This window comes from Heterodontus francisci, chromosome 11, assembly GCF_036365525.1.
Source record: "Heterodontus francisci isolate sHetFra1 chromosome 11, sHetFra1.hap1, whole genome shotgun sequence".
NCBI lineage: Eukaryota > Metazoa > Chordata > Chondrichthyes > Heterodontiformes > Heterodontidae > Heterodontus > Heterodontus francisci.
The window spans coordinates 59,624,085-59,768,263 of NC_090381.1; the positions used below are offsets into that span (position 1 = coordinate 59,624,085).

Below are 144,179 nucleotides of genomic sequence, written 5' to 3' on the forward strand. Positions count from 1 at the left end.
TGGGCTTTCTTGGCTCCACAATGTTGGCAAGGGTTTCCTATATCCTACGCCTTCTCACCTGCATGATTTTTCGGTTCCTCAAAGTGTTTCCCTGGCTTTGACTTAACCAGTTGGATGGGCATTGGACTCCTTCTCGTCCACAGCTTATCTTCAGCTCATAGGATGTCCCTATTCTGTTTGCGAACTTCAGTCTGTCTTACAATTTGAATGGCCTTTTCCTGTGTAAGGTCTTCCTTGGATTGCAACAGGTCTGACAAGGATTCATCTGCTCTGCCGATGACTATCCTATCTTTGATTAGTTCTGCCTTTAATTTGCCGTATTTGCAATCTTCTGCCAATCTATAAAGGTCATTAATATAACAGTCCGCAGAATCACCAGTCATCTGTGCCCGCTTATTAAATTTGGCTCTTTTCATGATTTTATTGGTACAGAGATTAAAATATTTATCAAAACCTTGGAGTACCTCCTTGAATTTATTGGTAGCCTCATTGATCCCTTGTCAGGCAATTACGTTGTCTGCTATCGCTCTTATTGAATGTAGGAGGGTGTTCACTTGCTCCACTTCAGATTTGGTATGGAGTTGAGAAGCAACTCTGAACCTTAAGAACCTTTTTCTCCATACTAGCCAATTTTGAACCTGATTGGGACTTTCTTGATACTGGAAATGCTCAGACATTCCCAATTTTGGCTCCATATTACTTCCTTTTGTTTGCTAGGCTTTGCTAGGGTGTTCCCCTTTAATTTTAACTTTGTCAGGTTTGGCTTGAGATGTTCACATTCTGTTCAGGGCTTTCCCGCATTCCCCGACCTTTCCAGCGCTATCCAACAATTACCACACTTTTTCTCCTCGGCGAGGCTGAGCAATGGCTGCCGACTGTACTCGCCTCTCTAGTTGTCTATTTGACCGAGATCACGCTCTGCACCTGATTTTATTTTCCCAATGCTCCATTTAAATAAATGACCAGTTTCACTGTCTCATTGATCCTGGATCATCGCCTGGCATGCAGACTCTGACCTGACTGCTGGATGGGCTGGAAGTACCGACCCAGGCCCTATGCTGCTGTGGTGTGGTCTGAGAGGCTGCAGAGCTCTTCACCACCTCTTCTGCCGGTAAGCAGGTTTCTTACTGTACTGGACCAGTACTTATCTTTAAATTTCTCTCTTGTTCCCCTGGTGTTTCTTCCAAAGGTAAGGAGATCTTCAAAGTCTCCTGGTTGCTTTCGCCATTGCCACATTGCATTGTTGGGTTTGTGCGAGTAGCATTGTAAGGTGTTCTAGAGAAAGTCTTAGACTCCAGTAAATGTTAACTAATAAATCTTTATTGTTTACAGTTACTATAGACACTCTCAGCAAGCCACCTAAGCTAGCATCCTTTGTGCTGCTATACTTTCTTCTTTTCAAGCCTATCTCATGTGACTGTAACATCATTGCTCATACAGTGGGAGCGGTCTCTCACTGTCTTCAGTAATAACCCTTTACATCCTGATACTACATGAATTTTTTTTTAGAATTAGAACATTACAGCGCAGTACAGGCCCTTCGGCCCTCGATGTTGCGCCGACCTGTGAAACCATCTGACCTACATTATTCCATTTTCATCCATATGTCTATCCAATGACCACTTAAATGCCCTTAAAGTTGGCGAGTCTACTACTGTTGCAGGCAGGGCGTTCCACGCCCCTACTACTCTCTGAGTAAAGAAACTACCTCTGACATCTGTCCTATAACTATCACCCCTCAACTTAAAGCTATGTCCCCTCGTGTTTGCCATCACCATCCGAGGAAAAAGACTCTCACTATCCACCCTATCCAACCCTCTGATTATCTTATATGTCTCTATTAATTCACCTCTCCTCCTCCTTCTCTCCAACGAAAACAATCTCAAGTCCCTCAGCCTTTCCTCGTAAGACCTTCCCTCCATACCAGGCAACATCCTAGTAAATCTCCTCTGCACCCTTTCCATAGCTTCCACATCCTTCCTATAATGCGGTGACCAGAACTGCACGCAATACTCCAGGTGCGGTCTCACCAGAGTTTTGTACAGCTGCAGCATGACCTCGTGGCTCCGAAACTCGATCCCCCTACTAATAAAAGCTAACACACCATATGCCTTCTTAACAGCCCTATTAACCTGGGTAGCAACCTTCAGGGATTTATGCACCTGGACACCAAGATCTCTCTGTTCATCTACACTACCAAGAATCTTCCCATTAGCCCAGTACTCTGCATTCCTGTTACTCCTTCAAAAGTGAATCACCTCGCACTTTTCCGCATTAAACTCCATTTGCCATCTCTCAGCCCAGCTCTGCAGCCTATCTATGTCCCTCTGTACCCTACAACATCCTTCGGCACTATCCACAACTCCACCTACCTTAGTGTCATCCGCAAATTTACTAACCCACCCTTCTACACCCTCTTCCAGGTCATTTATAAAAATGACAAACAGCAGTGGCCCCAAATCAGATCCTTGCGGTACACCACTAGTAACTAAACTCCAGGATGAACATTTGCCATCAACCACTACTCTCTGTCTTCTTTCAGCTAGCCAATTTCTGTTCCAAAGCTCTAAATCACCTTCAACCCCATACTTCCGTATTTTCTGCAATAGCCTACCATGGGGAACCTTATCAAACGCCTTACTGAAATCCATATACACCACATCCACTGCTTTACCCTCATCCACCTGTTTGGTCACCTTCTCGAAAAACTCAATAAGGTTTGTGAGGCACGACCTACCCGTCACAAAACCGTGCTGACTATCGCTAATGAACTTATTCTTTTCAAGATGATTATAAATCCTGTCTCTTATAACCTTTTCCAACATTTTACCCACAACCGAAGTAAGGCTCACAGGTCTATAATTACCAGGGCTGTCTCTACTCCCTTTCTTGAACAAGGGGACAACATTTGCTATCCTCCAGTCTTCTGGCACTATTCCTGTCGACAATGACGACATAAAGATCAAGGACAAAGACTCTGCAATCTCCTCCCTAGCTTCCCAGAGAATCCTAGGATAAATCCCATCTGGCCCAGGGGACTTATCTATTTTCACACTTTCCAAAATTGATAACACCTCCTCCTTGTGAACCTCAATCCCATCTAGCCTAGTAGCCTGAATCTCAGTATTCTCCTCGAAAACATTTTCTTTCTCTACTGTAAATACTGACGCAAAATATTCATTTAACACTTCCCCTACCTCCTCTGATTCCACACACAACTTCCCACTACTATCCTTGATTGGTCCTAATCGAACTCTAGTCATTCTTTTATTCCTGATATACCTATAGAAAGCCTTAGGGTTTTCCCTGATCCTATCCGCCAATGACTTCTCGTGTCCTCTCCTTGCTCTTCTTAGCTCTCCCTTTAGATCCTTCCTGGCTAGCTTGTAACTCTCAAGCGCCCTAACTGAGCCTTCACGTCTCATCCTAACATAAGCCTTCTTCTTCCTCTTGACAAGCGCTTCAACTTCTTTAGTAAACCACGGCTCCCTCGCTCGACAACTTCCTCCCTGCCTCACAGGTACGTACTTATCAAGGACACGCAGTAGCTGCTCCTTGAATAAGCTCCACATTTCGATTGTTCCCATCCCCTGCAGTTTCCTTCCCCATCCTACGCATCCTAAATCTTGCCTAATCGCATCATAATTTCCTTTCCCCCAGCTATAATTTTTGCCCTGCGGTATATTCCTGTCCCTGCCCATCGCTAAGGTAAACCTAACCGAATTGTGATCACTATCACCAAAGTGCTCACCTACATCTAAATCTAACACCTGGCCGGGTTCATTACCCAGTACCAAATCCAATGTGGCATCGCCCCTGGTTGGCCTGTCTACATACTGTGTCAGAAAACCCTCCTGCACACACTGGACAAAAACTGACCCATCTAAAGTACTCGAACTATAGTATTTCCAGTCGATATTTGGAAAGTTAAAGTCCCCCATAACAACTACCCTGTTACTCTCGCCCCTGTCGAGAATCATCTTTGCTATCCTTTCCTCTACATCTCTGGAACTATTTGCAGGTCTATAAAAGACTCCCAACAGGGTGACCTCACCTCTCCTGTTTCTAACCTCTGCCCATACTACCTCAGTAGACGAGTCCTCAAATGTCCTTTCTGTCGCTGTAATACTCTCCTTGATTAACAATGCCACACCCCCCCCTCTTTTACCATCTTCTCTGTTCTTACTGAAACATCTAAATCCCGGAACCTGCAACATCCATTCCTGCCCCTGCTCTACCCATGTCTCCGAAATGGCCACTACATCGAGATCCCAGGTACCAACCCATGCTGCAAGCTCACCCACCTTATTCCGGATGCTCCTGGCGTTGAAGTAGACACACTTTAAACCAGGTTCTTATTTCTATGAAGTATAATGCAATAGGTTTACTTGAGATAAATCCAGAAGTCTAACCTTTTTACAGTCTTTCCTGATAATTGTCAGTAAAATGTTAAAACAGAGACGGAGAAAACCTGGGATTTACAGGTGAGTAGAACAGCATTGTGATGGCTCCACTGATTATGTGAAGTACATGTTTTTAAACCTTCGGATAGTTTTCTCCTCAGTGAAAGTAGATTACATACAATCTTAAATTAAGTCCAAAAACTGAATTATTGCAAAGCAGTACTTTGCTAGTGCATAATCATAGAATGATGCAGCACATAAGGAGGCCCATTATGCCAGTACTGGCTTTTTGGTACAGCAATCCAACTAGTCCCACTATCCCTTGGCCATTTGCTTGTACTCCTTTCTGAGGGGGACCTGGCCCCCCACAGGTCCACAGCACTTCTCCTCCTGCCCACCTGAACCACTACAGCCTCCAGCACTGTAGACTGTAAACCTTAACAAATTATTGGTCTCTTTTGAACTCAGAATTGGACCACAGCTGTAGCTTCTTATGCTGACATCAAGAAATCTAGAAAGCATTACTGATATCTGTGTGTTTATGCTAGCAACAGTTCACATTAGCACTGTATAATGTTAACCTGATTTGCCATGTTTTATTTCTCCATATGAATTTATAAGAATTTTGGTGAACTAGTCCAAAACAAAATCAGAAACATGAACTAATAGCACTGGAGAATTTGACCTTGATGAATACTCAACTGTTGAAGTTCACTTTTATTATGACAGATTCCACTACAACTGTGAGTGCTGTCAAATTAAGTACTGCACTAGGTTGCTGACTTTTGAAAACATAAATTGTATGGATTATTCTGAGCTGACTGTCATTGGATATCAAAATAAATAATAGGTGTGAAATATTTTTAAAGATGAATTTTGTCAATTGTTATTCTGAAGTGTGACATAATAGTATTAACACTTTGTGATCCTTCTAAACTTCTGGTTAATAATAGCATGTAGTGGACCAGTTCACATCACAGAAAGTGAGCAACTTTAACCTTGTATGTAAACCTCACTCACCAACCAACCACATGACATTTTCCCAAGATCTAATTCAAGAAGAAAGTACGCCATATCCCTAAGTATTGGCCCTTTGTACAACACACTCTCCTACTTTTGATGCTTTTGCTTGGTTCTCAAACGAGTATGTTTTATGGTTTATCAGCTTTGAACTGCTGGAAAATACTACACAGAACATTTTACGCCTCATTACATGTAGGGGGTTTAGCTACTTATTGTAATTGCAATTTGCTTGGACAGATCTGGCGCCTTCTGCAATGCAGCCTGTAAAGAGGCCACCATACGTTAGTGGTTTGCTGTACGCTACATATCTTTGGTCTGCAATGGGGACAGTACATCAGGCTAAAAGTTGGGTTGCTCTGGATTTTGCGCACGGGGGTTGTATTTCACAGCCTGCTTGAGCCCATGCAGATCAAGATGGGCAACATACAATTTTCATGTACTCACCTCATCTGCATATTGGCCTGAGTGCTGTTGTTTGCTCCTTCAAGCTGCTTGCAGTTTTTGTGTACAGCAGTGGGTGGCCGGCAGCTGACCATGTGGTACAGTCAGCCTTCTCTTCTTAAAGGGAAACTACACAAAAATATTGCTGAAATGTAAATTATGGTGAAGTGAACACCAGAACACCAGGGCACACAGTGGGTTCCAGGGTGAAGGATACAGTGCTGGAGGCTGTAGTGGTTCAGGTGGGCAGGAGGAGAAGTGCTGTGGACCTGGGGGGCAGGTCACTCTCAGAAAAGAGTAGAAGCAAATGGCCAGGGAGGTCAACACCCTGGGCTTGATTTTCAATTCGGAGTCAGAAACCCACTGGCTGAATAATTTCCGGGTCCTGACCCCCTGCCGCATCTGCGTCATTCACACAACACAATCGTCAAATGTAAATGTCCTAATTGGGTCAGAGGCAAGCTCAGCATCCAATTAGTAGCATCTAGTGTTACCAGGAGGCGGGAGCTGTCTGCAGAGCATGAGCAACAAAGGCAGACAGCAGCCATGATGGAACCTGCTGCTGGCTTGCAGACGAGAGGAGACTGGACAGCTGAGGGCCAGCATCTTCACCGCGCACAAAAGTGGGAAAACGGCCAACTGAAAGGAACTGGATCCAATCTGGAATAAGATCCCCCCTTTCTCAAAAGTTTTCAGTATTAAAAAATACCCTTCATTTCTGCCCACACTGAACCTGACAGCTGTGCACTAATGTGCACCAGACCGGTCAGTTCAACAATTTACAAATTGAAATTGCCTTCTCGCCCTCCCTGGCTCTTTAACAAGCTCCTCAAGGAGCTTAACAGGTCGTTAATTGAAGGCAAACAAGTTTTCTAATTACTCCCTGGCGCACTCACTTTGAAAATTCGAGTGTGTCCCGGAGGCAGCGGAACACCGACACTACAACCAAGATCTCTATTTTCAAAGCCCACGAGCAATTGAAAATCTTGCCCCCGGAGTCTAGACCCAACAACCTGGCAGCCGTGCCACAGGAAGTCTAATAACCTCATATGGGTTGTCAAGGTCAGTGAATACATCTTCACATGATGTTTCCTACCCACCACAACACCAGCCTATCATGCTGCTCAATGCACCACATCTCCATCACCCAGCAGCAAACCTTGACACTCAAACTCAGGCCTAACATCCAGGTACTCCTCCACCTCACCCTCACCCACCGACTGTTGGATCCCATCAGTTACAAAGAGAGACGAAATCCGACCGTAACTTTTAGAAACTTTATTCCAGTATATGGTTGTTACATTGCAAGGATACAAAAGGAACAAAAAGCAAAACAAAAGAACATAACAAAATAACATGTGATCACTCCAGCAAACCTTTCTTATAGATATTCAAACAAAACTAGTAACGCCCCCCCTCCCCCTTGTTTCTGAGTGGTTTGCAGACTTCTATTATCAGTGCATGATTGGTTCATTCGTCCCAGCATTTTATTCTTGCATTTTATTTCAGTAGTTTCACATCCCGCCTCCTGAACTGTTAGGCTGATTATTAAACAATTGGCTACTATTAAGCTATCTGCAGCTGTCCTGTTAGCTTCTGCTTGTTATTTTTTATAAATTGGCTCCACAACTGCACAGTTTGTTAGCTGATTAGCTTACTTTTGATCTGTCCCCACAGTTCCCCCTTTGATTCTTCAAACTTCTTTAAGAATCATTCCATCAATCCCACCGAGGTGCCTTTAATGGTCTCTACTTGTCCAGAAACAGCCTTCAACACCCGCAGGGGTTGTGCTTAATACGTTGCCCACTTGTGCCACAAGAGGGGACGGAGGGAGCTCTGTAAGGGCATAGGCTTGACAGGGGCTTCAGTTACTTGTTTACAACAGCACTTAACAAGCAAAAACGTGAAATACAAAATTATGATTATAACAAAAAAGATCAAACCCTGTACCATTGAGGTCCCTATTGAGCCCAACCACCCAGTCGCCCAACTCCATAAGGTGGGAGTTGGGGGTTGTTTGAGTTTTTCTATCAACGGGCATTTCCCTGGACACTCGATTAGCTCCCCAAAGTGGAAAGGTTTGGCTAGCCAAAAGTAAGCAGATACTTAAAATGCATGCAAAGAGGATAATAAAAATTCTTAACATATTGGCAAATGGTAATTGTCCTGATAGCAGGTCGGTGTTCAGTCACGTGTCGCTCGCTTGACGTGAGAGGCGTGTATCCAGGCTTTCTTCGCTTCCACCTTAACTGCTGCCTGGGTGGTCAGTAGCACCTGGAAAGGTCCCTCCCACTTGGCGCCCAATGGTTCTTTATGTATTTGCTTCACGTAGACCCAGACGCCCGGGACAATGTCATGCCCTCCTTCTGGTGGGTCACCCCCAGCTGCCGATACATGTGAGGAAGCAGAACTGATAGCATTTGTTAGGTTCTGACAATATTCTAGTAGAGCGTCACTCATCAGGTGACAATCAGCTTTTCGCAAATCAATTGTTCCCAGCAGAGACATGGGTCTCCCTGTTATTATTTCAAATGGACTCAGGCCCATAGTCCTGTTCGGAGTTACCCTAATACTGCATAGAACTATCGGCAGCGCATGGGGCCATGGTATTCCTTCCTGGTGATACTTAGATAGTCGTTTTAGGGTCTGGTTCATTCGCACCACTTGGCGCGAGGACTGTGGGTGGTGAGGACAGTGCAAATCCCACGTAATATTCAGTAGCCTACAGACTACCTGAAAGAGTGCACCTGTAAAATGAGTCCCTTGGTCAGAATCCATGCTGACCGGTGCTCCCCATCTGGGGATGTAGTCCTTACACAAGATCTTAGCGGTGTGATTGGCCGTGGCTCTTCTGGCTGGGACGGCCTCTACCCATCTGGAAAATCAGTTGACAATGACGATAATGCCAGTGTATCCCTGGCAAGGTGGGAGGGTGATATAGTCGACTTGCAAGCACTGGAATGGGCCGGCTGGAGCAGGAGCTCTTAACAAAGAACAAAGAACAGTACAGCACAGGAACAGGCCATTCGGCCCTCCAAGCCTGTGCCGATCTAGATGCCTGCCTAAACTAAAACCTTCTGCACTTCCGGGGACCGTTTCCCTCTATTCCCATCCTATTCATGTATTTGTCAAGATGCCTCTTAAACGTCGCTATCGTACCTGTTTCCATCACCTCCCCCAGCAGCAAGTTCCAGGCACTCACCATCCTCTGTGTAAAGGACTTGCCTCGCACATCCCCTCTAAACTTTGCCCCTCTCACGTTAAACCTATGTCTCCTAGTAACTGACTCTTCCACCCTGGGAAAAAGCTTCTGACTATCCACTCTGTCCATGCCGCTCATAACTTTGTAAACCTCTATCATGTCGCCCCTCCACCTCCGTCGCTCCAGTGAAAACAATCCGAGTTGATCCAACCTCTCCTCATAGCTAATGCCCTCCAGACCAGGCAACATCCTGGTAAACCTCTTCTGTACCCTCTCCAAAGCCTCCACGTCCTTCTGGTAATGTGGCGACCAGCATTGCATGCAATATTCTAAGTGTGGCCTAACTAAGGTTCTGTACAGCTGCAGCATGACTTGCCAATTTTTATACTCTATGCCCCGACCGATGAAGGTAAGCATGCCGTATGCCTTCTTGACGACCTTATCCACCTGCGTTGCCACTTTCAGTGACCTGTGGACATGTATGGCCAGATCTCTCTGCCTGTCAATACTCCTAAGGGTTCTGCAATTTACTGTATATCTCCCACCTGCATTAGACCTTCCAAAATGCATTACCTCACATTTGTCCGGATTAAACTCCATCTGCCATTTCTCCGCCCAAGTCTCCAACCGATCTATATCCTGCTGTATCCTCTGACAATCCTCATCACTATCCGCAACTCCACCAACCTTTGTGTCGTCCGCAAACTTACGAATCAGACCAGCTACATTTTCCTCCAAATCATTTATATATACTACAAAGAGCAAAGGTCCCAGCACTGATCCCTGCGGAACACCACTAGTCACATCCCTCCGTTCAGAAAAGCACCCTTCCACTGCTACCCTCTGTCTTCTATGACCGAGCCAGTTCTGTATCCATCTTGCCAGCTCACCTCTGATCCCGTGTGACTTCACCTTTTGTACCAGTCTGCCATGAGGGACCTTGTCAAAGACTTTACTGAAGTCCATATAGATCATATCCACTGCCCTTTCTTCATCAATCATCTTTGTCACTTCCTCAAAAAACTCAATCAAATTAGTGAGACAAGACCTCCCCTTCACAAAACCATGCTGCCTCTCACAAATAAGTTTGTTTGTTTCCAAATGGGAGTAAATCCTGTCCCGAAGAATTTTCTCGAATAATTCCCTACCACTGACGTAAGGGTCACCGGCCTATAATTTCCTGGATTATCCTTGCTACCCTTCTTAAACAAAGGAACAACATTGGCTATTCTCCAGTCCTCTGGGACCTCACCTGTAGCCAATGAGGATGCAAAGATTTCTGTCAAGGCACCAGCAATTTCTTCCCTTGCCTCCCTCAGTATAAGAGGGTAGATCCCATCAGACCCTTGGGACTTATCTACCTTAATGCTTTGCAAGACACCCAACACCTCCTCCTTTTTGATAATGAGATGACTGAGACTATCTACACTCCCTTCCCTAGGCTCATCATCTGCCAAGTCCTTCTCCTTGGTGAATACTGATGCAAAGTAATCATTTAGTACCTCACCCATTTCCTCTGGCTTCACACATAGATTCCCTTCTCTGTCCTTGAGTGGGCCAACCCTTCCCCTAGTTACCCTCTTGCTCTTCATATACGTATAAAAAGCCTTGGGATTTTCCTTAATCCTGTTTGCCAATGACTTTTCATGACACCTTTTAGCCCTCCTGACTCCTTGCTTAAGTTCCTTCCTACTGTCTTTATATTCCTCAAGGGATTTGTCTGTTCCTAGCCTTCCAGCCCTTACGAATGCTTCCTTTTTCTTTTTGACGAGGCTCACAATATCCCGCGTTGTCCAAGGATCCCGAAACTTGCCAAACTTATCCTTCTTCCTCACAGGAACGTGCTGGTCCGGGATTCTAATCAACTGACATTTGAAAGACTCCCACATGTCAGATGTTGATTTACCCTCAAACAGCCGCCCCCAATCTAAATTCTTCAGTTCCTGCCTAATATTGTTATAATTACCCTTCCCCCAATTTAGCACCTTCACCCGAGGACTACTCTTATCCTTATCCACAAGTACCTTAAAACTTATGGAATTATGGTCACTGTTCCCAAAATGCTCCGCTACTGAAACTTCAACCACCTGGCTGGGCTCATTCCCCAATACCAGGTCCAGTATGGCCCCATCCCGAGTTGGACTATCTACATATTGTTTCAAGAAGCCCTCCTGGATGCTCCTTACAAATTCTGCCCCATCCAAGCCCCTCGCACTAAGTGAGCCCCAGTCAATATTGGGGAAGTTAAAATCACCCACCACTACAACCATGTTACCTTTCCATCTTTCCAAAATCTGTCTACATATCTGCTCCTCTAACTCCCACTGGCTGTTGGGAAGCCTGTAGTAAACCCCCAACATTGTGACTGCACCCTTCTTATTCCTGAGCTCCATCCATATTGCCTCGCTGCACGACCCCTCCGAGGTGTCCTCTTGCAGTACAGCTGTGATATTCTCCTTAACAAGTAATGCAACTCCCCCACCCCTTTTACATCCCCCTCTATCCCGCCTGAAGCTTCTAAATCCTGGAACATTTAGCTGCCAATCCTGTCCTTCCCTCAACTTAGTCTCTGTAATAGCAACAACATCATAGTTCCAAGTACTAATCCAAGCTGTAAGTTCATCTGCCTTACCTGTTATACTTCTCGCATTGAAACAAATGCACTTCAGACCACCAGTCCCGCTGTGCTCCGCAACATCTCCCTGCCTGCTCTTCCTCTTAGTCTTACTGGCCTTATTTACTAGTTCCCCCTCATTTATTTCACTTGCTGTCCTACTGCTCTGGTTCCCACCCCCCTGCTGCACTAGTTTAAACCCTCCCGAGTGACGCTAGCAAACCTTGCAGCCAGGATATTTGTGCCCCTCCAGTTTAGATGCAACCCATCCTTCTTGTACAGGTCCCATCTGTCCCTGAAGAGATCCCAATGGTCCAGATATCTGAAACCCTCCCTTCTGCACCAGCTGTTCAGCCACGTGTTTAGCTGCACTATCTTCGTATTTCTAGCCTCACTGGCACGTGGCACAGGGAGTAATCCCGAGATTACAACCCTAGAGGTCCTGTCTTTTAACTTTAACCTAACTCCCTAAACGCCCTCTGCAACACCTCGTCACTCTTCCTGCCTATGTCATTGGTACCAATATATACCACAACCTCTGGCTGTTCACCCTCCCCCTTCAGAATGCCCCCTGTCCGTTCAGAGACATCCTTGACCCTGGCACCGGGGAGGCAACATACCATCCTGAAGTTTCTTTCACATCCACAGAAGCACCTATCTGTGCCCCTGGCTATAGAGTCCCCTATAACTATTGCTCTTCTGCGCTTTGTCCCTCCCTGCTGAACAACAGTGCCAGCCGTGGTGCCACTGCTCTGGCTGCTGCTGTTTTCCCCTGATTGGCCATCCCCCCCAACAGTATCCAAAACGGTATACTTGTTAGAGAGGGGGATAGCCACAGGGGATTCCTGCACTGACTGCCTGCCCCTTCTAGCGGCCACCCATCTATCTGCCTGCACCTCGGGCGTAACCACTTCTCTAAAACTCCTGTCTATGATGCTTTCTGCCACCTGCATGCTCCTAAGTGCATCCAGTTGCCACTCCAACTGATCCATGCGGTCTGTGAGGAGCTGCAACTGGGTACACCTCCTGCAGATGTAGTCGTCCGGAATGCTGGAAGCGTCACGGACCTCCCACATCTCACAGGTGAAGCACTTCACCCCTCTACCTGACATTTCTAGCACTAATTAATAAATTAATTTAAAATAAATAAATACTTATTAAATCCTTACTAAATTGTTATAATTAACTATATGGTCCCTAGTGCTAGATTCTGACTATAAATATTAATTGCTAACTAAATACAGTAATCTCCTCCCTCTGGTTTAGTTACTCTGCTTATTAATTAGTTAATTAGGGTTTTAATCAATTTTTATCAATGTTTTATTTTCAAATTCAGTAAAAAAAATTCAATACCAGCCAATCAGGTCACAGCTTTCCTGTGACGTCACTTTCAGCTTTTTTTACCAGAGGTAAGTTTTTTTATACTTACCAGTCCAGAACTCCGTCCTCCGAGTCTTCTCCCAGTCAGCTGTGCTCTTTGGAAGCTCTTGGTTCCCCTCACTCTGAGGACAGGTAGGAAATGAAAGGAGCTCCTCGCTCCCTCCTTACCGAACTTCCACTGTCGCACTCTAATGCAACCCAAGTCAGCACTCAAATCCAGTTGAGGCATTATCGTGGTGGGTCCTGGATTGTTTTTCTGACAGATCACACAGCAGTCAGCCACCAGCTGGGCGTGTTTTTTGAACCCCCGACTCCACCAGCTTTTCTGGAACCGAGCCGTCATCCATTGTGGGGCCAGGTGCCCCCAGGAGTGAATCTGTTGGGCCAAAAAGGGCATCAGTGCTTGTGGCGCGACTGGTCTCTCGGTGTCCCTTTGCCTCCAGATGCCGTCTTCACATAGCTTGATCCCTGCTTCTATTCAGGTCCATTTTTCGCCTTTGGGGCACTCGCTCTGCATCACTTGTAGGTCTTGTGCCAAACTGGGTACATTCAGTTTACATATTTGCATCCGTGCGTCCAGGGAGTCACCCTCGGCTGCCTGGTCGGCTAGGGCGTTCCCCTGCACCTCTATGGTATTATCCTTCGTATGGGCTTTACATTTCAGAATGGACACCTCTTGTGGTAATTGCATGGCCTCTCGCAAGTCTCAGACCTCTTTTCCGTTTCGGATAGGTGTACTAGCGGCGGTGAGAAACCCTCTTTTGCGCCACCGCTGACCAAAGTCGTGAGCAACTCCAAAGGCGTATCGTGAATCCGTATAAATATTAGCCGTATTTCCCTCTGCTATCCGACATGCCTCCGACAGGGCCTGTAATTCGGCCTGTTGGGTTGACGTCCCCGAGGGCAGACATCCCGTCGCCACAACTTCGTGTAGGGTTGTCACTGCCCATCCTGCTTTCCGGGTACTGTTGTCAACAAAGGAGGAGCCGTCTGTAAAAAGGATTAAATCCGGATTGTGCAATGCCTCCTCCTCTGCTCAGATTACTTCCTCTGTCCCTCTCATAGCCTCCACGCAGTCATGCTCTTCCCCCTCTTGCTCCCCAGACAACGGGAGCACAGTTACTGGGTTTACCGGGCTGGCTTGGACTATATGGAGGTTGGGGGCCTCTAGGACCGTTGTCCATTGGGTCCATCTGGCTGCTGTCACTTGGGATACTCTATTCATGGACAGCAATGTGTGGACGGGTATGCGGACACTTGACTGTTAGCTTTTGATCCAATACCAGACATGCAGTCATCATCACAGCTTGGCATGTGGCTTCCATGGCCCTTAGGCAACTGCCCCATCCTAGGGCCACAGTGTCCAGTTTTCTCGAATAGTATCCAATAGGTCTCTGTTGGTCCCCATGCTCCTGTGTCAATATGGCGATCATGTGTCCCTCTTTTTCATGTACAAACAGGGTAAACGGTTTCCCGTTGTCGGAGATTCCCAGGGCCGGCGCCGAACACAAGGCCCTCTTTAAATTCTTGAAGGCCTCTTGTTGGTCTTTCGTAAGGGTGACCGCTTCCTTTGAGGCCCGCTTCCCTTTCAAGAGTTCATTTAATGGTTGAGCCAGCTGTGTGTAGGAGTCGATCAAATTTCTGTTGAAGTTACACAAACCCAAAAAGGACCTAAGCTCCTGGATAGTGGTGGGCTGTTTGGCAGCCCGATGGCTGTGGTCCTGTCCTGGATAAGTTCCTTCTTTCCTTTCGAAATCTTTTGTCCCAGGTACACGACCTCTTCTTGGGCTATTTGCGCTTTGTCGATACTGGCCTTGTGTCCTCTCCGATGAAGGTGGTCCAGTATAGTACGCAGATCTTGTTCATGTTGTTCTTCCGTTTCAGAGGCTAACAGGATATCGTCCACATACTGGATGACCATGGAATGCATGGAGGGCAACTCCCTCAAATGGTTTTTTAGGGCCATATAAAATATCATAGGGCTGTTGTGGAAACCCTGTGGCAGCCGGGTCCAGGTGTACTGCTGTTGTTGAACGGTAAAGGCGAACCACGGTTGGACCTCGGGTGCCAGTGGCACCGACCAAAATCCATTGGCCATGTCGATAACAGAGAACCATTCATGTTCCGGCCTCAGGGCATTGAATACCGTGGAGGGGTCAGCAACCAGAGGAGCCTTTTGATCAATACACTGGTTAGCCCTTCTGTAGTCAACAGTAAGCCGTCAGGTCACGTTTGGTTTCCGTACTGGCCACACAGGGTTGTTGGAGGAACTGTGTGTTTTAACCAGCGCACCTTGCTCCTCTAATTGTCTAATTACGGGTAAGATTCCTGCAATAGATGTTGGACTAATGGGGTATTGTTTAGTACATGGTGGAGCGGATCCTGTAAACGTTGCCGGTTCCATTTGAAGAAGCCCACAATCGTTCTTATCCTGAGCCCATATTGGGTGCTCCCTCAGCTCCTCCTTCTTCAGACATCTGATAGACCATGTTACCTGTCCGCCTTCGAAATGTATCGAGGAATTCAGCTGGGTAAGAACGTCCATACCAAGAAGGGCCTGGTCCACCGGACCTATCCAGACCGGTGTTATCAATTCGTGTGGACCAAGACCAATGCGTATGGGCTGAGTTTTCCTGATCACCACCCCATGGCCAGCAGCCCCGTGGGCAGTCTTAACTTTACTGTCCATCGGTATAGAGTTCCCGTATCATTGAGGTAGACACGTTAATTCGGTCCCGGTATCTAATAGGCAGTCTATGTCTTGATCGCCCACCCTCGCGGTTATATACAATCCATCTCTTCGTTGTTCTATTAGTGCCAGGAGGGGCACCGAAAGGGCGAGGGAGGGCTCCGCTAGTCTTTTGCTGCACCAAGTAACGCCAGTATCACCTTCCGTTGCTGGGGTGACAACTGTTTGAATTTTTCTTGGTCATTGTCCTCAAGGGAGGGACCTGGTCTTGGTGCCGGATTGTATCCTTGCCGTCCTCTTCCCCGACCCTTCGCTCTACACATCTTAGCCATTTGGCCTTCCTTCCCGCAGTAGTGGCATGCCCTGGGTCACCTAACTTGCGCCCTATCAGGGCCTTTGGGCGTCCAACCCGCCTGCAGAGCTTGGAGCTTTGCTCCCATGTCCCTGTCCAGCTGACTGCATTGATCAATCAACTGCGCGTAGGTTATTCCTGTGCCTTCCCACTCTGGTAAGGTTACCTTCAGCATCTTGGATAATTCTGGTTTCAGCCCTGCAATAAAGGCAGACTTCAAAGGCACAAAACGGGTATCGTCCAGATCCGCTGGGGCAATGTCCGTTATCCCCGAGTGTTCCAGCCAAGCAGATCTAAACCTCTCTTCATACTCCCGCACCTCTTCGTTACCTTTTAGCTGACGGGCTGTAATTTTATTCCAATCCGTTTTTGCGGGACAGAACGCTCGCAGCCACTGACTAATCGCAGCCCATCCGGCATCCAGTTGTTGCGCGTCCTCGCCAAAGCAGCTTGGACCTCTCTGTTCAGTCTTCGCCCCGCTCGCCCAGGCACCATCACAGTCAAGATCTGTACCCCGTCCCATGCGTGGAGGTGGTAAATTCCCTTCAGACATTCCAACTGTTCCCATGTCTTCTGACCCCCCTTTTTAGGGTCAGTCAATTCTTTGGACCATTTATCAATTTTCTCAGGATCCGCCGGGACATGCATCCAATAAGTGTTGTGCTCAGATGTGATCACCTCATTACCGTCTGTAGTCTTCTTTTCCTGTTTGACCCTAACGCGTTTCTGTTTAAAGGGGGCGAGCCGTGCAAAAGGAAACTCATCATCAGTATCACTTTCTTCGCTGGAGGACTCAGCTTCCTCTGTACCGGCTTCACGCCGTTGCGTTTTTCGTAGTTCTTTTAGTAACGACTCCAGATTCGGGTACAGGCGAGACGGTTCTGGTCGGCGGGGTGCGCAGGGCGGTCCCAGTCCCTTGGGTTGCATTGCCTGTTCTTCTCGTAATTGTTTTTTAAGTTCTTTATTTTCGGTTTCCAACCTTGCTTTTTCAGTTTCTAGTTTTTCTAATTTAAGCTTTTCCTTTCTCAGTTGTTCGCAGACCGCCTTCAGTTGGTCCTTCGCATTAGTCAGGTCGCGGTCACGTTGAGACAGTTGAGCTTGTTGGATAATTTCATTACGCTGTCGATCTGGCCCATTACGGCTAAAGACCATTGGGTCCGTTCTTTATCCTTTAAACGGGTCGTTTTTCCCCAAGCTCTCTTTATATCTTCCAGGGACCACTGTCCCTTGGAGGCACTGTATTTCTGTTCAATTTCATTACAGGTTTTAGCCAAATTAAACTGTTGCTCTATATATCCTTTTAACTGCCAAAGAATTTCATCTTCGGAAACGTCTGGCGGGGCCCGCCCGCCTTTTACGGTGGTTGGTAACTGTCGGTTGCTTTCGTCAGTCATTGTACCAATTTTGTGTGGGGGAGGGGGTCTCAAGCCGTGGGGCTTCTTATACAGGTGCCGTGGAGCTTTTCAGCTGGGCTGGTGTATTACCATCGAACACTGCCGATTTAGACATCTATAAAGGGGGTCCCGAGCCTCGGAAGAGTTCGGGATCGCGTGGTCGAGTACCAAAACTAGACAACGGCCAAGGACTTTTTAAAGTAAAGAGGAGTCCTTACCTCCGGGAGTCGATATAGGTCCGATGTCCAGGGCTTCGGTCTTTAATCCTCCAGCGATCCTGCCGACTACGCCAAGTTGATGGATCCCATCAGTTACAAAGAGAGACGAAGTCCGACCGTAACTTTTAGGAACTTTATTGCAGTATATGGTTGTTACATTGCAAGGACACAAAAGGAACAAAAAGCAAAACAAGAGAACATACAAAAGAACAAAGCTCACTACAGCAAGCCTTTCTTATAGATATTCAAACAAAACTAATAATGCCCTCCCCTTGTTTCTGAGTGGTTTGCAGACTTCTATTATCAGTGCATGATTGGTTCATTTGTCCCAGCATTTTATTCTGGCATCTTATTTCAGTAGTTTCACATCCCCCCTCCTTGAACTGTTAGGCTGATTATTAAACAATAGGCTACTATTAAGCTATCTGCAGCTGTCCTGTTAGCTTCTGCTTGTTATTTTTTATAAATTGGCTCCACAACTGCACAGTTAGTTTGTTAGCTGATTAGCTTACTTTTGATCTGTCCCCACACCTACCAATGCTGCCAGGCTGACAGCCACCTCTCACTGCTCCATCTATTCAGCTATGGCAGACATATCACCCAAAAACAACACAGGAACGTAGCAGCATAGGAGCAGGAGTAGTCCATTCAACCCATAGAGCTTGCTCCATAATTCAGTACGATCCTGGCTGATCATCCACTTCAATGCCTTTTTCCCACAATATCCCCATATCCCTTTATACCATTGGTATTTAGAAATCTGTCAATCTCTACTTTAAACATCCACAATGACTGAGATTCCACAGCCCTCTGGGTTGGAGAATTCCAAAGATTCACAACCCTCTGAGTAAGGAAATTTCTCCTCATCTTTGTCCTCAGTTCTGATGAAAGGTCATTGACCTGAAATGTTAACTTTTCTTTTCTCTCCACATATGCTGCCAGATCTGCTGAGTATTTCCAGCATTTCTTATTTTTATTTCTGTCCTAAGTGGCTTCCCACTTATTTTGAAATAGTATCCCCTGGTTCTAGACTCCCCAACCAGGAGAAACATCTTACCTGCATCTACCCTGTCTATCCCTTTAAGCATTTTGTAGGTTTCAATGAGATCATCTCTCATTCTTTGAAACTCTAGAGAATACAGGCTCAGTTTCCCCAATCTCTCTTCATAGGACAGTCCCGCCATCCTGGGAACAAGTCTAGTGAACCTTTGTTGCACTCCCTCTATGGCAATAATATCCTTCCTAAGATAAGGGGACCAAAACTGCATACAGTACTCTAGGTGCAGTCTAACCAAGGTTCTATACAATTGAAGCAAGACTTCACTACTGTTGTACTCAAATCCTCTTGTGATAAAGGCTAACATATCATTGGCTTTCTTAATTGTTTGCTGCACCTGCATGTTAGCTTTCAGTGACTCCTCAATCACTGACATTCATCTCCCTCTCTTGCAGGACAAGGTGGCACACAATAAAAGAAAGCAGAGCAAAACTGGCAGGGGATAAGGATGCCTGCATTCCCTGAGCCCTACGGAGGAGTTGTTGCTGTGAAGCATGGGTCCGGATGCATCCAGTATTGCTGGGAACATTGAGGATGACGATGTGTTCCTGCCTTATGCCCCTTCTCAACTCCTAGCTCACCCTCATCCTACTATCTGACATGATGAACAAGCTGCAGATGGTATGACCACAGATCTCTTGCTTCCCCCCGCCCCCAATCCCACTTCCCTGACCCCTTCTGAGTTCTTTCTTTCAGACACCTGAGAACCTCCGCCTGCCCAGCCACAGTAGCCCCAGGAGGAGGAGAGGGAGCAACAGCACAGCACTGATGACGCGGTCCCATCACTTGCTCTGACAATCACAGCCAATAGCTCAGATGCTGGCACTACATGTAACTTGGAGGCTAGTATAAAGTTGGGATCAGCATGTGATGAGTCATCTGGGCACAACCCACCTACAGCCAGGCAGGAATAAAGGATGGTCTGGTTTGCCTATCACCAGAGGGCGAGGTGGCAGTCAAGTACGATGCAGAGGACTGAGATGAGGACTTTGATGGAGTGGTATACAGGAAAGTGCTGATGGGCATGTCCACTAAGATTCTGGGAGAATTGGCTGGCCTGCCAGACATTCACCTGTCACTGTCAAGGAGCTGGAGGAGTTTGATTACAACTTGGCAGAGGGCATAGCACAGAGCTTGTCCTCTCTGCAGTCTCTGCTCCATCTCCCTGTCATGTTGCAGACCCAGAGGCACTGCCTCTGCTACCCCCTTACCTGTTGCAGCCTTAGTTTGGACAGGTAACCTACTCCTCTGGTGTCCCCCACACTCACCTGCACTCCCCTAAGCACCCCCCTCCCCTCGAGGATGTGGCAACACTCTTTGGCAAATCCAAGAACTCACCACAACATCTGCAACACTCCAGTGTACTTTCAGACACTTTGCAATAAAAAAAAATCCAAAATATCACCTTATTTGCAATTTGGGTGCCTGCCTCTTTAAATAATGCGAGTGCAGGGCCCAGCTTGCAGCTTCAAGCGCTTCTTATTTGCAGAGTGATGTTGGAATTCATTGCCTGCATATTTGTTCTTCAAATTAGGAATCCTGGCACCACATCAGCCAGTTAAACTGTGTGATGTCAAGATAGCGTCCATTCACAGACTTGCACCATACACAAGCGATGCCTCCACATGCACCTTTTTACTAACAGACCGCCGCTGTGCAGGAACCGGCGAGTGGTTCAGGCAACACACGGCGCCAGGCCTCATAGTACACTACGCAAGGTAATTCCTCGCACATGGAGTCTTCAGGTAGATGAAGTGTGACCAATGTTCCCTCTTTTTTTGTTGTTATGCACAGCCTGTTCATTTCAATGTGCGGAATCTTTAAATTTCTTTGCGGTACAACGGCTCTAGCACCTGCCTGCAGCCAGATCTCTTCAGCAGCAGATTATTGAAGAGGACCTCAGCTGAACAATCACTGATCCAATGCAAAAAGAGTTATATCCAGCATCTCTCCCAGTCCTTCTACCATTTAAAAAAACTACACCTGCCCAAAGACCAACATTGATATTCATGCCACCGAACAAAGCACCAGCTACTGCTGAAATATACACTGGAAGTTGGGAGGCTGCTATGGTTCTAATAAGGACCTTCATATATTTCTGGTCAGTGACCTTTAGGAGTTCAGAACTGCAGAATATTATAGTCCAGTTGGCTGTCTGGATCCAGGACAGGCAATGGTTGTGGGGGTGTCAAGGGTGTATTCATTCTGTCATCCTGAAAGAGGGCAGCATGTTTCACTTTCATCATACTACTGGCTGTTCCATCACGCTGTGGCTCAGTATTTAAAACAGACTGTAGGAAACCCCTGATCCAATTGAAATCCCTATTCAATTGGTCTCCCATTCTGTCCAAGTTGGAGGGGTTGGTGGAGCCCAAAGCTTGAATGTCAGTGATATGAACAGACCAGAGAGATGCTATTTCTGGTGCTACAAATTCTTGCAACTAGGGGCAGCTACAGGTCTATTGAGGTGATGGTGTTTTTTTGAGGAGGTACAGTTTTGAAAGGGATGAGACCACTGCCTGAGGAGAGGAAACCATTTACAATGTTAGTTAGCAGGTACCAGGAATGAATGTTTAATGATCAGAAATTTAATGGGACATAGCCTGATTTAGATTATCATTAAAGACACTGCACTGCAACAGTTCCATAGAGGTACAGATGAAACCTTGTCCTGAGCCATCGAAGATACTTTCAAGGGTGTGATTGTCCTAAGATCAGAGGACTTTTGGCTACACAAGTAAAGCAAGCATTCACACTCTTCACTGCCCTCCTGAGGAACTATATTGATAAAGGTAGACTTTTATCTGTTGGCAGATAGATACAACTTGTCTTCCTTAGAAAGTTGTAGTTTCAAACTCCAATGGTAAAAAGTAGCATGTAATAATGTATTTTTTAATCTTTCTATCATTTCAAAATATGAATTAAAATAAATTATATAATGACCCAAATTGAGACACTTTCAGAGCTGTGGTCAGGCACTTTGATTTCTTTAGGTAGCAATATTAATCTGACCATTTTGTGTATTCATATATTCATTATAGAACAGATAATTTTGTTGCAGGAAATCAAGAATACAACTCTTCACATCTAATAATTTGAATAAAATAGATTCAGAATACTCACTTCTCGATCTAGTGATTTTTGGTTTGAGTTCCAAGAATGACTGACCATTGAAGCTGCTCTCTGTTCTGACTGACAGGTTCATGCCAAAATGAATGCGATGCTCAATTGTTAATTTCTCAGTGTAAACTTTCTAAATTGTGCACTCGAATCTCATACCAGCATACGGCCTCCGGTAGTTGGTTGCATATTGCACTGGGCTGTGAATAGATTCAAAACATTCTGTAAGCCAGTATTCCAATCAATTATTTTTATTTTATTTAAATGGCAGTGTCATGAAGACCCCCGCCTGCCAGAATGAGGTATATTAATTTCATTACATGAACATTAATTTTAAACTGTTGCTGGAGTGGAGAGATGACTTGTTAAAGAGATCAGCAGTGACTGGAATGAAAATTGCATTCTAAGAGACAGTCACCTAGGTAATGACAATGGGAACTGCTCACTGATTCAATTAAAAGAGATTGGTCTGGGCAATGGTGATCCACATCTTGTCAGTGTAAGAGACAGTACTGCACCCAGTCACTGAGAGCTTTGGAATCCACAAACGCAGGAGTTTGTTAAAAAAAAAAGTGAGTCACATGACTAACCTGCTGGCCCAGGTCTGGTTTTGAATTGCTGACAGGACAGCTTGGGTCAGACTGCAGATTGCAACTGAACTTGCAACAAGAGCCTCTCTCCTGTCTGACTCTCTCTCTCTCTCACTAATCTCTGTATCCATTGAAGTCACTTAAACTCAAGAGAGAAAAGACTCCTACATCGAAACAGGTTTTAAAGCGTGCACTGGTCCCCAACAAAACAGCAAGACTTACCTGCAACCAAAGACTACATCGAATTCAAGGGACCGTAAATAGAAACCCAGCTATTGTCTCAAACTTTTACCCTTTATTCTTTCTAATACTTCTGTCTCTATCTGCGTGTGTGTTTATCGCGTATGCATGCTAGCGTGCTTGTGTCGCATATTCGTAGTCGTCAACCGAATTAGAGTTTAAGATTAATAAACTTCCACCTTTCTTGTTTAAATCTTAGAAAACCTATCTGATTGATTTCTTTGCCTTGTAATTGGAAAGCAGTGAACCAAGGATTCACTGAGGGGGAGCTACAAACATTGTTTTTAAAATTAAACCCTGTTACGGTTATACCAGGCAAAGGCTGAGAGGGAACCCTAGACCCCTATCTCACCCAGTCGTAACAGGCAGCTTTACTGTTTTACAATTCTAAAAGCTTAAAACTTTAAAACATATTTTATTCATTTCTGTTTTACTTAAACTTTAGTAACTCATTTCAAATTTTTAGAAATAACAAATTGATTTCTCAAGGTATGCACAGGACGAGTGGACCACATATAATAGTCAGGTCCAGCAGGATTAGAGAGCAAATGGATAATTAGACCATGATAGGTAGGATGAGATAAGAAAGGGGAAAGGAAGAAAAGAGGGTGAGCAAAAAATAGAATGAGAGGGGTGATGTGGAGAGAGGGAGATGGAAAAGATAGAAAACAGGGAACAGGAAGGTCTGGGGAAGAGGAGGGATGAAGGAAAGGTAAACAAAGGAAGAGGAGGAGAAGGAGAGAGGGGGGCAAATGTGGAGGACTTATGTTAATTGGGGAGGAAAGTTTTTAAACTGTGTTGATGGTGTGGGCACAGGTTATGGTACTCTTTCCTTCCATGAATTCTGATCACAGGAATGGCAAGGGTGGCAGTGGGAAGAGGATGGTGAGCTGACATATGCTCAATCAGGCTCTAATTCATCTCTCTCCATTGGGGAAGGTTATCTTTTTTTTTATTTCCAAAATATACTTTATTCATAAAAATCTGTAAAAAAATACATGACAAAACAGTTCTAAACAGCACCAAGTCAAAAATTGCAAAGTGTGCAAAGGAGGTCAGTTTCCTTCAATGCAGGAGTGAGTTGCCTCACAACCCTTCCATTTCATTTTTCATGCCATATACATTTTACAGCACACGAGAATTTTCCCGATACAGTTCGAGAGGTTTCCCATGGATCCAGCCCCTCAGTTCAGCTTGGTGGGGGGACCTTACACAGTGGTCTTTCCCCATTGAGCCTTTGCTGTGGCTGCCCCAAGCTTTAGGGCGTCCCTCAGCACGTAGTCCTGGACCTTGGAATGTGCCAGTCTGCAACATTCGGTCGTGGACAACTTTTTGCGCTGGAAGACCAGCAAGTTTCGGGCAGACCAAAGGGCGTCTTTCACCGAATTGATAGTCCTCCAGCAGCAGTTGATGTTTGTCTCGGTGTGCGTCCCTGGGAAAAGCCCGTAGAGCACAGACTCCTGTGTTACAGAGCTGCTTGGGATGAACCTCGACAAAAACCACTGCATCTCTTTCCACACCTGCTTTGCAAAGACACATTCCAGAAGGAGGTGGGCAACCGTCTCTTCCCCACCACAGCCACCGCAAGGGCATTGTGCGGAGGGGGTGAGACTTCGGGCGTGCAGGAAGGATCTGACGGGGAGGGCTCTTCTCACCACCAGCCAAGCTACATCTTGGTGCTTGTTTGAAAGTTCTGGTGATGAGGCATTCCGCCAAATGACTTTGGCAGCCTGCTCAGGGAACCATCCGACAGGATCCACCATCTCCTTTTCCCGTAGGGCCTTGAGGACATTCCGTGCAGACCACTGCCTGATGGATCGGTGGTCAAAGGTGTTTTTTCCGCCGAAACTGCTCCACAAAGGATAGGTGGTCACAGTCCAACTGGATGGAGCGTTCCGTGGCAATGTGATCAGGCCCATCCTTCGCAACACCGGGGACAGATAGAACCTCAACATGTAGTGACACTTGGAGTTTTCATACTGGAGGTCTACACACAGCTTGACGCAGCCGCACACGAAGGTAGTCATCAGGATGAGGGCCACGTTGGGTACATTTTTCCCGCCCTTATCCAGAGGTTTGACCATCGTGTCCCTCCGGACCCGGTCCATTTTGGATCCCCAGATGAAGCGGAAAATGGCTTGAGTGACTGCCACAGCACAGGAGTGGGGTATGGGCCAGACCTGCGCCACGTACAGCAACAACGTGAGCGCCTTGCACCTGATGACCAGGTTCTTACCCACAATGGAGAGAGATTGCTGCTCCCACATGCTCAGCTTGTGTTGTATCCTGGCTACTCGCTCCTCCCAGGTTTTGGTGCACGCCCCGGCCCTTCCGAACCATATCCCCAGCACCTTCAGGTAGTCTGACCTGACGGTGAAGGGGACAAAGGATCAGTCAACCCAGTTTTTTTTTATTCATTCATGGGATGTGGGCTTCACTGGCCAGGCCAGCATTTATTGCCCATCCCTAATTGCCCTTGAGAAGGTGTTGGTGAGCTGCCTTCTTGAAACCGCTGCAGTCCATGTGGGGTAGGTACACCCACAGTGCTAGCGGTTAGATACAACTGAGAGGCTTGCCAGGCCATTTCAGGGGGCACATAAGAGTCAACCACATTGCTGTGGGTCTGGAGTCACATGTAGGCCAGACCAGGTAAGGACAGCAGATTTCCTTCCCTAAAGGACATTAGTTAACCAGATGGGTTTTTACAACAATCGGCAATGGTTTTATGGCCATCATTAGACTAGCTTTTAATTCCAGATTTATTAATTGAATTCAAATTCCACCTTCTGCTGTTGTGGGATTTGAACCCATGTCCCCAGAGCAATACCCTGGGTCTCTGGGTTACTAGTCCAGTGGCAATACCTTTACACCACCGCCTCCCTGAGGAGTTCCCAAAGAACATGGCCTCGCTCTTGCCGTGGTTAACTTTGGCTCCCGAGGCCAGTTCGAACTGGTCGCAGATGCTCATCAGTCTGCGCACAGACAGCGGATCCGAGCAGAAGACGGCGACGTCATCCATGTACAGGGAGGTTTTGACCTGAGTGCCTCCACTGCCTGGGATTGTCACCACTCTTATGCTCGCATCCTTCCTGATAGACTCAGCAAAGGGTTCAATACAGCAAACAAACACGACAGGGGAGAGAGGACAGCCCTGTCTGACTCCAGATTGGATCCGGAAACTTTCTGATTCCCGCCCATTGATTGAGACTGCGTTACTGATGTTTGTGTAGCGCAGTTTGATCCAATTGCAGATTCCCTCCCCAAACCCCATTTTGGAAAGCATGTCCAGCATGTCGGTGTGCGATATCCTGCCAAAAGCCTTCTCCTGGTCCAGGCTGATGAGGCAGGTGTCCACCCTCCTGTCCCGTACATAGGCGATGGCATCCCTGAGAAGCGCGAGACTATTGGAGATCTTCCTGCCGGGTGCAGTACAGGTCTGATCAGGGTGGATCATCGACTCCAGAGCAGACTTGACTCGACTGGCTATGACTTTGGACAGAATCTTGTAGTCAACATTAAGCAGTGAGATGGGCTTCCAATTTCTGATTTCTGCCCTCTCCCCCTTCCGCTTGTAGATGAGGGTGATGATGCCTTTCCTCATGGATTCTGACATGCTGCCGGCCAGGAGCATACTCTCGTATACTTCCATCAGGTCCGGGTCGACCCAGTCCCACAGGGCCGAATACAACTCAACCGGTAAGCCATCGCTTCCAGGAGTTTTACTCGTCTCGAAGGACTTGACGGCCTTTGTCAGCTCGTCCAGAGTTAACGGCTTGTCCAGTCTCTCCCTCCTGCTGTCATCTAAGACCTCTGTGATAGATGACAGGAAGGACTGGGAGGCTCTGCTGTCTGTGGGCTTCACGTCATTCAGCCAATCATAAAAGGATTTGCTGATCCTTAGCATGTCGGTCTGCGAAGACGTTACCAAGCCATCCTCTTCCTTCAGGCTGCTGATAACAGAGCTCTCTCTCTGTACCTTTTGGAAGAAGTAACGCGAGCATGTCTCATCCTGCTCAATGGAGCGGACTCTGGACCGGAAGATGATCTTGGAGGCCTCTGTGGCAAAGAGCGAGGCCTGCTGGCTCTTCACCTCATGGAGCTCCTCCTTGACCTTGACCCCCGTCGACTGCAGCCGGAGCAAATTTTGCATACTTTTCTGGAGTCGGGACATTTCCCTCTGTCTCTCTCTCGCCGTCTGAACACCTTTGAGGATAAAGAAACCTCTTGATGTTCTCCTTGATCGCTTTCCACCAGTGAACTGGAGACTCAAAGAGGGGTTTCACAGTCCTCCAATCTTTGTAATCCCTTTTGAGTTCCTCAACGTTCTCTGGGGTTAGCAGTGTAACATTGAGCTTCCATATTCCCCTGCCAACCCGCTGGTCGTCCTGTAAGTGAAAGTCGGCCAGTAAGAGGCAATGGTCGGAGAAGAACACCGGCTTGACGTCGGTGGATCTGACCATGACAGCACGGGACACAAACAGGAAGTCAATCCTGGAACGGGCGGACCCATCCAATCTTGAGCAGGTGTATCTACGCTGCGCTCCGTCTGCAGGTTTGCTGAAGACGTCGTGCAATTTGGCATCTTTTACTGTTTCTATTAGGAATCTGGACGTAGCGTCCAGTTTGCTGTCGTCTCTGCTGGATCGTCCAGCTGCATCAATGATGCAATTGAAGTCACTGCCTAGGATGACCGGCCTGGATGTAGCCAGCAGCAGTGGGAGCTGCTGGAAGACGGTCAGCCGCTCGCTGCATTGAACCAGGGCGTACATGTTGATCAACCGGAGCGGAGCGTTGTTGTACATTACATCTGCTACGAGGAGGCGACCGCCCACCACCTCCTTAACTTCAGAGATGGTGAAGTTACCTCCCCGCAGCAGAATACCCAGGCCGGAGGAACGGCAATCATTACCCCCTGACCAGATCGATGGCCCGTGGGACCACCATCGCAACCACTGCCTATAGGTGCTGAGGTGTGGTATTCCACACTCCTGCAGAAACAGTCGGTCAGCTTTGACCTTGGTGAGGTAATCCAAGGTTGAAACACATCGTGTAGTGGATTTAATGCTACGCACATTAAATTTAAGCAATCCTTATACCCATTTTTTTAAAGTTAGTTGTTGCTTCCCATACCATTTGTCCTTACTAGTCACAGTCCTTCGGGATGTTCCTGCATACCCATAGTGTAGGCAAGCTGTTTCACGTTCATTGAGCTCAGAAACCCCTCCTGGTTTTTCATGCAGGGTTTGTTCCGCTGGGGTGACGTCGGGGGGGTGGTCTTGTAGGCAGCAAGGATTGGGCTGTCCTCTGCTACTGCCCTCTGTTCCTCCTCGAAAACATCACTGCTCCCGGCTTCCCGGAGCTGAGGTGCGCCAGACGTGTCTTTGCTCTTGGTGTCCCAGAGCTGGGATGCGCTGGCCATGTCGCTAGGTGTGGCGCTTTGGGGTTGGGACATGTCGGGCCCATCACAGCTTCCAGTGCCCGGGGGCTGGGGGGCTTTATCTTCCAGCTCCTTTGAGTTCTGCCACCTCTTTTGAAGGTGGCGTTGTTCCAGCACTTTCTCGTCCAGTGAAGAGGAGCTGCTGTAGTCTGTCTCAGACGTAGCCTCCTCTTGCCACTGGTTTGGGTGGTGGCCTGTTCTGCTTTGGAGGTCTTTTCTTTGTGGTTTTCCTTTGTACCACTTGCCACTGACCCGTTTGTCCATCTGCTCCTCATCCATTGATTCTGGCTGTGGAGGAGGGGTTTTCGGGTGCAGGGTAAGTGCTGGGTCGTTGGTTTCAGCTGCCTCCCCTTTCTTCTCCTTCTCAGGTAGACTTTCCTCGCTGCGGAGAGGGTTGCTTGTCTCCTTTCCAGTACCGGAGGCCTTCGTCGTACCTTCTCCCGACCTTTCCTTGGACCTTGCCTCCTGAGCATAACTGAGGCAACGTTTGGGGCAGGTTTTGTAGAGGTGGCCTGCCACACCGCACAAGTTGCAACACTTACTCTGCTTACAGTCCTTGGTCTGATGGCCTTCCTTCTTGCGGTTCTTGCAGGCAACCGTGCTGCAGTTAGCTGCCATGTGACCAGATTTACCACAGGTGCGACAAACTCTGGGCTGTCCAGCGTAGACCAAGAAGCCTCGACTTCCCCCGCTAGCGAAGCTGGAGGGAGGGTGGATGATGGCTCCATTAGCATCGACCTTCAAGGTCACCTTGACCTGCCGCTTGCTGGTCCAAATCCCAAATGGGTCCTTGACATCGGTGCTGCTGCCGGCCACCTTGACGTACCTGGCGAGAAAGGTGAGTACATCCACCACAGGAACATTGGGGTTGTAGAGGGGGATTGTCACCAACCGGTCAGGTTGTGACGGAAGCGTGAAGAGTGGCTCCACTGTGAGGAACGACAGTGGCGCCAGGTTCCCTTTCTTCTTGAACACCTTCAGGAACTTGATGCATCCTGCCACATTCTTGAACGTCACGTCGAAATATCCACTGCTGGGGAAGTCCTGCAGGCAGAAGATGTCCGTAGCTTGGAATCCACAGCAATCGATGAGAATTTTCTTGATGAAGAAGGTAAGATCAACTGGTGCATCTTCTTGCTTGTCCTTCACCACCACCCGAACAGTGTTACGTACTCCATGGCCTGAAGCTCGAAGATTGGTTCTCGCCATTTTACTCAAAGCCTACCCAGGATCAAAAGCCACTGATCATGGTTTCTCCTCTGCCAAGTAGGTACTGATAAGAACAGATATTACACTTGATCTTAGCCAAAAGGCTGAGAAGCGATAACCTGTAAACTGTGGTTCCTGCGTCTTAGCCAAAAGGGAAGGTTATCAGTGAGGTCACTGACCCTTCAAGCTTATTTCTCTCTCAGTAGGTAGAATGAATCATTAAGCTTGCTCAACCTCTACACAGCCCTTTAAGATGGCGGTGGGAAGAATTTTTTTTCTTTCAGAGGGTCATTAGTCTGTGGAATTCTCTTTCCCAGGAAACAGTGGAGGCTGGGTCATTGAATTTATTCAAAGTTGAGTTAGATAGATTTTTGATAGACAAGGGAATCAAGGGTTATGGGGAGTAGACAGGAAAGTTGAGTTGAGCCTAGAATCAAATCAGCCATGATCTTATCGAAGGATGGAGCAGGCTCGAAGTGCCAAATGGCCTATTCTTGTTCCTATGTTCCTAGCCCTAAATTCTTTCAGTGGGGCAATTGTTGAGTTCTTTTACCATTCAACCTGATTGGGTTGGGGGGAGGATATACTGTTGGCCCTGCAAAACTGAGAAGAACCCTCAGGGGTTTTTGTTGTAGGGTCTCATTGCCCGAGAGGTAACCTGGAACTCCATGAGTAGGAATTGCATGGCACAGCCTGCTCATAAAACCATCTCCTGGCTCAAGCATGGAATAGCAGTGTCAAAGGCTGTCACATTAATGTGAAGATTGTTTTCAAAATATGACAGGGTGGGGGCAGAATTAATGCTAAAAATCCTACTGGGGCTATTGACATAGAATCTATTAATTCAATAATATAGAAGTAGTACGATCATTTTTTTTATTCATTCATGGGAAGTGGGTATCACTGGTTATGCCAGCATTTATTGCCCATCCCTAATTGCCCTTGAGAAGGTGGTGATGAGCTGCCTTCTTGAACTGCTGCAGTCCATGTGAGGTAGGTACACCCACAGTGCTGTAAGGAAGGGAATTCCAGGATTTTGACCCAGCGACAGTGAAGGAACGGCGATATAGTTCCAAGTCAGGATGATGTAAGGCTTGGACGGGAACTTGCAGGTGGTGATGTTCCCATGAATTTGCTGCTCTTGTCATTCGAGGTGGTAGAGGTCACGGGTTTGGAAGGTGCTGTCTAAGGAGCCTTGGTGCATTGCTGCAGTGCATCTTGTAGATGGTACCCACTACTGCCACTGTGCGTCGGTGGTGGAGGGAGTGCCAAACGGGCTGCTTGAGTGTTGATGGAGCTGCACCCATCCAGCCAAGTGGAGAGTATTCCATCACATTCCTGACTTGTGCCTTGTAGATGGTGAACAGGCTTTGGGGAGTCAGGAGGTGAGATACTCGCCACAGGATTCCTAGCTTCTGATCTGCTCTTGTAGCCACAGTATTTATATGGCTACTGCCATTCAGCTTCTGGTCAATGGCAGCCCCTAGGATGTTGATAGTGGGGGATGCAGCGATGGTAATGCCTTTGAATGTCAAGGGGAGATGGGTAGATTCTCTCTTGTTGGAGATGGTCATTGCCTGGCACTTGTGTGACGCAGATGTTACTTGCCACTTATCAGCCCAAGCCTGGATATTCTCCAGGTCTAGCTGAATTTCCACATGGACTGCTTCAGTATTTGAGGAGTCGCGAATGGTGCTGAACATTGTGCAATCATCAGCGAACATCCCCACTTCTGACCTTATGATTGAAGGAAGGTCATTGATGAAGCATCTGAAGACAGTTGGGCATAGGACACTACCCTGAGGAACTCCTGCAGTGATGTCCTGGAGCTCAAATGATTGACCTCCAACAACAACAGCCATCTTCCTTTGCGCTAGGTATGACTCTAACCAGCAGAGAGATTTCCCCCTGATTCCCATTGACTCCAGTTTTGCTCGGGCTCCTTGATGCCATACTCGGTCAAATGCTGCCTTGATGTCACTCTCACCTCACCTCTTGAGTTCAGCTCTTTTGTCCATGTTTGAGCCAAGGCTGTAATGAGGTCAGTTGCTGAGTGGCCCTGTCGGAACCCAAACTGGGTATCACTGAGCAGGTTATTGCTAAGCAAGTGCTGTTTGATGGCATTGTTAATGACACTTTGCTGATGATTGAGAGTAGACTGATGGGGCGGTAATTGGCCAGGTTGGACTTGTCCTTTTTGTGTACAGGACATACCTGGGAAATTTTCCACATTGCCGGGTAGATGCCAGTGTTGTAGCTATACTGGAACAGCTTGGCTAGGGGTACAGCAAGTTCTGGAGCACAGGTCTTCAGTACTATTGCCGGAATATTGTCAGGACCCATAGCCTTTCCAGTATCCAGTGCCTTCAGTCGTTTCGTGATATCACACGGAGTGAATCGAATTGGCTGAAGTCTGGTATCTGTAATGCTGGGGACTTCAGGAGGGGGCCGGGATGGATCATCAACTTGGCACTTCTGGCTGAAGATTTTTGCAAATGCTTCAGCCTTATCTTTCGCACTGATGTGTTGGGCTCCCCCATCATTGAGGATGGGGATATTTGTGGAGCCACCTCCTCCAGTTAGTTGTTTAATTGTCCACCACCATTCACGGCTGGATGTGGCAGGACTGCAGAGCTTAGATCTGATCTGTTGGTTATGAGATCACTTAGCTCTGTCTATCGCATGTTGCTTATGCAGTTTGGCATGCAAGTAGTCCTGTATTGTAGCTTCACCAGGTTGACACCTCATTTTGAGGCATGCCTGGTGCTGCTCCTGGCATGCCCTCCTGCACTCTTCATTGAACCAAGGTTGGTTTCCTGGCTTGATGGTAATGGTAGAGTGGGGGATATGCCGGGCCATGAGGTTACAGATTGTGGTTGAGTACAATTCTGCTGCTGCTGATGGCCCACAGCGCCTCGTGGATGCCCAGTTTTGCATTGCTAGATCTGTTCGAAATCTATCCCATTTAGCACGGTGATAGTGCCACACAAAACGATAGACGGTATCCTCAATGTGAAGGCGGGACTTCGTCTCCACAAGGACTGTGCGGTGGTCACTCCTACCAATACAGTCATCGACAGAAGCATCTGCGGCAGGCAGATTGGTGGGAACAAGGTCAAGTACATTTTTCCCTCTTGTTAGTTCCCTCACCACCTGCCGCAGACCCAGTCTCGCACCTATGTCCTTTAGGACTCGGCCAGCTCGGTCAGTAGTGGTGCTACCAAGCCACTCTTGGTGATGGACATTGAAGCCCTCCACCCAAAGTACATTCTGTGCCCTTGCCACCCTCAGTGCTTCCTCCAACTGCTGTTCAACATGGAGGAGTACTGACTCATCAGCTGAGGGAGGGCGGTAGGTGGTAATCAGTAGGAGGTTACCTTGCCCATGTTTGACCTGATGCCATGAGACTTCATGGGGTCCAGAGTCGATGTTGAGGACTCCTAGGACAACTCCCTCCCTACTGTAGACCACTGTCCCGCCACCACTGCTGGGTCAGTCCTGCCGGTGGGACAGGAGATACCCAGGAATAGTGATTGCATTGTCTGGGACATTGTCTTTTCGGTTTGATTCTGTGAGTAAGAATGTGTCGGGCTGTTGCTTGACTAGTCTTTGGGACAGCTCTCCCAACTTTGGCACAAGCCCCCAGATGTTGGAAGGAGGACTTTGCAGGGTCGACAGGGCTGGGTTTGCCATTGTCGTTTCCGGTGCCTACATCGATGCCGGGTGGTCCATCTGGTTTCATTCCTTTTTATTGACTTTGTAGCGGTTACGTACAACTGAGTGGCTTGCTAGGCCATTTCAGAGGGCATGTAAGAGTTAACCACATTGCTGTGGGTCTGGAGTCACATGTAGGCCAGACCAGGTAAGGACAGCTGATTTCCTTCCCTAAAGGACATTGGTTAACCAGATGGGTTTTTACAACAATGAACATCATTAGACTAGTTTTTAATTCCAGATTTATTAATTAAATTCAAATTCCACCTTCTGCTGTGGTGGGATTCGAACCCATGTCTCCAGATCAATACCCTGGGTCTCTGGGTTACTAGTCCAGTGATAATACCACTACGCCACCGCCTCCCCACTATCATAATAGCATAAAGATGGCAAATGTCTCAAAAATGAGCACATTTCTGAAATTTAAAAATCTCCAGAAGCTGAAGAGGAAGAAGATTTATTTGGTTTATTTAGCATGTTATGAGATTTGTCCATCGGCTTTGTGTCTGCCTTGCTCGCTAAAGAATTTAGCACTGGTTGTGCTGGAGGCATGCTGTATGTGGCAGTCTAAATTAGACCACTTAAAATAAGATCTTATCAACAGGAATCTGATTCACATTGCTACATTTCAAGATTGTGCTGTAATGGATTGTAGTAAGTTAAAAAAAAAGTAACTTCAGTTTTACTCAGAGTCTGAAGAAAGCAGTAGTTTGGGATCTGATGTTCTCTCTGCTCTCCCTGCGCATTTTAGCTGTGGATAAAAAAAAATGTAAGAAGCCATAGACTAAGAATACAGATTTTATGGTTCAATTTATCTCTCAATTTATCTCCACTCTGCAGCAGTCCATTAAACATAATTATGTACAATAATTAAGCAAACAAAAAAACACAGGGTAATTTGAACCCCACCTACCCAGTGTAAACTGATGGAATTGGAGCAGCCACCTTATAACACTATGCCTGAACCTCACAGGAAAGTAAAATGGGAAGGATGTAAAATGGGTGGTTGACCAGATCCTGTCAGTTTCCTGCCAAGCCTAGTTTAGATTAAAATTAGAACTATAGTTTCCAATCCATGCCTCATCCTAATTCCATTTATATTTCTGTACTATTAGCAACAAGGAATCTAAAAGCAGCCCATTACATCCCTGCATTATTTGTTTATATTGACAGTGATGCATGTGTGACCATTAGGAGTTTGATGACAATTCAAATTACAGGAATGCCTTCATTCTTTTATACCAATTTGAGGGGTAGTTGGTCATTCAATGAGTATAGTATTGCTTGAAGTTAGAGTATGAGGAAAACCAGATTCACAAATGATGCAGTGAGATATGAGGATCATGACACTGGTTGGCATTCATATTTTAATACCTGGCAATTGTAAAGCCATTGACATGATCAATCAGATGCATCTAAATGGCATACTTGTGAGACTGAGCTTGCTGCAGCTGGTGAGATATAAACTTACTTGACCTGATTCTCACTAAAACTGGGCAACCATGAGGCACTGTGGTCCATCATCAGTGGCAGAATTGTATTCCCCCACAATATGTAACCTCAACCCCCAGCATATCCCTCAATTTACCGTTACCAACAAACCAAGTGAGCAACCCTGGTTCAATGAAGAGTGTAGAAGAGTATTCCAGGAGCAGCACCAGGTGTACCTAAAAATGAGGTGCCAACCTGGGGAAGATGCAACAAAGGACTACATGCATGCCAAACAGCGGAAGCAACATGTTATAGACAGAGCTAAGAGATCCCACAACCAACAGATCAGTACAAATCTCTGCAGTCCTGTCACATCCAGTCATGAATGGTGGTTGGCAATTAAATAACTAATGGGAGGAGGAGGCTACACGAACATTTCCATCCTCAATGATGGCAGATCCCAACACGTCAGTACAAAAGACAAGGTTGAAGCATTTGCAACTATCTTCAGCCAAAAGTGCCTCATAGATGATCCATCGTGGCCTCCTCCTGAGGTTCCCACGATCACAGATGCCAGTTTTCATTCAATTCAATTTACTTCACCTACTATCAAGAAACGGCAACGTTCACAGGTTGCAGCAAAGGCCATGGCCCCTGACACCATCCTAGCTGTAGTGCTGAAGACTTATACTCCAGAGCACAAGAACACAAGAAATAGGATCAGAAGTAGACCATATGGCCCATCGAGCCTGTTCCACCATTCAACACGATCATGGCTGATCTTGGGTTTCAGTTCCACTTTCCTGCTTGCTCCCCATATCCCATGATTCCCTGCGAGACCAAAAATCTATCTATCCCAGCCTTAAATGTATTCAGTGATGGAGCATCCACAACCCTCTGGGGTAGAGTATTCCAAAGATTCACAACCCTTTCAGTGAAGTAATTTCTCCTCATCCCAGTCCTGAATGAATGACTCCTTATCCTGAGACTGTGTCCCCATTTTCTAGATTCCCTGACCAGTGGGAACAATCTCTCAGCTTCTACCCTATCAAGCCCTTTCAGAATCTTGTATGTCTCAATTAGATCGCTTCTCGTTCTTCTAAACTCCACTTATCATAGGACAACCCCCTCATCCCAGGGACCAATTTAGTAAATCTTTGCTGCACTGCCTCCAGTGCAAGTATATCCTTTCTTAAATGCGGAGACCAAAACTGCACACAGTATTCCAGGTGCGGTCTCACCAAAGCCCTGTGCAATTTTAGTAAAACTTCTTTATTCCTGTACTCCAGTCCCCTTGAAATAAAGACCAAACTGCCATTTGCCTTCCTATTAGCCTGCTTCAGCTGCATGTTAACTTTGTGCGTTCCTTGTACGAGTACCCCAAGTCTCTCTGAACATTAAAATTTACCAGTTTCACACCTTTTAAAAAATATTCTGCTTTTCTATTTTTGTGACCAAAGTGAACAGCTTCACACTTCCCTACATTATACTCCATTTGTCATCTTGTTGCCCACTCAATTAATCTCTTTGCAGCTCTCTACATCCTCCCTGCAGCTTACCTTTCCACCGAGCTTTGTATCATCAGAAAACTTAGATACAAAACTCTCTATTTCTTCATTCAAGTCATTAATATAGAGTGTAAATAGCTGAGGTTCCAGCACTGATCTTTGCGGCACTCCAGTATTCACTTCCTGCCAACTTGAAAATGCCATGTCTCTAGCCAAATTGTTCCAGTACAGTTACAACACAGTGACCAACAAAGTGAAAAATTGCCCAGCTATGAACTGACTACAAAAAGCAGGACCAATTGTAACTTCCCAATTACTGCCCTATCAACCTACTGTCAATAATCAGTAAAGTGATGGAATGTATTTTTGATAGTGCTCTCAAGCAGCATTTACTCACCAATAACCTGCTACCTGATGCCCAGTTTGGGTTTTGCCAGGATCATTCAGCTCCAGACACCATAACAGCCTTAGTCCAATCTGATAAAAGGTCACAGACCTGAAGCATTGGCCGGAATTTTACATTGGGCGGGAGGTTCTGCCCATTGGTCAAAAAGTCAGGGGTGAGTGTCACTCCATCGGTTATGGGAAACACGCTATGATGTTATGTGGCCCAGGCCCTTAATTGGCCTCGGGCAGGACTTACGTCCCTCTGAGGTAGGAAGAGCTCCCTCCAAGAGCTGCCGGCCAATCAGCAGTTCTGTCCAGCAATGCCACTGGGAGTGGTGGCCACTGTTGGGACTGCATCCAACCAGAAGATAAAGAGGGACGCTGGTCCCGGAATGAAGGTAAATGTGTGGGGCCTCGCTGGGGACAATCGGCCAAGCCATGGCGAAGCAAGTGGGTCCGGTTGGGGGCGGTGGTTATAGTGCATTAGGCAGTTGGGCCATGGGGGTTGCCCTCTGTGGGGCTCAGGGTGCCCCCACAGCCCGCAAGGAGTTTGCCAGGTTTTACAGAGTGGCCTCCTGGGGATCCTGAGCCACCTGCGGCAGCGGCGGGAGGAGGTCCTTAAGTGGCAGTTAATTGGCTACTTAAAGGCCTTAATTGGCCTGGGGCAGGCAGGCTGTTTCTCGCCACAGCCGCCCCTTGTAAAATTGCAGCATGGCCGGGAAGGCGACAGGATTGGCACCCCCGCCTCCCAATCAATTTTATGAACCGGCCGCCTCCAGCCTGGTCCTGTGGGGTGGGGGTTGGGTGGGTAGGGTTGGTGGGGGCGTAAAATTTCGGCCTTTAATTCTGTTTCTCTCTCCACAGATGCTGCTGGACCTGCTGAGTATTTCCAGCATTTTCTGTTTTATTATCACAGTTTCAGTCAGTTTCTTTTTATAGGGGTACAAATGAATCCCCAGTTAATGCCCACCACCTGCACACAATTAAATACAAGTAATATACAATTAACACTAATTAATACAATTTTGTGGCCTTTGGGAGGTCTTGGGATTGTTTCTGCTCAACCATAGACATTGCTGCATTACCATATATGTGTTTCAAGGTCAAATGTTGGTTTGTGAGATGCTACGGCTTGTTTGCAGGAGTGGTCATTGAAGCTGAAGATGGAAGAAATATCAGAGTAAAACTCTCAAATGTCACTGCTGTCTGTAACTTGAAATCAAAATGCTTTACATTCAGTTATTGTGCAGTGTTTATATTTGTTTAAATTGACAAAGATAAGTAATTAGATTTTGTCACTGTCAAAATGATTTACGACCTGACTCAGAAGGCTGTGTGCTGCTGAGTTATAAGGCCCAATATTAACCCTGCCCAGCCAGCGGGATCTGGACAGGTTAGTGGCCAAAATGGCCGTCAGACACTTAACCGACTTGTTCGCTCCCGCCCCTATTTTAACTGCCACATTGCAGCACTGCATGTAGACGGGGACCACTTCAATATTTAAATGCAGGGGCGAATGCCATCATTCAAAAGCCAGTGTGATCTTCACAGCCAATCATGGCAACGATGCTCACTACTGGAGCTATTGAAACCTGGCAGCAAGCAGAATCATGGCTAGAACAGACCATGATATTGATGTTAATATTTTAAACTTTCCTTTTGAAGGTTTTCTTATGGGCTTGGAGAAGCAGGTGTGCTCTTCGAGGCCCTACTTAGAATATTTAGGCTCCCCCTGCTGTAGACTCACCCTCTTTTCCAATTGCAAGACCTTGTGGGACGGCCCGAGCAGCAATGTTCTCTTTAATTTCCCTTCCCTGTGCGCAGCCTGTTTGTTGCAATGCATGGTCCCTTTAAGATTGTTGTGTGGCCACACATGCGCACATCTTAAAGGGACCACTCCTTATGCATGGCCTGTTTGTTCCCTGCGATGTAAGTTCTGGACTGCTCTGTGGCTCCGCACCTGCACAGCTTAGAGAGAACGTTGCCTAGCAGCCGAAGCCACCACTCACCTGATGTTGGCAGGCAGCGTCCAGGCCTCTCAATTTTCTGATATCTCCCATCTGCTTTGATTGCGATGCCAACTGGTGGGAGTTAGTGAGGACAAGCAATTAAAATAGATAGATGTTCCATTTACTCCTCAAAAAAACATTCAGATCAGCATCCACAGTTTATAAAGCATACAGTACATGGAATAATATTTAACATACACTTCAACAGATAGCACAACCACAGCAGGGCATGGTTAGGTTGGGGACTGAAATGTTTTTACTTTAGTTAATAAACTAGTTTTCCTTTCTTAATGAGCTCTTTTTTCCTTTGGACTAACAAGATCTGTATAACAATAATATAAAAGCAAGATACTGCGGATGCTGGAAATCTGAAATAAAAACAAGAAACACTGCAAATACTCAGCAGGTCTGGCAACATCTATGGAGAGAGAAGCAGAGTTAACGTTTCAGGTCAGTGACCCTTCTTCAGAACTCTGTATAACCCTTGTTATTTTATCAATAATTTCTCTTGTGTTACATATAATTACTATCCTATCAAGTAAAACCTTGAATTCTAAGTTTGTCTTTGATTCTGAATCATTCAGTACCAGTCAATCTCCTGATTCTACAGAAAGCCCAATTTTATAAAAATTATATTCCTTTCTGAGGACTAACTGTTTCCCTGAAACTTAGGATCCAGTATGCAATGGTGCATCTTTAATGAAGTTATTCATGACACAGGTTCATACTTTATCCTGAAACTGACCATTGCTATAGGATCATGCTTGGTAAACAGTTTAGCATCGCTATCTTAAATTGACTTATATTTTTCCTGCTTAACAAGCAAAGGCTAAAGGTTAATATTACTGCAATATAAAGAAAAATCAATAGCAGTATACATAGTTAACAAAAGAAAAGTCTGACTAAAATTCTCCTTATTGTTACAATTTAGGAAAACATGCAGAGTACTCTCACATTCAAAGGGTTAAATAGTAAATAGACAAGGAAAAACAAGGAAAAAAACTTCAAGATAGTGTCATAAATATTCAGCATTGTTCTACAATATTTATTACAAAAGCAATGAATTCTTTGTCCAAGCTTATAGTGGTTGCAGCTGGAAGAAATAAAAAATGAATATTTTCAATGTCATCTGCAGTGTTATTTTTGATAAGTCTACTTCTGTAGTATTGACAGAGATCTTTTATGCCATCAGTCACCATACTTGTTGATAGCTTGTTTAAAAAAAATACATCCTTTGAATTCAAGCTGAATTAAGAAGATTGAAGTATGTCAAGTAATTAAACAGTTGATTTCACTCTTGAATGTTATTATTCTATAATAGTACTTTAGATAGAGCGTAATGATTTGATGACATGGTGTAGTAATATTTGTGAAACAAAACAAAATATTATTAATATGCTACTATAATGATACTTCAGCATTTCAAATGTTTCCTTTCAGAATTGCCAGTTTTAAAATGATTGATGATGATGTACTTTTTTGATGTGATTGTCTGAAATGATGTTCATCTGGAGTAGTTTAAGGTATTTTAAGGGCATTTATCTCAAGGAAAATGTTTTTGGCAAAGCTTTTGTGAAAAGGTTGTGGAACATCAGAAGACAGCTTTAAGAATATTTTTGGATTTTGGAACAAGGAGAGTAATAATCCTGGCAGCCAATCAGGAAAAGGAAAAAAGATGACTTAATGTAACCATAATTAAAGCTCACCTAATTATTAAACATTTCAATTGTTATGATCAGGCAGGAGCAAAAGAACAAAGAACAGTACAGCACAGGAACAGGCCACTCGGCCCTCCAAGCCTGCGCCGATCTTGATGCCTGCCTAAACTAAAACCTTCTGCACTTCCGGGGACCGTATCCCTCAATTCCCATCCTATTCATGTATTTGTCAAGATGCCTCTTAAACGTCGCTATCGTACCTGCTTCCACCACCTCCCCCGGCAGCAGGTTCCAGGCACTCACCACCCTCTGTGTAAAGAACTTGCCTCGCACATCCCCTCTAAACTTTGCCCCTCTCACCTTAAACCTATGTCCCCTGGTAACTGACTCTTCCACCCTGGGAAAAAGCTTCTGACTATCCACTCTGTCCATACCGCTCATAACTTTGTAAACCTCTATCATGTCGCCCCTCCACCTCCGTCGTTCCAGTGAAAACAATCCGAGTTTATCCAACCTCTCCTCATAGCGAATGCCCTCCTGACCAGGCACCATCCTAGTAAACCTCTTCTGTACCCTCTCCAAAGCCTCCACATCCTTCTGGTAGTGTGGCGACCAGAATTGCACGCAATATTCTAAGTGTGGCCTAACTAAAGTTCTGTATACAGCTGTAGCATGACTTGCCAATTTTTATACTCTATGCCCCGACCAATGAAGGCAAGCATGCCGTATGCCTTCTTGACTACCTTATCCACCTGCGTTGCCACTTTCAGTGACCTGTGGACCTGTACGCCCAGATCTTTCTGCCTGTCAATACTCCTAAGAGTTCTGCCATTTACTGTATACTTCCCATCTGCATTAGACCTTCCAAAATGCATTACCTCACATTTGTCCGGATTAAACTCCATTTGCCATTTCTCCACCCAAGTCTCCAACCAATCTATATCCTGCTGTATCCTCTGACAATCCTCATCACTATCCGCAACTCCACCAACCTTTGTGACGTCCGCAAATTTACTTATCAGAGCAAGGCACTGTTAATTCAGTCCCACTACTCCACAGATCACAGCATATTAGTAAAGTTTCCCCCCCTACTGGAAATTAGCCAAATTAAACACTCTATTTATCCCCCAGAATAAAGCACACCAAACCAGGTTTCTTTAAACAACAAAAAAACTATTTATTAATAAACCAAGTTTTAAACGATAATGAGATAAATCAACATGTATGAACAGATTTTATAACAGATATCCTTATTCTTCTTATCTCTCATGCACACACACATACATTTAAAAATTGGTTAACCAGGGAAAAAGGGTGACTTGAGTTGAACTGTTTCTTAGGAATAATAAAATAATTGTTTGTCAGATTCTGGTAGGGTATTTTTGGATTGGTGAGGTGTGCCAGAGTTGATTGGTTGGATGCCACTCGATGTCTCTCCAGCTGAGTTTGATAAACAGTCTGTGATGGGTCGGCATTCAAGACAATTCATCTGCAGTAGATGTCACACAGATCTTTCAGCTTGAAGGTGTAGCAACAACTCTACTTAAATTTTAAAGTAGCAGTCTAATGGTAGAAATTTTCTTGAGAGTTCAGAAACTTCCAAAAACAACACAAAAAGCTGCAGAACTCACCTTTGAGGCAGGGATTCTCGACTGGAGGCAACAGCAACCTGCCACAACCGAAACACAGGGCTTCCATTCTCCAAAGCAGTGTTTCCCCACAGTGTGTAGCAAATCTTCTTTCTCTGGGTCTTCTCCCTCTTCAGGCAGGTCAAAACCTCCCCTTAAATGTAACACTTTTTCGATGAAAAGCAAAGCTTATTTTTCGAGAGAATAGGGCTTTTTCTCTGGTCTACAAAACCCAGTTCTCCAACAGCAACTGTTTTTTTAGCTGCTTATAGCTCCCCCTGGTCTGTTTCACACTGCAGAACTGAAACTAAAAACTTTCAACAGAAGTCACAATACTGTCGTAAAATCTTCCTGTTGCTTGGATATGTGTTTACAGCCTACACTTCAAATATCAAGTCAACATTCAGTCACTGTTCACAGAAGGTCCTTTTTTCAATCTTAAAGGCACACCAACCTCTTTGTTTAAAGAAATCAAAACTCTCATGACACCCCTGCCCGTATTGAAATGAAATGCCATTCTTGAATGTGTTTCTTTACAATGTAAAACAGAAATTGAAAAAAAAAACATTTTAAACATATTTTCACATTCATGTCCTCATTCACTCTACTGGTAATTAACACAATTTTTCTTTGTACCATTGCTACTCATGTAACTCAACCAGATTAAACTCATGACAAAGCATTGGTGATAGAATTGTTTTTTCCTAAAATGTGTACAATCTTCAAATGGTAAGGCTGTAACAATAAACTCCATATGAACATTCTGGCATTTCAGTTTTAATTTTTTATAATCTTCATCCCATTCAGCCAATTAAAACCTTCCAAACATAGTCTCCCAGTTGTTTCATGTTTTCTTTCCAAGTATCCCTACTGACCATCACCTCAGCCTGGTGAACTGCACAGTTAGGAACACTGGGCACTGCTGGGTTCATTATTCTCTGAGATGTTTCTTGAGTACCTTTAACCTGTGTGGTATCACTTGATACTGAAAAACCCTGCCCACTGTAACAAAAGCTGATACTGCCTTATCTTGGGTGTCAAAGGAATTTGCCAGTATCCTTTTAACAAATCTATTTTGGTAAGAATCATGTACTGTCTACTCTGTCAATACAATCTTCTAAGCGAGGAATTGGGCAGGAGTCTGCCTTTGTTACTGCCTTGACTTTTCTGTAGTCTATGCAAAGTTGAGTTGACGCATCAGGTTTAGGCACTAAATTCCAACTGCTTTGACTTGGTTCAATTAAGTCATTTTCCAGCATGTATTGGATTTCTGCTTTTACTTGAGTCTGTTTGTTTGGACTTAAGTGGTAAGGATCCTGTTTTAAAGGAACTGATTCCTCTATCCCCACATCATGTGTGGCTAAAGTTGTACTGCTGGCCTATCCCTACAGACTCTTCTAAATGTCATGAGAAGCCTTGTTCGCTCTTCACGTTGTCCTGCATCTAAGTACAAAAGCCTGTTGTCCAATTTTCCTAGCCATTCTGTCTTCGCTAACTGGAGAGTAGGAGGTTCAATCTGAGAATTGTTTGGGCCTCCTTCTGTCTCCTCCTCACTATCCTTTTCCTTCTTAACTGTCCCCATTACCTGACATACCTGTACTGGCTTATCCTCACTGCGATAATATTGCTTTAACATAATGATATGACACAATCAATTCTTTTTCCAGCGATCAGGGGTGTCAATCAAGTAATCTACCGCACCCGCTCTTTTGTTTACTCCATATGGACCACTGAACCGTGCTTTTAATGGTTCACCCTGTAACAGTAATAATAATAATACTTTATCCCCTGGTTGAAAATTTTAGGTCTTTGCATTCTTGTCTGCCCATTTTTCATATTGGCCTGGAATGCTTTTAGGTGTTCCTGAGCCACTTTGCAAGCTTTCGTGAGCCTTTCACGGAATGCAGATACATAGTCCAGTATCGAAGATTCATTCCTTTGTTCTACAAACCTATCTTTGATGTGTTTTAGAGGAGCTCTTATTTCATACCCGTAAACCAATTTGAAAGGACTAAAACCTGTAGACTCATTTGGTGAATCTCTGGTGGCAAATAAAAGAAAGTCTAGTTAGCACCACAGCCTCACAGCTCCAGGGACCCGGGTTTGATTCTGGGTACTGCCTGTGCGGAGTTTGCAAGTTCTCCCTGTGTCTGCGTGGGTTTCGCCGGGTGCTCCGGTTTCCTCCCACATCCAAAGACTTGCAGGTGATAGGTAAATTGGCTGTTGTAAATTGCCCCTAGTGTAGGTAGGTGGTAGGGAATATAGAATTACTGTAGGGTTAGTATAAATGGGCGGTTGTTGGTCGGCACAGACTCGGTGGGCCGAAGGGCCTGTTTCAGTGCTGTATCTCTAAATAAAATAAATAAAAAAATAAATAAAATTTATCCCAATCATGCAGATATTCATGACAGTATGCTCTAATCATTGTTTTGACAGTTTGATGATACCTCTCTAAAGCTCCCTGTCTCTGTGGGTGATCCACTGAATATTTCAACTGTTTGATACCCAAATTGCCCATGACTTCTTGAAATATTTTAGGCATGAAATTAGAATCTTGATCCGATTGAACTTCGATTGGTAATCCACATTTCGTAAAGAATTGGGTTAACTTCTCTCCTACTACTTTAGCAGTAATTGTCCTCAAAGGAATGGCCTCTGTAGATCGAGTAGCCATATCCATGATAGTAAGTATATATTGATGTCCTGCTTCTGTTTATGGCAAGGGTCCTACTAAATGGTTCCTCAATAACTGGTTTGGGAATTATTGGTGCTGGTTTTATGGTAGGTTGCGAATTTCCCACCAGTTGGTATTAATGGCATGTCCTACAAAATTGCTTCACGTTCTTTGTAAGGCCTGGCCAGTAATAATGTTGACTTATATGTGATTTAGTCTTCCGAATCCCCCTATGTCCTGCAAAAGGAATACCATGTGCTAACCTTAATAATTCCTGGCGATATTTAGGTGGTACCACTATCTGTCGAACAACTGCCCAGTCTTCATCCACAGGTCTATGAAGCAGTCTCCATTTCCTCCTCAAAACCCCGTCTTCAATATAATAGCCTTCTGGAACTCCTTTTGCCTCAGCTTTTCAGAGCTGACTCTGCTATCTTACGTAACTCTGGATCAGCTTATTGTGCTGCAATTATAGAAGATTTGTTAAACATCTCATTTAGATGATCTAAATCCCGAAGGAAAGTTTCAGATATTCGGCTATCTATTTGTGGTGCCAATTTTACCTCTAACAATGGAACCTGTTTAGCCATTGCTCAGGTTACTACACATGCAGGAAATATTCCTGGAACTTGCTCCTGTAATTGTTCCATTTCCTTAACTTCACTTGATTTCTCTGTGACTACGGGAAAAACTGATAGTTTTGATCTAGCCAAATTATTCCCTAGGAGTAGGTCAATTCCCTTTTCTGCAAACTATGGACAACTCCTACAGTTACCATCCCAGAAATTAGGTCACACTCACGGTGCACTCTATATAAAGGTATGGGTATGTACTCCCCACCAATGCCATGAATTAAAACCTTAGCATTCAGCGTGCTCTCTGGTGGAAATGTTATACCTTTCCCCAGCAAGTTTGGGTTGCTCCTGTATTTCTAAATATAACTTTAGCTTTGCCTGCCTCACCTGAGGAATAAAGAGTTACTTTTCCTTTCGACAAGAATTTTCTATAACTTTCAGGTATTTTATTCTCAACCCCGACACTAACATTGTTTTTTGTATCTGGCTTTACAGCTGCCATCAAAGCTACAGCCTGATCTGCTGTATTCTCAGTCAGAGCCTCTTTCTCTGCATTAGCTTTGTTTATCCCAACATGTCCCATGGGTTTACCACGCAACTTCCAGCATTCTGAACGAAGATGTATTACCTTGTGGCAATGATAACACTTCGGCTTGTGGACCTCACTGCTACCCACAGCACCTTCCTTTCTCGCCTGAGGCGGGGATCCTGTGGCATTCCCAGCTGTTCCTTCTTGTCCCCGGCTACTTGCCTTCCTTTCACTCGCCCACTTTCTATACTTCTCGGATTTGTGGAGCGATGGACAAAAGGCTTTGGCTTATTCACAACCTTAAAATCATCAGCAATTTCCGCTGTTTGCCTGGCTTTTAAAACTTTCAGGTTTTCTACATTCGTTCTCACTACTGGAGGGACTGGATTTTTAAACTCTTCCAAGAGAATCAATTCTCAAAGGTTCTCATACGTGGCTTCCATCTTTAATGCCCATACCCAATGATCAAAATTGCTTTGCTTCACCCTCTCAAATTCGACATACGTCTGCCCAGCCAATCTCCATAAGTTCCAAAACGTTTGACAGTAAGCTTCAGGGACTAACTCACATGCAGTGAGAATAGTCTTTTCTGCCAGCTTATAATCTGCGGAAGCCTCTTCAGGAAACATGGCATAAACTTCATGGGCTTGGCCCATCAACCTGCTTTGCATAAGCAATGTCCCGTTTTCCTTCGGCCATTTCAATTCTTTGGCTATTTTTTCAAAATATTTGCCTTTCCTCAAACTTAGGGAGAGCTTGTAGAAATTTAAACAGCTTTTCGCTAGGTCCTGAGCTGGATTCAGATTCTTCCTGAGCAGTATTTTCCTTGGAGTCAAGACCACCCCTTAGTCTTAGTTCCATCTTTCTTAATTCGAAATCCCTTGCTTCTTTTTCACTGGCTGTCTGAAATTCAAGCTTAAGTCTTTCCAATGATATTGCTGTTTCTTTTCCTTATTCGAGTTTTCTTAATTCTATTTCTTTTTCCTGCTCAAGTTTTTTTTTGTTTCTGTCTGAATCTTAGCCAATTCAACGGCATCACTCACTGACTTACTAGGCTGGATTTTATTAATGCGCCGCACTTTGTGGCAGCGCACTTTGAAGCCAGAAGCATACCTGCACTGAGCAGCCACTGCCGAGCCCTAGCGAGATTACACCCAGGGGCTCATTAGCATCACTGCAATGAGTGCTCCCCCCCCCAACCCACATATTACGTGGGGAGAAATGGGACATCCAACACAGTGAGGGACCTTTTGACATCTGTGCAGCAGGTGTTGGGGCCCTATTTAAAGCACCCCAACACCTGCTCTCTGACAGCTGCCAAAGAAATGCTTACCTTACTGTTGAAGAGTGGGGCTGCTGCCACTCTGGCAGCAAAGCAGAAAGTGCTGGAGAAACTGAGCAGGTTTGGCAGCATCTGTGGACAGAGAAGCAGAGTTAACTTGACCAAGTTCACAGACCTGAAAGGTAACTCTGCTTCTCTCTCCACAGATGCTGCCTGACCTGCTGAGTTTCCCCAGCACCTTTTGCTTTGCTGCCACATACTTACCCTGTGGTGTCCCAGTGTCCTATGAAGTTGCAATCCTCTTCTTCCACTCAAGTGTAACATTCCTTCTTGTAGGTGCATGGATGAATAATCTTAATTTCACACATTCCGGGATGAGAGACTTAAATGCACCATAAAAGTCAAATACACAACAGAAATAAAACCATAATTGAAGAATATTTACATACTATGGGCATCCAATCACCTGACTGTTAAAAGCCATAGACTAATATGCATTTGGAATCTGTATTAATTTTGCTGCTAACTGTTATGTGAAAAGGTATGTAACTGCAATTAAACGATCATTGCATGAAAACAGGAAAATATGTTCATATTCTAGCTGCATTGTCAACTTGAAAATTACACCGATAATTATAATCATCTGCTGCAGAAGCAAACTGTTCGTGACCACGTGTCGATGTGTAATATTTGAAAAACTATGACAACAACACAGATTTCCTCACTAGTCCTGCATTGGTTTTCAAACATGTGCAAGTCAAATCTTGCAGCCAGAAGATAGAGCAGTGTCATGCTAGGCCCCAACCTGCCAAGAATGAGGCACATTAATGTTGTCATGAACATTGATTTCAAACTGTCACTGGAGTAAAGAAAGGACTTGTTAAACAGATCAGCCGTGGCTGGAAAAGATATTTGCATATTAACAGACCATGATTGGAAGGATAAAGGACCATTCCCTGACACAGTCAACCCATAATGGATCTTAATCATCAAGTATTGTGTGTAAGAGGAGCATTCTAGAGACTGCTGTAATCCAAGACATGGTCAGACTAGTTAGTCACATGACTAACCTGCTTGGCAACCTGGGTTTTTCTGAATTGTACGAACAGTTTGAACTCAGAGGAAAGTCCTTTTGCTCCTGGACTGAGAAGATCTCTCCTGTCTGCTCCCATCTCTTTCACACAAGCCTCTGAATGCACTGAAGACAAATGAACCCCAAGAGAGAAAAGTCTCCGACAGCGAACAAGGTTTAAGAAGAATACTGGACCCCAATAAAAAGCAAGATATATCTCGTATGAAGGAATCTACAGTGAGCTCAAAGAACCATAACAAAAATTCTTCAGATGTTACCTCAAACTTTTCCAATTTGTTTTCTATTTGCATGTGTGTATCGTGTATGCATGCTAGCGTGGGCATGTCATGTATCCATAGGCGTCAACCGAATTAGAGTTTAAGTTCAAGTTTAATAAATTTCAACTTTTCTTCTTTAAACCTAAGAAGGCCTGTTTGTGCTGGTTTCTTTGCCTTATAATTGGAAAGTGGTGAACAAGGATTCACCAAGGGGGAGCTAAAAACATGGTGTGTTTAAAATTAAACCTTGTTATGGTATGACCAGGTGAAGGTTGAAAGGGAACACTAGACCTCTTTCTTACCTGGTCGTAACAGGAGCTACACGGTGGAGTCACCTTTGCATTTAAAGGACCACACCAAAAGCCGAGGATGGCAGAGGGGTACTCTAGGGTGTTCAATGAAGCCTCCCTGGTCACTCTCCTCCAGGCTGTGCGGGCAAGCCGGGAGGTCCTTTTCCCCAGCGATGGTAAGAAGAGGCCTTCCCGCCTGAACAAGGCAGCTTGGCTGGAGATGGCAGAGGAGGTGAGTCGCTGTGGGGCTATCTGGCATCAAAGAGTCCAATGCCGGAAAAGGATGAACGATCACTCCCCCAGCCAATTGGGGCCCTCAAGGCCTCGTGCACACAGGGTACGACTGCCAAAGTTATCCTCAGCCAAAGGGCAATCATATCAGCAGCTTTCCTACAGTCAGGCTGCTAGTGTAGAAGTGGCACAGCATAGGAACATCCGCAAGCATTTCCAAAAGCCATCGTGACACAAATGGGTCTGCATGGGTGACACAACAAGGCAGAAAGACCGAAATCAAAATCGTCTTCACTAACACATGCATTGCTTTTACTGTGTGAATGAAGTGTGCCAGCATGTACCGATCATGGCTCCTCCCATTACATCATTGGCCTTTCAGAGCTGCCAATGTATGGAATAAAATCATTGCCATGCCAGTATCATTCATGTGCATCTCCACAGATGCAGTAATATGGACAGTGGCTCAGTATTCTGCTGACAGTAATGGTGGATGCAAAGATGTTGCAGATGCGGACTGCTGCACAACAGGTGAATGAGGGTGCCGTGTGGCTTGCAGAGCCCATTGTGGTTCCAATGGCATGGAGAACCTTCAATCAATGAGGTGCTGCCGTGCATCCTGAGCTCGCTGCTCACCCTGCATGCAGTGCCTGGATGCCCTCTGTCCTCCCATGTGCCTTTCCTGCTGTAAGTGCTCAGCATCCTCATCGTCCAAGGATGAGTCCTGCTCATTTCTCTCCTCATCCTGCAAGATCTCCCCCACTATTGACTGTGTAGTTGTACAGAGCACAGCAGACAGCAACAATACGAGCTACCCTTTCTGGCTTGTACTGCAGGGCACCAACTGGTCTATCCAGGCAGTGGAATCGTATTTTCTGCATGCCAATCGCCTGCTCAATGGTGGCTCTTGTAGCTCCATGGCTGGCATTGCATCTCTCCTCTGCAACAGTGATGGGGTGTCTCACTGGTGTCAGGAGCCATGTATGCAAGGGGTAGCCCTTGTCTCCAAGAAGCCACCCCTCCATCTGAACCATTTCAGTGAACAACAACGGCAGCTGGGACTGGCGCAGGATGAAGGCATCATGGCAGCTGCCTGGAAAGTGAGTATAGATTTGCATGAATCGTTTCTGGTGATCACATACGAACTGCACATTGATTGAGTGAAAGCTCTTACAGTTACATATTCAGCTGGTCGCCTGGCGGGAGCCTTGATGCCCACATGGGTGCAATCTATGACCCCTTGCACCTGTGGGAATCCCGTGATGGAGCCGAAACTGGTGGCCATCTGGGCTTGGCTTTCAGGGTATGCCCTGAAGCGGATATAGTCACCAGCTCTCTGCAGGGCATCGGTGATCTCCCTGATGCAGCAGTGCACTGCTGACTGTGTGACCCCACAAAGGTCTCTGGTGGACTCCTGAAATGATGCAGAGGCATAAAAATTGAGAGCCACTGTCACTTTGAGGGCCGCAGGCACAGAATGTCCCCCGAAGCCCCTGGGCTGCAGGTCATCATTGAGCAGGGCACAGAGACATGTCACTGCCTCTCTCCACATCTGCAGTTGCCTCTGACACTGGCGCTCTGACATCTGCAGGTATGTCATGCGGGACCTGTCGATGCACGGCGATCTGTAGTGGTGAGCTCTCCTTGGATGCTGCTGCTCATGACCAAGGGCCTTTATGTGGAAGAGGAAGAAAAAGAACAAGAAGAAAAAGGGCGGCACAGTGGCGCAGTGGTTAGCACCGCAGCCTCACAGCTCCAGCGACCCGGGTTCAATTCTGGGTACTGCCTGTGTGGAGTTTGCAAGTTCTCCCTGTGTGTGCGTGGGTTTTCTCCGGGTGCTCCGGTTTCCTCCCACAGCCAAAAGACTTGCAGGTTGATAGGTAAATTGGCCATTATAAATTGCCCCTAGTATAGGTAGGTGGTAGGGAAATATAGGGACAGGTGGGGATGTGGTAGGAATATGGGATTAGTGTAGGATTAGAATAAATGGGTGGTTGATGGTCGGCACAGACTCGGTGGGCCGAAGGGCCTGTTTCAGTGCTGTATCTCTAAACTAAACTAAACTAAACTAAAAAAGATAGAGGGCTGAATTTTACCAGCCTCTCAGCGCTATGGGTCATGGTGGGGGGTGCTGCAACTGTTTGTTGGTTTTGCCTGTGATGCATATGGACCCCTGAATATCGGGACTTACTTTTACTGATGAAAACTTCTGGTTCTGATGACCCGTCGGTTTTTCTGTTCGTGAACGGGATGGCACGCAACGATTGCCCGTTCAATGTAAAATGCAGAACTGTGCAACAAGAGGCGGCAGGCTGCATAATCAGGAGAGGTAAGTACCGTTCTGTACATGGTATTTGGGCTGCTGCTGCCGAGTGGCGGGGGGGGGGGGGGGGGTGCTGCACCAAGGCCCACCACGGGCCCTTGCGATGTTGGGGGTCGAGGCGGGCCTCTCCTTCTCTTCTAGTTTAATCTTGGTTTACATTTTCAAGTCACGGAGGGACACATTCTCCTTTCCCAGAAACTCTGCTGCAGCTGCTAATGCCATTCCCGTGATATAACCTTTACCCTTATTATACAAAAAACCTGGTTCTTTTTATTTTTTTCTCTTTAGAATTATTACTCTCCTTATAATTTACATAATTAGCATTGGATCTGAATCCTGACAAGAGCCCCCCAATTAATATGTTACAACCAAGGCAGGAGTAATGCACTGTTAATTCAGTCCCACAACTCCACAGGTCACATCGTATTAGTAAAGTTTCCCACCTACTGGAAATTAGCTAAATTATACATTCTATTTATCCCCCAGAAAAAAGCACACAAAACCAGGTTTCTTCAAACAACAACAAAAACCTATTTATTAATAAACCAAGTTTAAACGATAATGAAATAAATCTACATGTATGAACAGATCTTATAACTCCTTATTATTCCTAACCTTCATGCGCACACACATACATTCAAAAATGGGTTAACTAGGGGAAAGGGGTGATTTAAGATGTTGCTGTTGCTTAGGAACAGTAAAATAATTGTTTGTCAGAGTCTGGTAGGATATTTCCGGATTGGTGAGGTGTGCCACTCAATGTCTCTCCAGGTGAGTTTGATAAACGCTCTGTGATGGGTAGGCATTCAAGGCAATTTGTCTGCAGCAGGCACAGATCATTCAGCTTGAAGGTGTAGCAACTGGTCTACTTAAATTTTCAAGTAGCAGTCTAACAGTAGAAACTTTCTTGAGAGTTCAGAAACTTCCAAAAACAGAAAAAACAACAGAACTCACTTTTGAGGCAGGGATTCTTGACTGGAGGCAACAGCAACCTACCATGCCCGAAACACAGTGATTCGTTTCTCCAAAGCAGTGTTTCTCCACAGAGTGTAGCAACTCCTCCTTCTCTGGGTCTGCTCATCTCTCTTCAGGCAGGTCAAAACCTCCCCTTAAACGTAACACTTTTTCCATGAAATGCAAAGCTTATTTTTAGAGAGAATAGGTCTTTTTCTCTGGTCTACAAAACCCAGTTCTCCAACAGCAACCAGCTTTTTAGATGCTAGCAGCTCCCCCTGGTTTGTTTCACACTGCAGAACTGAAACTAAAAACTTTCAACAGAAGTCACAAGACTGTCGTAAAATCTTCCTGTTGCTTGGATACGAGTTTGCAGCCTGCACTTCAAATACCAAGTCAACATTCAGTCACTGTTCACAGAAAGTCCTTTTTTCAATCTTAAAGGCACAAGGACCTCTTGGTTTAAAAAATAAAAAACTCTCATGACACAATAAAAACAGAAAACACACAACTCATACAGCATCTCTAAAAAAGACAGCTTATGACATTTTGGTGTGTACCCATCATTGGAATTGATGACTGAAAGGTAACAAAATATTTAACTAGGTTGAGAAAAAGTGGGAGCAGATGTGAGGGAAGGGGAGGAAGACAGAATCAAGAGCTACACCAACCACAGATAGGGTAAATAACCTTCAAAATGCATAATAAGAGATTTGAATGATATAAAGGATCATCAGTGAGATGATGCAGATATTAAAAGGAAAAAAATGCAAATGGCAGCAGGTACAAAGACCAAAAGAGGTCCACACAAGCACAAACATAAAGAGGGAAGGGTAAATAGAGAAAGACTATTAACAGATGGTCAGCAGATTTGAAATTGAGAGAATATACAGGCAAACCATGCTGGATGGGCGAGTTGTGAGAAAAGGAAAAGCACAGCTCCACACCATGTGCTCTCACAAAATATAGCAGTAGGAGTTGGAGTTTGGGTCCCTAAAGAAGGTGGAAAGTGATGGTAACAATTATCGTATGGAGAAAGAGGACCCTTTAGCAGCCTGCTCTCACTCTGTTCAGTCACCCAGGCCATTACCTACAAGATGTCTCCAGATACCCCAATGTCATGATTATGACATAGACTAGAATTTTACCACCACCCCCTCCCCCCTGACATCCCGGGAGTAGGCTAGAGGTGGGGGGAGCATAAAATTGTGTGGGATGCGGGGTGTGCCATTCCCGTTGCCTTTCCACCCCTGTTGCAATTTTACCAGCAGAGAGGTGACACATGGCGCTTCCGCCCAAGGCCAATTCAGGCTCTTAAGTGGCCAACTAATTACCACTTAAGGGCCTTCTCTCATCGCTGCTGGTATATTGTCAGCTGTGGAGGCTGCCCAGCAATACCAGGTGGCATCCTTACGGGCCTGAGGAGGGGGGGCATTGCTGGGATAGTGGAGAGCTGGCCTCTTGGTTGGCTGGCAGCTCCTGGAGGCAGGATGTCCTGCCTCAGAAGGGTGGAAGTCCTGCCTGAGGCCAATTAAGGGTCTGGGCCGCATAAAATCTTTGCATGGCCACCAAGCCCAGTTGAAGTTGGCTCGCTCCCAACTTTTAAGCCAGTGGGCGGGGACTCCACCCCGACATAAAATTCCAGCCATAATTTGTGATCTTGGACCCCTTCTGCCTTAGCTACCTAACAAGTGTAACAAGCTCATAAATATTATCATCAAAATAATAGAAAATATCCATTCAGTTGCTTCTGCTACTTCCCCTCTCATTTCCATTGCCCACCAAGCCAAACTACTCCTCTCCCATTGCCTTAGCCTTGAAACCCATCTCTCTCCCTCTAATATTTTCTCCATTTAGCCTCATGCCCTCTCCAAGACCATCTTACCTTCCTATCCCAGTACCCCATTCTCACTAAACTTCTAACCACCCAACCTCTCTTCTTGAATCCCTTACTAGCTGACATTCTAAATGGTTTTTTCTCCTCGCACACCCTTGGCCTTTTTAAAATTATGTCATCAACCCTCCCCTCAAAAAAAAACTGATCATGCTGTCCTTTCAAAACTATTGCCTGACTTCCAAAACTCCCTTCATTCTCTGAACTCTTTGAATGTGTTATCATCTTACAGAATGGTGCCCATCTCTTTGACATTCACTGTTTGACTCCCTCTAATCAGGTTTCTACCCTCCCAGCACCAAGATGGCCCTACTAAATGTCACAAATGCCATTCTCTGCTTTGTGATGCTGGTGCATTATCCCTCCACCAACCTCCAACATTGTTAATCACATCCTTCTTTGACTACACTTGAGTCCATTGTCCAGCTTGGTGAGATTAGTTTCATTTGGTGCCACTCCTCCTTATCCAAATGTAACTTCGCTCTGCACATTTTCAAAGTTTCTGGTTAGATAATAAGTTTTGGTTTGAAAGATTTTTAATATTAAAAAAGATTTAACTTACTAAGAAATTGACTAGTGTACACCAATCAAACTAGTTAAGTATAGATTTTTTTTTAAACCATCAGTTATTTAAAATCAGGTTAATCACATGCGTTGGAGTGGTCACTCGTTAAAAATGCATTTTTTTGTGACAAACTTGCTTTCAGCTATATTAATAAAACTGTACTAGGTTACCACTTTCAAATACATCAAGGAATGTTTTAATGCAAGGGGAGAAAAATAAACTATAATGGTGTAAAATGCTGCTAGATTGCGCTGGTTCATGGAATATTTTATGTGTGATCACGCGAGTGAGTTTGAGCATAAATTTGAGCCTTGATTTAACTTCAGAAAAATAGTGCAATTTCGAGCACAGTATTGGAAATTGTAGAAACTCTACCCCGTTACTTGGAATGAGCCACAGTGACTGCTGGTGTGGAAAGTTTAAAATTTGCACCATTGTAATAGGTAGTAATTTTCACAGAATCACAGAGTCACAGAATTATTACAGAGGTTGATTGTTCAGACAAAATAGAATCAATGTTGCTTTATATCTGGGTCATGCTGTATTTTGGTATATTTATTGCTGATATTAGGTACATTAAGTAGAAAAATATTCCATTATGGAGAACTGACAGCTCTTACCTTTATAAGCTTTATACTTATTCAAAACAAAGTACTGAGGCATAGAGATGCATATTGTAGGTTTGACAATGAAATAAATATTGTTTGTTTATTATATGACTTCCAGGTGATATCATCCCAGTGGTTTCACAAGTTGCTCTGAGTTTATGGCCCAACAGTTGATATATGAATATTGAACGCAAAGTAAACTGTACTATTATTCACAGTTATGTACATGTAAAGTTATGGATGGCAGACAGTAAGTGTGTTATAAGCCAGTAATTCAGTTGAGTGGTTCTAGTTTCATTATGAATCTCAGGAGCAAAACTCAATTGGTTTTTAAAAATCAGCACAACTGCCATACTATATTAACTTATTAAGCTCATTATTGGACATTTGTTTATAATATCTGTAGTTTATTTTGAAATTGTACATTTGAATTACTTTTACTATTTTGTTGTGGCTATATTATGTGTTTTAGAGGTAGCATTAGCACAAATGAAAGGATAATGAAGATGACAGTAACTTTGGAATTAAAGTTTTGTGATATCACATGATCTTGTTTCACAATATATTGGCACCATGTTTTTGACACTTTATTATTGAGAAATACATGGAATAATCTAACCCAGAAATATGGGAATTGAACAGCAAATAGGGATAAATGAACCGGCTTTGGTTGTATGTCAAAAGGTAAATATACTAGAGATTGAACTGCAGTTTCTCAGATCAAGACATTTCATCATGTTGAGGCTTGATCTGAATCATTTGTTGCATTTGTATGGTTTTTATTTTTGGTGCCACAAAACAAAATAAAACAAGCTATTTATGGAAACTAAGGATCAGCATCAAGTTGGATATAACATTTTAAATGATTAATTTTGTGCAACATAATGGTAATTAAAATTAATTGATTTTTATTTCTGAAATAGAACATTATTCTGCGCTAAGTTGCATTGATTTAATTGCATAATGCAGGTAAAATATAGTCAAAGTATTATGGAGTCAATAAAGGCCTAAATATGAGTTAAGAATATAGATGTGCGTCTCCATAAAAGTGAAAATCTGACTATAAAATTCAATAAGAGCACAGAGATTTTTTTTAACACAACCCACCCAGCAGAAACCAGGCAGATGGGGGTTAAAATCACTCAGTTGATTTAGCTGCTCTGGAGCCACTGGAAGTCGACTGTTCCCATTGTTTTAACCTTTTCTACAGAGTAGTTGCAAGGACACCTGCCTAAAACTGGTGCCATCGTTTTTTACATATTCCATCTGGAATTTTAACTGGACACCCTTAGCTGAAACCACAACAGCATTCCTGCCAGGTGAAGACAACGGGGAAGAGAATTGGCACTTGAAGATGCATTAGATTGGAAAATAGTGAATGTTACTCCTTTATTAACAAAGGGAGGGAGACAGAGAGCAGGAAACTACAGGCCAGTTAGCTTAACATCTGTCTTAGGCAAAATGTTGGAAGCTATTATTAAAGATGTTATAGCAGGACACTTAGAAAAAGTCAAGGTAATCAGGCAGAGTCCCTTCTGAAAGGGAAATCATGTTTAACCAATTTATTGGAGTTCTTTGAAGAAGTAACATGTGCTGTGGATAAGGGGAACTGGTGGATGTACTGTACTTAAATTTCCAGAAGGCATTTGATAAGGTGCCGCATCAAAAGTTATTGCAAAAATAAAAGTTCATGGTGTAGGGGGTAACATATTGGCATGGATAAAAGATAGCTAACAGGAAACAGACAATAGACATAAATGGGTCATTTTCTGGTTGGCAAGATGTAACGAGTGATGTGCCACAGGAATCAGTGCTGGGTCTCAAATTTTTACAATTTATATAAATGACTTAGATGAAGGGACCAAAGGTATTGTTGCTAAATGTGCTGATGACACAAAGATAGGTAGGAAAGTAAGTTGTGAAGAGGACATAAGGGATATAGATAAGTTAAGTGAATGGACAAAGATCTGGCAAATGGAGTATAATGTGGGAAAATATGAATTCACCCATTTGGCAGGAAGAATAAAAAAGAAGCATATTATCCAAATGGTGAGGGATTGCAGAGCTCTGAGATGCCGAGGGATCTGGGTGTCCTAGTGCATGAGTGGCATAAGGTTAGTATGCAGGTACTGCAAGTAATTAAGAAAGCTAATAGAATTTTATCATTTATTGCGAGGGGAATTGAATACAAAAGCCAGGAGGCTATGCTTCAGTTATACAGGGCATTGGTGAGACCACATCTGGAGTATTGTGCACAGTATTGGTCTCCGTATTTAAGGAAGGATGTAAATGTATTAGAAGTAGTTCAAAGAAGGTTTACTAGACTAATACCTGGAATGGGTGAGTTGTCTTATGAGGAAAGATTGGACAGGCTAGGCTTGTATCTGCTGGAGTTTAGAAGAGTAAGAGGGGACTTGATTGAAACATATAAGAACCTGAGGGGCCTTGACAGGGTGGATGTGGCAAGGATGTTTCCTCTCGTGGGACAATCGAGAACTAGGGGTCACTATTTAAAAGTAAGGGGGTCACCCATTTAAGACAGAGATGAAGAGAAATCTTTTCTCTCAGAGGGTCAAGAGTTTTTGGAACTCTTCCTCAAAAGGCAGTAGAAGCAAAGTCTTTGAATATTTTTAAGGCAGGGGTAGATAGATTCTTGTTAAGCAAGGTGGTGAAAGGTTATTGTGGGTAGGGGGGAATGTGGAGTAATCAGTTCAGCCATGAGTTTATTGAATGGTGGAGCAGGCTCGAGGGGTCGAGTGGCTTACTTCTGCTCCTTATTCATATGTTCGTATGCCGAAACAGATAAGTTTTCTAAATTATTGTTGTGAGGCCAGCAGGAACAACACCTCCTCTCTGGGCCCCACAAGGAAAGTTTAGGTTGCCCCTGTCGTGAACTGAACCCTATTTTCCAAGACCCTGTAAGATGGCCCCAGCAGCTGCTCCCACCACCTACATGTTGTCATTGGGCGGCCATCTAGCCGCATGTTTTTATGCCATGTCCCACCAACTTCCCACCCAGAATGGCAGGTAATTAACTCTCCAGTGCAGTTTCTCACCGGCAGCTAAAATCGAGACCCAGAAGACAAAGATCATCAAGCTCAGAACATATGAGAAAGTCCATTCAGCCCATATAGCTCAATCCCCCATAGAAACCTATACTCCTGTCATCACAATATCCAACTGCCTCGTGAACAGCCAGGGCCTGTTTCCTCTAGAAGACCTTATGATGTGAATAACTCCTTGGAGCTAATTTTCACTCCTGGCACTAATTTGGGCATTCAATAAGCAGGGCGAGTGGCCATCTGCCTGATGGATTCAATCATTCCACAGCTGCTTCATGAAACTTTCATGCTTCTCAAACAGCCACATCCCCCAGTTGTGGTACTATCAGCCACAGTTGGACATTATGATGGTAGCACTGGTTTTAATGGAAGGATGAGCTGAATTACCTTCCATTTTTATGTTCTGGCCTTTATGAGCTGCCATGTGTTTTCCAGCACTAATGGGTAATTTGTGCATAAGGAGGGTGCGTGGGCCTGGTGCCTACTTAAATTGAGGTTGCAGCTCTTAAACCGAGGTGAGGTTGTTCTTTAGGTGAGAATCTGTTCTTGTTGCTGCTGAAAATTTAGTGAGAGATGGTACTGTTCTTTTCCCTTCATTGTGTGTAATCAGTGCGTTTTTGACAAGGAAGATGTGTGTGTTCCTTAACCCAAGTGTATGGCCAATTTGAATGACAAGCAGCACGTTTTTTGTGAGTTTAAATAAAGAGGATTATTGTTATTCACATGTTCAACCCAAAAGTCTAACGCGACATCACTCACTACACACACACACACACACACACACACACACACACACACACACACACACACACACACACACACACACACACACACACACACACACACACACACACACACACACACACACACGAGAAAGAAAGCCATTAAAAGGATTGCGCACTTTTACAAATTATGAGCAAAGGAATACTTTATAAATCACGTGCTTTGGCTCTTGGGGAAAAGGCATGCATTGTGTGCCCGGAAGGTGTTTTCACTCCTGAAACGTACTTAGGTGGATTCAATAGCTAGAGTCATATATCAAAGTCATTGCAGGATTCTCTCGAAGAGGTCACAAAGTTAGTTGCTTGTAGCTTTATTAGTTGGAGGTTGGTTTTCTGTACTGCTGGAATTGAAAAGGAACAGGCTTGGAAACCTTAAGATGTTACAGCCTCCACTCCTTTTAAGGCACAATGGTACTGCTTTGTCTGCTTGCTGCTTTTTCCTGTAATCTGTATTTTAAAAGATTTTTAAAGGGAGGCCAACATGGCTGCATTATCATGTGACATCTCAGTTCCTTTTCCAAATATGCTGGGGGTCTAGGTTGATTAGCCCCATCCTGTTTTATTGTTGTAAGACATTCATCCTGAAGAAGGTTAAGACAATCACCTTCGTTATTTCAGGAGAAACCATTCAATATAGTAATGTCTCCTAATGGTTTCAGGATGGGTGTTGATGACACCTCTTAGTATGTAAGATATTCTTTTGTTCTTTTGAGACAGTGAGTCAGTTCTTGAATATACAGGTTAGTTCAGCTGACCTTCGGTGGCCACCTTTTAACGTCCATTGTGGTTTAGTTAAAACAAAAAAGGAAAATTCAGCTCCAGAAGATTCTATGCTGAATACAGTCCATGTTTAAAGTTATTAATGGGACATGCCTTTATTGGGTATGACAGTACATATAAGGGAACCCAGGTATTTGCATGCTTCCACGGAGATCCTGCTGTAGCAGCTGGCATAGGGCAGTGACAGCCTTACTGCTGAATCACAAGCTCCTCAAACACTGTTATGCATTGAACTGTAGGATAATATGCAGGCTTGGGCTGATAAGTGACAAGTAACATTCACGCCACACAAGTGCCAGGCAATGACCATCTCCAACAAGACAGAATCTAACCATCTCCCCTTGACATTCAATCGCATTACGATTGCTGAATCCCCCACTATCAACATCCTGGGGGTTAGCATTGAGCAGGGGTCACCATATAAATACTGTGGCTACAACAGCAGATCAGAGGCTAGGAATCCTGTGGCGAGTATCTCACCTCCTGACTCCCCAAAGCCTGTCCACCATTTAAAATGCATAAGTAAGGAGTGTGATGGAATACTCTCCACTCGGATAGGTGCAACCCAAACAACACTCAAGAAGCTCGACACCATCCAGGACAAAGCAGCCTGCTTGATTGGCACCCCATCCACAAACATTCACTCCCTCCACCACTGACACACAGTGGCAGCAGTATGTACCATCTACAAGATGAACTGCAGCAACGCACCAAGGCTCCTTAGACAGCACCTTCCAAATCCGTGACCTCTACCACTGAGAAGGACAAAGGCAACAGATGCATGGGAACAACACAGAAATTTCCCCTCCAAGCCACACTGCATCTGACTTGGAACTATATTGCCGTTCCTTCACTGTTACTGGGTCAAAATCCTGGAACTTCCTTCCTAACAGCACTGTGGGTGTACCTACCCCACATGGATTGCAGTGATTCAAGAAGGCAGCTCACCACCACCTGCTCAAGGGCAATTAGAGACCAGAGAAAGAGAGAGAGAGAGAGAATAAACACAGCGGGAGCAGTGCTTTAAAAAGCGCACCAAAAGGAACAGAGTCAGAGACCAGAGAGAGACAGAGGGGAAAACAGAAGTGGCGGCGAGAGCGGCAACAGTGGACCTGCTTGACCAACAAAAATCAAAGTGTGATGTCACAGGAGAACTGGTAAGTGATTGGTGGGTATTTCTTCTGTGTCTCTTTTTTGTTTTGGCCAAGTGATTTAAATCAGGAGAGGTCATTACAGGTTAAGAGTACACATAAATGATTCATTTTTTTCAATACTGAGATCCAAATTATTTAATTAAATAGAATAGAGATAGCTAGGCAGGAGATGTGTTGCAGCTGCAGCTGGTGGGAGCTGGTGGACGCCACTGCGATCCACGGTGACTACATCTGCAGCAAGTGTTGGCTGCTCTAGGACCTTCGGCTCAGACTTGATGAGCTGGAGTCCGAGCTGTGGACACTGCGACACATCAGAGAGGGGGAGAGTTACCTGGACACCGTGTTTCAGGAGACAGTCACACCCCTTAGATTAATTACATCCAATTTGGACCGTGGTCAGGAACAGGAGGATGTGACTGCGAGTGAGGCAGCTATGGGGATCCAGAATTTAGCTTTGGAGGAGCCTCAGTCAGTGCCGTTATCCAATAGGTACGAGGTTCTTGCTCCCAGTGTGGATGAGGGCACAGACTGTAGGGAGGATGAGCGAATTGACAACAACGCTGTGGTTCAGAGCGCCATTTAAGTGGGGGGAGAGAAGGGAAATGTAGTAGTAATAGGGGATAGCATAGTTAGGGGAATAGATACTGTTCTCTGCTGCAAAGATAGAGAGTCCCAAAGGCTGTGTTGCCTACCTGGTGACAAGGTTAAGGACATCTCCTGGGCTAGAGAGGAACTTGGAGTGGGAGGGGAAGGAGCCAGTTGTCATGGTCCATGTAGGTACCAAAGACATAGATAGGACTAAGAAAGAGGTTCTGCTGAGGGACAATGAGCAGCTCGGGGCTAAATTAAAAAGCAGAACCACAAAGGTAATAAGCTTTGGATTACTACCTGAGCCACATGCAAATTGGCATAGGGTAAATTAAATTCAAGAGGTAAATGCGTGGCTCGATGATTGGTGTGGGAGAAATGGGTTCCAATTCATGGGACACTGGCACCAGTACTGGGGAAAGAGAGAGCTGTTCTATTGGGATGGGCTTCACGAACCATGCTGGGACCAATGTCCTGACGAATCGTATAACTAGGGTTGTAGATAAGGCTTTAAACTAAATAGTGGGGGGGAGGGTTCAATTGAAGGGAAGTTTAAGAAGTTGAAAAGTAACGAGAGAGCAGAGGTGCAGGGTAGTGAAGGGGCATACGTTAATCAGAGTGTGACAGGAAGGGACAGAGAATACAAGCATAAGAGTACAGCAGAAATTAGAACCATTGTAGGTAAAAATGGTAAAAAGTCAAATCTTAAGGCTCTTTATCTGAATGCATGTAGCATTTGCAACAAGATAGATGAGCTGACGTCACAGATAGAAATAAATGAATATGATTTGATAGCTATTACAGAGATGTGGTTGCAGGATGACCAGGACTGGAAACGCAATGTTCAAGGATATTTGACGTTCTGGAAGAATAGGCAGAAAGGAAAAGGAGGTTGGGTAGCTTTGTTATTAAAGGAAGGAATCAGTGCAGTTGTGAGTAATGATACAGGTGTAATACATCGTGAGTAGAATCAGTTTGAGTGGAAATAAGGATAGCAAGGGAAAGAAGTCACGGGTGGGAGTGGTCTATAGGCCCCTGAGGAATTGCCTTTGTGTAGGACAAAGTATTAATCAGGAAATAATGGAGGCGTGTAAGAAGGGCACTGCAATTATAATGGGTCATTTTAATCTGCATATAGACTGGACAAATCAAATTAGCAAGGGTAGCATGGAAGACAAATTTGTAGAGTGCATCAGGGATTGTTTCTTAGAACAATAGGTTGCAGAACCTACCTGGGAACAGACTATTTTCGACTTGGTATTGTGTAATGAGGTAGGATTAATAACAGATCTCATAGTTAAGGATCCTCTAGGGGGAAGCGATCATACCATGGTAGAATGAGGGTGAGCAACTCAGGTCTCAAACCATTGTCTTCAACTTAAACAAGGGGAATTACAGAGGTCTGAGGAAAGAGTTGTCTAAAGCGGGCTGGGAAAATAGACTAAAAGGGAAAGTCTGTGGATGAGTAGTGGCAGACTTTTAAGCAGATATTTCATAACACTCAGCAAACATTTATTCTGGTCAGAAGGAAGGACTCGATGAGAATGATGACCCACCCATGGATAACAAAGAAAGTTAAGAAGAGTATCAAATCAAAGCAAAGGTGTACAAAGCGGCGAAAGCTAGTGGTAGACCAGAGGATTGGGAGTTTTTTTAGAAACCAGCAGCGGGTGACTAAAAAACTAAGAGGGAGAAAATTGATTACAAGAGTAAATTGGCAAGAAATATAAAAACAGGCAATAAGAGCTTCTACAGGTATATAAAAAGGAAGAGAGTTGCTAAAGTAAATGTGGGACCCTTAAAGGAGGAGACTGGGGAATTAATAACAGGGAACAGGGAAATGGCAGATGATTTAAACCAATATTTTGTATCAGTCTTCACAGTCAATCCCTGATGCACTCTTTAGTGGAGGACACTATAAACATCCCAACAATAATAGATGAGCAAGGTGTAAATGGGAGGTAGGAACTTGTAACAATCTCTATCATGAGGGAAAAGGTGCTGGACAAACTGATGGGACTAAAGACAGACAAGTCGCCAGGACCTGATGGCCTGCATCCAAGGGTTTTAAAAGAAGTGGCGGCAGAGATAGTGGAGGCATTAGCCATAATATACCAAAACTCACTGGATTTTGGTAGGGTACCAGCGGATTGGAAAACCACTAATGTGACACCCCTATTCAAGAAAGGAGGGGGACAGAAAGCGGGAAACTATAGACCAGTTAGCTTAACATCTGTCATTGGGAAAATGCGAGAGTCCATTATTAAGGAAGAAATAGCAGGACATTTAGAAAAACATAATGCAATCAAACAGAGTCAACATGGTTTTATGAAAGGGAAATCATGTTTGACAAATTTGTTAGAGTTCTTTGAGGATATAACAAGCAGAGTGGATAAAGGGGAACTGGTAGGTGAAGTGTATTTGGATTTTCAGAAGATGTTCGATAAGGTGCCACATAAAAGGTTATTGCACAAAATAAGAGTTCAAGGTTTTGGGGGGTAATGTGTTGGCATGGATTGAGGATTGGCTATCACACAGAAGGCAGAGAGTCGGGATTAATGGGTCTTTTTCAGGTTGGAAAGCCATAACTAGTGGAGTGCCACAAGGATCGGTCCTAGGGCCTCAACTATTTACTATCTATATTAATGACTTGGAGGAAGGGACAGAGTGTTGTGTATCCAGATTTGCTGACAATACAAAAATAGGTGGGAAGGCATGTTGTGATGAGGACATAAAGAATCTGCAAAGGGATATAGATAGGTTAAGTGAGTGGGTAAAAAATAGGCAGATGGAGTTCAATGTGGAAAAGTGGGAGGTAATCCACTTTGGTAGGAAGAATAAAAAGGCAGATTATTTAGATAGAGAAGGACTACAAAATACTGCAACACAGAGGGATCTGGGTGTTCTTGTACATGAAACACAAAAAGTTAGCATGCAGGTGCAGCAAGTAATTAGGAAGGCAAATGGTATTTTGGCCTTTATTGCTAGGGGGTTAGAGTTTAAAAATAGGGAAGTCTTGTTACAACTGTACAGGGTGTTGGTGAGGCCACATCTGAAGTACTGCATACTGTTTTGGTCCCTGTATTTAAGGAAGGATATACTGGCATTGGAGGCAGTTCAGAAAAAGTTCACTAACCTGATTCCTGGGATGAAGGGGTTGTCTTATTAAGAACGGCTAAACAGGTTAGGCCTTTATTCATTGGCGTTTAGAAGAATGAGAGGTGATCTTATTGAAACATAAGATTCTGAGGGGGCTTGACAGGGTAGATGTTGAGAATATGTTTCCACTGGTGGGGGAATCTCAAACTAGGGGACATAGTTACAGAATAAGGGATCACACATTTAAAACTGAGATGTGAAGGAATTTCTTTTCTCAGAGGGTGATGAATCTCTGAAATTCTCTACCTCAGAGAGTTGTGGAGGCTAGGTCACTAAATGTATTTAAGGAGGCAGTAGATAGATTTTTTAAATTTCAGGGAGTTGAGGGTTATGTGGAGCAGTCCCGAGAGAGGAGTTGAGGCCGGGACAGATAAGCCATGATCTAACTGCATGGCGGGGCAGGCTTCAGGGGCTGAATGGCCTACTACTGCTCCTATTTCTTATGTTCTTAATTAAGTTTGGGCAACACATGTTGGCCTAGCCAGTGATGCCCACATCCCAGGAACGAATAATAAAAAAATGTCCATCTGGGTCTGTATACCCTATATGATGGGAATGTATGGCTCTCTTTTACTCTCCTCCTTGAACATCTCCTTTGTGGCTCTACAGTGGCGCAGTGGTTAGCACCTCAGCCTCACAGCTCCAGCGACCTGGGTTCAATTCTGGGTACTGCCTGTGTGGAGTTTGAAAGTTCTCCCTGTGTGTGCGTGGGTTTTCTCCGGGTGCTCCAGTTTCCTCCCACAGCCAAAAGACTTGCAGGTTGATAGGTAAATTGGCCATTATAAATTGCCCCTAGTATAGGTAGGTGGTAGGGGAATATAGGGACAGGTGAGGATGTGGTAGGAATATGGGATTAGTGTAGGATTAGTATAAATGGGTGGTTAATGGTCGGCACAGACTCGGTGAGCCGAAGGGCCTGTTTCAGTGCTGTATCTCTAAATCTAAATCAAACTACATGTTATCTCTCCAGCTGCTATTGCTGCTGCTCGTCTTCAACCAGCCAGAAGGGAATTGCCAAAACCACTCCCATTCTCCTGAGTATTTTGAGGGTCTCTGAGCCTCTTGAATTATTGCAACAAGAGAGAATCTAACCATCTCCCCTTGACATTCAACGGCATTACTGTCACTGAATCCCCCACCATCAACATCCCAAGAATTATCATTGACCAGAAACTTTAGCTGTATCAGCCATATGAATACTGTGGCTACAAAAACAGGTCAGAGTCTCGGATTTCTGCAGTGAGTAATTCACCTCCTGGCTCCCCAAAGCCTGTCTACCATCCACAAGGCACAAGTCAGGATTGAGATGGAATACACACTACTTTTCTATGTGAATGCAGCTCCAACAACACTCAAGAAGCTCAACACCATTCAAGACAAAGCAGCCTCCTTGATTGGCACCTCATTTACCAACTTAACTATTCATTCACTCCACCACTGGTGGACTGTGGCAGCAGTGTGTACCATCTACAAGATGCACTGCAGCAACTCGCTAAGGTTTCTTTTACAGCAGCTGCCAAACACACAGTCTCTACCACCTAGTTAAACTTGGATTTGTATCACCATTCCTTCACTGTCTCTGTGTCAAAAGCCTTCCTAACAGCACTGTGGGAGTATCTACACCACATGGACTGCAGCGGTTCGAGAAGGCGGCTCACCATCACCTTCTCAAGAGGAATTAGGGTTGGGCAATAAATGTTGGCCTTGCCAGCGACACTCACATGCCAAGAATGAATTTAAAAAAGTAATGAAAATGCCTTTTCCACATGAAATCCTGACACTGAATCAAGACAAGCTTGTAACTGCATAGATGCACTGATCCAAAGATTTTCAGTGAATACCCCTTTGAAACAGTGCTCCAGATCACTTACACTACCCACTTTACCATACTGCACTTACTTGTAGGCCAACCTTTTCATTTCAGCATTTTATGCTTGTCTATGGAACCAAGCAGGGCCTGAGCTGCCCTTCTTGGCACCCTACACAATTGGAGGTAGGCATATTGGAGGTATATACCGGACCACATGGGACTGCAATTTTGAGACTGCTACTGCCTGTTTATGCTTGGGGGGAGAGTTAAAATGGGTCCCTTTGGATCGTCCTATCCTATCGTCATTGTTTCCCTTAAAATATTTCTTTGAATTAACCTTTTCTATTCCCTGCAGTGTATAAACTGTACACTTCTCATTTACCTGCTATCAAGATTAAAGTGTTCAATTCTTTTTTCCTCATAACTAATGCTTCTGATACCAGGGATCAACCCTCTGACCCTCTTCACAGAACTTTCAGAGGTTAGATGTTCCCTTGTGCTTTTAGGATCACAAATGAGCAAAGCACTCAAGGCAAGCAGATCAGAGCACCATACAACTTCAGCATGAGCACCTCAGAGCTGCACTCTGCTGATTTGGCAATAGAGCTTAGCATTCTGTTTGCTTTGTTGATTTGTGTTCTGCAATTACTCGATATGATCAGTGTTGAGTCGACTATCACTGCTCAATCTCTTCCAGTCTGTCCCCTAGATAAATCAACAACAATTGATGCATGGCCATGTCTTTTACTCTATTTTCTTTTTTCATGTTCTTATCTATACTGAATTACATCAGCAATAATTCTGCACACATGTGAATTATGTCTTGAACCTTTTGTAATTCCTTTGCTGCTTCATCAGATTTGATTTCTTCTCTCATCCCTTCCCCGCCCCCATCCTCACCACCTCTCACCCCACCATTTAGTTTCCACTGCAAATTTCATCAAATTCTATTGCCTTTTGAATCCAAGTTTTTTTTATATAGATTAGAAATAGTAGAGGTTTTAGCACGATCTTTTAGACTCTGTATTGTTCTATAGACATGGGAATTTTTTAAAATTTTGTCACTCATTTCACTTAGTAATGTCCTGCTAATTCATTTAAGTCACACTTATTTAGTCTGTGCTAACTAGTCATGGGTACATATTGATTCCATTGCTCAGTTGTCTATCTCTAAAAATATTCCATTTGCTCTCAATTGAGGTTTTCATGAGAACTACTCCTTGCTATATTATTTAATTCTTCCCTCATTTCCTTGAAATTTGCTGAGTATGTATCTGTTCTTTCCCAAATCATGTTAATTATGTTATGGTCAGTGTCATTCAAGGGAGCCACAACTTCATTTCTCACATGCTATCTGGGTCATTTGCCATTACCAGGTTGAAATGTGGGTTCGTAATGCTCCAGGAATCTGAGTTCAAATCCACCATGGCAGCTAGGGAAAGTTAAATTCAATTAATTAATAAATCTGGAATTAAAAAGCTAGTCTCAGTAATGATGGTCATGATGCTACTGAATTGTTGTAAAAACCTATCTGGTTCACTAATGTCCTTTCCAGAAGGAAATCTGCTGTCCTTACCTGGCCTGGCCACAGACCTGTGGCAATGTGGTTGATTCTTAACTGCCCTCTGAAATGGCTTAGCAAGTCACTCAGTTCAAGGGCAATTAGGGATGGGCAACAAATGCTTGCCTTGCCAAACACATCCATGAAAGAATTAAAAGAAATGACACCAGACCCACAGCAATGTGGTTGACTCTTAACTGTCCTCTGAAATAGCCTAGCAAGCCACTCAGTTGTATCAAACTACTACAGAAAAGTCAAATAAGCCTAAAACAGGACAGACTATCCAGCATTGACCTAAGAACCAGAAACGACAAAGGAACACCCAGCCCTGTCGACACTGCAAAGTCCTCCTCGCTAACATCTGGGGACTTGCACCAAAATTGGGGGAGCTGTCCCACAGACTAGTCAAGCAACAGCCTGACATAGCCATACTCACTGAATCATACCTTACAGCCAATATCCCAGGTTCCTGCATCACCATTTCTGGGTATGTCCTCTCCTGCCAGCAGGAAAGGCCCACCAGAGGTAGCGGCACAGTATTATACAGTCAGGGGGGAATGGCCTGGGAGACTCAACCTTGGCTTTGGACCCCAAGAAGATTCATGGCATCAGGTCAAACATGGGCAAGGAGACCTCCCGCTGATTACTATCAACTGCACTCCATAAACTCCATCAGTACTCCTCCACATTCAACATCACTTGGAAGAAGCACTGAGGGTAGTAAGGGCACAGAAAGTACTCAGGGTGGGGGACTCCAATGTCCACCACCAAGAGTGGCTTGGTACCACCATTACGGACAAGACCTGAGTGACATATCTGCCAGATTGGGTCAGCGGAAGGTGGTGAGAAAACCAACACGGTGTCCCATCTTCACATTGAGCGCACCCTCTATTGTGTTGTGTGGCACTACTACTGTGCTAAATGGGATAGATTCAGAACAGATCTATCAGCACAAAACTGGACATCCATGAGGCACTGTGGGCCACCAGCAGCAGCAGAATTGTATTCAACCACAATCTGTAACATCATGGCCCAACATATCCCTTACTCTACCATTACCATCAATCCAGGGGGCCAACACTAGTTCAATGAGCAGTGGAGGAGAGCATGCCAGGAGAAGCATCAGGCATACCTAACAATGAGGTGCCAACCTGGTGAAGCTACAACACAGGATTACATGCATGCTAGACAGCAAAAGCAGCATGCTAAGCAATCCCACAACCGACGGATCAGATCAAAGCTCTGCAGCCCTGCGACATCCAGTAATGAATGGTGGTGGACAATTAAACAACTAGGAGGAGGATCACAAATGTCCCCATCCTCGAAGATGGGAGAGCCCAGCACGTCAGTGCAACTGACAAGGCTTAAGCATTTGCAAACATCTGTCAAGTGTCAAGTTGATGATCCATCTTGGCCTCCTCCTGAGGCTCCCAGCATCCTAAATGCCAGTCTTCAGCCAATTCCATTCACTCCATGTGATATCAAGAAATGGCTGAACACACTCGATATAGCTCTGTGGGCCCTGAAAACATCCCGGCTTTAGTACTGAAGACTTGTGCTCCAGAACTAGCTATACCCCTAGCTAAGCTGTTCCGGTATACCTCCAACACTGCAATCTATGCAACAATGTGGAAGATTGCCCAGGTATGTCTTGTCCACAATTAGCATGACAAATCCAATCCAGCCAATTACAGCCCCATCAGTCTACTCTCAATCATCAGAAAGTGATGGAAAATGTTGTCGACAATGCTATCAAGCAGCACTTACTCAGCAATAACCTGTTCATGAAAACTCAGTTTGGGTTCCGCCAGGGCCACTCAGCTCCAGACATCATTACAGACTTGTTGAAAGGCAGAGACAAAGAAGCTGAAATCCAGAAGTGAGGTAAGAGTGACTGCCTTTGACTTCAAGGCACCAGTTGATCAAGTATGGGATCTAGGAGCCCTTGTAAAATTGAAGTCAATGGAAATTGGGGAAAACTGGATGGAATCATCCTTTCACAAAAAAAAATGGTTGTCGTTGTTGAAGGCCAATCATCTCAGCCCCAGGACATCGCTGCAGGAGTTCCTCAGGGTAGTGTCCTAGGACTGACCATCTTCAGCTGCTTCATAAGGTCAGAAATGGGCTAAAGTGTGGCGAGTCGAAGAGACTTAGCAGTTGGCAGGAAAAAAGACAGAAGTGCAAGGGGAGAGCCAACTGTGTAACAGCCCCGACAAACAAATTTTTCTGCAGCACCTGTGGAAGAGCCTGTCACTCTAGAATTGGCCTTTATAGCCACTCCAGGCGCTGCTCCACACACCACTGACCACCTCCAGGTGCTTGCCCATTGTCTCTCGAGATAAGGAGGCCAAAGAAGAAGAAGGTGCTGATTGCACAGTTCCATTTGCAACTTCTCAGATAACAAAACAGTCCATGTCAACATGCAGGAAGACCTGGACAACATTCAGGCTTGAGCTGATAAATGGCAAATAACATTAGTGCTACACGAGTACCAGGCAATGACCTTATCCAACAAAAGAGAGTCAAACAACCCCTCCTTGACATTCAATGTCATTACCATCATTGAATCCCCCACCATCAACACCCTGGGGGTCACCATTGATCAGAAACCTAACTGGATCAGCCATATAAATATAGGGAGTTGGTAGTGGTAATGTCACTGGACTAGTAATCCAGAGACCCAGGCTAAGGCTTTGGGGACATGGGTTCAAATCTCACCATGGCAGTAGGTGGAATTTAAATTCAATTAATTAACAATAATCAGGAATAGAAAGCTAGTCTCAGTAATGGTGCCATGAAACTATCATTGATTGTCATAAAAACCCAGCTGGTTCACTAATGTTCTTTACAGAAGGAAATCTGCCCTCCTTACCTGGTCTGGCCTACATGTGACTCCAGACCCACAACAATGTGGCTGACTCTTAACTGCCCTCTCAAATGGCTGAGCAAGCCACTCAATTATCAAGGGAAATTAGGGACGGGCAACAATGTTGGCTTTGTCAGCGACGCTCATATCCCATGAAAGAATTTAAAAAAATACTGTGACTACAAGAGCAAGCCAGAGACTGGGTATTTTGCAGTAACTGCAGACTCCTCAAAGCCTTTCCACCATCTACAAAGCTAAAGTCAGGAATGTGATGGTATGCTTTCCACTTGCCTACATAGGTGCAGCTCCAACAACACTCAGGAAGCTCGACACCATGCAGGACAAAGCAGCCCTCTTGATTGCCAAAACCTTAAACATTCATTCCTTCCACCACCTCCGCACAGCAGCTGCAGTGTGTATCATCTACAAGATGTACTACAGTAACTTGCCAATGCCTTTTCCATGGTACCTCCCAAACCCGTGACCTCTACCGTTTAGAAGAGCCAGAGCAGCAGGTGTATGGAACATCATCTCTCCAAGTTCCCATCCCAGTCACACATCATCCTGACTTGAAAATATATTGTCAATCTTTCATTGTCACTTCGTCAAAATCCTGGAACCCCTTACCTCACAGTACTGTGGGAATACCTTACCTCACAAATTATAGAGGTTCAAGGAAGCAGCTCACCACCACCTTCTCAAGAGCAATTAGGGATGGGCGATAAATGCTTGCCATGCCAGCGATTCCCACATCCCATGAATGATTAAAAAAGAAATGAACAGGATTGATGTTTCAGCTTTTTAGGATTTTTTTCCTGTTTTTAAATTGCATAGCTTAGCACCCTGACTTAAACCACTTTAAGTTGGCAATATATAAAGTATCCTTAAATCGATCTTTTGACATCACTGAACGAGATTGATTTAGCCTCAGGAGACTTTAATGTCAATCAGAAGACCAAAAACTCAGTCTACTCTTGACCTTGTTGAGAAGATGAAAATAATGCACAAAGGACTTTTTTTTCTGCTCATACTATTAGGGTTTATTTGTCGAATTCAAAGGCTTAGGACCCTGGTTATAAAGGAGAGAGTTAGATTAGGGTTGTTTTCTTTGGAGAAAAAGATGATTGAGGTGAAGCTAAAAAGGTAATTAGTGAACAGAGCAAGTGAGTTATTTTAAAGAAAACAGATGGAGCTGAGGTCGGGAACAGAGGCAGGGATTGAGGGGGAGGGGGCTCGAAAGTCCTGCCACCCACTGCATGTCAGTTTCAAGAGGGCTGGCAATGTGCACGAGCGCTGGGAGAGGGCGGGACAGCGATCCCATTCGGCTCACGATTGAAGCCAATTAAACTACTTAAACAGTTCATTAACAGCTTGTTAGAGGGGGAGGTGGAAATTTGAAGAGGGTACATGGGTTTCACATACTATTCAGTGCTGACCAGCTGAAGGGAGGTCGGCATAGAGTGGGGACCCAGTCATGGATGCTTCAGGGAATTACCCCGGCCCCATAAGAGTGTCAGTGGGGCAGAGAGGGAGTCGATATTTGGAAAAGAAGTGCCCTTGGCATTGCGCAGGTGGTGGCGAGAGTGGGCACTCAGCACTTTGGCATTGAACAGGGTCATCAATGCGCTGGCATCGCAGGGGAAGAAGAGCAATGTACAAGGCTACCAATCATAATATCGTGGCTACCTATCCTAAGGGAAGGCTGCAGATGGCAATGGGGGCACAACACTCAGATGTTGAGCCCAGTGGCGAGGGGCAACACCATCCACAGGAAAATTGGAACCCGAACAGCAGGAGGGCATGGAAAAAGGAAAGAGGGGCATGAAGGCAACAGAGGCCAAACCTGCAACACAGGATCTATCGTCTAAGATTGAGTTACCTGGAGATGAGACCGAGTGCCACAGGTGATTGCGACTCTCCAGGCAGATGGTCACACACATCTGTGACCTGGTTGCCAAAGACCTCACACCTCGCAGCACTAGTCGCCATGCCTGTCAGTTTCCATCAAAGTCGATGTGGCCTTGAACTTCTTTGTTTCTGGCTCCTTCCAAGGGTCAGCTGTGATCCTTAGTGGCATCTCGCACACCACTGTATTTCGCAGGTTATTGATGCCCTCTTTGCCAGTGCTGTATAGTACATTAATTTCATGACAGACATGCCTTACAGGGACAGGAGGCAGGGAGTTTTGCTGCAATTGCTGGATTCCCCCAAGTGCAGGGTGTCATTGATTGCACCCATGTGACCCCAAGGCACTTAGTGACTGCCGAATTAGATTCATCAACAGGAAGGGCTTCCATTCCCACAATGTCCAACAAGGTCTGTGACCATAACAGAAGCTTCCTCCAAGTGTTTGCTCGCTTTCCTGGCAGCTGCATGACTACATCATCCTCCACCAGTCCAGGCTGCCTCAGATCTTCACTCCAACCCCCAAAGGGTGTGGCTGGATCCTAGGGGACAAGGGATATCCCTTGAAGACATTGCTACTCACCCCTCTACAGGAGCCCCAGAGAGAAGCACAAAGGCAACATTACCAATGCCACCTGATCACTAAGATAACCATTGATCAGGCCATCAGGCTTCTGACGATGCAATTCTGGTATCTGGACTGCTTGGGTGATGCCATCCAAAACCCTCCTGTAAAGATCTTGGCCATTGTGGTGGGTTGTTGTGTTCTGCATAATTTGGCCCTCCAGAGAAGTGTAGACCTTTAAGATGGTGAGGTTCTTGAAGGAGACATATCAGGGGAGGAGCAGGAGCAAGAGGTGAGAAAGCTGCCAAACGTCTCCGTGCTGCAGTGGAAGATCAGACTTAGGTCATGAGGTCCATACTTGCTGTTATGCAGGCTCAGACTGCTGCCATCTTGGCTGTGGATCTCAGTGCTCAAAGGAGCCTGCAGGATCTCACAGTGGTCCAGCAATCTGTCCTCCAACAGAATTCGAGGCGTGCTGACCCTGGGGGAATGCCATTGGTGTACAAACCTACATTCCTTTCTAAGGATGAGAACATTCATGCTCCTACCACTGCCTCTCCATTAGTGTCCTTGCTGTTGCCTCTCAGCAAGCCGTCCAGGCTGCTGCCACCCATGCCAAGGTGGTGCAGTCCAAAGCTAGGCCCTGAAGGCCCAAGGCTGCTTGAAGTCATCCTGCAAGGCCATCTGCAGCCTCCCCCACTGAAAGTCAATAGTCGTCCACTAGTCATGCTGGAGCACAGGGGCAGAATTGCAAAGGAATTCTCATACAGGTAAAGGCACCCGCAAGACAGGCACTGAAGGATGCACATGGGTGAATAGTTCAGTTTGTATCAATTATTTAATGTGTTGTTGGAAACAGTTGTTATGGAATTTTTTTTTTGTTAGTTTCATTTCAGGATTTTGGCCAAAAGGACACAGTGATGGGGTATAGCAGATGCATTGAATGGTGAAGAATTGTGGAACAAAGGTGATAATGGGACAAGCTCTTCGGGAAAACAGAGTCCCAGTAGCCTATCGGACAGCCCATCTGGAGCAAGGGGATCGGGATGCTTCCTCCCTGCATTCTTCTCCTCTTCTTCCTTCTCCTCCTCTTCCCGAGGGGGCCTCCAGATGCTGGTGGCAAGGGCTGCTCCTTCATGATAGTGAGGTTGTGGATAATGCAGCAAACCACCATGACCTTGGACACCCACTTTGGTAAGTACTGGAGGACTACTCCAGAGCAGTCCAGGCAGAGGAACTGTTGCTTGAGGAGGCCAATGGTTTGCTCCAGAATATTTCTTGTGGCTTCATGGCTGTCATTATAGGTGCATTGTCCTTACATTGTCGGGTAGCAGAAGGAAGCCATGAGCCATGTGTACGGACGGTATCCCTTGTCTCCAAGCAGCCAGTCTCTGATTCATCATGGTAGCCCAAAGACAGTAGGAATGGCTGAGTACCTCAGGATGATGGTGTCATGGCTGCTGCCAGGATAGTAGCCATTCGCCAACATGATGTTCTAGGCATGGTCGAACAACTGTAGGTTAATGGAGTACCTCTCCACGTTTACATGTTGGGTGTGCAGTGCTACATGCTTGCAGCTGATGGCTCCCTGCACCATTGGGAATCCTGCTAGCCTGACGAAGCCACATGCCTGCTCCTCCTGAGAGAGTAAGTCCCCTCTCTTGGCGTACATGGCCTGTGTCACCTCCCTGAAGCAATGGTGGATGGCAAACATGGAAATTTTGGCTATGTTACTTTCTCTTGCTTAGAAGGATCCGCTTGCGTTGACATTGAGCGTGAAAGTGACTTTGACAGCCACTGGCAGTGCTGTCTGCACCCTGTTGTGTGGTTCTAGGTCCGATTGAAGGAGGTGGTTCAGGTTGGTGACTGGTTTCTTGGAGAATCATAGGTGCCTCATACATTGGTCCTGGCTGGCTGAGGTGGTGGTAGAAGCATTCCCTGAAAACCCTTGGTGTGTTGGATCTTCTGTGGAGAGCTGTCCTCTTTCTCCCTCTGCACAGAGGTTCCCTGGTCTCTAATTTGTGCCTCATACCCCTGTCATGTTGCAAGTGAAGAGGGAATGAAACTATAGCCCCCATAACTCTAGCAGGTTTTCTATAGAGGTCTCCTCTGACCTTCCAATCAGGATGCAGGAACACTACCTTCAAAAACAAGTCACCAAACTGCCTTCAAGTACACATCACAGTACTTCTACAGACACTGCAAAACCAAAAATAAGTCGAAAGCACCTCACCTGCAAGTTGATGGCTGGCCCTGTAAATAACGTCAGTTGAGAGCTTGTCATTCAGCTGAATGCGTGTTCAGCCCTTACCAACATGGCATGCAACGCAGACCACACTCGAGGTGGCTGTAAGTGGTGTGCCTCCCATTTTTGCCAACTCTGTCTTTCATAGTGCTGGCTCCAATGAGAGCTAAATGTTTCAGCCATACCTGTGTTATTTTTTGTAACACCTGTAATTTTATTGTAAATTATCTGACAGTTTTAAGACGTGAGTAAATTTTTTCACTTCCATACGTAATAGAAGAAAATACCTGACAACAACTTGAATTTATATGGTCCCTTTAATATAGCAAAACATTCTCAGGCACTTCTTCTTTTCTTCTTCTTTTTCTTTTGGGCCTCCTTATCTCGAGAGACAATGGATACGCGCCTGGAGGTGGTCAGTGGTTTGTGAAGCAGCGCCTGGAGTGGCTATAAAGGCCAATTCTGGAGTGACAGGCTCTTCCACAGGTGCTGCAGAGAAATTTGTTTGTTGGGGCTGTTGCACAGTTGGCTCTCCCCTTGCGCCTCTGTCTTTTTTCCTGCCAACTACTAAGTCTCTTCGACTCGCCACAATTTAGCCCTGTCTTTATGGCTGCCCGCCAGCTCTGGCGAATGCTGGCAACTGACTCCCACGACTTGTGATCAATGTCACACGATTTCATGTCGCGTTTGCAGACGTCTTTATAACGGAGACATGGACGGCCGGTGGGTCTGATACCAGTGGCGAGCTCGCTGTACAATGTGTCTTTGGGGATCCTGCCATCTTCCATGCGGCTCACATGGCCAAGCCATCTCAAGCGCCGCTGACTCAGTAGTGTGTATAAGCTGGGGGTGTTGGCCGCTTCAAGGACTTCTGTGTTGGAGATATAGTCCTGCCACCTGATGCCAAGTATTCTCCGAAGGCAGCGAAGATGGAATGAATTGAGACGTCGCTCTTGGCTGGCATACGTTGTCCAGGCCTCGCTGCCGTAGAGCAAGGTACTGAGGACACAGGCCTGATACACTCGGACTTTTGTGTTCCGTGTCAGTGCGCCATTTTCCCACACTCTCTTGGCCAGTCTGAACATAGCAGTGGAAGCCTTACCCATGCGCTTGTTGATTTCTGCATCTAGAGACAGGTTACTGGTGATAGTTGAGCCTAGGTAGGTGAACTCTTGAACCACTTCCAGAGCGTGGTCGCCAATATTGATGGATGGAGCATTTCTGACATCCTGCCCCATGATGTTCGTTTTCTTGAGGCTGATGGTTAGGCCAAATTCATTGCAGGCAGACGCAAACCTGTCGATGAGACTCTGCAGGCATTCTTCAGTGTGAGATGTTAAAGCAGCATCGTCAGCAAAGAGGAGTTCTCTGATGAGGACTTTCCGTACTTTGGACTTCGCTCTTAGACGGGCAAGGTTGAACAACCTGCCCCCTGATCTTGTGTGGAGGAAAATTCCTTCTTCAGAGGATTTGAACGCATGTGAAAGCAGCAGGGAGAAGAAAATCCCAAAAAGTGTGGGTGCGAGAACACAGCCCTGTTTCACACCACTCAGGATAGGAAAGGGCTCTGATGAGGAGCCACCATGTTGAATTGTGCCTTTCATATTGTCATGGAATGAGGTGATGATACTTAGTAGCTTTGGTGGACATCCGATCTTTTCTAGTAGTCTGAAGAGACCACGTCTGCTGACGAGGTCAAAGGCTTTGGTGAGATCAATGAAAGCAATGTAGAGGGGCATCTGTTGTTCACGGCATTTCTCCTGTATCTGACGAAGGGAGAACAGCATGTCAATAGTCGATCTCTCTGCACGAAAGCCACACTGTGCCTCAGGGTAGACGCGCTCGGCCAGCTTCTGGAGCCTGTTCAGAGCGACTCGAGCAAAGACTTTCCCCACTATGCTGAGCAGGGAGATTCCACGGTAGTTGTTGCAGTCACCGCGGTCACCTTTGTTTTTATAGAGGGTGATGATGTTGGCATCGCGCATGTCCTGGGGTACTGCTCCCTCGTCCCAGCACAGGCATAGCAGTTCATGTAGTGCTGAGAGTATAGCAGGCTTGGCACTCTTGATTATTTCAGGGGTAATGCTGTCCTTCCCAGGGGCTTTTCCGCTGGCTAGGGAATCAATGGCATCACTGAGTTCCGATTTGGTTGGCTGTATGTCCAGCTCATCCATGACTGGTAGAGGCTGGGCTGCATTGAGGGCAGTCTCAGTGACAGCATTCTCCCTGGAGTACAGTTCTAGGTAGTGCTCAACCCAGCGGTCCATCTGTTTGCGTTGGTCAGTGATTATGTCCCCCGATTTAGATTTGAGGGGGGTGATCTTCTTGATGGTTGGCCCAAGAGCTCTCTTCATGCCATCATACATTCCTCTGATGTTTCCGGTGTCTGAGGCCAGCTGAATATGGCTGCATAGGTGTTGCCAGTAGTCGTTTGCGCAACGCCTAGCTGTTCTTTGTGCAGTACTTCTGGCTGCTTTAAGTGCTGCGGATGTTAAATCGCTGGGGGCTTTCTTGTAGTTCAAAAGTGCAATGCGCTTAGCGGCTATGACAGGTTCCAGCTCTTCATTATGAGATTGAAACCAGTCTGCATTTCTCTTCGCACTTTTGCCGTAGGTGGTCAAAGCTGACTCATAGATGGCGTCTCTGATGTGGGCCCACTTGGTCTCAGCATCCCCTGTGGGAGTGTTTTGAAGGGCTGTTACAAGTGAATTTAGAAATTTTTGTAACAGCTGTGGGTGAGAAATTCTGCCTTTTACAAGAGAGTTATCAGACTAAATTTGTCACTGACCCACTCCGATATTAGGACAGGCTGTAATAGTGCCATCTTGTGACCATTCGTGTATTTATGTGTATAAGAAAAAACAGATTAAACCAATCTCTTATACCTCACCTCCATGTTGTACACATGAGTGATGTTTGTCAGGAAAGTTATGACAGTTTGGAAACAAGGATGAGATTGGGGATTCCCTAGCTGGAAAACTTTGGGTTGAAGGAATTCCCAGCTCACCAACTGAGGGACTTGTGAGTGTTCTTTGTTTGAGAAAAAGGCTTAAAAAGCAATCCAAAAATTGGGTTGTACACAAGGGGGAATGACCTTCCAAAAAGCCTGCACCTTAGGGGAATTATCGGGCGAATGGGGGAATACGGCCGCGACCGAGAATCTTTCCATGCGTACATGAGAGATCTTCTTCACCACTAACAATATCCTCGAAGATCAAGATAATCCAGCTGTCAACCAGGCAGGGTGGGGAAGGAAAAGGGTGATATTTTTGACTGAAGCAGGCCCGGAAGTGTATGAAACGCTCAAGAATTTGTTCGCCCCAGCAAAGCCAAAGGCGACACTGCTCAAGGACATTTTGATTAAGCTTGAGCAGCACTACAGCACCAAACTTTGGAGATTCCAGGAAGCTATTGTTTTGGAACAAAGAATCGGCTGCCCAATGAGGACACTGGGGAGTTTATTGTGGCCTTGAAAAAGGTGTCAATTCATTGCAAGTTTGGAAAATTTCAAGAGAGAGCAATGTGTGACAGATTTGTTTGTGCATTCACTGTAAGTTGATGACATTGCCAAAGTTGACTCTTGACATAGCTTGTCAAACAGCATTGTCCATGGACATGGCTGAACATGACTTGAGCAAAGTGAGAGTTAACAACTGTCAGTCATCTGCTGAAGTAAATAAGCTGCAGATAAGTAAGCAGAAGGCCCTCATGATGGCAGCTGTTGGTGGTCATATGGGTGTTACTAGTAAGAAAATGGGAGAGGCCATCAGGATAGTAGCAGTGGTACAACAAAGTCCTGTTACCGGTCCTTAGGCCAATATTGGGAACAGAATTGTCCATTTATGAAGGCACAGTGCTACAGCTACAAGAAGAAGGGTTATCTTACTAAAGCATGTCACAAGAAGATCAACAGAGAAAACGCTGGCAGCAGGAAACATCTGTTGCTGCATACAGTTGTTGAACAGCAGCAGGTTGATGAGGGGTCATTTGAGATCCATAAGATCAGAAGCACAAGGATGTCCAGTGGAATTTCGCAGGGCAACGTGGTCCAAATAGCATTGGATGAAGCTCCGGTAAACATGGAAGTCGACACGGGTGCATCAGTTAGTGTGAATGCTGAGTCGCTGTATCGTGAAAAGTTGAATCAACATCAGCCATAAAATTTACGAGTAGCTGAGGAGGAGAGAAAATCCCCATAATTAGAAGCGTGTCATTTCCAGTTACATACAGGGAGCAATATGCAAAATTGCCCATCATTGTAGTGAAAGTTGAAAAACCAAACTTGTTAGGAAGAAACTGGTTGGCAGCACTTAAGTTAAATTGGAGCGAGCTTTTTCACGTTGAAGTGAAATTCACATTGAAAGATGACGTGGTTGACAAGTACCCTAAAGTGTTCAATAAAACCGGCAAACCGATTCAAGGGTACAAGGCGAACGTTCAAGTTCAGAGGAATGCAAGGCCATTTCATTGCAGGTCATGTGCAGTACCCTAAGTCCTAACAGAGAAGGTAGAGCAAGAACCGAAAAGACTTGAGACTGAGGACATTATCTTTAAGGTAGAGCAAAGTAATTGGGCTACACCCGTAATGGTAGCACCAAAGTCAGATAGTAGTTTTTGTTTATTAGTTTCATGGGATGTGGGCATTGCTGGCAAGGCTAGCATTTATTGCCTATCCCTAATTGCCCTTGAGAAGGTGGTGGTGAGCTGCCTTCTTGAACCGCTGCAGTCCATCTCTTGCAGGTACACCCACAGTGCTGTTAGGGAGGGAGTTCCAGGATTTTGATCCAGCAACAGTGAAGGAACGGCGATATAATTCCAAGTCAGGATGGTTTGTGACTTGGAAGGGAACTTGCAGATGGTGATGTTCCCATGCGCCTGCTGCCCTTTTCCTTCTAGTTTCCTTCTTTTCCTTTCGTGAGTTTGGAAGGCGTAGTGAGTTGCTGAAGTTTATATATTACATACTGCTGCCACAGTGCGCCAGTGGTGGAGGGAATGTTTAAGGTGGTGGAAGGGGAGCCTATCAAGTGGGCTGCTTTGTCCTGGATGGCATGAACTTCCTGAGTCTTAGAGTCTTATTGGAGCTGTACCCATCCAGGCAAGTGAAGAGTATTCCATCACACTCCTGACTTGTACCTTGTAGATGGTGGTCAGGCTTTGGGCAGTCAGGAGGTGGGTTACTCGCTGCAGAATTCCCAGTCTCTGACCTGCTGTTGAAGCCACAGCATTTATGCAGCTGCTCCAGTTCAGTTTCTGTTCAATGGTAACCCCCAGGATGTTGATGGTGGGGGGATTCAGAGACAGTAATGTCATTGAATGTGAAGGGGAGATGATTAGATTCCCTCTTGTTGGAGATGGTCATTGCCTGGCACTTCTGTGGCATGAATGTGACTTGCTACTTATCAGCCCAAGCCTAAATGTTGTCCAGGTCTTGCTGCATATGGACATGGACTGCTTCAGTATCTGAGGAATTGTGAATGGTACTGAATATCATATAATCATCAGTGAACATCCCCACTTCTGACCTTATGATTGAAGGAACTTCATTGATGAAGCAGCTGAAGATGGTTGGGCCTAGGACACTACCCTGAGGAACTCCTGAAGCAATGTATTGGGGCTGAGATGATTGGCCTCCAGCAATCACAACCATTTTGCATTTTGCTAGGTATGACTCCAACTAGTGTAAGAGTATGTGGTGATTATAGGGTGACTGTAAATCAGGTACTGGAATGTAACCCACCTGATACTTTGCCAAACATGGAGGATCAGTTCACGATGTTGACATCATCATCATGAGTTCCACATGGTGTGCTTCCTCCATGGAGCCAGGGTAAAGGACATCATGGAAAGGGTGCAGGATATTCTGCAGGGGGAATGGAATGAACCCAAAATTCAGGTATACATCGATACCAATGACAGAGAGAGGACGTATTGAGGTCCTATGGTCAAATTTTCAGAAGCTAGGGAAGAAGTTAAAAACTAAGACCTCAAAGGTAGTAATGTCTGTATTACTCCCAGTGTCAAGCACTAGCGTGAGTAGGAATAGGAAGATGGGGAGCTTCAATGCGTGGCTTGAGGAATGGTGCAGGAGTGAGGGCTTCCGATTCTTAGGACATTAGGACTACTTCTGGGGCAGGAGGAACCTATTTGAAAAGGACGGGTTGCACCTCAACAGGACTGGAGCCAATGTCCTCATAGGGAAGTTCACTTATATGGTTGGGGAGTGTTTAAACTAAATTGGCAGGGGTGTGGGCACCAGCATATAGAAGCAGAAATGAGGAATAAGATGCATAAAGGTGTGAGCATGTTGGACAGTACTAGAGAAGGAAGTAGTACCATATTAGATAGGAGTAGGACACTTCATGTGTCTTGGGGAACCATATGTGTAGGAAGTGTCTCCAAAGTCTTGAACTCAAGCTCAGGACATCCGAGCTTGTGGGAGTAGCTGGAGTCACTGTGGAGTATCAGGGAGGATGAGAGTTTCCAGGATAGTATGTTCCCGGAGTTGGTCACCCCACAGACAGTGAGTGTTCAGGAGAATAGATGAGTGGCCAGCTGGAAGAGCAGGGAGAGGCAGGAGTTGCAGGAGTCTTTGGGATGTGTGCCACTGTCACTCAGGTATTCACCACTGGAGATTGCTGGGAGTGACAACATCTTGAAGGAGTGCAGTCCAAACCATGGTACCAATGAGCAAGGGACTACACAGGAGGGAACAGCAAAGAGTACAAATGTGGTTGTCATAGGAGATTCCATAGTCAGGGGGTCAAGAAGGTGTGTGGCTTGGAAGGGAACTTGCAGGTGATGTATTCCCATGCATCTGCTGCCCTGCTAGGTGGTAGAGGTCGCAGATTTGTAAGGTGCTGTCTAAGGAGCCTTGGTGTGTTGCTGCAGTGCATCTTGTAGATGATAAACACTGCTGCCACTGTGCGGCAATGGTGGAGGGAGTAAATGTTGTGGATGGGGTGCCGATCAAGCAGACTGCTTTGTCCTGGATGGTGTTGAGCTTCTTGAGTGTTGTTGGAGCTGCACCATGTGTTTGGTGGGGCAAAGGAAGCTGTGGATCCACAACAGGCGAGAATTGGAGGAACACAGTTCTTGGAGGGTTGTAAGGCTGGAGGAGGTTACACCAATAGGGAGAGGTGATGCCATGTGTGGCATAATATTGGACAGTCCTGAGTTCACCAGGCCAGCAGCAAGGTGATGGCAAAAATTGCATTTGCAGGGCTTTGGAGGGGAAAGCGTTCCCAGGGCGATAGCAGACAACATTATTTTAATATGGTCCAAAGGAGAGTAACTGCTCTGCCTAACTCCACAAGAATAATTTAAAATCTATTTTCTCAGGGCCTCTTCAATTGTATTGTCAATAAAGCTGGTAGAGAGGGCACAGTTCAAGCTCTCACCAGCCCTGTTTTAAAATGGCAATCTTATGTACATCATAGGTTCCCAATTTTCACAATAAATCAGGCAGGATCATTTGTTGCCCAGTGGTAATCCCCTTTAAAAATGACAGACAGCAGAGCATCAACATTAACGGAGTGCCAAGTTTGCCACCTCATTTTGAGGCTGATATCATTCCGTGAACCCTGATTTCGACCAGTTAAAATCATTGCCTTAGAGTTCTTTATAATTGTGTTTACAATTTCATTACGCATACTACAGAGAAGAAATCTTCCCCCTTCTATGATAAGTCTTTCCGGCAAAGCATTAGAGCACTTTTCTTTTGACTGAAAGCTCCACCGAGCAAGCAAAGATTTTTTTTACAAGGTTCTCCATCAGATGTGAAATTTCCTGGTATTGAAATTCAGTATAATTAATATTTTAACAAGAACACTTTTTCTTTCAAATTATTCTGACTAATGGAAAGATAAAAGCTAACGTAATTGTGTCAGCCTAGGCTAAGCACTTAAAATTCAGCTCTATGTCATTGATTAAGATATCAAACAAACAATCCAGGGCACTCAAAGGTAATTGTGTCTGTCTCTATCTATTTCAAAGTTCATATTGGGTTTCCAGGTGGCACCGACTCTCAAATGGCATTAAGTGTCAAGAGGAGAACTTTCCAATGATCAGCAGTTCAGACTAATGAAGGTCAGCCAAATGCTGATTCTGCTCCTAGAGTGCATTGTGCACTTTCCTGGAGGCTGTAGATGCTGCCTTTTTGAACAATCTTGAACACACACCCATGAGTCTGCTAGAAAACAAGTATTCTTGACCTTTGCACCATCCAGCTGGCAAATTAAATGGATTTGGAGGAATTTACTACAGGTATAATTTTAGATCAAATATTTCAGTGATTCCTGGAACACAGCAATAAAGTCACCTTGCACAAATTGTCATTGGCTGAACCAGTTCAAAACAAATAGTTCAATAATGTCACTATCACTTGAACACCTTGACAGAGCAGAAAAATAAAATCATACACTGGATGAAATCTGCATTCTTGTTTTGTTTTTATGGTCTCTCAATTTTTGGTCAAAATTCAATACTGGCTTTATTATTGTAAAAACATAAGAAATAGGCCATTCGGCCCCTCAAGTCTGCTCCATCATTCAATAAGATCATGGATGATCTACTACCTCAACTCCATAGCCATAGAGTTTTACAGAACAGAGACAGGCCCTTTGGCCCAACGCACCTACGCCAACCATCAAGCACCCGTCTTAACTAATCCCATTTCCCCACACTTGGCCCGCAGCCTTGTATGTTATAGCATTTTGAGTGTTCATCTAAATACTTCTTGAATGTTGTGAGGGTTCCTGTCTCTACCACCTCTTCAGGCAGTGTGTTCTAGATTCCAACCACCCTCTGGGTGAAACAATTTCTCCTCAACTCCCCTCTAAACCTCCTGCCCCTTACCTTAAATCTATGCCACCTAGTTATTGACCCCTCCGCTAAGGGAAAAAGTTTCTTCCTATCTATCCTATCAATGACCCTCATAATTTTGTATACCTCAATCATGTCCCCCCTCAGCCTTCTCTGCTCCAAGGAAAACAACCCCAGCCTATCCAGTCTGTCTTCATAACTGAAATTCTCCAGCCCAGGCAACATCCTGGTGAATCTCCTCTGCACCCTCTCCAGTACAATCACATCCTTCCTATAGTGTGGTGACCAGAACTGTGCACAGTACTCCAGCTGTGGCTTAACCAGTGTTTTATACAGCTCCAGCATAACCTCCCTGCTCTTATATTCTCTGCCTCGGCTAATAAAGGCAAGTATCCTGTATGCCTTCCTAACCACCTTATCTATCTGTGCTGCTGCATTCAGTGATCTATGGACAAGCACCCCAAGATCCTTCTGACCATCTGTACTCCCTAGGGTCCTACCATCCATTGTATATTCCATTGCCTTGTTAGACCTCCCAAAGTGCATCACCTCACAATTCTCAGGATTAAACTCCATTTGCCACTGCTCTGCCCATCTTACCAGCCCATCTATATCGTCCTGTAGTCTAAGGCTTTCCTCCACACTATTTACGACACCACCAATTTTCATGTCATCTGCTGAACATACCTGCTATGTTCACGTCTAAATCACTAATGTACACTACAAACAGTAAGGGTCCCAGCACCGATCGCTGCGGTACCCCACTGGTCACAGGCCTCCATTCTCAAAAACAACCCTCTGCCATCACTTCCTGCCTCCTTCCATGAAACCAATTTTGGAACCATTTTGCCAAATTACCCTGGATCCCATGGGCTTTTACTTTCTTAATCAATCTCCCATGCGGGACCTTATCAAAAGCCTTCTTCCCACACTATCCACATAATTCTCTTTGTACCCAAAAATCTATCAATCTGTCTTGAATGTACTCAATGTTGAGCATCCTCAGCCCTCTGGATTGTTCTTTCCCCTCTCATGAAGGCTCACAATCCAGACTGACTTTGCAGTATATAGGCGACCACCATCTAACCCGTGAACTGTACGTAACCTAGTACATGGGGAAGTTGTGTGCGCGGCTAAAAGTGATAAGCAAGTCCACAGCAGGGTCGTGGGATATGGGATGAGACAGCAATGTGGTGTAACTGAACTGCTGAAGGGGAAGTGGATTACTAACACCTGCGAGGGCTTATGAAGGCATGTCTAATTTGCTGCGAAATTTGTAACAGACACGCCATGTGGGCTGGTTGCTTGGAGACCGGGGGTCGGCGGAGTGAAGTAATGCCTTGTTATCAGACAAGGGCTGGAGAACAGAGAACTAGCTATGCAATGTGGTCAAAACTTGAGGGATGTGGCTACCAAAAATAAGCAGATGTCAAAACCGGTGAAAGTTTGACTGACTGTGGCTGACGTAGCGCACCTGCAGCGTTAGCAACAACTGACCAACCAATCACTGTACATCAGGTAGTCAGGTCTGGGCCATCCCGGGCTGATCACGCAGGTAGCATGCACGAAACAGGGTATAAGAAAGTGTGCTCCAAAGTACTGGCCAGCTAGCTCAGGACTAGGTAGTCTGATCAACTACTTGAAGAATCGAAAGGGGAGGACTGACCATCTGCTTCATTCCGACTCTCGGACCAACCTAAGTAACCTAGCTTACATGGATGCATGAGTATAATCTCTGTTGAAGATAAGATTTTGAAACGTTGAATAAACATGCTATGTGTGAACAATAATTTTGGTAGTCTTAAGTCGTTGATACCCAGAGTAAACCTCTGGACCAGTAATAGGGATAGGCTACAGATTAATTGGCGAGACAGCCAGGAGGTTGAAGGTAAAGAAATGACTAGACTAACCATGGACGCGTCAGTACAAGGTTACATAGGGAAAAAGGTGTCCCTCAAGGAGCGATGGGTGCAGACCATCCTCCGAAGTGAGGACCCGGTACAGGAGGCGATCGAGTGGACACAAGGGTCCAGTCGGAGGTCGGCCATAGAAAGGGCAGTCTGGCTGATGGTTTATTGGCAAAAGGAACAAAATGACCAGGTGGAGATGCAGAAGGTAAGACAGAAATTAGAGGAGAGTTAAGCGGTAGTGAATAGATTACTAAAAGAATTGGAAGAGGAGCGACAAGGTCACAAGAAGGATTTAGAAAAGCATGAGGTTGAAAAGGAACAGCACTGTAGCCGACTACAGTTTGTTGAGAGTCAGAGTGTGAACAATCAGCGCCAGAGTGATTCCCGGGCGAGGAAGTGTACGGCGGAAGAGGCCAAGGGACAGTGCGCTGACCTAAAGGTTGCATACCGGTGCCTGGCTAAGGAGAAACAGCGTAGTCAGTATCGAGAGGGAAATCATGGTCCTTGCCAGGAAAAGGTGTGCAGATTGAAGGAGGCGCTGAAACGAACTAGGGGCATAGTATGTGCAATGGGAGGAGTGGTGGACGCTAATGATAGTGAATCTGATGATGGGGAAGGAAACAGAAAGGCTGATGAACTGGCAAAAGAGGGAGCCGCAAAGGGTAGTCCATGGGACCCCTATGAATCCGGAATGGTGGTGGCCATAACAGACAAGCAAGAGGCCGCATCAGTGCCCCTACCCCCCGATCACAAGGAGGCTCAACATAAGGATCCATTTTTGAAGGCTATCATCAGGGCAAAACAAGAAGGGAAAGAATTTGAAGGACTGTGGTAGGCTAGTGACATAATGGTGAGGAAAGACAAGCTATTCAAGGGAGACAAATGGGTGGTGCCCAAAGGGTACCGACAAGAAGTGATACAGTTAGCCCACGGAGGCCCTGGTGTGGGGCATCCCGGAAGTGAGGGGACTTGGGAACGTGTTAAACAAGTAGGATGGTGACCTGGGATGAGATCAGATGTAGAGGGTTATGTGAAGGGATGTTTGGTATGCCTGGTGAATAACCCAGATCCTCAGAAAAAGAAGGCAGAATTGGGAGTGACCCGAAGGGTAGAGACACCCTGGCAGTCAATCCTGATTGATTCTTACCCACCACCATAAGGGGAAGTAAGCACTGCCTGGTATTAGTGGACAATTTCACTAAAGGGGTGGAGGCTTTCCCCTGTAAATCAGCCACAGCTCTCTGGACTGCTAGGACCCTGGTCAAGGAGGTGTTCTCGAGATAGGGATTGCCTGATTCAGTGGAATCAGATCAGGGAAGTCACTTCACCAGACAGGTGATGCAGGCAACTATAAAATTGCTGGGATAGAGGGCAAATGGCATGTGTCACACAACCCCCAGTCATTGGGGATAATGGAATGCATGAACAGAACCATTAAAAGAACTTTGCGGAAAGAGCTGGAGGGATGGTCCCAGCGATGGGATGAAGTACTGTCCCTAGTCCTCATGCATATCAGAGGACAGAAGTCCAAAGGGACAGGGTGTTCTCCCCATGAATTGGTGTTGGGGAGGCCCATGCGTACCCCCACCCACCTGTTGATAACCACACTGATGGAGCAACAGACCCAGGAGGTAACTAAACATAAATTCACCCGAGATCTGTGGAACCAATTGCAATTGTTGCATGAAAGTGCAGCTAGTAATATCGGGATGCAGCATCAGCAGTAGTTTGTTCTAGAATGGGACATTGGGGGCCAGGTCATGGTAAGAAACTATGCAAGGGTGGGAGTATTTGAACCCTTGTACAAAGGCACACACCACATTGTGGACAAAGCCAGTCTTATGGTTTATGCCATCCAATTGCCCAAATGTGTTAAATTGTTCCACATTAACTAAATGAAGGAAGTGCATCTGCCAACCCATGAAACAGGAAAGGTGGCTAGTAGCACACCCCGAAAGGTACTCAACTCCTTGATATGCCCATTAGTTTGGGACGAGGATGAAAATGATAATGACTCAGACGAGTCGGAAGAGGATGCCCCTCCGATACCCCAATGGGACCAATGAGGGCGACGGCGAGGTCGACAACAATCCGATTATAGGGAGGATGCCCCTCCGGCCTTTCGGTCCCGTCGAAGTAAGCAGAAAGGGTGAAAACCACAGCACTGGGCTGAATTCATTATGGATTTCTAACCCCTCTGGCAAGGCCTTTGAGTAAAAGAGCCTTATCAACGTGTAAATATATTGTCTTGCAGAATTAATCACAGCTGACAAGTGACGACTGGAGAGACCCATTATATGTTGCAGAATGTTACTCATCATACTGATACTACTGGGATTGGGGACAGACATAAGTTCAGTACATATTAATTGCAAAAAAAAAAATTGCTGCAGTAACAAAGGCTCAGATGACAAAGATAGATGGCAACTACCAGGGCAATATGGATACAACCAGTACAATCGTGGTGAACCTCACCATCGGACAATGGGTATGTGTGAAGTGTCTTGAAGGAAACAAGATCGAGGTCCCCTCCACAGATGAATACCCCCTCCTCCTCTCGGTGAGAGAGCCCTGCAGCAAGAGTGACAGTAAAGTCCAATTTCAGTACGTAAGACCAGGGGGCGGGTTGATCCTCCCCAGAACAGGGGGGTAAAACCAATAATAGTGTCATGTATCAGCAAGAACGAGTAAAGGCAAAACACCGCAGACACAATTAACGGATTCTCCTTGCCCAGCATTAAGCCGTGGATCAGAGAATGGACTAGTGTTGACAAAAACAAATAAAGTTTTCTATGATAATATCCACCATGAGTTGGTACCCTGGGTCCTAAATATCTCAGATTTGGGATTACCCCTGTGGTGCTCAAATCTGACTAGAACAATATATGAATATTAGTTAGACAAGTGATCAAACAGGAAACCCAGGCACAGGGATCCCAGGCCAGAACTCTGGAGGGTGACTTGGTCCCTAATGGGTCCTAGTCTTGGTTATCCTCTTCCCATTGATATACTTATAGAATATCTTGGGATTTTCCCTACTTTTACCAGCCAGAACTTTCTCATATCCCCTCTTTGCTCTCCTAATTGCTTTCATAAGCTCCATCCTACACTTTCTGTACTCCACTAATGCTTCCATTGATTTGCTCTCCTTGTATTTGCTAAAAGCCTCTCTTTTCCTTCTCATCATACCTTGGCCAGATCCTGCCTTATTTTACTAAAATTCGCTCTCCCCCAATCCAATACCTTTTTTTGCAACTTGTCTATTTCTTTCTCCATAACAAGCTTAAATTGTACCATGTTATTTTTAGAAATACAGCACTGAAACAGGCCCTTCGGCCCACCGAGTCTGTGCCGACCAACAACCACCCATTTATAGTAACCCTACAGTAATCCCATATTCCCTTTCACCTCCCTACACTAGGGGCAATTTACAACGGCTAATTTACCTATCACCTGCAAGTCTTTGGATGTGGGAGGAAACCGGAGCACCCGGCGAAACCCACGCAGACACAGGGAGAACTTGCAAACTCCGCACAGGCAGTACCCAGAATCGAACACGGGTCTCTGGAGCTGTGAGGCTGCGGTGCTAACCACTGCGCCACTATGCTGCCTGATCCACCTTCTCAAATCCCACTTCACCCTCATCCTGTTATCTGCTATGGGTAGACGTAGGCCAGGACTTTATTCTGGCAATAGGGGTCTCGATGTCAGGACAGAGAGCAGCTGAGAACAACGCCTGGTAGTTGGGTTGTCGAACAGGCCCAGGAATACCTGAGGCAAATTCACCAAGGAGAAGTACCCCTCTGGATCAGTAATGCCCAGGTTAAGAATTTGGTTTCGATCCCCCCCAATCTGACCAGTTGCCAATTCAGGGGATTAACACATGTGTATGCTACTAGTACTATCTGTATTGAAAAGGGGGGAATGTTATTGGGAATGGTACTGGCAATACCTATAATTACTGTGAATCATGCACCTAAGGATGTATACTGGATCGAGAACATTGGAGTAATGAGGGAAAGACACCATGTTGTGCATCATCACATTCACCCCTATGTGGTCCGCTCCAGAAAAGTAATGCTGGGAACATCATTGAGAGGATGTTCTAGGGGAGAATCGACTGTAGTGTGTTCACATCCTGTCTATGTCACTGAGGAAGCATTCTGTGGTTTTAATGCAACAGTTAACTGCACTATGGAGGCGGTATCAGCGGTTATGAGTCCAACTCGGTTGGCTTACATGAGTAAGGGGAAATATTGTGACTACCTCCCAGACATCAATCTGGCATGGTCGGACACACTGCCCCCTAGAGAATAGTACAGTATGTTTTACCCCAATGCTTCCCTAAAGGATAGGCCAAGTGGAATTGGTGAACATACACGAGCAAGAGGTAATGGTCTTCAATGCCACTGAAAGTTTGAGGGACGATCTGGAACTGTATGTTAGCCAATTCTCATACCTCATACCCCCATTGCCAGAGCATATGATAGAGGTTAGACAAGGACTGGACTGAGTGCATAAGATTTATTACATCCTCCAGCAAAGGAGTGGGCAGGTGCAACGGGACATTGAGGAAATGCAGGTGACCATCTGGTGGGAGGACCTGTGGGACTTGGGAATGAACGTGCAAGTTCACCCCTGGATCAGAATATTCTCACATATTCTGATTGTGTTGCTCTGCCTCCTCATCATCCTCTGTCAGCTAAGGCAACGAACTGAGAAACGTAAAAAGCAGGCACTTATACGAGAGGTTTTCCAAGAAAGGACTCCTGGGGGGAGGTTGGAGGATCACGAGTTGGAAGGTTTTATCTAAACCTAACTGGACCCTGAAAGGGCCAGGTAAGGCTTAAAGGGTGGAGCTCTGTAGGCAACCACCATCCAACCCGTGAATTGTATGTAACCTGGTACGTGGGGAAGTAGTGTGTGTGGCTAAAAATGGTAAGCAAGTTCACAGCAGGGATGTAAGATATGTGATGAGACAGCAATGTGGTGTAACTGAACTGCTGAAGGGGAAGTGGATTGCGAACACCTGCGAGGTCTGATGAAAGCATGTCCAATTTGCTGCAAAATTTGTCACAGACGCGCAATGTGGTCTGGTTGCTTGGAAACCGGCGGTCAGCCGACTGAAGTAATGCTTTGTTATCAGACAAGGGCTGGAGAACAGAGAACTACATATGCAATGTGGTCAAAACTTGAGGGATGCAGCTACCAAAAATAAGTAGATGTCAAAACATGTGAAAGGTTGACCAATTGTGGCTGACGTAGCGCACCCACGGCGTTAGCAACAGCTGACCAACCAATCATTGTACATCGGGTAGTCAGGTCCGGCCCATCCCGAGCTGATCACGCAGGTAGCATGCACAAAACAGGGTATAAGAAAGCGTGCTCCAAAGTGCTGGCCAGCTAGCTCAGGACTAAGTAGGCTGATCAACTACTTGGAGAATCGGAAGGGGAGGACTGATCATCTTCTCTGCTCTGACTCTCGGATGAACCCAAGTAACCTATCTTTCATGGACGCTTCAGTATAATCTCTGTTGAAGACAAGATTTGGAAATGCTGAATAAACATGCTATGTGTGAACAATAATTTGGTAGTCTTGAGTCGTTGATACCCAGAGTAAACCTCTGGACCAGTAGTGGAGATAGAATACAATATAATTCATTGTCAGAGGTTTCACCCTTCAGATAACAGATTAAATAAAATTCCTGTTTGCCAGTATAGCTGAACAATGAAGTTAGAATGGGAAGGTGATAGAGTTGGTATCTTGAAAGGACAGGATGAAATGAACCAAAGGGTCTGCTTCACCTGAACTTGTCTTTTGAAAGAAAGTTAGGCTAATGTTTTATGTGTGATCCTTAACTAATATCCATTACGTTGATGGCAACAAAATCTCATGGGTTAATGTTTTTCATAAACTCAATGAAAATCTATTGATATAACATTTCTATGATTACAGTATTAAAATAAAGCTATGTTTGTTTGTCTATTATGTATGTACTATTAAAACACATTTCTGACCTGTTAAGCTTCAAAAAAGCAATTGATGGTGCAGAAGATCTGTATGATAGTGCTACATGGAGTAGGGTAATTTATCTTGGAATTACAGGTTAAGCATAGTATAGAGAAGTGAGTAAATAAATAGTCAATGAAATAATTCTAGTAATGTTATAAAATGGAAGAGTGAACATTAAGCAATTATTAAAAATTAGCAGAATGGCAAGATTGAATTTCTTTTCCAAGCCATGTGTTTATTGATTTGATTTTATAATTTTATTAAATAATTTATTGAGGAATAAAAGATGTTTTTGTAACATGTTAACAAGTGCATTGAGCATGAAAGAGATAATGTTACATAGGTGAAATGCAAGGATAATGCAAGAAATGCAGGGAGATGACATCACATGATCACTATTACAGTATTTTCTTTTGCTGCAATCTGCAATGAGCTATGAAGAAATAAGTTATTCAATCCATGTTACGTGGTCATATGACTGTTCACGTCTTTCTCTAATCCTTTTTATCCTAGGGTGCCCATGAGTGCCCCAGAGAAATTGAAAGAGTCCAAGAAAATTTAAACATTTCAGAAAGTACATATTGGTGGAAATTTGTGACTGTCTTAGAATCCCATGATATTTTTGAAGTGATTAATTGTAATCCCTTCCAAGTAAATAATTGAGAATCAGTGCTCCATTGAACCATGACATTGTCTCATATTTTTCCAACATGTTCTGAATTTACAAAACTGAAGGATTTACACTTTTGGATGCAAAGGTTCAAATGTTTAAAAGAGGAAGCCAAGTTTCATAAAAAGGCTATTCAGTTTTACCGTTGAGGTTGAAAAGGAAATAAATTGCTAACAATTTTCATTCAAGTGCTAAGGTTATATGTAGAAATATGAAAATACTAATGCAATTAATATGTTTATTTGAAATATGACCTTAATATTTTATTAAAATATCCAGATAAATTTACACTTATCATGTTGCAGCAGGAATATAAAGAGAAATTCATTAGCAAGTAGGCAATGTTACCAGAGTCATAAGATTGACAGCTGATACATAAATGAAATGAAGATAATTAACACAAGTTTAATATAGTTATCAGATTATTTTTGCATTGATAATTCATAGCTAATTAATTTGATTTAATTTAAATACAAAGAACAAAAATATTTGGTTGCTGATATTAATATATCGGCAAATAAAAACAATGCATTAAATTTTTGACATTAATTAGTATGCAGAAAATCCATCACAGAATATTATTATTCAATGAGAATCTACCCTTTGTTTACTCAAGCAGTGTAGATTATTATTCCAGACTCCAGTATTAAAGGAGAGACACCAAAGACATTCCATCTTACTAATTGTTATTGTCCTCTGCCTTAACATGTTAGTTTTCAGCTTAGACTGTTAATTCTCAGGCTATGTTTCTTATGTAACCTACATATTAATGAAAGCAAAAAAGCTGACCATACTTGTTGGTAATTGAAACTTTTATAGTCAATCATTTTTCTGTGTTCATCAAAGCATTGTGTCAGGAACTGAAACAATTATTCAGGTACCAGCTAAACCACACTCTTAGATTAGATATAGTTTAAGTTGACAACAATGACAAGTTCACCTTTATGTTGTGTAAATATCCAGTAGAAAATTCCACCAGACAATCCTGCGAAGAGCAATTCACAGAAGAATCTTTGAGGTACAGTGCTGTCTTCATTAATAAAACAAGCTGTTGAAGCATTGACCTAAAAATGACATGGGGTTTGATTGATGATATTGGTATCAAGTCCTTGAGAATTAATGCTTTACAAAGAATTAGACTGAGGCTGATGGAGCTCGACTCATTTACAATTCTAGTCTGGCATCGCTGAGGGCAGAATTTTGGGTTTTGGGTCAGGGCCCCAATGTCGGGGTCAAACAACCTCACATTGTATGGGAAACACAGTCACTCAACAGTGATTTTCCCGGAATTGGCTAATTGTTGGCCAGAGGGTGGGCTCGCCATCCAATCAAGGATGGTGGGCGGGCTGTCAAGCTGGAAGTCAAGAAAAGCAGCAGCCTGCAGTTCAGATGAGAGAGAGAGAGAGAGAGAGAGGTTGCCACCATCTTGAGGTGCCCTCTCTATAACTTTTTAAACTTTGAAATTAAAAAATGGCTTTAGCATCCAGGCCACCAGTGTGCAGGGGAAATGCCTTCACAGGGCAGCCTGCGGCCATGGCTGTGGCTAGGCAGGTGGGGAGGGCCTCAAGGCCTGGCAGAACTGCTGGCAACCCCTGGTCTGTCATCAGGAGACTGCCTCCAGCCATCTGTCCTAGTTGTTGACACCTCATGGGGGCCCGCAGACAGACTGGAATACTTCAGCTGGCCTCTGACAATAGGCCTCAATATGCCTCAATAGCCTTTAATTTCCAATAATTGGCTACCCGCTGCTTGCGGGTGGGTAGCCCTTCCGCCACCGATCCCATCTCTGGGAAAATGATCTGGGGGCGGATGGTGCCAGAAAACTGGCACGTCAGCTGGTAGCTCCGAATTTTCATGCCCACTTGCCTCCACACTTGCCCCCATGTCGGAGTGAAAATTCTGCCCTAATGAAGGTCTTTCAACTGCTTCCCCAGCTTGTTTGAATCCATGTCACTAAAGACAAAGATGAGTAACTTGCTGCTTTAACAATGTATACTACTTAACCTTATTTCTCATCCACTTTATCATTCTATTCCAAATTTGAATACAACTCCTTTTCCCACATTACATTATCATTATGTTGATTCATGATATGTAATGCTACAATGCTCATTTCGATGCAAAGAATACAAGAAAAAAGGGACAGGCTTTGTTTGCTTACTTTCTGTACCTGCGTGCATTTAAGTAGCATCTCAAACAAAGGACAAAAGTATCCATGTCATGCATGTCAACAGGTGTTGCCTGGCATCATTGGGGTTGGGTTCCTGAAACACTATTTATTGTTCAACCTAGGTGCAGTCAGTCAGCTGAGGTATTAGCAGAAAATGCCAACGCTGAAAAGTCATTACATGAAAACAGAAAATGCTGGAAATACTCAGCAGATCATGTAGCATCTGCGGAGAGAAAAGCAGAGTAACATTTCAGATCGATGACCTTTCATCAGAGCAGGCAAAGATTAAAAATGTAATAGGTTTTGAGCAAGCTAAAGTGGGGGATGGGGGAAAGAAGAACAAAATGGAAGGTCTGTGATAGGACAGAGGGCAGGAGTCATTAAATGACAAAAGGTTTCACGGTACAAAGCCAAGAAACAAAAGATGTGTCTGGGTGAGGTGTAGATGGCAGGATAACAGCCGTCCGAACACAAAGTAAAGGGATTAAGAAAGAAACAAGGTGGTGGGGTTGGGGGTAGAGGGAGGGAAACAAACCAGCAAAGAAAAGAGAAAAAGGACAAAAAAATGGGGGCAGAGATTATCATCTAAAATGATTGAAGTCAATGTTGAGTCCTGAAGGCCATAAAATGCCCAGTGAAAGATGAGGTGATGTTCCTCAAGCTTGCATTGAGCTTCATTGGAACAATGTAGCAGGCCAAGGACAGAAAGGTCAGAGTGAGAGCAAGATGGAGAATTAAAATGACAAGCGACAAGAAGCTCAGGGTCGCGCCTGCGGACTGAAGGAAGGTTTTCTGCAAAGGTGTCTCTCAGTCTGCATTTGGTCTTCCCAGTGTAGAGGAGACCACATTGCGAGCAGCGAATGCAGTATACTAAATTGAAAGAAGTACAAGCAAATTGTTGTTTCACTTAGAAGGAATGTTCAGGGCCCCAGATAGTGGGGAGGGAGGAGGTAAAAGGGTAGGTGTTGCACCTCTTGTGCTTGCATGGAAAGGTGCCATAGGAAATGAAGGAGGTGTTGGCAGTGATTAAGGAGTGGACCAGGGTGTTGTGGATGGAACAGTCCCATCAGAATGCTGAAAGGGGAGGGAAAGATGTGTTTGGTGATGGCATCACGCTCAAGTGGCGGAAATAGCGAAGGATGATCCGTTGGATACAGAGGCTGGTGGGGTGAAAGGTGAGGACAAGGGGAACTGTATCATGGTTCTGGGAGTGAAGGGAAGAGGTGAGAGCAGAAATGCAGGAAATAGATCGGATGCGGTTGAGGGCCCTGTCAACCATGGTGGGGGGGTTGCGGAATCCTCGGTTAAGGAGAAAGGAAGACATATCGGAAGCACTAATATGGAAGGTTGCATCGTCTGAACAGATATGACGGAATAAGAGAAATTGGAAGAATAGATTAGAGTCCTTGCAGGAAGTGGGGTGTGAGGAAGTGTAGTCCAGGTAGCTGTGGGAGATCATGGGCTTATTGTGAATATTGACTGATAGCCTATCCCCAGAAGTAGAGACAGAGAAGTCGAGGGAGGGAAGGGAAGATTCGTAAATGGATCATATGAAGGTGAGAGAAAGGTGGAATTTGGAAACAAAGTCAATGAAATTTTCCAGTTCAGGGCAGGAGCAGGAAGCAGCACAGATTCTGAACAGGGCGGCACAGTGGCGCAGTGGTTAGCACAGCAGCCTCACAGCTCCAGTGACCCGGGTTCAGTTCTGGGTACTGCCTGTGTGGAGTTTGCAAGTTCTCCCTGTGACCACGTGGGTTTCCGCCGGGTGCTCTGGTTTCCTCCCACAGCCAAAAGACTTGCAGGTTGGTAGGTAAATTGGCCATTATAAATTTCCCCTAGTGTAGGTAGGTGGTAGGAGAATGGTGGGGATGTGGTAGGGAATAAGGGATTAATGTAGGATTAGTATAAATGGGTGGTTGCTGGTCGGCACAGACTCGGTGGGCCAAAGGGCCTGTTTCAGTGCTGTATCTCTAAACAAATAAAATAAATAGATACAGTCATTCATGTACCAGAAGAATAGGTGAGGGAGGGGGCCTGAGTAGGACTGGAATAAGGAATATTCCACATATCCCACAAAAAGGCAGGCATAGCTAGGACCTATGCTGGTACCCAAACCAACACATTTTATTTGGAGGAAGTGAGTGGCATAGAAGAAGAGGTTGTTCAATGTGAGAACAATATCAGTCAGGCGGAGGAGAGTGGTGATGGATGGAGACTAGTTGGGCCTCTCTTTAAGGAAGAAGTGGCGAGCACTCCACCCATCCTGGTGGGGGATGGAGGTGTAGAGGGATTGGAATCCATGGTGAATAGGAGACGGTGAGGGCTGGGAAACTGGAAACTGGTAAAATGACGGAGGACATCGGAAGTCACAGATGTAGGTGGGAAGAGACAGGAAAAGGAGAGTAAAAATAGAGTTGAGATAGGAAGAAATCAGTTCAGTGGGGCAGGAACAGGCTGAATCAATGGGTCTACCAGAGCAGGCTTGTTTGTGGATTTTGCGGAAGATATAGAAGTGGGCTATATGGGTTTGGGAAACTATGAGGTTGGAGGGAAGATCTCCAGAGGAGATGAGGTCAATGACAGTCCAGGATACAATGGCTTGATGTTTGGTAGTGAAATCTTTGTCCGGGGAGACAGGAGGAAGTGTCAGAGAGTTGTCGTTCGACCTCTGCTAGGTAGATGTTGGTATGCCAGGCAACAACCGCACTGACCTTGTCAGCAGGTTTGAGGACAAAAAGTCATTGTTGCCCTGAAGCCTTTGAAATGGAATGGTTCACAATTCACCTCAATACCCTATCCTCTTTATCAATTGTCCATTTGATGAACTGTATCCCAGGCTGTTATGTGAGGCAAGGGAGGAGATAGCAGGAGCTCTGACACAAATTTTCAAATCCTCTCTGGCCACAGAAGAGGTACCAGAGGACTGGAGGACAGCGAAAGTGGTGCCATTATTCAAGAAGGGTAGCAGGGATAAACCAGGTAATTACAGGCCGGTGAGTCTAACATCATTAGTTGGGAAAATATTGGAAAAAATTCTGAGGGATAGGATTAATCTCCACTTGGAGAGGCAGGGATTAATCAGGGTTAGACAAAGCCATACTGACAGGGGGAGATCATGTCTAACTAACTTGATTGAATTTTTCAAGGTGGCGACTAGACGTGTAGATGAAGGTAAAGCAGTTGATGTAGTCTACATGGACTTCAGTAAGGCTTTTGATAAGGTCCCGCATGGGAGATTGGTGAAGAAGGTAAGAGCCCATGGGATCCAGTGCAATTTGGCAAAGTGGATCCAAAATTGGCTTAATGTCAGGAGGCAGAGGATGATGGTCGAGGGTTGTTGATAAGAGATGAAGTCTGTGTCCAGTGGTGTACCGCAGGGTTCGGTGCTGGGATCCTTGCTGTTTGTAGTGTAAATTAATGATTTAGACGTGAATCTAAGAGGTATGATAAGTACGTTTGCAGATGAAAATTGGTGGTGTCATAAATAGTGAGGAGGAAAGCCTTAGATTACAGGACGATATAGATGGGCTGGTAAGATGGGCAGAACAGTGGCAAATGGAATTTAATCCTGAGATGTGTGAGGTGATGCATTTTGGGAGGACTAACAAGGCAAGGGAATATACAATGGATGGTAGGACCCTAGGAAGTACAGAAGGTCAGAGGGATCTTGGTGTAGTTGTCCATAGATCGCTGAAGGCAGCAGCACAGGTAGATAAGGTGGTTAGGAAGGCATATGGGATACTTGCCTTTATCAGCCGAGGCATAGAATATAAGAGCAGGGTGGTTATGATGGAGCTGTATAAAACACAGCTTAGGCCGCAGCTGGAGCACTGTGTACAGTTCAGGGCACTGCACTGTAGGAAGGATGTGATTGCACTGGAGAGGGTGCAGAGGAGATTCACCAGGATGTTGCCTGGGCTGGAGCATTTCAGCTATGAAGAGAGACTGAAAAGGCTAGGGTTGTTTTCCTTAGAGCAGAGAAGGCTGAGGGGGGACATGATTGAGGTATACAAAATTATGAGAGGCATTGATAGATTAGTTATTAAGAAACTTTTTCCCTTAGTGGAGGGGTCAATAACCAGGGGGCATAGATTTAAGGTAAGGGGCAAGAGGTTTAGAGGGGATTTGAGGAAAAAAAATTTCATCCAGAGGGTGGTTGGAATCTGGAACTCACTGCCTGAAGAGGTGGTAGAGGCAGGAGCCCTCACAACATTTAAGAAGTATTTAGATGAGCACTTGAAATGCCATAGCATACAAGGCTATAGGCCAAGTGCTGGAAAATGGGATTAAAATAGTTGGGTGCTTGATGGCCAGCACAGACACAATGGGCCAAAGGGCCTGTTTCTGTGCTGTACGACTCTATGATTTTCCTCTTATGCCAGCCTCCTTGTAATCCATCCATTCATGCTGCTGCAAATCCCCAGAAATCTCATCTCCACACTATGCAACTCACACTTCCACCATTTCCCAGAGTTCCTAACTCTACATATTTCACCAGCTTAATTTTATGTCTCTTCTTAAACCTTGCCTCCATCAACCCAGCTCGCCGAGGTGCTAATTACTGCTCTGATGACAGAAGAAATACTCAGGGGAGATCAAAATAGTTTGGATAACAGATTTCTACACAAAAATGATGACTGCTTCATTTTGGGCTGGATAGATTTTAACATTCCATGAAATGAAATGTTGATCCTCACTTAACCTGCTAAAGAATTAGCAGAACAAGCTGAATTAAGCAATTAGGTTTGCATAATGGGGCTCAGTTTTATGGAAGTTACATAAATAATTGAGCTCCTGGGTTTCTCCAACTAAAATATTGGATTATTATTAAAATAATCTTAATAATTCCTGACAACTGCATTACTGGTATTCAAAGGCAGAATTTTAACCTATTGAATGACTTTTATATTTAACATTTTGTGGACTTAATTTTTCTACGAAAATAATTGGTGGAAGTATAATAGCCCCAGAATTGACCTCAGAGAAGCGCACTGCTAATAGTTCAGACTCACTTCTTTTATCATTACCATCAGTGAGTGGTTTGAACTATCTATAAAACAATTTCACACTCTGTTACCTTAATCATCAACATCTGCTAAATGTTACAGTACAGAACTGTTCTGTGAAATGGTAGGAGCCACGGAACACAAAAAAGCCACGGCAAATATATTAGAAAACTAGTTTAATGATTGTTTTGTCTTGAATTATCAATATTAGTGGAATAGAGTTTTGCCTATTTTATTTTGTTAGATTAAACCCAGAATACGCATCAACTTGCAAGCCTATCATCCGTGAAGGCCACCATGTTCAATCCTTGGGCTAAAAATTTGATAAGACCTGATGCAAGATTACCTTGCGCCAGGTCGAGGTGATGCAGGCAGCACGCTAACTTTGTGCTGCCTGCTCATCATCATGATTATGGCATGCAGCCTAGTGCTAGAAGAATGCTGACAAGCTGCGCACTCAGCAGAGGGCCCAGGTGTGTGCGTGGCTAGCACAAGTTACATTCAACCTACACTTCTTAAAGGCAGAATGCTCTCTTATAGGACAGGTGCATTCAAGCTGTTTATGAATGTCTATCAGGGAAGGATTAAGATTACCAATAGAGCAGTGGGTTAGTAAGTGGGCTCCCAGATTCTCGAATGAGGCACGGGAGGCCTTAATCCAGGAGGTCCACGCAGGGCCTGGAGGCCCTCCAGTCAGATACTATGAAGGCAATGGGAACAGGTACCACAGAGGTCAATTCAAGGAGTCTTGCCCCACGGACCTGGCTGCTGTGCAGGAAAACGTTCAATGAGCTCACATGAATGGTCAAGGTCAGTGAATGTATCTTACAAATGCCATATCCTTGTTAATTTTGTATTATTTTTGTTTAATTGTATACAGGTGGTGGGCATTAATTGAGGATTCATTTGTGCCTTAGAAATAGTCACAGGCTGTAATTAGTGTTGTTGGGTTAGGAGGTACATGCTTGCAATTTGTAACGGTATAAATAAATGATCATAAACGTGTGTAAAGATTGCACCAGTTATTTCCGTCACCAATTGGCCTTCTGGAATACAATATGGCAGCAGAGAATGGTTGCCTAAAGCGAAAGGTCGGAAACTAAGAAAAACATTTTCAGACAGAAAACAAAAATCCTAGCATCCATTGTGGAATGGGAGAAAGCACGTGTAAATTGTCAGGGTATGATTACTGTCCAATATTCTCAGAGTCTGAAGCATATGACCAGTGGATGAATTAAGTGGATATGTGAACACAGGTTATGTCACTGCCAAATAGAAAACAAGGTATGGCCTTGGCATTGTCGCTTCCTACAAGAAGTAAAATCAGAAGTAAAGTATTTTGTGAAATTGATGTCCATCAGTTGGATAGTGATGAAGGTTTGGATCTTCTATGCGAGTTCTTGGATGAAATTTACAAAAAAAAGATAATCTGTAAAATGTCCGTGAGGCATGGTTGGACTTTGACAGATTTCAGAAAACAGAGGGTCATTCCATGGAAGAATATACCATGGACTTTAACAGATTGCATAAAAGATTGGCAAATTCAATTTGGGGATCCTTGGAGCAGAACTAGCTGAATTATTGGCTTATACTAAGGGACTGAGTTTTTCTAATTTGCCACTGATCTCGTGCAGTGGTTCATTTAAATGGCTGGGGCAGACTGCCCATCCCCAATGACATAGAATGGGGCAGGTGCTCCATCCCCGGCAACGGTGTCCAGCGCCACTGCGCAGGTGCCATTTTTAAAGGGCTTACAGCCCTTCCATTTCATTTAAACTTTTAAAGGAATAGACTGTATAAATTTAAAGTGAGGATTTTACTAAAGGTTTCAAGACCCTCTCCCACCCCTCCAATGAGTAAACTGATTTTATGATCCCAATCTTCTCCACCTCCCCACCCAAGGTTTTTTAAATCTGACCTTCACCCTTTCCCACCACACTCTAGACCAATCGGGAAGGTTTCTCCTCATTCCACCCCCTCCCACTCTGAAAACTTAACTCCTCCCCCCTCCCCACCAGTGTTTCGCCTCATATCTCTGAACAGAAATCCAAAGGCGCGGGAGCTCTGGCAATCAGCTGGAGTATCACAGCAGGACTGCCGGCGCACCAAGATATGTAATTATTCATTGATTTAAATTAAATAACATAAGTTAAAGATGTCCCCATTACCGAGTGGCAGGGGGCTGCCAGGAGGCCTCACCACTGCCGCTAATATGGGGTGGGGCCTTCTCAGCATCGAGGTCCTCTCCTGGAGGTATTTTCTGGGCCCCCCGCTATGATGCCTGATGTCTGGGGCCTGGTAAAATCTGGTCCAAGGTCTCTCATTTGGACTATTAGTTCTAACTGGTGTTTCGTTCTCAGAGAGCTAGACCCTGTTGGATCAGATGTTTGCTGCCTTGAAAAAAAAGTCTTGGGAAAATAGGCATTTCCTTCAGCCTTCCTGGAAGAAATAAGACATTCTGTGGTGACACAAAAACTAGAAGATTCAATGATTGCCAGTTTTTGAAATGGTCCAGATACTGGACGTAGGCGTCAGTACAAGGGAATGATTAAAGACAGGCAGAATGAGGATGAAGGACCTTTAGCAGATCTGGCTATTACAGCAAAAGACAAAATTGGAACAGGAATCATCAGTGAATGAATCTCAGAAATGCCCAAGGAGCAGTTAATAGGTACTTCAGGTGTGACTCGAGGTATCATTATGGGGTAAACTGCCCAAAGAGAAGACACAGGGTCCTTGCAATGACACATGATGAATAGAATTCTGAGGAAGAGGATGAACATAATGATGAATCCAAACAAATTGTACTGGGCACAGGGTGTTTTAGTTCTGTGAGGAATGTGTTAGTCGCAGCCTCCTTTAACTGTGCAGTAGTAGATGGTGCTTGCACATTTACATTATGTGGGGGCAGATTGGTTCAAATATTACCTTGATTCGTTCAGTAGTGGGGGTCAATGTAAGGTGAAGGAATATGAAAATATTATTTGCTTTAGGTTTGGTGATGACAACACATTGAGGTCACTAAAGAAAATTGTAATTCCATGTAAAAGAGCTGCAGTAAACCATTTAGTAAGTACTGATGTAGTCTCTAGTGTTATACTCAAGAAAGCCAGTTGGTGAAGGATAGAACTGCAACCAATCTTCACACACTTTTATCTTTATTTACAGAGTTAACACATGGCAAGTATACACCTTCCAAACTAACAACTCCAGTTTCAGTTTATATCCATTCATAGGGATTCAGGTGTATCACCAGTTAATGCACACCATTTGCATACAATTAAACAAATTAATATACAATTAACATCTAGTGAGATACCTATGCTGTGAAAAAGGCACAAATGAAATTTGGCATAGAGCTTGATAAGGCAATTATTTTTGGAAAGTCAATGGGTCTTCACTTTGCCCAATCAGGACATTATCATGTCTGCTCAGCAAAACTTGAGGTTTATGCAGAGTGTTAGGCAAATATTAATGGCATCAGGTGATAAGAATCAGAGTAAATAAAAGTCTTAAAGTTACATACACTATTTTCTCACCCGATGTATCAAGGGGTAAAAATCCAGCTAAAAGATGCAGGTGTGGTTGAAGAGTATAGGAGGCAAATAAGAAAAGAAAAGTAGTATGAAATATGTAAAAAGTATTGGAGGATGCTACCATGTCCTATTCTAAGCCTTTCATTGACATGTGATTTTAATGAAGTAGTTTCCATGGATCTCAAGGTATGGGACAAAGACAGAAATATTTTCATTCTACATTTTGTAGACCTGGCATCCAGATTTAGTCTTTCTACAATAATGCATAGTAAGGACATAAGGGTTATTATGGACAAAATCATGGCGAAAAGAATAGGGACGAGACTTGGGATATCAGTGAAGTTTCTGACTGATAATGGAGGGAAATTTGCCCATGAAGAGTTCAAACATATGTGTGAAAATTTGAACATCATGGTCATGAATACCACAGCTTTCAGCAACGTACTCAGTTTTTTTATTCGTTCGCAGGATGTGGCATTGCTGGCTAGGCCATAATTTATTGCCCATCCTTAATTGCCCTTGAAAAGCTGCCTTTTTGAGCCAGTGCATTCCATGGGGCTTAGGAACACCAACAGTGTTGTTAGGAAGGGAGTTCCAGGATTTTGACCCAGCGATAGTGAAGGAATGGCGATATAATGCCAAGTCAGGATGGTGTGTGACTTGAAGGGGAACTTGCAGGTGGTGATGGTGTTCCCATGCATCTGCTGTCCTTGTCTTTCTAGGTGGTAGAGTTCGCATGTTTGGAAAGTGCTGTCGAAGGAGCGTTGGTGAGTTGCTGCAGTGCACCTTGTATATGATACACACTGCTGTCACAGTGCATTGGTGGTGGAGGGAATGAATGTTGAAGGTGGTGGATGGGGTGCCAATCAAGCAGGCTGCTTTGTCCTGGATGGTGCCAAGCTTCTGGAGTGTTATTGGAGCTGCACCCATCCAGGCAAATGGAATGTATTCCATCACACTCCTGACTTTTGGCTTGTAGATAGTGGACAAGCATTGGGGAGATCAGGGGTGAGTTAGTCGCCACAGAATTCCCAGCCTCTGACTGCTCCTTTGGCCACAGTATTTATGTGGCTGGTCCAGTTCAGTTTCTGATCTATGATGACCCCCAGGATGTTGATCGTGGGGGATTCAGCGATGGTAATGCCATTGAACGTCAAGGGGAGATGATTAGATTCTCTCTTGTTTGAGATGGTCATTACCTGGCACTTGTGTGGCGCGAAGGTTACTTGCCACTTATCAGCCCAAGCCTGGATGTTGTCCAGGTCTTACTGCATATGGACACGGGCTGCTTCAGTATCTGAGGTGTCGCAAATGCTGCTGAACATTGTGTAATCATCTGTGAACATCCCCACTTCTGGCCTTATGATGGATGGTCATTGATGAAGCAGTTGAAGGTGGTTGGGCCTAAGACACTACCCTGAGGAACTCCTGCAGTGATGTCCTGGGACTGAGATGATTGATCCCCAACAACGACAACTATCTTCCTTTGTGCTAGTTAGTACTACAACCAGCAAAGAGTTTCCCCCAATTCCCATTGATTTCAGTTTTGCTCAGTGATGCCATTCTCGGTCAAATGCTGCCTTGATGTCAAGGGAGTCACTCTCACCTCCCTGTGGAGTTGAGCTCTTTTGTCCATGCTTGGACCAAGGCTGTAATGAGGTCAGGTGCTGAGTGGCCCAGATGGAACCCAAACTGAGCATCAGTGAAAGGAATTATACAGTGTTTGATGAAATTCTGCATAAAACCAGACTGCAAGTGGAAAACCGCCTGGGCAGTTCATACAAAGAATTCACTCCTAATGGTTGGTGGATATAGTCCCTATCAATTAGTCGATGGGCAAAATGCCAAATTGCCTGTATGATAGTCCGTCTGCTCTAGAAGGCACTACAATTTGTTTCATTTTTTCCTGCACATTTGAATGCTTTACATGCAGGGAGACAAAGAAGTAAATGAAGCACCTTGTACCTCAAGTGCGCAGGTGTTTTCTGATTAAGGTCCTGAGGAACAGAATACGGTAGATCAAGGGTTGTAGAATGGTAATGTGAGTGATCATGGCTCACATGATAGAGCTATTACATCCAAAGTCCAAATGTCCAGAAGGGTACATGAGTGACATATATTCCAGAGGAGTTTAGTGAATGGACAGATGCAGAAATTGTGGGATGTGCAGGAAAAGCTACTGGCAAGTTTACATATTAGTTGAATGTTCAGGATGATGGCCAAGAGGTGAGGTCCTAGATAACAATAATATAATATAAAATAAAAACAAGAAATGCTGGAACCACTCAGCAGGTCTGGCAGCATCTGTGGAAAGAGAAGCAGAGTTAACGTTTCGGGTCAGTGACCCTTCTTCGGAACTCGGTGAGGTCCTAGGACTGGCAAACTTGGGCGAAAGAATGGAAAGGTTTTCATGATGTCAGTCTCAACGGGGTTTGCTGAATGCTAGGGCTCAGCGGTGATACTCACTTCTTTAATATTTTACTTGCAGCCTTGGTAGTTTTCACAGCAGATGCCTTCTTAGTAACTGACTTGATCACACCTACAGCCACGGTTTGTCTCATGTCACGGACAGCAAAACGTCCAAGAGGTGGGTATTCTGAAAAGCTCTCCACACACGTGGGCTTGGTTGGAATCATCTCTACAATGGCTGCATCTCCAGACTTCACAGGAAAGGACGAAAGCACAGCAAAAGTGCTGATAGTACGCCCGGAAATGACTCTTGTATCAGAGAATGATCATATACTGGAAAAAGAGCCTCCACTAATACAAGAGGATGATCTTTTAGTAGTAGTCCTGACAGACAAAAAAGTGCAACTAAAGGCCATTGATTGAATAGATTAGGCAATGAAATAAAGGCTACATAACAGTCTCAGTACAGAACTAAAATCAGAAGTCCTCATAATCTTGAAGATTTAGTGGTGCCAATGAACTTGGGATAAACTAATAAGAGAGGAACAACAAAGGGAATTAGATAGTTGAAGAGAATTTGGAGTTTATTCTGAGGTACCAGATAAGAGGCAACCAGATTTGTCACATAGATGGATCTGTACTGAAAAAGCCTTACAGATGGGACTTATAAGGCTAAATTGAGGCTAGTTGCAAGGGATTTTGAAGAGCAACTGGGTGATACAGATGTTAGAGTGGATTGTCCCATAGCTGGAAAAGTAATCTTGAAAATCTTTTTCACTCTCTCGGACATATATTGATGGGTATGTATATCAATCGACATAAAAGCCACATTTTTGCACATTATGCACTTTTCAGAGAGAAGTGTTTCTGAAACTGTCCAAAGTGGCAGCTGAATCCCCCACCATCAACATCCTAGGGTTACCACTGACCAGAAACTTAACTGGACCAGACATATAAATACTGTGGAACACCTCCGCTCAGTCCGCAAGAAGGACCCCGAGCTTCCGGTTGCTCACCATTTCAACACTCCCCCTGCTCTCAAGCTCACGTCTCTGTCCTGGGATTGCTGCAGTATTCCAATGAACATCAACGCAAGCTCGAGGAACAGCATCTCATTTACTGATTAGGCACACTACAGCCTGCCGGACTGAACATGGAGTTCAATAATTTCAGAGCATGAGGAGCCCCCTATTTTACTTTTATTTTTAGTTATCTTTTTCTTTTTCTTATTTTTATATATTTTTTGTGTTTATTTCATCGTAGCTTGTTCAGTTTGCTTACCCACTGTTTTTTTTTCATGTTTGTACTTGCGGTTGTTCAATTCTCAGTCCATTAACACCCTATCTGTACTAATGCTTTGTCTTTCAACATACCATTAACATATTGTTTGCCTTTGCTCCATGACCTTCTGGTCAGCTATTCTGTGACCTTGTCCTATTTACAACTTCTCCTTTTTTATCTCTTGCATCACCCCCGCTTTACTTGCTTATAACCTTTTACATTTCTAATATTTGCCAGTTCTGAAGAAGGGTCACTGACCTGAAATGTTAACTCTGCTTCTCTCTCCACAGATGGTGCCAGACCTGCTCAGTATTTCCAGCATTTCTTGTTTTTATTTCAGATTTCCAGCATCCGCAGTATTTTGCTTTTATATAAATACTGTGGTTACAAGAGCAGGTCAGAGGCTGGGAATTCTGCAGCAAGTAACTCACCTCCTGCCTCCCCAAAGTCTGTCCAACATCTACAAGGTACAAGTCAGGAGTGCAATGGAATACTCTCCACTTGCCTGGGTGAGTGCAGCTCCAACAACACTCAAGACACTCAACACCATGCAGGACAAAGCAGCCGGCTTGATTGGCACCCCATCCACCATCTTAAAAATTCACTCCTGCCACCACCAGTGCACAGTACCATATTAGTTGAATGTTCAGGATGATGGCCAAAAGACGAGGGACCATATATGAGATGCACTGCAGAAACTCATCAAGCCTCCTTCGACAGCATCTTCCAAACCTGCGACCTCTACCACCTAGAAGAACAATGGCAGCAGACATGTGGTAACACCACCACCTCCAAGCTCTCCTCCAAGCCACACACCATCCAGACTTGGAAGTATATCACCATTCCTTCACTGTTGCTTGGCCAAAATCCTAGAACTCCCTCCCTAACAGCACTGTGGATGGACCTACACTAGATGGACTGCAGCAGTTTAAGAAGGCAGCTCGCCACCACCTTCTCAAAGGCAATTAGGGATAATAAATGTAGGCCTTGCCAGCGATGTTCACAGTCCATGAAATAATTTTAAAAATGGAGAAAGAAAATGATGAAAACTAATCAAATGCATCTGTGGCTTGAAGTTTGCTTCAGCGTATGGTAGATTTTGGTGGGATCTGTTTTGCTGAAAATAGGTTGTGCTCAACTAAAAGCAAATCCTGCAATGTTTTATCAGTCTAATAAAGGAAAACTTTCAGGCATCTCCATAATGATGATGATTCCTTATGGGGTGATATTGCAGAATTTGAGAAATGTGTTATCAATAGGATTAGAATAGAATAGAGTTTAAAATTGTGGTCAGGCTTATGAGGTTTTAAATATATTGGTTTAGATATTAAGTAGAGTTGGTCTGGAATAACGTTAGATCAACAATCCTATTTAGGGGATGTTTCTCTGATCCCAGTTAATCTTATGAGTATGGATTATGTTATATCTAAAGAAGACATTGAGCAATTGTGAAGCTTGATTGGTCAGTGAATTGGGCACTCAAACTAGACCAGATGCTAGATTTGATGTGCTGGAGTTATGATGAAACACCTAAGGTTGAGGATGTTTTAAAGCAAATAAAACAGTAAAACAATAAAATCTGGAGAAATGCATACTTAAGTTCCCACCCCAAAGAACTTGAAATTAGTATTTTTTAGCAATGCTTCATATACTAATTTTCCTGGTATTCTAATGCTGCTGGTTTCATAATATTTGTTACGGGTCAGAATGGGCAATGTTGTCCTTTAGCTTGGGAAGCTAAGAAAATAAAAAGTGTTGGTAAAAGTACTTCAATTGCAGAAGCACTTGCTCTTATGGAGGCAGTGCATATGGGATTTTATTTGTCAAATATTTTTAGTGAGATTCTGTACAATGGGCATTCTGAAGATAGTATACCCATTGAATATTATATAGATAATCATCCATTGAGGGATAATATACACTATAGTAAAGTGAGAAAAGGTTACAGATTGACCTTGCCGGCTTGAAACAAATGCTGGAGAGAAAGGAAATCTCTAACAATGGTTAGATGCAAGTCCTCAACTGTCTGATTGTTTTCCAAAGATAAATGCATGTTCAAAGAAATTGTTAGGGACCCAACAGGAGTGACTTTCTAGGTAATCTTTTGTACAGAGTATGGAGGTTTTTGATTTAATTTGTTTTAAAATGTTGGTTGTACATATAAACACTAATTTCTATTTAAGGAGGGAGAAGGGAATCTGTTCATTACATATTAATTATGTTTAATTGTGGGTAGGTGATGGGCATTAGCTGGAGATTCACTTGTGCCCCTATAAATATAGACAAACAGAAACTGTGGTTGTTAGGTTAGGAGGTGCCGCTTGTAATCTGTAACTCGATAAATAAATGCTTATGAATGTTCGTGAAGAGTGGTTTCAGTTCTATTCTTCACCACTAACCTTACACACTGCTCACTGCACCACACCCCTATCACTCACCCATCAGCTATCTGGACTCATGCCTAACACTCAGATGCTCCAACTCAGCCTCACACGCTTCCCTCTGCTGCAAGTCTCACAACCACATCTTGCAGCTTCCAAGTACTTCGAGCTAGTCAGCGATAATAGGCATATCCCTCAGACATATTGCAACACACTCCCTGGCACTGTTCCCTCTCTCTTGCACGATAAGGCAGCACATAATGAGAAGCTGCAGCAGAGAACTGGCAGGCAACAGACATGCCTGCATTTCCTGAGCCCCTTGGAGAAGACGGCGCTCCAAATCAGTGAGTCGCTAGTGACTGCAAGAGTAGTCCAAGAAGGATTGCAACTAAAGCCACCATGAGTGATAGTAGCCTTTCTGCTGACAGGTCTTCAAACTCCACTGAATTCCTCAGAAAAGTCCCTTCTCATTCCAAAAACTTTTCAGAACACCTCTAACAGCACAGTACACATTACTTCCTACTTCCGCTAACTCTGCAGCAGCAAAACAAAATCAAAAGCGACACACTTGAAAGTCCCATAAATAGCACAAGTTGGCGGGGGGTGGGAGGGGGGGAAGGGAGGGAGTGGATGGAGCTGGGTGGACAGAGGGGGGTGGACGGGATGGGGAGGGGGGAGAAGGGGGAGCGAAGGGGGGAATAGGGGGAGAAGGGGCGAGGCGGAGAAGAGGGAGGAGGGGGAGGATAGGAGGAGGAGGGGAACGGGGAAGGGGGTTGGGGGAGAAGGGGGAGGGGTAGAAGCGGTGGAGGGGGAGGACGGAGAGGAGGAGGGGCAGGGGGGAGGGGGAGAAGGGGGAGGGGAGAAAGGGGGAGGGGGAGGGGGAGTGGAGAAGGGGGAGTGGGGAGGGGGAGCAGGGGGAGGAGGCGGAGGAGGGGGGAGGAGAGGGGGAGGAGGGGAAGGAGAGGGGGTGGGTGGAAGGGGGTTGGGGAGAGGAGAAGGGGATTGGTGAAGTGGGGGTGAAGGGGTGGAAGGCTGAAGGGGGAGGTGGAGGGGGTGGAGGGGGGGCTGGAAGTGTGAAGGGGTGGAGAGGGGGGGAAGGTTGGAGGTGGTGGAGATGGGGAGAAGGGTGGAGGGGGTGGAGAGGGCGGGATGGTTGGAGGTAGTGGAGAGGGGGATAAGGGTGGAGGGGGTGGAGAGGGGGAGAAGGGTGGATGGGGTGGAGAAGGGGGGAAGGATGGAGGAGGTGGAGAAGGGGTTGGAGGGGGTGGGGGTGGGGAAGAGTGGAGGGGATAGAGAGGGGAGGAAGGGTGGAGGGGAGGTAAGGGTGGAGGGGGTGGAGGGGAGGAGAGGGGAAGAAGGGGGAGGGGAGGAGGGGGGAGGAGGGGTGGGAACAGGGGGATCCCATGTGTTCAGCATGTTCAACTGAGGGTGTTTAAGAGAGGGGGTTAACAGCACCTGCGAAGTCCAAAATGGCAGAATAGACATCATTCAGTGTTAGATGCTGAATGACGTCACAATCCGCCCACTCTGGATACTTCCTCTGCATGCATGGCATGCCCGGGCTAGCAACCTTACAAGCATGCCGTACCTGCAAGCCACATCGGAAGTAGCGAAAAGCAGATAGGGTGCCATTTTCAGGTCTCCAGGCTTCCATAGCACCAACACCAGCTGCGCTACGAGCTGAATTTTGCACCCCTCGTCTTTCACAATTTTGGTTTTATCACTGAAACCTGCAGGATGCTGAAGTTCTCATGTCCACATTTTGTCTCCTGTGAAAATGTTCCATAAATCAACAGGGCAATAGCAAATTCTAGTTTTCTCAATTAGGTATGGCCCAGGCCATGTGGCTCTTGCCAATGGCTGGATATGTAGCCTCAGAATCAATCAAGGTGAAGCATATTGATCTGCACAAGATGCTCAATTCTTAACATTTTCAATTCTGATCTCAGAAGTGAGTAATAACAACTATAATAGGAACATAGTGCACGGTGTCCCAATCCTCATTTCACAACATAAAATTCCAGATTTCAAGTCATTTACAATCTTTTCAGTATGTCTGAGCTGGATTTAAAGTTGGATCACCAGACGTTACAAGGTGGTAACTGAGATTTACTCAGTACATTTTTCTTGTATATACATCAGATTTTATTTTTGAATTCTGTGTTCCTCAGATGCTTAATGCAGTAATTAGCAGTGCATTGATGTTCTTTTCTTTCTGATAATGCTTCTAAATAGAAATACCAAATATCCTAATTTATATGGTATAATTCTGCAGACATGATTGATTTAAACTCCAGCTTACACCCCGAGTAAGTCACTAGTGGAGTAATTTTCAACACTAGTGTTGTAATAGCAAACATGTAGTAACAATTACATCAATGAATATTTATTTATCAGATCAATATCAGTTTAGATTTAGGAGTGTGAAACATAGAGTGATCAGGGAACTGAGTGCTGAAGTTGGGAATTTGGTGTAAATGGGATTTCTCTGGTAAGTATTTCACAAGCTGTAATTTAGAATTTAAGTCAGAACTTTAAAACTGCAAAAGAAACAGCCAGCGAGTTAAGATACCTCGTTAAGAGAAACTGCTCATCAGTCAGTAACAGTGACAGTTAAGGGTCAATCAGCTGAAAGTGGTTGCCTTAGTAAGTGCTAATTACTATAGTAGGAAGCTGATTTAGCAGATGTAACTTGGGGGTGAGTCATAAGCTCTCTACACAAGTAAACAGTGTTTGCTACTAAAGGCCTGCTTGGGTATGAAATTGAAACCCGACTCAGGCCCGACCCGACCTGATCACATCGGCCCGAGTCCTTTAATTTTTTTCCTGCGCCCGACCCGACAACCGTAATAAAGTTAATTATATCAAACAGGTTATTGTGTTCTACCTTGTCCAAATGTTTTGATCCTCCGTTCCGGCAGCACGTTTCCCGCCTTGACGTCCTGGCTGAATGTTCAAATTTTGAAAATTATGTCCCTCCCTAAGCAAGGCAGCACTGTGTCCACGTCCAGCCTGACCCGACCTGAGCCCGAATGCCGGACCTGGAATAGAGACCTGACCCAACTCGAGCCTGACACATGTCATTGGGTCTGGTTGGGTTCCGGTCGGGTAGCCATGCTTTATTTGCTACCATACAGAGTTTGAAGCACAGAGTGATCAGGAAACAGTTCTTTGTAAACTGGGGAAAGCAGGTGCTGCTTTTTATTCTTTTTGTTTTACCTTCAGTAGCTAGTGAGTGTTAGTCTTTTGTCTCCAAGCTAGGGGACTCACTTGCTATATTACTTTACCTGACTCAATTTATAACCGTTAACTAATTAAATAAGGTTAGACAGACATTGCAGGGAAGGCGGTGTGCTGCTGCTGCAACATGTGAGAGTTTGAGGAAAGCATTGTGATCCCAGACAGCCATATTTGCGGTAAGTGTCTGCAGCTTGAAAAACTTTGGTTCAGAGTTGTTGAGCTGCAGATTTTGCAGGTAATCAGTTAGGGGGAGAGTTACCTAGACACTTTGTTCCAGGAGACAAGTCACACCCCTTAGGTTAAGTCGAACTTTAGAGTTGGTCAATGGTCAGGGACAGGGGTGGGGTGTGACTGTGAGACAGGTAGGTATGAGGATGGAGTTATGGAGGAACCTCAGTCCTTGACTTTGACCAACAGGTACGAAGTGCTTGCCACCTCTGTGGATGAGAACAAGGACTGCAGGGTGGATGAGCAAACTGACCACAGCATCATGGTGCAGGAAGCCCTTTGAATCAGAGGAGTGAAAGGGAATGTGGTCATGATAGGACAGTATTGTCAGGGAGATAGATACTGTTCTCTGCAGCTGTGACAGGGAATTCCGAAGGTTGTATTGCCTGCCCAGTGCCAGGATTAAGGACATCTTCTTGTGGCTGGAGATGAACTTGGAATGGGAGGGGTAGGAACCAGTTGTCATAGTCCACATAGGAACCAGTAACACAGGTAAAACTAGGAATGATGTTCTGCTGAGAGAGTTTGAAGAATTAATGGACAAATTAAAATGCAGAACCTCAAGGGTAATAATCTCTGGATTGTTGCCTGAGCCACGCATGGATTGGCATAGGGTCAAGCAGATTAGAGAATTAAACACACGACTCAAAGAGTGGTGTGGAAAGAGGGGGTTTTGTTTCATGGGGCAGTGACACTAGTATTGGGGAAAGAGGATGCTGTTCAGTTGGGATGGGTTCCATTTGAACCGGTCCGGGATCAGTGTCGTAGTGAATCATATAACTAAGACTGTGAATAGGGCTCTAAACTAAAAGTTGGGAAGGAATGTCATGTGAAGGTGAATTTAGAAATCTAATGGGAAAAGTCAAAGCAGTAGAACAGTGAAGCGATTTGGGTGAAGGTAAGCAGAGTGGGAGGGACAGAGAGTTTAGCAGTACTGGTGGGCTGGATTTTATCCTGCCTCTGCAGATGGGAACGGAGGCAGGGGATACACAAGATGGCATGGGGTGGCATTGGCGACATGCCCAAAGATATCCTGCCCCATGCCATTTTGTCCGTGGCGGGGAAGTTGGAGGATGACTCTCCTGCCCAATGCCAATTGAGGCCCATAAGTGGCCACGTAAGGGCAGCTTCTCACATCTGCTCCCGTTTCATGAATGTCGGAGGGATCTGCCACCAGATGGAGACACTGCCAGATGAAACTAGGTAGCTTCCTAGCAGATTCAGGCTGTCCCTCCTCTGGGGACTATCCAAGACCCATGGAGGGCCCCCGCAATGGCAATGACCACCTCTGTAGAAAGAACCCCCTGCCCTCACCATTCCCTCCTCCATCTTGGCCACTGCAGGCCTCCCGCCCTTGGTGGATCTGCTGCTACTGCTGAGCTGCTGGCCCTCCAATTGACCGGCAACTTTGGAGGCAGGAGCTTGTCCTAACAGCGGGCAGTTAATTGGCTGCCCACCATTGAATTCAAGCTGAGGTCCAACAGAAGGCCGAGGCGAGGTCACCCCTTCCCCCACCCCCCCACCATCACTCTTCGCCTTCCAGCCTGCCACCGGGACACCTGTCACTGGGATAAAATTGTGGCCAGTGTATCAGAGAATAAGGTCAAGCAAAGAATAGTAGTTAAATTAAAGGCTCTTTATCTGAATGTGTGAAGCATTTGAAATAAGACAGATGAACTAGTGGCACATGTAGAGGTAATTGCTTTAGGTCAAATTGCTATTGCAGAGGCATGGTTACAAGGTTACCAAGGTTGGGAACTAAATATTCTAGGGGACACAACATTTTGAAAAGAATGATGGAATGGAAAAGGAGGAGGAATAGCCCTGATAGTAAAGAATGACATATGGTCAGTATTGAGAAAGGATCTTGGCTCAGGAGATCAGCAAGTAGAATCATTATGGGCAGAAATTAGGAATAAAAAGTCTCAGAAGAGGCTGGTGGGAGTACTTTATAGGCTCCAAACAGTAGCTATACCATTGGACAAAACATTAAACAAGGAGTAATTTCTTTTGTTACAAGCTCCAATGTAATAATCGTGGGGCGCTCTAATCTTCTTATAGATTGGACAGATCAAATTGGCCAAGAAAAGTCAGGAAAATGAGTTTGTAGAATGCTTTTGTGACAGTTTCCTGGACAATACATGATGGAGCCAACAAGCAATGAAGCTACTTTAGATCTAGTATTGTGTTATGAGTTAGGTCTAATTATTTATCTCATCGTAAAAGATCCTCTGGGAAAAAGTGATCATAATAGAACTGAATTTCATATTAAGTTTGAAAGTGACATACTCCAATCCCAAACAAGAGTCTTAACTCAAATAAAGCCAATTACATAGGTATGAGGGGTGAGCTGGCTAAGGTCGATTGGGTAGATAGGCTAAAAGGTATGGCAGTAAATAAACAGTGGGAAACATTTAAAGAAACAATTCAAAACGTTCAACAAAAATACATTCCATTAGAAAACAAAAACTTAGCAAGAAAAATCCATCCGTGGCTTACTAGGGAAGTTCAGGATAGTATTAGATTAAAAGAGGCTTATAATGTGGCAAAGAATAAGCTTCAGGATTGGGAGGCTTTTAGAAACCAGCAAAGTGTGGCCAAAAAGTTTATAAAAAGGGAAAATAATAGAATGAAAGTAAACTATCCAGGAATATAAAAACAGATTGTAAGAGCTTTTGAAAGTACATAAAAAGGAGAGTGGCTAAAGTAAACAGTGATCCATTTGAGACTGAGACAGAAGAAATTATCATGGGGAATCAGGAAATGGCAGAGACATTGTACAAATATTGTGTGTCTATCTTCATGGAAGAAGACTGAAATTGTGTAACAACAAGAGGGTAGCCAAGGGGCTCAGAAGAGTGAGGAACTTAAGGTAATTAATATCAGCAGAGGAAAACTATTGGAGAAACTTAAGGGACTAAAAGCCAACAAATCCCCAGAACCTGATTGCCTACATCCTAGGGCTCTAAAGAGGTAGCTGCAGCGATAGTGGATGCACTGGTTATGATTTTCCAAAATTCCCTTGATTCTAGAATGGTTCCAGTGGATCTGAAGTTTAAAAATGTAACACTGCTATTCAACAAAGGAGGGAGAGAGAAAACAGGGAGCTACAGACCTGTTAACCTGACAGCAATCATCAGGAAAATGCTGGAATCTATTAATTAAGGAAGTCTTAACAATGTACTTAGAAAATCATGGCTTGATCAGACAAGGTAAACATGGTTTTATGAAAGGGAAATCGTGTTTGACAAATCTATCAAAGGCTAGAATTTTACGGTGGGCAGAAGGGAGCCGTCCACTGATGGAAATGTCAGTGGCGATCCCGCCTCCGTCAGGCCTGGGGATCCAGACGATTTTTCATTCCCCAGGCCCTTAATTGGTCTGAGGTGGGACTTCTACCTCATTGAGGCAGGAGGTCCTGCCTAATGGAGCTGCCAGCCAATCAGCGGGCCGGTAGCTCTTAGTCCCAGGGAGCGGTGGCCATAGCTGGTACTGCAACCCAGCTGAAGAATGAAGATGTCTGGGAGCACCGGAAAACAGGTACATTTTTGGGGTCGATTGGTTAGGTCCCAGCGAAGCAAAGGGGGGGGAGGGTTCGGTTGGGGGGGGCGGGGGTGTGTTGGGTGTTGGGGGTGGCCCTCAATCGGGTAATGTTTGTAGGGTAGGTAAAGGGGAGCGAGTAGACAAAGACTTGCGGGTTGATAGGTAAATTGGCCATTGTAAAAATAAATTGCCCCTAGTGTAGCTAGGTGGTAGGAGAATTGAGGGAAGGTGGGGATGTGAGAGGGAAAAATGGGATTAATGTAGGATTAGTATAAATGAGTGTTTGATGGTCGGCGTGGACTTGGTGGGCTGAAGGGCCTGTTTCGGTGCTGTATCTCTCTATGAGTCATTGACTCTGTGACATAGCATACTTGGATTTCCAAAAGGCATTCAATAAGCTGCCACACAAAAGGTTACTGTGGAAGATTAAGTCTCATTGAGTTGGGGGTAAAATATTAGCATGGTTAGAAGGTCGGTTAACAGAGGAAGCAGCGAGTAGAGGCTAACGTAGGATTTTCAAGTTGGCAGGCTAGTGGAGTGCCGCAAGGATCAATGCTGGGGGCCTCAGCTATTTACAATCTATATTGATGACTTAGATGAAGTGACCAAGAGTAATGTATCTAATTTTGCAGATGACACAAAGCTAGGTGGGAATGCAAACTGTGAGGAAGACACAAAGGGGCTGCAAAAAGATTTAGGCCAGTTAAGTGGGCAAAAAGGTGGCAGATGGAGTATAATATGAGGAAGTGTGAGGTTCTTCACTTTGTTAGTAAGAATACAAAAGTAGAATATTGTTAAATGGCATGAAACTTCTGAATGTTGATGCTCAGACAGACTTGGATATACTTGTACAAGGGAAACATAAAGTTAGCAAACAATTAGGAAGGCAAATGGCATGTTGGCCTTTATTGCAAGGGGATTGGAGCACAAGTATAAGGAAGTCTTGCTACAACTTACAGGGCTTTAGTGAGACCGGACCTGGAGTGCCATTTGTAGTTTTGATCTGCATATTTAGAAAAGAATATAAATCTTTTGGACGCTGTATAGTGAAGGTTCACTAGATTGGTTCCTGGGATGAGAGGGTTGTCCTATGATAAGCTGAGTAAGTTGGGCCTGTACTCTCTGGAGTTCAGAAGAATGAGTGGTGAGCTCATTGAAAGATTCTGAAGGGTCTTGACAGCGTTACAGTCAAGTGAGGAGAGGTCGAAGGGCTTTCCTCTTTTCCCTCTCCCTGTTTGACCACAACAGGTTTAATTCTTTCTTAAAGTGGATGTACTGGCCAATTCAGTAGGTGTTTCATTACTTAATTGCTATGATCATAAACAAGAACCAATCGTACAGGTTTTCTTGAGTTACCTAAACCAAACTAATGAAAATAATAACCTACATGCCAACTTTCACTTTCTCACACACTAGAGGTTTACACACACAAATAGGTTACAGAGTGGAGAGGTGTAGGTTGGTTGAGTTAGAGTCCATTAGAAAAAGGTATACAGTCTGTGCAGTTTGGTGATTTGGCTGAATGAAAATGAAAACTTAGGTACTGCTCATGTCAGAGTCCAAAAACCTCTGCTGCAAAGAACAAAACAGCTTAAAACCACAGATGGGGAGAGGCTTGTCACATGACAGTCACTCAGTCATTCAAACATATCAGTTAGCAGTATTTCTCTGCTTGCTGCAAGAACAGGTAGCTCCTTTAAACTTCCTGTGTCATGGTTCTTGCTGGAATATTAGCAGACATTTTGTCTCACTCCTCACAGTCCTTTGCAATGTAAGATATAGTGTTGCAAACTAGGTGGTCATCTTAAGCTGAAAGGATGACTTTTCTGGCAGCTTGTCTTTTCAAAAATGTTCTAAATATTTTTGAAACATAATGTCATCTCCAGTCAGTGAACAAATGAAAATTATCATTCAACAAAAAACATTGCATAACAGGAAAGGCACTGAGATTTTGTTTCCCATACCTGGGGAATCTAGAACATGGGGGCAGAGTTTCAGAATAACAGTTTGATCATTTAGGACTGAGATGAGGAGAAATTTCTACACTCAGGAGGGTTGGGAGTCTTTCGAATTGTCTGCCCAGAGGGTAGTGGATGCTCTATCGTTGAATACATTATAGGCTGAGATAGATGGATTTTTGATCTCGCAGGGAATCAAACGATTTGGAGAGTAGATGGGGAAAGTAGAGTTGAGACAGAAGATCAGCCATGATCGTATTGATTGGCGAAGCAGGCTCGAGGGTCAATTTATTATCATCTTATTCAAGAAAGCAAAGTGTGCTGTTGCCGTAATATAAAAGCAAAATACTGTGGATGCTGGAAATTTGAAATAAAAATAGAAAGTGCTGGAAATACTCAGCAGGTCTGGCAGAATCTGTGGAGAGAGAAACAGAGTTGACATTTCAAATCGAATATGACTCTTCTTCAGAACATCTGCTATTGCAGTTTTCCTTTATAAACTTAAGCCAAACATTATGATAGCTAATTGCACCTGTGCAGCAACAGGAAACTGTAACCCAAGCCAATAAAATTGGTTCAACATTCTATAAGTAGAATTGGAGTACATTATGTAGAACGGCCAGTGTGTGTGCCACTTTGGGTGAAGGATGTTGCTCTCCGAATCAGTGTGAGGGGTGTGGGAATTGCAATATCGGTTCAGGCAGGTGCCCACCTCAAACAGGTATAAACCCCCTTACATAGGCCCACCCCCATTTACATAACACCTATTTCAGGACTTCTGCGCTAAATCAGTGAGTGATTCAGGCTTTGGCCTGCTCTGCTCAGGATTCTTCAGCAGTTACTCTGATCTAAGTAGCTGCTGCCACTAAAAAGTATGGTCTTTTAAAAAAAAAGTTCCTGTGAAACCAGGAGACTTGCACAGTACTCCCAGGAGCTGCCACTGCCAGCGATTGTCCTTCTCTCCTGTTGTCCCTCCTACGCTAATGCCAAAGAGATCAAGGGAAATGGGGAGAAAGCGGGAACAGGGTACTGAATTAGACGATCAGCCATGATCTTTTTTGAATGGTGGAGCAGGCCCAAAGGGCCGAATGGCCTAGTCCTGCTCCTATCTTCTATGTTTCTATGTTTACCCCATCCTGGCACTTCATCATGGCGACTGCTAGCAAGCCAGGAGGCCTGAAATTGAATTCTAGCATCTGGAGGTACAACAGGTGCCAGCAGCTCACCAAATCGGGTAGGTTTTGGACCTCCTTGTTGGGCTGTCACTCTGAAAATGGCCCATAATCAATTTTACTCTCAAGTGCAGTCTTCCAGAATCATACGGTATTTATATGGAATACAATAACTAGTTATATAACAAACTTTAATATCTGATAACTTGCAACGTAACTATTCCATAGTCAACAACGAAGAATGGAATTCAATACTCTCGGAAATACAGCAAATGAACATAATGTAGTGTTACGACCAGGTGAGAAAGGGGTCTAGGGTTCCCTCTCAGCCTTCACTTGGGTCTTACCATAACAGGGCTTTATTTTAAACACACTATATATTTTTTTCAGCTCCCCTTTAGTAAATCCTTGTTCACTAACTTCCAATTATAAGGCAAAGAAATGAGCAAAACATGTTTTATTAGGTTTAAAGAAAAAAAATTGAACTTTATTAAAATTAAACTCGAATTCAGTTAACGCCTACGGATACACGACACGCCCATACTAGCATACATATACGATACACATATGCAGATAGAGACAGAAAAGAGCAGAATAAATAAAGTGGAAAAGTTTGAGGCACTATCTGAAGATGGTTTTGGTTACTGTTCTTAGAGCTCGCAGTAGAGTCCTTGATTGTAGATAGGTCTTGCTTTTCATTGGGCCCAGTATTCTTCTTAAACCTTGTTTGATGTAGGAGACTTTTCTCTTTTGAAGTTCATGTGTCCTGAGTGGGTCCAGAGGCTTGTTAAAAAAAAGAGATGGGAGCAGACAGGATAGGTCTTCTCACTCCAGGAACGAACAATCTTTCTGTTCAAATGCTTTGTGCAATTCAGAAAAACCCAGGTTGCCAAGCAGGGTGGTCATGTGACTAGCTGGTCTGACTACGTCTGCTTGTGGATTCTCCTGCCTTAGCAAACCCTGGAATGTCTTCTTACACACATGGTGCTCAAAGTCCATTGTGGGTTAAATTGGAGCAAAGACTTGACCCTGTGTCCCTCCAAGCACTGCCTGTTAGTATGCACAAATGTTTTTCCAGCCAAGTGTCTGGTGATTTTTCTAACAAGTCTTTTCTCCATTCCATTAACAATTTAAAACCAATGTTCATATGACAAAATTAATATGCCTCATTCTTGGCATGTGGGGGCCCTGCATGACAGTAGAGACAAAACAAAACAAATCTCTATAACAATGCTGGAATACTGATAAGGCAAAGCCAGCCACAAATATTGACAATGAAACTACGTATCATTAGAAATGAGCTACAGACAAACTGCTGCACAAGTCACTAGAATGGGGAATGTCAGTACAAAAAGAAAATGATGACACTTCAACAAAACCTAAAGTAGTTATAGATGTAGGTAGTTTCTTTAATAACAACCTAAATAAAAATACCCAAGTAACAAGATGCTTCTAGCAGATTGCATTGAACTAAAGCATGAAAAGAAATCATAGCACACAATACCCCCCCAGACCAACTAAATAGAATTCTGACAAATTTCTTCCTTTCCATTGAAAAGCAATGGGGAGATGTTCAACTGCAGTCCACTCATTTTTGCTTGAACCTTGTACACCATTACTCAGCTGAAACAGTTGTCAGGCAGGCCTTTAAATGGATGCCCAGCATTTGGGATGCTGTTTTGATATGCAAATTGGAGTCCTATGCCTATTGCAGGACACCAAGAAATGACCAAGCCATGCACGATACATTCCACTTCCTTTTCACCAGGAATTCAGAGGCCTAACTCCTTAAACGGAATGCTGGAGGCTTCCTTCTCTCACTCCCTTAGCATTGAGTGCCCACACCACCATCTCCCCTCCCACCCCCACCCTCTCAAGCTTTACCTGCCAATTACCAAACAAACAAGGGAACTGTCAATTTGAAGTATGGCATCATTTTGGTGCTCACATCTTGACAAGAGAATGTAATAAGGCCCAAACCTAAAAGTGGGTCAGTCTCCCTGACTGACACATTGGGCATGAGCCATGGATATGCAACTGATATTGTGCCCATTGGGTGCCCAACCTGAAAGTCTCCCCCAGTGAGTCTGAGCCCGCCACACCGTATACAGTTTTAACTAAGTATTGATGAAGAGCTCATGATTCACAATTATCTGAGCATTACATACAGTCCTAAGTACACAAAAAAGTAAACAACCAAAAAGTATTGAAACCAAATGATACAGTCCCTTTAAGGATTTAGGCCTCTGAATTCCCAGTGAAAAGGAAGTGGCATGCACTGTGCATGGCTTGGTTATTTCTTGGGGCTCTGCAAACGTGACCTAGGCCCAACCATCATCAGCTGCTTCATTAATGACCTTCCTTCAATCATAAGGTCAGAAGTGGTCATGTTCGCTGATGATTGCTCAAAGTTCAGTACCATTTGCAACTCCTCAGATACTGAAGCAGTCCATGCCAATATGCAGCAAGACCTGGACAACATTCAGACCTGGGCTGATAAGTGGCAAGTAATATTCACACTACACAACTACCAGGCAATAACCATCTCCAACAAGAGAGAATTTAACCATGTTCCCATGACATTCAATGGCATTACCATTGCTGCATCCCCCACTAGGAACATCCTGGAGGTTACCATTGATCAGAACCTGAACTGGACCAGCCATATAAATACTGTGGCTACAAGAGCAAAAGTCAGAGGCTGGGAATTCTGTTACAAGTAACTCACTGCCCGACTCCCGAAAGTCGACAAGCCACAAATCAGGAGTGTGATTCTCCGCTTGCCTGGATGGGTGCAGCTCCAACAACACCCAAGAGGTGCAACATCATCCAAGACAAAGTAGTCTGCTTGATCAGCACCCCATTCACCAATTCAAACATTCACTCCCTCCACCACCAATGCACAGTGGCAGCAGTGTGTAACATCTACAAGATGCACTGCAGCAACTCACCAAACATCCTTTGACAGCACCTTCCAAACTCGCAACCTCTACCACGTAGAAGGACAAGAGCAGCAGGCACATGGAAACACCAGCACCTGCAAGTTTCCCTCCAAGCCTCATACCATCCTGACTTGGAACTATATGGCCGCTCCTTCACTGTCATGGGATCAAAATCCTGGAACTCCCTTCCTAACAGCACTGTTGGTGTACCTACACCACAAGGACTGTAACGATTCAAGAAGGTGGCTCATCACCACCCCCTCAAGCGCAATTAGGGATGGGCAACTAATGCTGGCCTTGCCAGCGACGCCCACATCCCATGAAAGAATAAAAAAAAGCCTCTGTTATTTTGTTGAAAAACTCAGTCAAATTACTGAAGCATGATTTTCCCTTAATAAATCCATGCTGGCTTTCCTTAATTAATCCATATTTATCCAAGTGGCTATTAGTTTTGTCCCAGATTGTCATTTCTAAAAACTTTCCCACCACCGAGGTTAGTTGTTGGCTTTATCCTTACACCCTTTTTAAACAAAGGTGTAACATTTAAAATTCTCCAGTCCTCTGGCACCACACCTATACCTAAGGAGGATTGGAAAATTATGGCAGGTGCCTCTGCAATTTCCACCCTTACTTCCCTCAGTATCCTCGAATGATCTGGTCCTGGTGACTTATCAACTTTAAGTACAGCCAGCCTTTATAATATCTCCTCTTAATTAATTTTTATCCCAACCAGTGTCTCAACCACCTCCTCTTTCCCTATGACTTTGGCAGCATCTTCTTCCTTGGTAAAGACAGATGCAAAGTAATCATTGTGGGGCGGTTGTGGTGTAGTGGTAATGTCACTGGACTAGTAATCCAGAGCCCAAGCTAATGTTCTGGGGACATGGGTTTGAATCCTACCACTGCAGATAGTGAAATTTGAATTCAATTAATAAATCAATGAAACCATTGTTGATTGTTGTAAGACTCCATCTGGTTTATTAATGTCCTTTGTCCTTAAGGGAAGGAAATCTGCTGTCCTTACCTGGTCTGGTTGACATGTGACTCCAGAACCACAGCAATGTGGTTGACTCTTAAAGGTCCTCTGAAATGGCCCAGCAAGCTATTCAGTTCAAGGGCAATTAGGGATGGGCAATAAATGCTGGAGTAGTCAGCGACACCCACATTCCACAAACAAAAAAAAAATGAGTACCTCAGCCATGTCCTCTGCCTCCATGTGTAAATCCCCTTTTTAGTCCCGAATCAGCCCTACTCCCATTTTTTTCAAACCTTTTACTGTTTACATGTCTGTAGAAAACTTTTGGATTCCCTTTTATGTTGGCTGCCATTCTCTTCTTACACTATCTCTTTGCTGCTCTTACTTTTTTCACTTCCTCTTTGAAGCTTTTATATTCAGCCTGCTTCTCACTTGTATTATCAACCTGACATTTGTCAGACGCACCCTTTTTCTGCTTCATCTTACTGTCTATTTTGTCATGCAGAAAGCTCTGGCTTTGTTCGTCCTGCCTTTCCCCTTTGTGGGAATGTACCTCGACTGTACCCAAACTATCTTCTTTTTAAAGTCAGCTTGAACATCCTTTAAAAAGTCTTCCCCCGCTCTGCTGTTTATGCTATTACTATGACATTCGGATAATTAAAATCCCCCATTATAACTACTCTATGGTTTTTGCTCCTCTCTGTAATTTCCTTGCACATTTGTTCCTCTATATCTTTCCCATTAGTTGGAGGCCTATAGAATACACCCAGTAGTGTAATGGTACTTCTATTTTTTCTTAGCTCTAACCAAATAGATTCAGTCCTTGATCCTTTTAGGACATCCTTTCTCTACAGCACCATAATATCCTTAATCAATACTGCCACCCCTCCTTCTTTCTTTCTTTCTTTCCATATCTTGCCTAAATACCTTGTACCCAGGGGTATTTAGAACCCAGCCCTGCCCTTTTTTGTCAGGTCTCCATTAATGCCACAACATCAAGCTTCCACATGGCTACCTGCACCTGTTTTTCATCACCGCACATTCATGTACATGCACTGTAAACTTAATTTCGACCTTATTGCATTCCTTCTTATGCTGACCCCACCTAATATCTTACTAGTTATTACTTTAGTGCTGTCTGTCTCTCCAATTCTTTGTGTACTTTGGACTGAATTTTCCTCTTTAGTGTTTATTCCAGGTTCCCATCCTCCTGCCAAATTAGTTTAAACCCTCTCCATAGCACTAGCAAATTGCACTGCAAGCACATTGGTCGCAGCTCCATTTGGGTGAAACCCAAACAGCCTGTAGCAGTCCCATCTCCTCCAAACTTGGTCTCAACGTCCTGAGGAATCTAAAGCCCTCCCTCCTGCACCATCTTTTCCGCAAATACCTCCTACATTACCTGATCTTCATATATTAAAAGCAAAATCTTTAAAGTGGTCAGGTATTTACAAAGCAAGTGATCTCAACAGTATGCACAAATGCCACTACAATTATTTAGAATTAGTCCCCAGGGTCAGCCACAACCCTAGCCATTCCAAAGAGCACCCTCACTACTTTAATCTACACTGTATAAAAAAAGCTTATACTCAATGGTGAATGCAACGTATGTCAATCAGCCGATTAGAATCCTTTTATTTGAAAGCCTCAAAATGTAACCGATCTTGAAAGAGTCTGTTGATTTTAATCAAAGTACTATAATTTAGTTCTCTCTGATAGAATATGTAACGCATAAAATGAAGTAAACCATCCAGTTAAATTTCAGATAATAATAGCTAATAATAATAGTAATTCAGTGGCCCAGACAAATGCTCTGGGGACATGGGTTCAAATCCACCATGGCAGATGATGAAATTGGAATTCAATTAATAAAAACCTGCTATTTAAAAAAAGAGCTAATCTAATGGTGACCATGAAACCATTGTCGATTGTTGTAAAAACCCATCTGGTTCACTAATTTCCCTCGGGGAAGGAAATCTGCTGTCCTTACCTGGTCTGGCCTACATGTGACTCCAGACCGACAACAATGTTGCTGACTCTTAAAAATGCCCTCTGAAATGGCCTAGCAAGCCAATCAGTTCAAGGGCAATTGGGGATGGGCAATAAAAGCTGGCCACGTCAGTGATGCCCATATCCCATGAACGAATAAAAAAAAGCCCATAATAATTTGCAATTGTAATGATGGTGAAAATGTTGGCATTCGCTGTCATTACTGTGTAAAACTGACAGCAACATCTGGTGTCTGAAAATGTGGAATGAAATGGGGAAATCCTGAAGTTGCTGTCAGTGATACCCTGCTCCTTCACAGGGTGCGTTGTTGTTGTCTTTGCAGATGCAATCGGCACAGAATCAGTGATTTGAAGTGAACTTCAATTTTTTATGCACTATTCTCACTGTAAAACCATTGAAAAATTAAGCTTTGCTGAATGAGCTGTAACTGAGCATTTAATGGTGTACTAAGTCATAATTATTGTTGAATTACCTCCCTGGTCCTGAAAAATGAACTTTAGAAGTCTGGAATATCATTCCTTCCATTCCATGATAGAAATTCCTTTGAGGTTTAAAATAATAAAAATATTTTTTATTTTGTCAAGTTTATTTATGATATTTCAACTCCTACCTTAATTCTACCGTCTATCCCAATCTTTATTTCACTCTATAACGTGATTAAAAAGGGAGTGACAATCAGTGCTTTTTCAGTCTTTCGGATGAGATGTTAAACTGAGGTAAAAACAAGAAATGCTGGAATCACTCAGCAGGTCTGGCAGCATCTGTGGAAAGAGAAGCAGAGTTAACGTTTCGGGTCAGTGACCCTTCTTCGGAACTGACAAATATTAGAAAAGTCACAGATTATAAGCAAGTGAGGTGGGTGTGGGGCAAGAGACAACAAAGGAGAAGGTGTAGATTGGACCAGGCCACATAGCTGACCAAAAGGTCACGGAGCAAATGTTAAGCTGAGGACCTATTTGCCCTCTCAGGTGGATGTAAAGGATCCCATGACACTATTTCACAAGGGAGTTTCCTATGGATGACGCCAGAATCAAATTGATGCCATAATAGGGGAAATGGACTCCACAGAACCTGATAAATCTTTGTGGGCAGCTTTCTTCTAGATCAGCAGCAAGCACTGCAAAATCCGGGCAAAATAAAATGAGCATGATGCATTCAGGTTACTTCATAACCCATATATATCTACTTTTTTGTTGAGTCCAGCCTTAATTAAATTTAATTCCCTACTGAATACTTCACCGAAGTTGTTATTTACTGCAGCAGGTAGTATTATATTCTACAAGCCAATAAATATAATCACAAAGAAGCTAGTTGATGTTTTCAAATTTGGAATGCATGACATATTTTCCTGTCTCCTGATATGACATCTGTACCTAATGAACAGTCGAAATATTCAACTACGTTTGTTCTTGCTGGCACCCTCACTTCCTTAAGTATTCTTGGATGCAGTCCATCTTGTCTGTGGTCTTGCAAATACTCAAGCACTTCAGATTCTTGATTATCATTTGATTACTCATTTATTTCCCTTGGAACATAGATGCATTTCCTAATGCACCAATGTCAAGAAAGAGCATTCCAGCATCACTTTTATAAAAACTGTTAGAAAATTATTTGCTTGTCATATAACCATTACTATAAATGTTTGTAGAAATTAATGAACCACCAAGGTCATTGTAATTAACGTATACATTCCAAAAATCACCACTCCAAGAAGTAAAATGCACTATAATGCCAAAACAACACAATTCTGAGTTTAGTTCATTGTATCTCCATATATCTTTATGTGGGCAATGCCCAGACTCCAAATGATGATGTAAATTAACCAACAACCATTAATAGTTGTGTTACATGGCATTGCAACGGGGGTCGCTTTGTAACTCTCTTTTTATATCTGCAATGTTGATTATCCAAGAAAAGGATTTTAAAATATATGTTACAATACAGAAAACATTCAAAATTCTGTGTCATATAAACAGAATGCAGTTTAGGAAACAAGGGGTTATGGAGAATAAACCATTGATATTGCAGCTGACATAACACATTCGTTCCTGTGGTGATTGTTGACATTCAGTGGCACATCTCTCAGAAGTCAGTGCTTCTTATTGGACATCCCCTATATCTTCATTCTGTTTGGTTTCATATTCTATTGTATTTGTCAGCTGTGAAAAAATAAGCTGCAAATCCAAGAAGTATGGAGGAAAAATCTGGAATATGATTGAATTTAAAAAATAAAGGTGTCATACATTTCCACAGTACTGTGAGTGAATATTAACATTAATATTTCTTGAAGGTATCTGTGAAGCAGCACTTACAAGGTAAGTAAGGCAGACACTACTTCAGTCAGAGAACCACTGCTGTCGATTATAACGACAATGCTTGATAGCAAAGACCCAACTGTTGGCAGGCAGCCAACAGAGTATCCTGTCCACTGAGCCTACTGTAATCACTAAGCTGAATGTCCTTAGTGCTTATGCCAGAATAATGTAGAGCTTGGTTAAATCAATATGAATGCTGGCAGAAACCAGATACTGCAGATGGGAAAGCAGTAGCTTGAAGGAGTGATGCAATATCGAATCCTCAAGAAAGAAAACAACGCTTTGTCAGAGGACGCAGACATGATTTATATTTGTTTTCCAGTTAGTATTGTTGTTTACAGTGGTCTTAAATGGCACAGTAACACCTTTTTGGCTTCTCAGGATGGTAACAAATAATTAATAAAGGATTCACAAATTTTTGTCCTTGGATCACAGTTCCAGATTGGGTTAGCTCCCCCCACTTAATTCATGTCTATTTAAAATGTTTAGCAGTTTATCATGTAAGATAAAACAAATGTTATATCCTGGAGAAGACCCCAATATATCAAAAAAAATCCTATAATATATATATAATAATATATATAATAATATATAATATATAAGTGTGTCAGATGAATCGTTTGCAACTTCCACAGAGGTATTTACACATTGAAGCATGAGATAGATATCAACCATTTTATATCTAGCCACTGATTCCATCCCTCTCACTTGCCACTATCTGAAGCTGAACCAAACTGTTCACAAGTTTGTTGTTCTATACAGCCCTGAGCTAAGCTTCCATCCCCATATCCTCTCCATTGCCAAGGCTGCCTATTCCACCTTTGTAACATCACCCATCTCTGCCCTTGCCTCAGCTCATCTGCTCCTGAAACCCATCCATGCCTTTGTTACCTGTGGGCTCAACTAGTCCAATGCTCAACTTGCTGGCCACCCCAGTACTTTCCATAAACTTCAGCTCATCCAAAGCTTTGCTGCCCATGTCCTAACTCGCACCAAATCATGTGCTTACTGACTTACATTGGCAAGCTTCAGCAGCGCCTTAATTTTAAAATTCACATCCTTGTTTTCACATTCCTTCATCGCCTCACTCCTCCCTATTTCTATAATCTCCTTCAGCCCCACAATCCTTCAAGATCTCTGTGCTCCTCCAATTCTGGCCTCTTGCGCATCCCCAATTTTCATCATTGCATCATTAGTAGCCCTAAACTCTGGAATTCCCTCCCCAAACCTCTCCCACTCTCTACCTCTCACTCTTCCTAAAAGGATGCTCTTTCAGGAATTCTGGGTAAATCCCATCAACTCCTGCTGCTTTGCCTGCCTTGGTAGCTGACAAGGTGCTGTCCACTTCTTGTGTGTAGGCCTTCAGAAGTCTGTTTGCCTTGGAACAGTCCTCAGAGACTGTATTCGGGCTGCTTTTACCATCTGCTTATCTTTCCTGCTGACCGGTATCTTTGAGTTTATTAGAAGTAGTGAGGTGATGGCATCAGCATTGGCTCTGGGCCATTGTTGTGGTTGTTGCTCGGCTGCTCCCAGACAGTGAATGAGTTTCCACGTCTTTTGGCTTGAGTGTGTGAAGTCAATGTTCTCCACTGTTTTCTGCCATTTGTTAGAACCATAGAACCATAGAAAAGTTACGGCACAGAAAGAGGCCATTCAGCCCATCGTGTCTGTGCTGGATGAAAAAAAACTAGCTGCCCAATCTAATCCCACCTTCCAGTACCTGGTCCGTAGCCTTGCAGGTTACAGCATTTCAGGTGCAGGTCCAGGTACTTTTTAAATGAGTTGAGGTTTCTGCCTCCACCACTGATCCGGGCACTGAATTCCAGACACCCACCATCTTCTGGGTGAAAAAGATTTTCCTCATGTCCCCCCATAATCCTTCTACCAATCACCTTAAATCTGCGCCGCCTGGTAATTGACCTCTCTGCTAGGGGAAACAGCTCCTTCCTATCTACTCCATCTTGGCCCATCAGAATTTTTTACACCTCCATTAAGTCACCCCTCAGCCTCCTCTGTTCTAAGGAAAACAACCCTAGCCAATCCAATCTTTCCTCATAGCTGCAACCTGGCAACATTTTTGTAAATCTCCTCTGTATTCTCTTCCGAGCAATTGTGTCCTTCCTGTAATGTGGTGACCAGAACTGTATGCAATACTCCAGCTGTGGCCTAACCAGTGTTTTATATAGTTCCAGCATTACCTCCCTGCTTTTGTACTCTACCTAAGCCAATAAAGGAAAGCATTCCTTATGCCTTTTTCACCACTTTATCCAGCTGTCCTGCCACCTTCGGGGACCTGTGGACTTGCATTCCAAGGTCTCTCACTTCTTCTACCCCTCTCAATATCCTCCCATTTATTGTGTATTCCCTTGCTTCGTTTGCCACTTTTCTGCTCACTCAACTGAACCATTGATATCATTCTGGAGTCTACAGCTATCCTCTTCACTATCAACTACACTGCCAATTTTTGTGTCATCTGCAAATTTCCGAATCAAGCCTCCCACATTTAAGTCCAAATTATTAATATATACCACAAACAGCAAGGGACCCAACACTGAACCTTGTGGAACGCCACTGGAAACAGCTTTCCATTCACAAAAACATCCATCGACTACTACCCTTTGTTCCCTGTCCCTGAGCCAATTTTGGATCCAACTTGCCCCATGCCCCTATGTCCCATGGGCTTTTTATTTTTCTGAACAATCTGCCATGCGGGACCTTGTCAAATGCCTTGCTAAAATCCATGTAGACAACATCCACTGCACTACTCTCATCAATCCTACATGTTACTTCCTCAAAAAATTAAATTAAGTTAGTAAGACATGACATAAAAACAGGAAATGCTGGAAATACTCAGCAGGTCGGGCAGCATCTGTGGAGATAGAAGCAGAGTTAACGTTTTAGGTCAGTGACCCTTCTTCAGGACAGTAAGACATGACCTTCCCTTAACAAATCCTTGCTGACTATCCCTGATTAATCTGTGCCTTTCTAAGTGGCAGTTTATCCTGTCCCTCAGAATAGAGTCTAACAATTTACCCATCACCGAGGTCAGACTGACCGGCCTATAATTATTTGGCCTATCCCTCGCACCTTTTTTAAACAATGGTATAACATTCGCAGACCTCCAATCGTCTGGTACCTCTTCTGTATCTAGTGAGGATTTGAAGATGATCCTCAGCGCATCCGTTATTTCCTCCCGGCTTCCTTTAACAATCTGAGATGCAATCCATCCGGCCCTGGCAATTTATCCACTTTCAAGAATGTCAGACCCTCTAGTACTTCCTCTCTCATTATGCTTATCGTATCTAATATCTCACACTCTTCCTCTTGAACTACAATGTCTACATTGACCCTCTCCTTTGTGAAGACAGAGACAAAAGCTCATTAAGAACCCTGTATACATCTTCTGCATCCATGCATAAGTTCCCTTGTACATCTCTGATAGGCCCAACCTTTCCTTAGTTATCCTCTTGCTTTTAATGTACTGATAAAACATCTTTGGGTTTTCCTTGATTTTACCTGCCAATATTTTTTCATGTTCTCTCTTTGCTTTTCTAATTTCCTTTTTTACTTCACCCCTGCACTTTCTATACTCATCTAGGCTTTCTAAAGATTCAGATTTTTGTGATCGTCATAAGCTTTCTTTTTCTGCTTTAACTTACCCTGCAAGCTTCTAGATAAACAGGGGGCTCTAGATTTGGCCGTACCACCCTTTATCTTAGTGGGGACATACCTACAGTGTGCCTGTAGAATCTCACTTTTGAATGCTTCCCACTGGTTTGCCACTGATTTTCCTTCAAGTAGCTATATCCAGTCCACTTTTGCCAGGTCATCTCTCAGCTTCATAAAATTTGCCTTCCCTCAATTTAGAACTTTTACTCCTGTTTTATCTTTGTCCTTTTCCATGATTATGCTAAAACTAATTGTGTTATAGTTACTATCTCCAAAATGGTCATCCACAGTAACTTCCTCCACTTGCCCAGCTTCATTACCGAAGACTAAATCTAGAATTGCGCTCCCTCTCGTTGGGCTTGTTACGTGCTGGCTAAAAAAGTTCTCTTGAATGCAGTTCAAGAATTTTGTGCCATCTGTGCCCTTCACACTGTTTGTATCCCAGTTGATATTGGGGTAGTTGAAATCCCCAAGTATTATTGACATATTGTTTTTGCACTCAGAAATTTGCATACATATTTGTTCTTCTATCTCCCTCTCACTATTTGGAGTTCTACAGTACACTCTTAGTAGTGTGGCTGCCCCTTTTTTATTTCTGAGCTCAACCCATATGGCCTCATTTGATGATTCATTTAGCATATCATCCCTCTTCACAACTGTTATGGATTCCTTAACCAATAATACTATACCCCCTTCTTTTTTATCCCCTTGTCTATCCCACCTGAAAACTCTATATCCAGGGAAGTTGAGCTGATATTTTTGTCCCTCTTTAAGCCAAGTTTCCATTATAGCAATGATATCGTGTTGCCACGTGTCTATCTGTGCCCTCAGCTTATCATTTTATTTGCTATAATCCTTGCATTTAAATAAATACCTTTTAACACTGCCAAATTCCTGTGCTGCACGCTTTTTAATCTTTGCTTCTTCTGTCTTTCAGAGTGACTTGCTAATTTTCTGCCTCCCAATCCCTGCCCTGAAATTGTGCTATCTGAAACTGCCCTCAGGTTCCCAGCCCCCTGCCAAATTAATTTAAACATCCCCAACAACACTAGCAAACCTTCCTGCAAGGATATTTGTCCCAGTCCTGTTCAGTGGGTTTTCGCCGGGTGCTCCGGTTTCCTCCCACAGCCAAAAGACTTGCAGGTGATAGTTAAATTGGCCGTTGTAAATTGCCCCTAGTGTAGGTAGGTGGTAGGGAATATGGGATTACTGTAAGGTTAGTATAAATGGGTGGTTGTTGGTCGGCACAGACTCAGTGGGCCGAAGGACATGTTTCAATGCTGTATGTCTAAAATAAATAAAGGTGTAGAACGTCCGGCTTGCACAGGTCCCACCATCCCCAGAACCGGTCCCAATGTCCCAGAAATCTGAATCCCTCCCTCCTGCACAATCTCTCCAGCTATGCATTCATCTGGTGTAGTCTCCTATTTCTATACTCACTAGCACGTGGCCTTGGGAGTAATCCGGTAATTACAGCCTTTGAGGTCCTCTTTCCTAACTCCCTAAACTCAGCCTGCAGGACTTCATCCCTATTTCTATCTATATTATTGGTACCAATGTGGACCACAACATCTGGCTGTGCATCCTTGCCCTCCAGAATGCTCTGTAGCTACTCAGTGATATCCATGACCCTTGCACGAGGGAGGCAGCAAACCATCTTGGAATCACATCTGCAACCACAGAAATGTCTGTCTTCGCCTAACTATAGAAACTCCTATCACTATTGCTCTCCTATCTTTTCCCCTCCCTCCCTGCACAGCTGAGCCACCCAAGATGCTCTGGTCATGACTCTCACTGCACTCTCCAGAGGAACCCTCTCTCCCATCGGTATTCAGAACTGAATACTGGTTAGGAAGTGGGATACCCACTGGGGATTTCTGCACTACCTGCCTTGTCCTTCTTGTCTGTCTACCAGCCACCCAGTTCCTCTCTGCCTGCACTCTCTTAAGCTATGGGGTGACCACCTCCTGAAACCTGCTATCCACGTAGTTCTCTGCCTTGCGGATGCACCAGAGTGACGTCAGCCGCTGCTCGACTTCCAAAACCCAGAGCTCAAGCTTCTGCAGTCGCTGACACTTCCTGCAGATGTGTTTGTCAAGGACATATGGCGTGTCCACAACTTCACACAAACCACAGGAGGCACATTCCACTCGATCAAGCTGCCCTGCCGTACCTTAGCTTTACAAACTAATTATTGCTAGTGTAATAAGTAGAGTAACTTATCATTTACTTACCAATCAGCTTCTTCCCCTGTACCGTGGAGGCTGAAAAGGCAGAAAAGAACGAGGCAAAGGAGCACCTCCTTCTCTTTGGCAGTGAAGTCCTTCACACACCAACTCACAGCCTCACACTCTGAACAAACAGCACTTTCTAATTAGTTATTACTAATAAATTGCACCAACTTAAACCTTAGTAGGATTAACCTTATTACTTATAAGGTAGCTATTTGAGGGTTTAAAAAAAAATAACTTTTTTCTCTTGATTTTTTAAAGCTATTTACAGGCACTAACTAACAGTTGTTTCTCACCAACCAATCAGCCTACAGGTTTCCCATGATATCACTGTTAGTTTTTTTTCACTTTTCAAACCCAGGACCTGCTGACCTCCAGCCGCAGCCGCCGACAGCCTCTCCGGTCTTCCAGGGACTTGAGGAGTGCTGTTGCCATCTGTTTGACTGAGGTGAGAGGAGTGCACTTCTTTGCTAGTTCCACTTCTCCACAAATCATAACATATATTTAAATGTTTACCCAGTTACCGATACAATCAACCATATACTTTACTCTTTATCCTGGAATAAAATACACCAACAAAGTTTCTTCAATAAACAACAAAACTTTCAGTTTATTATAAAACAAGACTTGTCCAGTAATGAAGCATAGCATCAACTCACAGATTGAAATATAAAAATTCCCTTGTTAAATACCCCACACACACTCACACACACACTGGTTAAAGAGGGAAATAAAATACATTTTCTCTGCAGAGCTCTTTTACAAAAAAACAAATATTTTGACCAAATACTTGTTAATTCTTGAAGAAAATGGATGAAATTTGTTGTGTCCCAAAATGGCACATAGTCTGGTGTCCGAGAATACATAAAGGGTCACTGGGATCTATTCTGGAACAGTTCTTTTCAGGTGACGTCGAGAATTAATCTGGCAGGTTTTACAAGCTTGTTAGGAGAAATACAGCACCTGGGGTTTTAGCTCCCACATACTGGATCTTTGTAGGGTTTCACAGAGACATGATGAAAGAGATGGGCTGGGTGCTTCTCTCTTGGCAGGTTGATCTCCAACTAACTCAAAATAGTCCACAACCCAACAGAAAGTCAAAACAATATCCCAAAAGCAGCTTCCTGACCATCATAAATCTAAACATATCACTTCTCTTGTAAACATATTCCCCAGGTCACCAAGGTTTCTGTTGTTCATTGAGCTTAAAGCGTGTGACTTCCAGTAAAGGTTGTTTTCAAACAAGACCTCTCAGTGAACCTTGTAAAAACCATATCCATGGAATCTTTTCAGTTCTAAACACAAGTCTTCAAAAAATATTTAAAAATGGAAGCACTTTCGTAACAGTTCCATCCTTGGGTGAATGAAATATCATTTTTAAATGTGTTTCATTACCAAGTATGGAAAAACAGAAGATGAAAAATATTAAAACATATTTACACACTCATTCTCTTCACACTTTACTTGTAACTACTACAGTCCTGCTTTGTACCATCTTTGCATTTAGATAACTCAAAGCAAAGTTAAATCCTAGACAAAGCATCCACATTTACATTATGTTGGCCTGCAATGTGGATAATATTTAAGTGATAAGGTTGCAATAGTACACTCCATAGGAATAGTCTGGCATTTTGGTTTGTTGAATTTTTCCACAAAGGCTGGGGGTTATGATCAAATTATACGTGTCTCTCTGTAGTCGTGGCAGACATATACTTCATAATGCTTAAGAGCTAGTAATAGGCCCAGGATTTCTTTTTCCACTGTAAGGTATCTCTTTTGGTGTCAATTTAGCTTTTTGGAAAAGTATCCCATTGGCCTTTCTCTGCCTAATTCATCATCTTGTAACGGGACTGCACCAGCCCACAGGTCACTAACATTAATTGCTACCTTGAAGGGCTTAGTGAAATTTGGAGCAGCCAACACTGGCTCGTTAATCAAAATAGCTGTCAGCCTTTCTAAAGATGTTTGGCACTCCCCTGATCACACTACCTTGGTTTTCTTTTTTTGTAGCAAATCCATCAGTTGAGCAGCTATAGTACGGAAATTTGGTACAAACTTGCAGTAGAAATCACACATCTCCAAAACTTCATGATTTCTTGCTTAGTCTTAGAGGTAGGGAACTCCACCAATGCTAGTACTTTTGCTGCTCTTGGCAACACATGTCTTTGCTCTACTATATGCCCTGGGTAGGTTACCCTTACTTTTGGCAAGATTTATCACTAAATCAGCCGACTATAATTTTCTAAACAGAGCTTCTAGTTATCCTTCCAAATGTCACTGTATACCAGCACATTGTCAAGGTAAAGCACACAGTTAGGAACACTGGCTACCACTTGGTTCATTAGTCTCTGAAAAATGGCTGGTGCATTTTTTTAGCCCAAATGGCATCACTTAGCATTGGAAAAGACTATCTGGTGTGACAAATTTCTTTAGTTCCTTTCCTTGGCAGTTAAAGGAACCTGCCAGTATCCCTTTAATAAATGTATTTTTGTAAGAAACGTGGCACTGCCCACTCTATCAATACAGTCTTCCAAGTGAGGAAATGGGTAGGAGTCTGCCTTTGTTACTGCATTAACCTTTCTGTAGTCTATGCAGAATTTAGTTGAACTGTCTGGTTTCGGCATGAACACCACTGGGAAACTCCAACTGCTTTGACTAAGTTCAGTTAGGTGGTTTTCCGACATGTATTGGATTTCTGCTTTCACCTGGGTGTGTTTCTCTGGACCTAAGCGATAAGGATGCTGTTTTATAGGAAAGGATTCCCCTACATCTACATCATGTATGGCTAAGATTGTACATTCGGGTTTGTCCCTACAGAGTCCTTTAAATGCTGTGGCCTTGTCAATGTTCTGCATCTAAATATGAAAGCACAGTGTCAAATCTCCCTAACAATTCAGTATGATGCTAACCGGATAGTAGAAGGTCCAATTTGAGAATTGTCTAGGCCACCTTCTGCCTCATGCTCATTATCCTTTCATCCTTCACTGTTCATACTACCTGACATACCTGTGCTTGCTTATCCACCTCCCGCCAGTAATATTATTTCAACATATTGATATGACACAGCTGATTCTTTTTCCAGCGATCTGGGGTGCCAATCAAATAATTTACTTTACCAATTCTTTTGACCACTTTATATGGATCACTGAACTGTGCTTTCAGTGGTTCAGCCACTGAAGGCAGTAATACTAACACCTCATCCCCTGATTGAAATGTTCAGGTCTTGGCACGCTTGTCTGCCCATTCCTTCATGGTTGTTTGGGAAGCTTCAAGGTGTTCCTGAGCCACTTTGCAAGCTCTAGGGAGCCGTTCCGGGAACACGGTTACATAATCTAACACGGACGATTTGTCCCTCTGTTCTTAAAACCTTTCTTAATTAGTTTTAGAGGACCTCTTATATCATGTCCAAAAACCAATTCAAAAGGACTAAAACCGGTAAACTCATTAAGTGAATTCCCAGTGGTAAACAAAAGAAATTCTAGCCCTTCATCCCAATCATGGGGATATTCATGACAGTATGCCAATATCTTTGTTTTGAGCCTCTCATGGTACCATTCTAAAGCCCCTTGTGTCTGTGGGTAGTATGCTAAGTACTTTAACTATGTTATACCCAAATTACCCATAACTTCCTGAAAAATTTTGGGCATAAAATTGGAACTTTGATCCGACTGAATCTCAGTCGGTAATCCATATCTAGTGAAGAACTGGGATAACTTCTCTCTCACTACCTGAGCAGAAATTGTTCTCAAGGGTATGGCCTTTGAGAACTGAGTAACCATATTCATGATAGTGAGTATATACTGGTGTCCCGCTTTTTAAAATTTATTCATGGGATGTGGGCGACGCTGGCCAGGCCAGCATTTATTGCCCATCCCTAATTGCCCTTGAGAAGGTGGTGGTGACCTTCTTGAACCGCTGAAGTCCATTTGGTGTAGGTATACCCACAGTGCTGTTAGGAAGGGAGTTCCAGGATTTTGACCCAGCGACAGTGAAGGAACGGCGATATAGTTCCAAGTCAGGATGGTGTGTGACTTGGAGGGGAACTTGCAGGTGGTGGTGTTCCCATGTATTTGCTGCCCTTGTCCTTCTAGTTGGTAGAGGTCGCGGGTTTGGAAGGTGCTGTCGAAGGAACATTGCTGCAGTGCATCTTGTAGATGGTACACACTGCTGCCACTGTGCATCAGTGGTGGAGGGAGTGAATGTTTGTAGATGGGGTGCCAATCAAGTGGGCTGCTTTGTCCTGGATGATGTCGAGCTTCTTGAGTGTTGTTGGAGCTGCACCCATCCAGGCAAGTGGAGAGTATTCCATCACACTCCTGACTTGTGCCTTGTAGATGGTGGACAGGCTTTGGGGAGTCAGGAGGTGAGTTACTCGCCTCAGGATTCCTAGCATCTGACCTGCTCTTGTAGCTACGGTATTTATATGGCTACTCCAGTTCAGTTTCTGGTCAATTGTAGCCCCTAGGATGTTGATAGTGGGGGATTCAGCGATGGTAATGCCATTGAATGTCAAAGGGAGATGGTTAGATTCTCTCTTGTTGGAGATGGTCATTGCCTGGCACCTGTGTGGCACGAATGTTACTTGCCACTTATCAGCCCAAGCCTGGATATTGTCCAGGTCTTGCTGCATTTCTACATGGACTGCTTCAGTATCTGAGGAGTCACGAATGGTGCTGAACATGGTGCAATCATCAGCGAACATCCCCATCTCTGACCTTATGATTGAAGGAAGGTCATTGATGAAGCAGCTGAAGATGTTTGGGTCAAAGACACTACCCTGAGGAACTCCTGCCGTGATGTCCTGGAGCTCAGATGATTGACCTCCAACAACCACATCCATCTTCCTTTGCGCTAAGTATGACTCCAGCCAGTGGAGGGTTTTCCCCCTGATTCCCATTGACCTCAGTTTTGCTAGGGCTCCTTGATGTCATACTCGGTCAAATGCTGCCTTGATTTCAAGGGCCTCTCACCTCACCTCACCTCACCTCTTGAGTTCAGCTCTTTAGTCCATGTTTGAACAAAGGCTGTAATGAGGCCAGGAGCTGAGTGGCCCTGGCGGAACCCAAACTGAGCGTCACTGAGCAGGTTATTGCTAAGCAAGTGCCGCATGATGGCACTGTTGATGACACCTTCCATCACTTTACTGATGTTTGAGAGTCGGCTGATGGGGCGGTAATTGGCCGGGTTGCACTTGTCCTGCTTTTTGTGGACAGGAAATACCTGAGCAATTTTCCACATTGCAGGGTAGATGTCAGTGTTGTAGCTGTACTGGAACAGCTTGGCTGGGGGCTCGGTAAGTTCTGGAGCACAGGTCTTCAGTACTATTGCCGGAATATTGTCAGGGCCCATAGCTTTTGCAGTATCCAGTGCCTTGATATCACGCAGAGTGAATCGAATTGGCTGAAGTCTGGCATCTGTGATGCTGGGGACTTCAGGAGGAGGCCAAGATGGATCATCAACTCGGCATTTCTGGCTGAAGATTGTTGCAAATGCTTCAGCCTTATCTTTCGCACTGATGTGCTGGGCTCCCCCATCATTGAGGATGGGGATATTTGTGGAGCCACCTCCTCCATTTAGTTGTTTAATTGTCCACCACCATGCACGGCTGGATGTGGCAGGACTGCAGAGCTTAGATCTGATCCGTTGGTTATGGGATCGCTTAGCTCTGTCTATTGCATGCTGCTTACGCAGTTTGGCACGCAGATGGTCCTGTGTTGTAGCTTCACCAGGTTGACACCTCATTTTGAGGCATGCCTGGTGCTGCTCCTGGCATGCCCTCCTGCACTCTTCATTGAACCAGGGTTGGTCTCCTGGCTTGATGGTAATGGTAGAGTGGGGGATATGCCGGGCCATGAGGTTACAGATTGTGGTTGAATACAATTCTGCTGCTGCTGATGGCCCACAGCGCCTCATGGATGCCCAGTTTTGCATTGCTAGACCTGTTCGAAATCTATCCCATTTCGCACGGTGATAGTGCCACACAACACGATGGACAGTATCCTCAATGTGAAGGTGGGACTTCGTCTCCACAAGGACTGTGCGGTGGTCACTCCTACCAATACAGCCATGGACAGAAGCAACTGCAGCAGGCAGATTGGTGAGGACGAGGTCAAGTATGTTTTTCCCTCATGTTGGTTTCCCCACGGTTCAGCCGCAGACCCAATCTAGCAGCTGTGTCCTTTAGGACTCGGCCAGCTCGGTCAGTAGTGGTGCTACCAAGCCACTCTTGGTGATGGACATTGAAGTCCCCCACCCAGAGTATAATTTGTGCCCTTGCCACCCTCAGTGCTTCCTCCAAGTGGTGTTCAACATGGAGGAGTACTGAGACATCAGCTGAGGGAGTATGTTTTTGGTAAAGGTCCCACACAGTCTATCAGCACCCTACTAAATGGTTCCCCAAAAGCTAGTATGGGAATTATAGTGCCAGTTTTATGGCAGGTTTTCCCATAATCTGGCACATATGGCACATTTTACAAAACTGGACCATATCCTTGGAAAGACCTAGCCAGTAAAATTGTCGACCTAAAGGTGATTGGGTCTTCTGGATTTCCATATATCCCACTATAGCAATTTCATGTGCTATCCTTAATATTGCCCGGCAATACTTGGGTGGTACCACTATCTGGTGAACAACCCTTCAATTTTCGTCCGCAGATCTGTGAGGAGGTCTCATTTTTAATATAGTAGCCTTCCGGATCTCCCTTTGCCTCAACTTCCAATTGGTTAGAGCTAATTGTGCCACTTTATTTAACTCTGGATCGACTTGCTGAGCCTTGATCAGAGAAGACTTACTGAACATTTCGTTCGGATTATCCAAATCCCCAAAGAAAGTTTCAGATATTTGGCTCTCTGTCTGTGGTGCCTATTTGACCTCTGACAATTGAACTTGTTTAGCCATAGCTCAGGTCACTACATATAAAGGAAAAATTCCTTAACCTTTTCTTGCAACAGTTCTGTCTCTTGAACTTCACTTGGTCTTTCCGTGACTACTGAAGAAGTTACTACCTTCATTCCAACCAAATCATTCCCAGGAGTAGGTCAACTCCGTCTACAGGCAAACTATGGACAACTCCTACAGTTATTGTTCCAGACATTAGGTCACACTCCAGGTGCACCCGATACAAAGGTACGGGTATATACTCTCCACTGATACCATTCACTAAAACCTTGGCATTCAACATGCTCTCTGGTGGAAAAATTATGCCTTTCTGCAGCAAAAGAGTTTGTGTGGCTCCTGTATCCCTAAGTATAACCATCAGTTTACCTGCCTCACTTGAGGGATAAGGAGTTATTTTTCCTTTTGATAAGAATTCCCTACAACTTGAAGTTATCTTATTCATGTTCCCCGCAATCACAACGGTTTTTGTACTTGGCCTTACAGCTGCAGTCAGAGCGATAGCTTGCTCTGTTGTACTCTTGGTCAGAGCCCCTTTCTCTGCATTGGCTTTGTGTACCCCAATAAGTCCCATGTGTTTACCCTGCAACTTCCAGCATTCTGCACGAAGGTGTCCCACTTTGTGGCAATGGTAACACCTAGGCTACCGGACCGCACTTTCACCCTCAGCATCTTGCTTTCTGGCCTGAGGGGGAGATCCTGGGGCATACCCAGCTGTCCCTTCTTGTCCCCAGCTACTTGCTTTCCTTTCATCCTCCCACCTTCTCTCCTTCTTGAGTTTGGCATGGTGACGGACCAAGGATTTGGGCTTGTAAGCAAGCTCAAAATCGTCAGCGATCTCAGCTGCCTGTCTGGCTGTTGAAACCTTCTGCTTCTGTACATGGGTTCTTAATTAATGGAGGAAGTGAATTTTTAAGTTCTTCCAGGAGAATTATTTCCCTAAGGTTCTCATATATGGCCTCTACCTTTAGTGCCCGCATCCAACGATCAAAGTTAATTTGCTTTACCCTTTCAAATTCTATATAAGTCTGCCCAGGCTGTCTTTGAAGGTTCCAAAGTTTCTGCCAATAAGTTTCAGGGACCAACTCATAATCAGTAAGAATAGCCTTTTTTGCCGTTTCGTGATTTGCAGAATTCTCCTCAGCAAGCATGGAATAAACTTCATAAGCTCTGCCCATCAATCTGCTTTGCATAAGCAGTGTCCAGCTTTCCTTTGGCCACTTCATCTGCCAGCTGTCTTTTCAAAAGAAATGAAAAAATGCCTCTACGTTCCTTTCCTCAAACTTCGGGAGGACTTACACAGTTTAAACATTGGAGTCAGTCCTTTCCTCACCAAAATTTTCCTTGAATTCAAGGCCACCCTGTTGTCTTAGTTCCAGCTTTTTAAATTAGAATTCCCTTCCTTCTCTTTGAAATGATTTCTCTTTTCCCCTTTCCTCCCTTTCAAGTTTCTTCATTGTCAATTCTCTTTCCTGTTCAAGCTCAAGTTTCTTCATTCCCATTTCTTTTTCCTTTTCAAGTTTAAGCTGCTTTATCTGTAACTGAATCCTAGCGAATTCAACTCAACTACCATCTGGATTGCCTTTTTCTTCTTCCAATTGCAAATGCTGTGCTATTACTTCACTCACACACACACTGGTTAAAGAGAAAAAATGTTCTCTGCAGAGCTTTTTTACAAAAAACAAACAAAAAATGAATACTTTGACCAAATACCTGTTAATTCTTGAAGAAAACAGATGAGATATGTTGTGTCCCAAAATGGCATATCGTTAGGCATCCGAGAACACATAGACGGATCACTGGGATCTTTTCTGGAGCGTTTCTTTTCAGGCAGCGTCGCAAATTAATCTGGCAGGTTTTTCCAGCTTGTCGGGAGAAGTGCAGCATCAGGGGTTTTAGCTCCCACACACTAGATCTTTGCAGAGTTTCACAGAGACAGGAAGAAAGAGATGAGCTGGGTGTTTCTCTTTTGGAAGGTTGATCTCCAACTAATTCAAAACAGTCCACAACCCAACCAGAAAGTCAAAACAATATCCCAAAAGCGACCTCCTGACCATCATAAATCTTGACTATCACTTCTCTTGTAAACATCTTCCCCAAGTCACCAAGGTTTCCGTTGTTTATTGAGCTTAAAGCATGTGACTTTCAGTAAAGGTTGTTTCTAAACAAGATCTCTCAGTGAACCTTGCAAAAAAAACACATCCATGGAATATTTTTAGTTTTAAACACAAGTTCTCAAAAAAAAGGAAGCACTTTCATAAAAACATGTCAGGGACCTCATTTTCCCTGTATTTTTCCAGGAGCCATTCACTTTCTGGGGTCCAACAAGGTAATGACGGTTTCTCTGAAGCCCTGGGAAACAAATTTGGTGGCTGCCAGTTGAGAAGTCGAGTGTAGTTGAGTGTAGTTGTAGTGAGTGTAGTTTTTGGGGAGTGGTGGGATCCGTTTAATGGTGGTTTCTGGTATCTGCTGTATCCCAGCTGCCCTTCTGCAGATTCCAGTGTGGTTTTGACTTTGAATTTATGGATGGTATTTTGAGGCCATTGCGGATGATGCTTAGGTGATATTGGGACTTGGGGGAAGATGCGCACCACTTGTTGGGAGCACATTAGCAGTCGGCCTTTGCTGTCGTGGGTCGTGAAGCACAGATCAGGTGAGTAGTTCTTCTTCCACCTGGTGGAATGGAATGTGCCAGGCTGCTTTGCATTGTACCTAGGTTTTAGATCTTGCACAGAGGACCAGTATGATGATTGTTCTCCTGCACTGTAGATGGTTGGGTGTGCTGTATGTTGCATTACAATGTTGGGCCAGAGGCCATTTGGTGGCTTGTAGACACTTGTGATGATAAGCTTACCTACTTTGATGGAGATGGACAAGGAGTTATCTGATTTTAGGTCTTTTGCGTCTTTGGTGAGGCTTTCCTTGATGTAGGTGGCTCGGCGAGATGTCTTGTTACCCCTATTTGCAATGAGTTGGTAACCTGAAGGTGGGCTTGATGGTTGGAGTGGTCTGAGAGGTGGGTTTCTTGCAGGGTGACTAAGTCCACATTCCTGTCAGGGATGTCTTTTGCAAGTAGCTCACATTTTGCCCAGGTAGGACTTCAAGGTTGAGCTGGTATATTCTTGATTATCCTATTTCTCAGCTTTGTTGTTCCTGAGCGAATCCATTTTCCACTGGGTTTTTACTGCTTGGACTGGGAGCCTGCTGACCTGGGTTCAGTTGCCTTCTTGACACTAGATCACAGGGAAGAAAGTGGCTAGCAAAGCTGTTTACCAACATCCATAGCACAGGCACCATCCCAAATGTCTGGCGCCAATCTAAGATAATGGCCATTGCCAAGCCAGGGAA

General features: G+C 44.4%; 1 pseudogene; it reads right to left on the reverse strand.

Moving 5' to 3' along the window:
* Positions 1-29,354: 29,354 nt before the first annotated feature.
* LOC137375513 (U2 spliceosomal RNA) lies at positions 29,355-29,485 on the reverse strand (annotated as a pseudogene).
* Positions 29,486-144,179: the final 114,694 nt, after the last annotated feature.